At 39.7% G+C, this 144,179-nt stretch overlaps 2 protein-coding genes and 1 long non-coding RNA gene across 6 annotated transcripts; 1 reads left to right on the top strand and 2 right to left on the bottom strand.

Annotated features, from left to right (window-relative positions):
- The first annotated feature begins 50,191 nt into the window (after positions 1-50,191).
- Positions 50,192-97,912, top strand: CEP162 (centrosomal protein 162). Its single transcript, XM_031052627.2, has 28 exons — positions 50,192-50,291; positions 51,250-51,335; positions 52,163-52,266; positions 57,628-57,766; positions 66,028-66,180; positions 66,451-66,637; positions 67,610-67,659; positions 69,876-69,991; positions 70,934-70,964; positions 71,330-71,452; positions 72,160-72,351; positions 72,504-72,585; positions 73,416-73,680; positions 74,849-75,116; positions 76,814-76,956; positions 77,796-78,023; positions 78,643-78,780; positions 79,683-79,795; positions 80,590-80,695; positions 81,187-81,313; positions 82,207-82,370; positions 83,913-84,017; positions 84,932-85,156; positions 86,266-86,936; positions 87,760-87,901; positions 89,945-90,043; positions 93,650-93,784; positions 96,115-97,912. Exons 3-28 carry the CDS (start codon positions 52,207-52,209, stop codon positions 96,331-96,333), a joined length of 4,281 nt encoding a protein of 1,426 aa, XP_030908487.2. The 5' UTR covers positions 50,192-50,291; positions 51,250-51,335; positions 52,163-52,206; the 3' UTR covers positions 96,334-97,912.
- A 5,087-nt stretch (positions 97,913-102,999) lies between these two features.
- MRAP2 (melanocortin 2 receptor accessory protein 2) lies at positions 103,000-117,330 on the bottom strand. 4 transcript variants are annotated; one of them, XM_031052788.2, is made up of 4 exons: positions 116,254-117,330; positions 114,981-115,130; positions 109,164-109,263; positions 103,000-103,564 (listed from the first exon to the last, which is right to left on the bottom strand). In XM_031052788.2, exons 2-4 carry the CDS (start codon positions 115,105-115,107, stop codon positions 103,171-103,173), a joined length of 621 nt encoding a protein of 206 aa, XP_030908648.2. In that variant the 5' UTR covers positions 115,108-115,130; positions 116,254-117,330; the 3' UTR covers positions 103,000-103,170. The 4 variants fall into 4 exon arrangements, with proteins under 4 accessions (XP_030908648.2, XP_033916158.1, XP_030908650.1 ...); XM_034060267.1 differs by having other exon boundaries at positions 103,000-103,561; XM_031052790.2 differs by lacking the exon at positions 116,254-117,330 and adding an exon at positions 110,728-110,827 and having other exon boundaries at positions 114,981-115,111.
- Positions 117,331-118,669: 1,339 nt separating this feature from the next.
- LOC117435904 (uncharacterized) lies at positions 118,670-125,508 on the bottom strand. The gene is made up of 3 exons (XR_004549436.1): positions 125,215-125,508; positions 120,560-120,649; positions 118,670-119,817 (listed from the first exon to the last, which is right to left on the bottom strand). It is a non-coding gene; the product is annotated as an uncharacterized lncRNA (long non-coding RNA).
- Between the last annotated feature and the right edge of the window lie 18,671 nt (positions 125,509-144,179).

Here is a 144,179-nt window from a genome sequence, read left to right as displayed (position 1 = left end):
AAAAAATAAAATAAAATTAGAATTGGCAAAATTATTTTATATTTAAATATATATTTACAGTCTCCCTATAGATGAGACAATGTATGTTGTTTACCCTATAATCTCCTGAATTTAGCAATTAATTTAGAGTTCAATGCCAAAGCAATAGAAGATCATGCAAGTACCTTGCAGAAGGTACCAACTTATCAGCATTTCTTGCCAGATTTCTGCCCTCTCACACCCATCTGATTCCATTTGAGAACAGTTACTGTTCAGCTAAAGAGCCCCAGGAAAACCAAGGGAAGCTGTATAGCTAGGATTTGGTTTGGCACACATCTCTGCTCTCACAGAGCATTTATTAACATTTGACTTTCATTGTAATAATGGACCATGAATGGCTTTGGATTCAGATCTGAACTGTAGGTCAATGATGCACATCCCCTACGTTATTTAATAAAAAACATTGAAGGGTAAAAGACAGAAAATAAATCATTATCACTTTTCTACTTCATTTTGTACACTTTTCAAGTCAGGCTGTAGTTTTTACATCTGCTTTTATTAGCAGTTTTCATGCAGTTTTCCCTGCATTGAATGACCTTTTCTACGACCCAATGCACCTAAAACTAGAATAGATGAATAAACAACTTGTAATTCAAAACTATGTCACTAGGTGGTATTTAACCCGAGATGCAAGTGTGTTAGGATAGGCAAATGGTGATTAGTGCAATGTAATCATCTGCACAAGGGTTCCATTTCATTAAGGATGTGTTAGAGCACACATCTATGGCCATCTGTTTCTATTTTGCCAGCCCACTTGATTGACCATCACAAGTATTCCCATGTGTGCTGAAGCATTGTTGAGCAGAACATCTGGCAACAACCAACACTGCCTTTAAAAAAACCCATGATAACAACAGAAGCATTAAAGCAAATACATGTACAATAATTTCTTTGTTGAAACCTCTACCAGGGCAGCCTGTTGTCCAACAAAGTGAACACTGGATGCTGAAAATGCTCCTTTTTTGATTTTTTGCTTTTCTGGGAATGCCAACACTTCCGTAGGAAGACACTTAAGTAGAATGGTTTTGGTTTGTTTTTTTTTCCCTCAGTCCTGACTTTTGACACTGTTCAGAAAAAAACATTTACAAGGGAATGAAAAGCATAAAAGTAAGACTGAACTTTTGGCTAATTTTCTTGTATTAAGTAGGAAAGAACTTATTAATTTCATATGTTGTCAGAACATAGAACAACTGCATTCTGGAAATGGAACTGAAAAATCAAAACATCTGACTCTTTATCTTGGCAGTATAAAGAATAAGTGTTGAAGGAACATAATGATCTTTAGGGAGTGAGAAAAGTTGTTCTCACTGAAAATGGATGGAATCCTTCCAAATTTACTCTGATGTAACTCCAAGCAGAATCTGACCAAAGTTTAGTCAGCAAGTAAATCAATAAATCTATTTACAGCTGCTTTATACCGTATATATAAACTTAGTCAATAAGCCACTGTTTTCTCATTTACATTTTGAAGATGACTTCTAATTATGAGGGACCACATGCTGAAAAAAAGCCCACCACTTAAAAAAAAAACAAGATCTCCTCAGATCTTCTTTCTTGTTTCCCTTGTCCCTCTATTTTCTTTTCCTTCACATAGTTTAAGCCCTTTCAGACTAGCCAAGTATCTACAAAAGGACAGAAGATATATGAGAGATATATCTGTCCTTCAAAACTGATCGATCCTTAATATCCTTAGGCAAATACAGCTGATGTGCTTGCAGTTTGCCTGTTTATGCATGTCAGCATTCACTGCAGAAACCGAGCTAATGTACACTGATATCACTATTTACATCGTAGCATGTAACAAAATGCTAGAAAGCAAGATGTGTGTGTACTGACCTGACATATCCAAGCCCATGGCACAGGAGCAAAGTAAATAATGCCATAAAAGTCTGTTTCTGGTGAGGCCACCATAGTATCTTTTACCTACCTACTTAGAAGTATAAATCCTGAGGCTGTAGTGGTAAGGATATGCCCCCCATATGCTGACCAGTTTCGCTGGACTATGATGTTTTACCCAAAAGAAGGAAATGTTCTGCTCAGGCATATGCTAAATAAGAGGAAAATGCAACATTTCTATGAACTTTCTTCTGGAGAGTACAAGAATAGCTTGAGCCCTGCCTTTTCGTACCCTCAGCGTCCATGGGCAGTCCATTAAATTTGCTAATAGCAGCTGTAACTTAGGATGACACAAATTGAGAGGAGTTCCTGGGGAAGGAGAAGGGACAAGTACGAAGATGTTTATTCTTATTAACTCTCAGCTCTGTAAGACAGGGAACAGAGTTTCCTTTTAATCACTGTTTGGGACCATTACATTAATCATGCACATACACTGTTGCTGGTCCTCCCCTTCCCTAGCAAAAACCTTTCCATCCACACCAGATCAGTGGAGAGGTCAGACTTTGCACAGGTGCCAGGATAAGTTTCTCTCAGTTCTCAGATACACTGGTTGACATGGTCAGCTGATTTTTAAAGGATATGTCCAAGATATTTTGGGGTCCTGACAGATCTCCACTAGTATAGACTGGCTTGCATTCCCCACTGCCACTTTCTGGGGCAAGGACCTTGGCATGAGCCATACTCTCTTCTGCATTTTGTCTGCTTCTTGGAAGAGATGGTTTGGTTTGTTCCATAGTCAAGCCCCAGAGCAAGGTCCCAGTTACGCAGAGGCCTTGAAGCTTAAAACAGAGTAGGAATAAAACTGATGGAGCTGTGGCACCAGATTCAGACTACCCCAGCTGCTTGCAGCTGGCCCCTGTTACTACTTTACAGCCTCTGGCAGAGGGATCAGGCAGAGTTGTTTTTACTGGCAAAAATGAGATACGGTTGTAAGGAAATGTTACTGGTGTATGTGGCAGAATGAAGATGGAAGGTTGCATTAAAAACACAGTGGTCACAACATAACTGTTAATAACCTTACTGAATATGATCACATTTCTCCTACAATTGCCTCTGCTGCCTGAGCATCTCAATCACTCGTCTCTTCTCTCAGTGGTAGAGGCACAAGTTGCTTGGATCAACATTCCCCCTTTGATGAGAACTCCAGTGTACGTGTGTGCCCAGCTGATTACAGGTTGGATCCACAACACAAGCAGCCAGGAATATTTGCTCCCGAAATATTAATTTGTTACTGGGGTAAATAGTTTGCCAAGGTATTTATTCCCAGATCAAACTCACATTGGCTGGAAATGTTGGGCTGTCTGACCTGTTGCTCTGACAGCAGAGTCTCTTTAGCTCTCCTAGAAAGGCACAGAAGTAAACAGATGCCCTCCTTCTGCCCCTTTGGCTCCTCTGTGTGGCTGAGGTTCCCACATAATTTCTAGTATTGAATTCCCACATCTTTTTTAGTGCTGAGTTTTGGATCAAGGCCCCTAGTCTTCCTGCAGCTGTAACAACAGCAGCAATTTAGTGGTAAATTCTGTCAGAAGGATTATGAAATTCATTGATAAATGTTCCTGTGTAATGTGTCAGATTAGAAGCATAACTGAATGAGAAAAATAGTCTTACTCCAAAGAGAGTTTAAAAAATCCAACAATATGTTGCACAATTATTTGCTCTTTTTTGTTTTCCAAGGAACCAGTTTTGGTTATATTCACATTTTTTTTTGTCGCTGGTTTGTTGAACTGGATCTGGTGGCTGCTGATGGATCTGTTTTTATGATGTTGCTAAGGGACTCCAGAGCTGTGAGGTAGGACTTCTGGCAGTGTGATCTAATAAAAAGGGGGGAAAATGCATTCAAAGAGTGAATGTAGAAGGCCTACTAAGAGTTTGAGAGGTACAATATGGGTACTTTCTGTTCTTCCCCCTAAGTAAGTCCTTGAGATGGCAAACAGCCCTGGCTACATGACTGCATCCTTTCTCTTTTGTGATTAGGACTGTGGCTTTTTTTTTTACCATCAGCATTTAGTTGATTTATTAAAAAACAAAGCAACAAAATAACTCATTTGTAAAGACATAGAATCTGGCTGTGCTAGATACCAAAGTGGGACGAAGGGATAGAGTATTTCTCTTTAGGTAGGAAGAGCAGTAGCTTTCCCTTTATACTGCTGGTGTAGAAGGACCTACAGAAATTCTCAAGTTTCATGGCACATTTAAGAAATATCTTTTTTTTTTGCCTGTCCATTTTTAGGATCTTTGTTGTTGTTGTTGTTGTTTTAAGTGCTCAGATTCAGCTTAACTCTGATCTCACTGACTTCAAAAAGAACAGAAATAATCCACTGCTGAGTTCTCCTGCAAACTTCCCTCTTAATTGTCAGCAAGAAGGAAAAATGCAGCTTTGGAGAGCAATGGGTCACATAAAGAAGTTTAAATGAAGGATCTCTAGACTCCTAGCTTTTTTGTTCAGAAAGTACTCAGATGCAACGGTAAGTTAGAGGCCTTTATAGCACAGAGCCTGGTATCATGTACACATTATAGATGCCAACTAATTCTCAGCCAGGGTAAACTGGGAATAGCAAAGATTTCTTATTTGGGAAAGAGATCAAGGACTCAGGAGCAGGTCACATTTCACAGAATGGAAATATGCACTTCTGTGAGCACACTGCCTTTTTCTTTACTGCAGGCAGCTAAATAAAAAGCTGAAAAAGAACCAGCGGTGGCCGAACAATCAATGACTCTTGAAGCACAAATAGCTCACAAGTAATGCAGGAGTTGTTTCCTAAGCTGAGACTGCTCCGTCTGAGCAGCAATAGCAATGTTTTGATGGATAGCTGGGATGCTGAGTGATAGGAAGAAGGGTTCCACATCAGGCTACAGCAGCTGGTGGTCACCAAGTTTGCCAGGATACTGGTTGCTTCCTTCTCAGTGGAATGGTTGGACACCTGCAGATCATCTGTCATCTGGCAGTGTTCTTTTTCCCCTTAGTTTTTTGAGTTATGTGGTACATGCGTTGGACTTTTCAACTAGGTAAAGATCTTGATATACTTAGTGCAGCATCAGGGAAGGTTGGTGACTCCCACTTGTTATAAATCCAACCCCCTTGTGGGAGTAGTGACATAGTAACATCCAGTTGGTCTCCCACTCACTGTACTGAAGACAGTAGCTCCTTTCCTGCTCCCTATCCACTGACACAGATAGCTCCATTGGGGCAATGCTTATGACAATACAGGATTCCCACACAGGTACTAGATCCTTCATGACAGACTAGCAGACTTAACCCTGCAGGTACATATTCTCCAAGGATTAGAAGAGAGGTCTTCTACATTAGGATACCTCACCTGGTCTTCAACTGCAGGACAGATAGAGAAACTGGCAGAAATGCTTGGAAGAAGCTAAGTACAGGTCTTTCCCTATTCCATCAACAAGAGTGATGCAGATGAATAAATCTTGGAACAGGTATTTGGACCAACGTGGAATGGCAGAGTCAAGCACACTGACTCACTCCTTGATACATTGCCATATACTTTATATCTAAAATGATCCTGGGATGCTTTAACCAAACCATGTAATTGCTGTTGGTAAACTTACAAAGTCACACCATGGGAGTTTAGATAGAAAAGAATCAAAATCTCCCTCAGAAAGATATTCTTCTAGGGCTGTTAAGCTACCTTGTATTTGTGAATTGTCACTGAAATTGATGGAGCTCTTGGTGAGTGAAGAGGGGCACACTGCAAATTCTGCACTCTGATCCAGTAAGAGAAGAGTTTGATCTGGTACTCAGTGAGCTGACTATACCTGGAGGCATTACTGAGGATGTTCTCTGGCTCCTAACTGTTCTCTGTAGGTCTGGGGAGTCTTGCTGTTTGCTCGTGAACTGTTTCCACATAGGAGGAGGAACATCAGAAGGGGTCTGATATTCCATTGCAAGTCACTTATCCACAAGTCCTTTGAACTGAATTTCTATTACTGTGCCCTTCCTGCTTGACTTGTGAAGACCTTGAAAGAGAAATCAGAAGCACTTTGCCACTTTCACCAGAAGGCGTAATCCCAGCCCATCCCAGCAAGCTGCTGCTGGCTTTGACACTCACCCCTATGTACAATGGGCACTTTTTATGAATGCTGTGAAAGTTGATTTTTGATAACTGCAGCACTGCTTTGTGTACTGCAAATGCTTAAGTAAATGTATTCTACTCTGGTCTGTAACTTCAGGAAGCCTCATTATAGTTTGTATGCTTCACTGAAACCTTATCCTGTAGTACTTAACATCTGTGATCCAGGGTGTCAAAGTGTTAATCAGCTGGCATGATCAAGATTAAACAAATAGATTATTTTGATATTCTTCAGTAATATATTAAAAGTGAAACACGATCTGTTGGCCCTTGAGGTTCAAGTCTCAGCACATGCAATTTTATACAAGGAACTCCCTGTAAAAGTGATCTGGACAGCTGAAAAAAGTGAGTCCTTCCCAGATGGGGTCTTAGCAGTGGTCCACAATACATGACATCAATAAGTTAAACTAAGGAAACTAGTGAAGGCCAACATCTTGGTTTTAAGTTTCAGATGAGGTTTTTGCTTATGCCCACCTCAGGAAATGAATATTGCATTCATAAATTGTTTTTCTTATCCAGGAGATGAACCTTAACATTTTCATTCAGCCCCAGAGTATTAGATTTCTTTAACACTTTGCCACATTAGAATATGTTTTCCATCTGAATCTGATGATGCAATATCTGAAGAAAAAGTTGGCTGAGTGGCATTCCATAACAAGCAATAAAAGTTTATGATGCACAGAGTATGATAATTGGCACAATATGAATTGAATGCTTCCTTATGGATAATATTTGATAAGATATAGCATGTGTAGCTATCATAACATTTCAATCAACCCACGACTGCTACTTTAAACTGTATTTATTTTATTGTCTCCATAATGGATTTTACAGTGCCAAAAATTGGTCTGACTTCACTAGAAAGATGAAAAATCCCTGTGTTGTTTTCCCTGGTGCATTTATTTCCCACTGAAATCCTTTTCTCTTATTTTCTTCCCATCTTTTTCAACCCACGTCCTTCCTTGCCATGAGCTGTTGACATACGATTTGTTGAAAGTCGAAGCTAGCGGACACCAGTGTTTTATTTTTTAACCCCCATCATGGCATTATTTTTGTATAGGGGCTTTTACAAGGTTAATTAAACCATAATGGGAAAATCATTCACGGACAATGTCCTTTCCCAGTTTCCAGATTCTATAACCCTCACACCTGTTTTTCTTAGGTTTTTGTGCTACATCAGCCTATAAATCCTCCTGTATTTCCCAGTGTAGTTTCTTATGAAATAAAACTTTTTTCCCTCCATTTGCTCAACTGTTTTCAATGCTTGCAGTCAAGCCTGAAGTTGCCAATCAAGGAACAGCTTATCAGTCTGAGCTTTTCCTTTTCAAGCTTATACTCAGTGACTTTTGAGACCTGTCAACACCCAGTTGATTTTAGCCTTAACAATAAAGTCACACTCTATCTCCCACCTAGTAGCTTTAGATTAAATTCTGATGTCATATACGTCATATTTACATAGTTAAAACTCATAACAAAGCAACCCACAGGCAATAGGATGTAATAACCATGCAACAGAACCATTTCCTGTCCCCTTTTTTCTCTCACACTATGTTTCGTGTAGTTTATTGGATGTGAATGTTTTGAAAATGAAAATCGTCTGGGAGAAAACTGCTAGCCAGGCGTGAGGTTTAGAAGAATTCAACTAAAAGAATATATAGAGTTGTAAATGCTTGGCCACCTCTGGTATTGTAAAATAGAAACTCTTTCAATATTCCTTTCATTTCCACAAGAAGAATAGATGGGAGGCCACAATTATGTGCTCCAGCAGTCGATTTTTAATATCTTTAATTCTGCTCATATTAAAGGAAAACAATTAACTTGGAGTCAGAAAGCCTTAAACACCAAAAGTTTTACAGTTTTCATTTTAAAGCACAAAGGACCTACTTCAAATACAATGCAACGGGAACTTTAACCACGGGCTATGTTTAAACGACAAATCCACTATGGTACGTTAAACAATCAATTAAGGCAAGTTTAACAATTTTTTTCAGCCTCGCAAAATAGCCCCATTAAAAGTAAGAAAATAAAAACCGTTGTGTGCTTCCCCCCCCACCATGCACACACAGAGTACCCTTTAACCACAGTCATATCAAGAGATTGTGTTTTATCTAAACATAAAGAAAGGAGCAAGCCTTAACCAGTGAATTTTATGTAGGGAAGTGCAGTACCTTCTGCAAACTGTTTTTTCAAACTGAGGACAACTGAAATGCTCCCACTGGTTTGCGTTTTGCTGGGACTATGAATCAAAAGTAAAATATCACTTCGACAGTATTTATAGAGGGGGATTTTTTTAACTAGTTTAGTTTTGAGTTTTAATCTAATGACCAGATTAAGAGAACACAGAGTGAAGGAACACGGCACTAGTTCCTGCTGGAAGGCCAAAGAGGACCTTTCCAAAGAGGATCTTTCCAAAGAGGACCTTTCCAGTGGGAAAACCCTGAGACTTTTCTTTCTACCCTAGCTATGCCCTTCTCCATGGTGGAAATAAATAGTCCTTTAATGCTGAAGGGGGCACTCCAGTGCATTCCTCAATTGCTAAAAGCTTGCAGGTAGGCTGAGCTTAAATGCACATCTGTTTGCCTTGAGCAGGGCTTGCCTCATGGGTTGTATGTAGTGGACTTGCCCAGATGTATGACCACCATCCAGTTCTTACAAACCTTGCTGCTTCTGTTTTCCTCTCCGCTATGGCTGCTACTATTGTTCCAGCAGCTTTCTTTGCAACAAGGCCTTGGACAGTGGAGGTCAAATCAAACCAGCCTTGCAGACAGACAACTCTCCACAGACTTGGGAGAATAGTTTTATTTGTGAGGAGTTCTCTGTTTCTTGCCCAGTAAATAATGGTCTGTTTCAAAAAGAAACACGTGTCAAAGCATTGGCTTTCTAACTTGTCCTGGGAGTCCTTTATTCTTCAGTAATCAGCAGCCTAAATTCCTCAGGAGGGACAGCTTGTTATACAGACCTTGTGGAAAAAAGACCCTATGGGTGACCCTGGCTTAGACATCAAATGTGACCTACAGATTATGGGAGCTGTAGGAAAGGTGAGTGCTGGGGTTATAAACAGGAGCAACATTTGTAAGACGTCCTTTGGCTTGCTTGGAGGACTTCTGTTGAAGTACAGAATCTGGTCTTGGATGCAGCACTTCAAACTGATGTGAAAAGAGGGACTCAGAGAAAAAGAATGAGAAAAAGTAGAGCTCAAGAAACAAGGAGATAGAAGGTATTTTGAACTGCTTAGCTTAGGAAAGGAAAGGAAAGAAAAGAAAAGAAAAGAAAAGAAAAGAAAAGAAAAGAAAAGAAAAGAAAAGAAAAGAAAAGAAAAGAGAAAAGAAAAAAGAAATGGTAATAAGCTTTGAATGCTTTGGCAAAGGGAAAGACTTCTTCTTGCTCTTTTCACCTCCCTTTAGATGTGACAAGTTACATGCTTAAACTGGAGTAGGGAAGAATGAGGTCAAGCATTAGGAAAACCCACTAGCTATGAGGATCCTTAGACACTGGAAGGTGCTTCTGACACAGGTTGTGCCTTTTCTAGTACTGGCAGCCTCTGTAAGAAGAAACACATCTGTCAAGATATGGTTTCAGCACAGAGGATCCTGCCTTGAGTGATGGAGATAATGATCTCCCATGGTTCCTCGCCCCCCTGTTATCTCCAAGGCTATACTTGGGCTTTGTCTCTCTTCCTAACTCCATATCTACACCTGTCCCTCCACCTAAGCCATCCTGCTCAACCCCACAGCCCCTCCTAAGGTGAAGTTAACCATCAGCAGGCAGTAGCACTCACTGAAAATAGCTACCTCTATTCCCCCAGCTCCTTCTGGTGTTTCCTGATAGGAGCTTACAATTGCAGGGAACGGATGACCAACAGCAGTAGCAGAGAAGGAAAGTCACCCAATGTCAAGCTACTGGTCAGCAGCTCAGCAGTCACCTTGGGCCCCCTGTGCCCATAGGCTTATGAATCCAGTGGATCATGTTATGTCTGTCAGCCAATTGGTCTTCAGTACCAGGGTTTGGCTATCCCTACAGAAGGAAAAAATATATGGGTATAGTTAACATGTGTAAGTCTAATGTATAACACATGTAGCCATATATGTAGCCAGAAGGTGTTCATTGTGCTTGCTGGAGTGATGATTGCCTCAGCTTGCACCACATTTTTTTGTGCCACTGCTGCATTTTCCCCATCAATTGCTTGTTTGGCCACAGAGCACAGTGATTTTTAATTCCCACGCAGTGAAACAACCTGTCTCATGCCAGCATCAAACCCACTGTGGACTGCCCTGTACTGCAGGCACTTCAGGATGTCACACAGCCAGTCTGACATTCAGGGTTGCTGAGCAGGTGCTGAGCTTTAGCACCGTGTGCAGCACATGTTTAGCAATTTTGGAAATCAACTCAAGAGTCTTCTGGGGTTGGTCTGATAGCAGAAGGACCCTATTCTGTGCATGTGATACAAAGCCTAAGCTTCTCAAATGGACATGCCATGTACAGTGAATTGTACTGACTGCTTCATTTCATAGGAAGGAGGTTTGTGTGAAGCCCTCAGAGAAAATATGAAGCCTACATAATGGAAGGCTAGACTGAGTGAACATAGACTTCTTAGGCTTGCAGCAAGAATATTTTTAACGGAAGTGAGGCAGACTTTGTTTTTCTTTCCTAGAGATAATGAGAGCCCATAGAAATATGCGAGCTGCTGCTCATTAGAGAAACATGGGGCCGTGGAGCAGCATATGTCTCTGAACTCTTCATGGCCTGATGTGAGTGAAGGCAGGAGCTGATGCCCCTCACAGGCACCATTTTTATGATACTGTGTTTCCCATCTTCTGTCCTTACACCCAGTCCTGTTGTGTGTCAGTCACAACATGCTGAGTTCCAATCTTGGCACTGGGGTGGAGGTTGTTGACCACTTGGTGTAAGCTACCTACAAGATACCACCCAGTTGCTTTAATGAGTCTTTTCAGCTATCCTGAGGCAGCACACATACATATGATAGCAATGACCTTTCTTGCTTTTTGATCATTGTGTAATGCAATGAATCCCAACAACAGCTGCGCAACAGCCCATATTAGTACCTGTGTGTTTCAGTCCACAATGGCAATCAGTCCCTTCTCAGCTTAGCACACATGATATTGCTGAGGGTGAGGTCTCTGCTGCCCTCACAGCTAACAGTGACTGGAGTCTGCAAAAGCTTGTCTCCAGAAGCTGGGACACTGACCACATTTCTGTAGCCCTGACTCTCAGCTCTCAAAGTCTTTCTGTGGTGCCTTTTCTTCTTACTAGCAAAGCTTTGTCACAACTTTTCAGATAAAATATATGTTTATTCTTCAATTTCCTTACCTTTCTGTTTATTTAATCAAAACACTTAATCTTCTAATTTACCAAGATTTTGATTTGTCTACAATAGAGGCAAATTTCTTTTAATCTGTTGTTCATTTGTACAGTGGCTGATACATTTCTCTGAACTACTACTATTCTTTAAATAATAATAGTAGTGAACATGCTAAGAATAATAAACCACTAAGGCTTTATATCTAAAGAAAACATGAGCTGGGACCTCAGCTAGAGGTGACTTGCTTAGTAAATGTATCTATACATTTTCTTCTGCAAGTGTTGCATTCATCATACATTAGGCTTTCTGATTCATTGGTGAATGAAGCATAGTGTGTATATAATATGGAAAGAAGACACAGCACATGAGAAGTTTATGATGATTATAAAGCAGAAACCAGGGTGCAGTGTGATGTTCCCTTCAAGCAGTCTTCTAATAGGGAAGAAATACAGGGCTAATATGGCAGGTAAAAGAGAGGAGGAACTGAATTAGTTGGAGGAACAAAGCAGACTGGTATTATGCTTGCCCAGCTTGTCAGTATTAGATGTGCAAGTGATAAAAGAATTTGAAGAACAGAACGGCCTCAGACACTTCGAACTGTTACACAAGTCAACTGTATGTGTCACACTAATGAGTATTTATGAAAATTAATATGAAACAATGGAAAAGTTCGGTCATTAAAATATGACCTGCCAACTGCTTCTACCATTGTTTTAACTGCACCCCATGAAACAAAGAACATTTGGTGTCCAGGCCTCTGCTTCATTTTCAGCTTGTCCCAAGCTCGTGATTTGTTGTTGCAATTTTGTCAAAATGTGAGAAAACAGTGGCTGGTTCCACCACCAGCATCTTCCAGCAGGCTCTACAAGGACTTTGCTACACAGCAGCTGCCACCCTGAAATGAACCATCTCTTCTCAAAAGAGCGTTATGTTCTCTTTTGTGGAGCTAAGGGCATTCTCCTGTCTTTAGTTATGCAGGACAAACCCTGTTAACACTGGGAGGCTGGTCCACAGGCCTGGAGCAGAGACCCATATTATGAAATGGCAGAGCAGATGGTTACAAGCTGATAGTGATGCCAGTTGGAGTCATCAGCGTATCATGATGGATCTAGAATACACACACAAGGACATCTGAGATTAATATGTTTTTTCTTTACACTTTGGCTAGAAGATATCTGCAGTCACAGTGAGGTAATGACTGGCAGACACTGATTTTCCAGTGACCTGTAAGAATGCTTGCTCCTGATCTCAATTCAGCACTCCTGCTGGTATGTTTTCTTACCCTTTTATAACTTATAGTTTTGGACTGGCTCCCACATATCTAGGCTTAGTTCTCTCAGGCTACATGTAGCAAATGCTGTCCCCATTCTGCAAGAGCCTTTTTCCTAAATTACTTTCTAGTCTTCAACATGTTTTACTCTCTTTTTTGTTCACTTCCTTTTTCCCCTCCGCATATTAGCATTCCTTGCAGAACAGAGAGGTCTTGACTTTCCATTCTGCCTTCACTTCCACCTTGATCTTTCTGCACTCATTATGCTTTTCCATCAGTTGTCATTGGCTGGGGGATTCCTCTCACCTTTGCTGTGCCACGATCAGGGAGACAGGAGGCAATCTCTAAGCAGTGCTGATTCCTCCATAGCAGCTCTTTCACTGTGTCACATCCCAACACTTCCCCTTTCCAGAGCAAAGGAGGAGAAAAAAAGTAAGAAATTGTATTTGCGATGTGGGGATTTGCACTTGGATCCCTCTTTGGTCTTGACACCTTCCATTCTCCTTTAACTTTATCCATAGCTCCTCCTTTTGCCATTTCAGAAGTTAAATAAAACATGCAGTATATAATGCGTCTTTCCCTTGCTCCCTGCTTTCACCAGCTTCCTTGCTCTCAGTATTTGAAGTGAGAAAACTGATCATTTAGAAAAATAATGCCACATGCTTTTAAAGGGAAAAAATGCTTTCTTTTTTACATATTCTTCCTCCCAAAGACAGCTGCAAGGGCAGCTGCAAAGCAAGTGGGGTTGGGTGTTTTTGTTTGTTTCCCTGGCTCAAATGGTAGATTCATCTGGTAACTGGAAAACAATGTAAACTTTGCTTTAGATACGTTCAGTTGTCCCCTACTGCTATACCCAGAGATAAACTCAAACCAGTAACACAAGCACAACTTTGAACACAGGTGGAGTCTGAACATAAATCAGACTGTGCCCAACAGTCCCAACACCAGCTCTCCCCCACCTTGAGGTCCCACTGGCATCCCCAACACAGGCAATGCATGGGGTTTAAACAAAACCAGGAGGCTTGGAGCCAGCCCTGGATATTTCAAGTGACTGTTCATCTTGCCTTATCCAAGCGCACTGTCCTTCATAATTGCCATCATATGTTACTAGGTGCAATGTGACTGAAAGATAGCTTTATGTGCTATCTTTGCTTATATGCTTTATATGGTGCTCTTTGCTTATGCATCACAGCACATACAACAGGAGCATCTCACATCTGTACAAAAGTCGGGACCAAAGTGTCCATAAACAAGCAGAATCACTATCCTCAACTAATTTTCACCAGCACTTATATTTTAGTTGTATGGTTTGTGATTGGAAGTAGCTAATATCAACTCTTTACTTCTACTGGTATTGAATGCAGATAGTATTTTTCCTGCTGTGACTGTGTCTCTTCTTTTAACTGTAGTTTGGTTAAAGCAAAAGTAGCCTATATCACATTTTAAAATAATTTTATTTTTTTTCCTCAAATGTAGTAATAATATGAATTTAATAGAGCAGAAAAAATAATACATTATTTAATTCTTAAAAAATTTAACATTAAATTCAGCCTATGTACATAACTTGTCTCAGATTGCTTCACACTCCACTGCCAATAGTGCTTTGTTTTTTTTTATGTGTTTGTTCATTTTGTCTTTAACATTCCCTTATCCCAAAATTGCCAAGAGGAAATTTCACAATTCTGTGTACTCAAGGAAATTTGACAATGTTACTTCACCAAGGACATTTTTACTTGGAAGCTAAAATGAAACAATTCTGAATGGATGGCAGGACTAAGTTATAAAATGACAGTGTTCACAGCACCATTATAAATCAGGATTTTTCAGTCTCTAAGACACATGATCGCCATGGTTCCCTATTTCCTCAACGAATTAAAAATATCCATCTAACTGCAAATCTCTCAATTAATAGGGAGGATTGTCTCCAGGTTCAGTAAATACATATCCAGTTACAGAAGTGCAGTAATATCAAGAAGATTGTGTGCGTAAATAGAGATTAAAAGTATCCTACATTGTTTTGTAATTTTACACAAATTACAAAAGAAAACCATTGTCTGAAATCAAAGGACTGGACCTTAGTATCACTTGGAGAGGAATAGTTCATTCAGTTGGAGGACTGGGGACACGGGTTGCCATTGAAACATTCATAATGTCTACAACCACATGCATGACAAATTATTGCTAGCGTGCTTTATTAGACAGAGATTTTCATGGGTTAAACAATTCTGGGGAACCAGACACACATGTCTACCCAGATCTCCATCTGTCTCTCTTGTTCACCACTTTCTAGATTTCAGCAGAACTGTGTTTTCTTTCTGCATCAAACTACCAGAGGAGACCAAACACAGTCACGGAAGCCATTAGAAACCTCAAACCTTGGTCCAACCTGCTAAATATTTATTGAATTTGGAAAAAATGTGAGACAAATTTAAGCTGAACTTGGGTTGATTTATTGTGTTTGGCAAAACATGGTTGTTTCGTATGAAACCAGACAAAGCTAAGTGGTTTCATTTGAATGAAACTAAAGCTTAAATCAAAGCTGGAGAGACATTACTGGAACAAAAGTTGTTGGGGGTTTAGCCCTTTCTCCTTTTTCCTTTTTTTTTTTCTTCCTTTTTTTTTTTAGGAACAAAAGTTATTTTTGTTTGGATTTTTTTTTCATCTTGAGCCAAACTCCATAAAATATTTTATCCGGGCCTTTAGACGGCCCGCACATATACAAATGGAAAATCATGTTGATTTTCAGTACAAGTTTTTTCCTGATTGTTGTTTACCTATCTTCACTAGAATGTACAAAGTCCTCAGAGTTTTCTCCAGGTTTATTTCTTCACAACAAAGAGATTTTTCCAGAACAGAGAACTATTTTTGCCTAAAAATGTGCAGAGACTTTCAACCAAAAACAGAGAGAGAAACTCTCATGGTTTTATTGGGGAGGTTAAACCAAATTACTATTCCAAATGTTAAATTAGAGGGAATAGGCACCCGAAAGCAACAATAAAATAGCAACAGAAAGATGGAAAAAAAGAGGCTAATTTTGTTATTCTGGAATTCCTGTGCATTGCAAAAATTTATAGGACTTCCTTACATCATCATTGTTATTATTTGAAATCATCAAGTGGAGTGTTTTTTCCAGACAGAAGTTTTAGAGGATGTGAGTTGCATAAAGTTTTCTCATTGTTTCATTGATATTTTTACATAGACTTAATTTTTACCTAGTGGTAAAGCCAGTGCAGACACGAAGACAGCTTCTCACAAAAAACAGATATTAAACAACAAAATTTAAAGAACTTTGATGGGGAGCACTACATTTTTTCCTCATATGTTTACACAAATTTATTTCCTTTCAGGTTTAAATTATAAAATTCACCAAAGCAAAACCACAATTTTTGCTTTGAATTGCAGATGTTTGCCTTGACAGGAGAATGTATTTAATTTAATTTGCAATGCAGTTGATGCTGGAATAAATATAGCAGCAGTTGTGCTGCAATTTGTGTTAGGATAGAATTAAAATATATTTAATATTTTCTTCACTTGAGGTTAAAGAAGAACATTTTGGTATCACCATGGTTGTCTAAAGCAGAATATAATATAGTTATGAGTTCATTTACACAGATACTCTGGCAACTGAAAGTGGAATCGGGGCATTTGGGGTGTCATTCAAGGAAATCCAAAGATGATGTTTAAACCTGAGTAAAACACAAAAGGAGGGCACAGAGTAGTTTAGCACAGGACATGAAGGTGAGACAATAAGGTTTAAAAATAAATAGGGCATTTATGTAGATAAGACTATCCAGAAATGCAACAGATAATGCTTAGGAAAGGTGGTGAGAAACATAGAGTCATAGAACAGTTTGGGTTTGAAGGGACATTCAAAGGTCATCTGGTCCAGCTCCAATGCGCTTCATCCTAGAACTGTTTATCCCTCTTCCCAACCCATAACCAAAACATGTCCTTCGTGGGGTTGGTCCCTTGTAACCAAGTCTGTCTGTGCTCCGCTCTAAGGTGAATGAGGGCCACTGGAAAAGCACATGAGGGCAGGGGCAAGAGCAGCTGCTCAGTAAGAACAAATTAAAGACAATGTTATGGTAGTAGGAAAACATGAGGGCCAATGTAAAGAAAAAGTCCTGCAAAGTTTTCATACAGCAAATGCAACAACTTCATCAGCTCTGCGGGCAGCTGCTGGCTAACACCTAAGCCAGCTGGGGGTCTTCCCCTCACCTTCCCCATTGCCTCATGTGATGCCATGCTGTGCAGCCTGAGCAATGTTTCACAGCCTGGCCTTTGGCAGGGTCACCCCAAATTAAGTGTTTGCAGAATAATAAAGCAGAAAGGTAAAAAGAGGCAATTTTATACTCCAAGCACATCTAAAATAATGCCCACTCCCCCTGTGGCAGGAGAAAAAGGCTAGCTGTAATTAAGCTGCTGAAGTATAGCGCTTTTATTCATTAAAAACAATTCTTTGATTTAGCACACAACACAAAACACCCACAGACCACAGGAAATCTCTGGGCTAATTCTTCTGCCCTTTCACCTCTCACACATTCGAGCTTTCTGCTTTCTTCCTCCTGTCCATCTGCTTTAATCATTAGCAACAGGCTTGTGCAACAGCTCTAGCAAGTAAAGTCAGCTGTCATCAGAGCATATTTAAACTCTGACTGTTAGTTTCCACTAAATCAGTTCTATGCCCATAGGCCTTATTAAGCACAGAGAAGGGCAGTGGTGCAGGTCCCAAAAAGCGCTAGGGGAAACTAGCCTTTCCCAGATGAAGTTATGGTCCACATGGTCTTTGGACCAGGTTTATCCTTTCCTGAGTTTTCCAATAGCTTTGAAGTGGAAATGTGAAAACAGTCACTGTGTGACCAGCAGGCACATTGGGGATAGGTCTGAGGATGGTGGGTTTGAATTGTAAGCATTTGAATGCCAAAATATACGATCGTTAGGAGGAAAAAATAAGTGGAGCTCTTGACAGTGGTCTAACAGAGTAAGTGCAGAGAGAACTGCAGTACAAGACGTGGAAAAGGTTTGATTTTGCTCAGGAAATGGGCTCCTCCTTCATAACATGCTTGCCTCCTGTACTGAGGACTCAAGAGCTGGATGTAGTACTCCAGCTGGGGTCTCACAAAAGTGGAGAGAAAAATGGGGCAGAATCATTTCCCTCAACCTGCTGGTCACACTCCTTTCGATGCAGCCCAGCATATTATTGTTTTCCTGTGCTGTGAGCACACGCTGCTGGCTCATGTGTGGCTTTTCATCCATCAGCTTCCCCAGGTCCTTCTCTGCAGGGTTGCTCTCAATCCCTTCTTGAGATTCCCCAGCTTGTATTGATACCAGGGGCTGTTCTGATCCAAGTGCAAGAACTTGTACTTGGCCTTGTTGGACTTCATGATGTTGAAACAAGCCCACTTCCTGAGGTTGTCCAGGTCACCCTGGATGGCATCCCCACCCCTTGGCCATAACAACTCCACCACTCAGTTTATACAGCATTTGCCATTCAACAGAATACTTAAGTTAGATGTCCTCGGTTTGGAAAAGTGACATTACAGAGCAACCAACAGTATTCTAGGTGCCATGGCAAAGACAAATAAAAAAGAAATTACTATTTACTGTTTGGAGGTAGCCATACTGTCTTTGGACCTATCCTTTGCCCTGTGCAACCTGTGAATTTTTCAGATGCTTAAAATGCCTGTGTAGAAGCATTTTTAACACTGCATACAGTTAATTTATGGAAGCCAAAAAGAATCGGGTTTATGGCTGGTACATCTCAGGTTATTAGTCATAGAGGATATCAGCGTAGGTCATCACTAAGCCACTGTTTCTAGAGGCTTGGAAGATGGGTGAAGCCCTAAATGCCCTGCATTAATATTCTGATACTTTTGCCTGCTGCCAACCACTGTTAGAAACAAGATACTGGGTTTGAGTGACGTTTAACTTTTCATAATGCCAAGAATGGAGAGCTTAGCAACTTATGGGACATCTTGACAGGTATTGAATTAAAACATTAAAGTTACAGACTGAAACACTACAAAGCAAACAAATGAATAAGCAGCAAAAACTCATGTTCCCATTGTTGGATTGCCAAATTATCACCTGGTATCTTAAATACTGCTTTTAATCTCCAGCATACTTTACTTATTAGCTGGTGGAAGGGTGGCAAGTCTACAGAGGAAATTACCCTGAGCTTCAGAAAATAAGATAATGCTCCCCTTAGGGCAGCAACAGACTCAGGTTACTCTTAGTATACACTCTATAAATGGATATATTTAATGAAGTAAGTTTGAATGTTTCAACAAAGCTGAATCACCAGCATTAATATAAAGGTAATTAAAGTTATATCAGCACCTTTGTCCTGAAATTGCATCTTAGAGGGTCAGTTTCAAAAGTTTGGACAGAAATTTCATCAAGTGAAAAAAAAATCTGTGCTGAGGATAGTCCTAGAGAGTCAGCTCCAGATAGCCCAGCTACACCCAGAGCTCCTGACTTTTGGCTCCAGGCTCCTGCTCTCCACTTCTCCCCAGAGAAGCCTGGAGCTCTCTATGGTTAGAGCAAGGGAGTGCCTTGGACCAGCCTCCCAGCTGAGGCACCCTTCCACATGTCTGCTGAAATGAATCTGGCTGCTTTCCACCTTCTTACACCTCTCTAAATGGCCACATTTAAAATACACGCATACACAGAACACACGAGAACATTTCACATTTGGTTTTTGCAGTGTAATGGTTTTGCTTGCTTTGTTATGGTTTCTTGCACCAGATGTAGGAATGCTGAGACATATGGTAAAGAAAATCAGCTACAGCAAGAACAAACTACCAGTCGCTGTTGCAGGTTCCTCAGAGATAGGTGAATGAGATTAAAGACAACATCAGCCAACTGGCAGAATGATTTAGAGAACCAGTAGCATTTCTTCCTTGCTTATCAACTTCCTCAGCCCAAAATAGTGAATGCTGGGCCATGTGAATGCTCTGTTCTTCAAATGAAGCAATTCCAGAAAAAATCCTATGATGATAGTCAGTAATTAAAGATCCTGTTGTGAATGTTACAAGATGAAAGCAATTAAAAGAAATTTCAGTTTCCTCACAGCCCAGTTTGGATCTCTCCACCAAACGTTTAGGGAGGTTAAACTAACCTTTTATGAGCAGTTCAGCCTTAGAGATGTTACACAGGATGAACAACACTGAACAATATTTTTAAATCTCTCCATACCAAGGGAAAGCTCAGACGAGGATGGAAAGGCTAGTTAAGATCTGCTTACTCCTGGTTTACAACCTAGCACAGTGCCCTCCACTCTGCCCCAGCCTTACCAAGTGTCATCAGTTCCTTACCCCATCTACCTAGGAGTCTCAGTGGAGACAACATGGGCACACTTGAGCTAGCTTTAATCTCACCAGCCTGCAGGCCTCTGGCAACACACTGGTATAGGCACAGTAATGGCTGCATGGGGTGCAGAAAACACTCATAGCTCTGACATCTGCCCTGGCAGGCTGCTGCCACCCCTGAGGTGAAGATGTGTGGGGCAATGCCTCTTGCTGAGACAGCTGGCCAGAGCATTTCTGCAGCACACCCCCAGCCCTCCTCCTCCTCTTCCTCCATGCTTGGAGAAGCTTGGAGTCATCACAACCTGTGCAAGCAGCCATGGCGATGCAAAGAGCAAGGTGGCCAGTTGCCCGCAGGCTTAGCCAGCCACTCAGTTGGGTTTTGCAACTCCAGCCGCTGGCCTCCTCCCAGCGCCTCAGCCACCTTGTTTAAAACTAGGTTAAGTATACCTGTACCACACCATGTTTCCAGCCGCACTCGCTGTCCTAACCACAATCTTGGCTCCAGAGATAACCCACTGCCTGCATAGTCATGCACAGAAAACTGGGTTTCAAATGCGTTGACTCAACCCTTCAAGCAGGCATTAGGATCACTTACAGAAGCATACAGAACACTGTTTCAGCGCTCAATGGTCTGTTTGTGTGTTTACCAACTGGAGGGGGCTGTAGCATTGCAATTTTGCCAAGGCAAAAAGGTGTTCCAAGAAGAGCAGCAGCAGCTGTAAGCAGGCTCTGGGAATTAAAATAATGGCATCTTATAAAAGTTCACAAATTGAGCCAATAAGTGTGCAATAAGTCAGTTTTGAAATTACTGTCTTATATCAAGTTTCTCTAATAAAAGTCAAATTTGTGCTTAGAAAAGCTTAAAGCCCATATGTAGGGAAACTTTATAACTCTAATGGGAGCCATGATAGAGCAGTATGTTAGTAAATACATGTGTAAGCAGCACAGTACAAAGAGAAAAGTAGCAATATGTTAATTACCTCCCTCCTGTATTATTTTTGGTTGTCACTGTGGATGCAACTGCAGCAAAACACATGTATGTTCCTGACAGCTGCTCTGTTCCATGAGGAATAAAACAGCAGGAAGACTGGTAATGTGAAAGAAAGAAAACAGGCTTTTCTTCTATAAAAATTCATTACGTGTCCATCCAGAGATAGAAATAACCTTTTTATGTTCTCAGTGACTGATCCAGAGGCAACTTTTTTAAGGGAGATACATGGGTTGGAAAAGAAAGCTCTCTGATGCTGGAAAGCTAGTCTGTAGGGACAGGCTCCTTATTAACAGCCATAGGTTCTCACTTGGAAGTGTTGCAAATGGTTGTGCCAGCATTGACAGAGGCAGTTGTCTCTCACATCCCAAAGGCCTATATGGCCTCTGGCAGGCTCACCCAATGAGCATGAAGCCAGCCCAGAATCCAGTCCTCCATCAGACGAAAGGTGAGCAAGGCTGTAGCTGCTTTGCTGGTGTGAGACTTGGACACTGTGCAGAAGACAGGTACCGTCACTGGAGAGGTTCCAGCTGTGCTGTGCAGAGCACTGTTGAGTAATGGCAACTCAACCAGTATCTAAGTGCATTTGGCAAATAGGCAAGCTTTCCATTGCCCTATGCCAAAGTGGGCAAACTCTTTTTGATTGTATTTTTCCTTAGCCACAGAACAAAGCAGCACCACTCTGTCCTGTCCAAACAAGGTAACTACTGCTCTGTCAGTTGACGTATAATAATAAGCGTTCAGCTGAAATGAGCCAGGCAAGGTCTTCAAGGGCAGATACTGGTCCTCTTATTTGAGCTTCTAGAGACAGAAAAAAACACATTTAATTAAGCACCAAGCTAGAGGACACCACAGGCCCTCTTCCTAAGGGTACTGAAAAAGTGTACCCTTAAATAGGAAAGGTGGAAAGACAAAGGATTGAGCAGCTCCATAAGGCGTTTTCACATGCTGAGTTAATCCAGTGAATTATGGGACAAAATGAGGATATTACATATGCAGTCATCCCTGCAGCCTCAGAGCTTCACCAATCTACCGCACCACTGCGTCACCTTCTCACCTAGAAGACAGTACCCATAATGGGGCAAATAAGTAGAAATCTGTCAAAAGTCATTAAAAACTAGTTTGGCCAGTCCACAGAGGGGTGGATAACTAAACTGGAGATATTGCATTAAAAGGGTGACAGAGTACCTAACTCCAAAAGGACATTGGGTGATATGGTTTAGTGTGAGGTGTCCCTGCCCATGGCAGGGGGGTTGCCACTGGATGATCTTATGGTCCTTTCCAACCCTAACTATTCTATGATTCTGTGATTCTATGGTTCAGAGTTGCAAAGCTCAGCGAGTCCAGAGTTAATAACCTAAGTTCCACAGTAGGATGGGTCTGTAAGATATACTTCTCTCTTCACCGTTTCTTAGTTTACATGGCTCCAGTTCAGCCTATTGGATTTTGTGGTCTTTGTTCTTAGCACTTGACCAATACACTGCATAAGCAACAATCCCAATATCTACATTAGATAATGTCTAACAAGGGCATTACAATGCTTACTTCTTACAGAGCTGCAGTTGGGCTTAATGTAGTAGGCTAGGTCACCTGTTTAATAATTATTTTTTTATCATTCTGAGTTATTAGACAAGGTGACTTCAAAGATTTCCTTTTCCTTTGAGAGAAAAGTAATGTAGCTTCTATAACCTTTCCTTATCACCAGGTCTCCTTAAGACGTACTGTTCTTCAGATTACAACATGCTGTGCTTTTAGAAATAGACAAATTATATCCTCTTCCTGCGATATGGTGACTAAAACTGTATAAACAAGCATTTCAGATAGCAGTGTGTAAACAACATGCCAGGTCTTCCCAGCCAGCAAATACAACACAAACACAAAATTTCCTGGGCCACAGCAAGTGTGTAAGCAAAGTAACTCCCCAAATATGCAGGGCCTCTGGACTTGGAGGACAGAAAAATTGCTTCATGTATTTTATTCCACATAACTTTGGTCATCACAAGAGTATGTAAGTATGGAAGTCTCTTAGCATAGTGTCTGTTACCTATGTTTAGTTGTCTGTACAAGAGTTGTGTATATGGCAGTGCTTTGTTTTGCTTATGCTTTTCCTTCTGTGTTTTGCTTTTTGGGTACATAGAGAAGTCAGGTATGTTGGAGAGAACGGGTAATGGATGCACAGACTACTCTTCAGTCAGGTGCAGATGGTCCTCCTCCATCTGCATAACTCCCTCAGAATTGGTTATTCCATGGACAAGCATGGTCCCTGTCTCTGACAGTCTTCAAGGTGAAGACAGGCAGACATCCATAGTCTTCCCTCACAGACCTCTCAGCCAGTCCTCTAGAAAGCCTGAGCTCAGGTCCTGCCTTGTTTTGAAAGCAAGCATGAACAGATTGAACTTGATTCATAATTCAGGGGAAAACCAATTTTCCTGCATATCCTTAAAAGGGATTGGACCAGATTTTGGGTAGCCTAATCCTACATGAATCCCTGCGCTTAGGGTTTCCTATGGCTGAATCTAGGCCTTCAGGCATCCATGGCAAAAAAAGCATTAAAAAAGAGGTTTCAGAGGAAAGTGAGGCTAACTGAACATAGGCTTGTAGGTTTTCACTCCTAAAGGTGTTTTTTTCCCCCAGTGTTTTATTCTATAACATGACTAAGATGTGCACAAAGTGTCCAGGTTGAAAGCGAATTATACAACAACCCTGCTGCAAATAGCGTGAGCTAAACCACTTGATTTTCAATAGTGCTTTCAACTCCAGCACTCTGGAAGCAGCTGCTGGCCTTTGGTTTTGGCTGCAGCTCAGGGACAGAAAGCTGCAGCCTCCACTGAGTGAAGTGAGAGGAGCATTCAGAGACATTTTTGCCAGATGTGAGATGGGCTAAGGTAAATAGAGTCCCAAAATGCAGTACCTGAAATAGCAACTCTTGCTTGCACCTTCACAGCATTTTATCTCTGATATTGCAGATTTTTCACTCATCCTCTTGCCTTTTTTATGTTTTCTCGTCAAATCTTAGAATCATAGAACAGTTTTGGTTGGAAGGGACCTTAAAGCTCATTTGATTCCAACCGCCTGCATTGGGCAGGGACACCTTCCACTAAACCAGGTTGCTCAAAGCCTCATCCAACCTGTCCTTGAACACTGCCAGGGATGGGGCAGCCACAACTCCTCTGGGTAATCTGTTCTAGTGTTTCAGCATGTATAGTATGAAATGTCTAAAGAAGGTTCTGAAGCAAATAGTACAATTTGGTTTCATATAATAATTCATGCAAATCCATAAAGCTGTAGTAGGAGTTAAGTCACATTCTGTTACTACACTAACACTGTTGTTTAGTGTACTAACAGTGTTTTCAAATATATTTGTATTTTTCCATTAAAAGATTAGTTCATTCCTAGCTTTTGAAGCTCACCTGCCTTTGAGATGATAAGGATCCACAACGTGCAACAAAGAAGCTTTTTCTAGAAGTTTCACAACATGCTCTGCTCCTAAATTGGGAATTATTGCTGTCTCCATATTTCATAGTATTCTGGGGAATATGAAGTGAGCTCTTTTATGGACTAGGACAGAGGGGCATTGGAGCAGCATGCGCAGGAAGTCACAGTGTGACCACTGGGGATACAATGAGATGGAAAAAAAATCACATTTCTACTTACAGTGCTATCTGGGAAACAATTTCCCAATAATATGAGAAGATATATGGATACTCTGACCTAGTTTTTCGTAGAGACTCACTGCAGCTGAGTATTTCCTGTACTGCCCTGGATCCAATATCATGGAACCTAATAAATCAGTTAATATTTCAGGTAACTAAAATATTAAAAGATGCCTTAAAGATTTAAAATTTTTCCCCACATCATACTCCAGCTTAACAAACAAAGGTAATGTGAAACATGTAAAAATTCCTCTCCTTTATTAATTTTTCATTCTTTTCTTTTTTTTTTTTTACTTGAAAGATATCCAACTAAGAGAGGGGAAGCCATGACCTTAGAAAGAGCTTTTCTCTTTACCAGTGTGTTCAGAGACAATGTGTGTGGCACATTTAAGTGATACATAATCCCCAGTTCTTCTTCTCAGTCTCTAAGGAATAAAGTCAGAAACTCTTCTTGTGGCAAGAATTATTCACCAGAATGCAGATTTCATCTATTAAGTACATCTAATGCTGTTCAGTTATTAAACATCCTGTGTAGTTCTGATCTGTCCCCAGATATGGGATTTTCTTCTGTGATTTGACTCAAGAATCCAAGTTTTCATTTTTGTCACATAGGCTCCATGATGACCTCTTAGTTCTCCTGTGTGTGGGGATTCCATATAATCACCCCATATACTTGGACTAGACCCTACTCCTATCACTTTGTTGGACTCTGCTGACCATGATGCAACTGCAAAGGCATCATGCTGCTTAGCCCAGGAGAATCTGACCATTATAAACGGAAAAAAAACCAAAACCCTGGAAGCTTTCCTATTGTTTTCCTAAAAAAAAGGATTCCAGTTTCATAAAGCTAAGTCTTATGTATTAATCATAGAATCTGTTGATCTTTGTCAGCCATTACATTTATTGGAAGTTCAAGGAGCTGAAACAGTTAATTCCACATCATCTGTTAGAAAGAGCTGAGTAGAAGAAAAGCATTGGTGAAAGGCATTTTCCTGTACTCAGGATTTTAGTTAATTTAATACACAATAACTAGGATGACACATTATTATGGAAAAGGTCATAATTCATTCCAGTCCATTTGCAAGGCAGAAATTCTAGGATTTGCATAAGTCTTTTGTAAAATGGACAATTTCATCTACAGCATGCAAACACTCTGAATTGCAGCTGTCAGGAGACAAAATTCACCGACAGAGGAACGGAATTAAAGTAAAAAACATTTCAGTTAGTGTCTTCTATACTAGAGAAGCATGAAAAGAAACTGTACAAAAATAGTCGTGACACCAAAATAATATTTTGGCACTGATCCATAGGTATGAATTCAACCCCAAATCCGTAAAACTCAAAGCTTTGCATTTTTAATGAATCTCTGATGTAGGCTTCTAAGCTTTTCAAGTTATCCTCCCTCTTCCAGCCCTGCAGAGAAACACGTAAACTAAAATCCCTTACTGTAGCTATAGTTTACAGTTTAGTTACTGTTTAGTTGTTTTGGGGTCTTTTTTCTCTTTGCAAATATTCTATGAAAAGTCTGTTATTTAACTGCTTATTTCTTTAATGTGAGTAATTTAATTTTCAGGTTACACACTGGACACACAGTATTCACTGCAAGTATCAAGTAAAATCCATTTAAGATTTGAACTAAGACTTAAGATCATCACTGATAAAGTAGTAGAGACAAGACCTTACTTTCTGTTCCCATGCTGAAATTTAACTACATAATGCCATTATGTTTACACATATACCTAAAGCTAGAAGTTAAGTAATTAAGCTTACAGCTGGATCCAGGGACTTGTCACAGGAGGAATGACAGAATGCTCTTCAGCATTGGTTTTATTTTAGACTAAAGAATAAAAGGGGGGTTTGTTTCATTTAATTGGTTGATTCTTTTATTTTTTTAACTTTATTTTTTTTGCATAAATGTGGACCTGACAACATCAGGTTTATGAACACAGCAGGTTTATGAATGCATAGTTTATGAATACATTTTGCTTTTAATAAATTGCCTATGCAGTGGGAAGTGTTTCCCCTGCCTCCCCCCTCAAAAAAGCTGTGTTCACAGTGACATTTTACAACAGATATTTTTATGCTACCTAATTAAAATAGGAGATTTTATTTCAAAATATTTTTCCATTTTGTTTTTTTTTTTTTCTGGGGGGGGAAGGTTAAGTTTAAAAAGTCCTCAGACCAATAGGTGTCCCTAATGTTTTAGAATTTTAACTGTGCTATCTGCTAAAAACCTCTGAATGTTTCAGGTTTGGGTTAACTTGATGCCCTGCTCTCAATGAAGTGCAAACAAATCTGCCATGCTGGAAGACCTCAGCAGAAAGAGCAGTCACAAACTTCTGCCTGAAATTAGCCCAAATTTCAGTTCCCCTCAATGCCACAAGCACAGTGGGAGCTGCCTGCGGGCTGTGGTGGTACCTTCCTCGACCATATTCCATGTGCCTTCAGCCACCCAATATAAATCCACTGTCGCGTGTGAGTCAGAGCCCGAAGACTCCCTAGGGCAGAATTGCTATTTCATAGCAACTTTTCTTGGTATGCTCTGAATTTGGCCAAGTCAAGCAGCTGCTATTCTGCATTAGTCATTTGGCAGGCAAGTTGATCCTGCAATTTGTTGAGCACACGTATTAGTCCTTTAATGTAGTCCATTAAACAAACCTTGGTGCATATGAGTCCTCAAATTGAGTGGGAATACCACAGCAATTGAGAGATTTTGGTTTTCAGGGTTCCATCCTGGCCAGCAAGTGGGAATTTTGCCATGGAATCACACTGGTGTGTGTGGGGATACTCCAGGATCTGTCAACTCTGTGACAACATGGAGGAAAAAACACTTTTAGATGTCATGTGTGGTTTAACCCAGCACTGTTGTTCTGCTGCAGAAAAGTCCTCAGCATGCAAAATCTGCATTTCTACTTTGTAACACTACAATAAGTCTTTGCCAGCATCTGCTTGGATCCACTATGGAAGTGGAAGTAAAACTGAAACTACTCGAATTAAAGGTGTTGCATGTTTGCAAAAGCTTAAAATGCCTTTTTCTTCTAACTCCAGCTCCACACAAGACATCCTCCTGGCTAATCCTGTGAATCCAGGCAACAAAAAGCCACTTCACACAGTGTGGCTCATCTGGATAACAAAATATCCAGAGGAATTAAGTCTAAGGAAATGCTCTGATTTTCAGTTGTTTGAAGGCAGGACAAGTTAATAGTGTCACTGGTGAGGATAATCCAAGGAATTTCGGAGATAATCAGGAACTGAAATCTCCCTGATTTAATGGATATCCAATGTTACACTTCGGGTTTTTTTTCATAAGTCTGCGTTTATAAAGACTGTCAACAGCAATGGATGTAGCGGACTTGAACCCCTCACACCCACCAGACAATCCTGTTCTTACCCAACAGTCATATACACTTTGACTTGCAGCTACTTTTACATGTATGCTGCTACACATCAATGCTGACCCACCTCCATTTCACTGCATGTGGCTATTGCTGTTTCCAGAGCACTGATAGCTGGCTGAAGGCTCTACTGTGGAGCAGAAGAAAAGGTCACTACTGAAATAGCTTTCCAATGCAGGCCCTGTCTGCAGGAGCAGATGCATCTTCTCACACACACTCCGCATCCCTCTGCAGTCAGGGGGCTCCAGGAGGAGCAGACAGATCTACCTATATGGAGAAAGGAAAAAGGCACAGATACCTCCCTGATAGGAAAGATGGGTCAAGCAGAGGGAAATAAAAGTGCACTGGAATAAGCCTTGCTCACTAAAAGGGTGTGGAAGCCAGTTTTGGGGGATTTTCTTCCTCTGACCCATAAATGTCTCCTTGAAAAGAAGACAGGTAAACCATTTAGGGAAAGCATATTTTAAGGAAGTGGTCAAAAGAAAAGAATATGAAGGCAGAGCCAGCCACTCACTCCAGGCAAAGGGGGCTGTGTTTATGAAAGTTGTTTTAAAAGCAGAAAAAAAAAGTAACTATGTTGGCTGAGTAATTTTTTCCTGCTGAAGACTGCAAAAATATTAATTGAACAACTTGACAAAAAACTCTGGCTGTTATTTAGTCAGCTGTACTTAGAACCTAATTTATGTCCATTTGCATCCTCATTGTTAGGAAAGTATCCCTCAGGAGCTAACAGTGTGAGATAGTACAAAATGTTTTGTTGTCGTGTTTTTACTTTATTTCATTTGAATATTTTATTTCACTGTCTACACCCAAACGCCTGGTAATTGTATTAGGTTTTCTCAACATGACAAAAGGGGGACATGCTGGGTGAGAATTTTAGTGGCAAAAAAATTATTTAAGGGACAAAAAGTCTTGTTTCCTTCAACTCCCAAACTTTTGGACACCAGCAAATAACTGAGTAGAAAAATGTCATCAGAAAGAAGTACCTGTGAACCAGCCAGGACATTAACTGGCTGTAATGAAGTGACAAAGTACCTAGAGTCCAGCTGTCTACAGCAAATATTCAGGGCATCAAGGTGGGGGTGCTTCCAACTCATCAAACTTGTTGAGTATCCTTACAGCAGGCCCTGAGATCCCCATCACAAGGCACACCTACAACCTCCACTCCACACATGCATACAGGGCACACACATAGTTCTTAAAACACCCAGCACAAAAAATGCTACAAAGCTGGCAGGTGTTTGGGGACACTGGAGTATTTCCTCCTTTTATTCTTTTGCTTTTTCCATCTGTTTTGATCCTCCCTCTCCTCCTGGCAGCAGCCCTTCCTGCACTCTACCTTTAGCCATGCTGCCCCTCTGCCATAGCCGTCCTCCCATTCCCTGTACAGCCCTGTATGTTCTGTGGCAATCAGCAGTGCCAGCAGTTAGCCATGGCCTGCCTACCCAAAAGGAGAGGGAGCAACTTTGCTGCTGACAAAGGCACTGTGCCGGCCCCAGGAACCAAACACCCAAAGAGCAGGGGCTTTCCTGTAGCCCAAATGCAACTTATTGTAATCCCTTGCTGCCTCCTGTGCTTATGCAGTACAGACCTTCTTGGGTTACAAGACACTTTGAAGATCTCACCTTCTCCCATTACTTGTCTCTTACATAAAATGGCCACAGATGTGAGCCTGCTAGTGTGTCAGAGGACTGCAGTTAATAATTTATAAGCCAATACTTCCTATTGGGCATGTTTAACGTAGGGGTGTATGGCAGAGGAAGCAGGCTACCTTGCTGCAGGAGCACCCTCTGCTGACTCCCCTGTGGGTCAGCAGCTCTGAGGAGGGGTGACGGCTGCCATGGGGCCTGCAAGGATGCTACATCTCAGCGTCAGGGTCGTGCTGACTGTTAAACCCCTCACTCTGCAGCAAGTTACAAGGTTAAATGTGCCAGCAAAGCACAGATGAAGAGAACTCTAGTGGAAATATTCTGATGCATAATCCTCAGGAGCCCCATGCAATGCACCCCAGCTCATGAAGCATCACCTGCAGAAAGCCCACTGTCATTCCTGTGTGCATGCTCCAGCAATCACACAGAAAAGGCTCCTCTTGAGCCAAAGCCACAAGGAAATGGTCTAGACAGCTACACCTGAAAATAGGCCGTTGTGTGTGATGGCGTTTGCCCTGTACTCCTAATTCACCCCAGGTCCAAGCGCAGCACAGGAGACGATGTGGGCTGATACATTTGCCATGTCAAACATGCCTCTCTGCAGGTGGGACTGATGCTCTGGACCAGCAGTCACAGCCTGAAAAGAAAAGCCCTCCCTGGGAGTGTGCACTGGGTGGATCTTCTTCAACTCCCTTCTCGTCCGTGACAGCTCTGGAGCTGGAAATGCCAGTAACAATGGTGAGAACAGTCAAACAGTGTCTTCCTGCAGGGATGTGTGGACTAGCTCATCCTAAATAAACAATGTGGCATAGCTAGCAATGGCTGCTCAATGAACAACCATTGTGTAGCTCAAGAGCACTGTTGGCAAGTGCTTGTCCTTCCTACTCTTACCACATCTATCTTTATGAGTCTATTTATTATTGTACTTTTTAAAAATATTTTTAACGTTTCTGAACACTTTTCAAGCATTTTCTAATTGGTGAACTAATGTTTCTTCACATCATCGGGAATCCTGGAGAGATTTTTAAACGGATGATTGATTTCAGATTCCCGAAATGCAGTGAGTGGTATAAATGTGACAGAAAAGCTTTCACCGGCGCTGTGCCATTTCAGCTTGCTTTCAATTTTGCTTATGTTTCAGGTCACTTTTTTACCTGGAAAGTGATTACAAAACCAAAATGTTCATGGCTCTCTAGGCATACCTTTACCGACCTGAGGAAGAGTTTGCTGAAAGCTTGTCTGCTTTTTCAACTAGTGCAATAAAAGATATTGCCTTCCCTTATAAGCCTTGCCTTGCTGACTGATCAAAATGCTGCAAATGTTATTTCCAGCAGTGCTTCATTATTCAGATTAGAAGGTCAGGTTTAAAAACCTACTGTAGAGGCATGTCCTCATTTAGCTAAAAATCAAACAGACATCTTCCTCCCTGAGACTTTTGGCTGTTTGTCTCCAGGCTGTGGCACAGGACCCCATTTTTACACCAGCAGGAAACATGAATGTCCGTTGGAGGCTCTGCCACTGGACACCCTTCATGCCAGGATGGAGGCTGAGGCTAAAGTGTCCTCTTATCATGCAGCAAAGATCCCAGCTGGGCTATTTCTGTGCTATTTCTCCTTCCACGCTGGTGTTTGTGAGCCCCAGATTGCCCTTTCCTGCTGGGGATGCTGCTGGTTGATGCATAGAGGAAGGCATCACCAGGCAGCCTGGACAAGCACTGGGATACATGGAAGCTGCTGCATTGATACTCAAGCAGAGGACTGTCATAGATTCATTTACATGCATAGCACGGGTCGTCACTGGAGCTAAGGGCTACCTGTCTTCACAGGTAGTTGCACCTCCAGGAATGCCTGCAGGGACTGATGTTACCAAATTTCATTACACTCTGCTTTCTCAGATTATCATACAACATAGAGTTTGTATTGATGGGTTGCTGCTAACAGGGCAGGGATACAGGCAGAGGTGATTTTGTAGTAAAAAATGAATTCTTTTCCATTCACTCACCCAGAAGGACCCTAGAACACCTTCACGGAGGGCAGATCTGAACCATTGTAAGGACAGAGAGTAAACCAGGATCAACTGCTATCAGAAATACTGTGCATGTTACACTGTCATGGAGAGGCAATTTAATGAGCTCTATTTCTGTGTATTTAATATTTTTAAAGGAGGTGGAAAAAGTACAGATAGCCTCCTTCTGCCAAAACATACCTGGTAAAAGACCTTGGGCTGTATTTAATTGGAAAAATGTTCTGACTGAACCATCCTTTGGATTTTACTTTCAATTCTGGAAGAGTTAGTGTATCAAAAAAACAAATGACATCTCTCTTCCACAGTTACATAATTATCTCAGTTTCTTCTGAGTGTCCTTTTGTCTCTTTTCCTTTTCATACATGGAATCATAGAACACTTTGGGCTGGAAGGGACCTTCAAAGATCATCTAGTCCAACCCCCCTGCAATGAGCAGGAAGATCTTCAAATGAATCAGGTTTCCCAGAACCACATTCAGCCTGGCCTTCAATGCCTTCAGGGATGGGCATCCACCCTCTCTACGGGCAACCTGCTGTCTGGAAAACCTAGATTGTCTTTTCCTATCTTTTTCCTCAGTCTCAGTTAAGGCTATTGGTACTGGTTGCTGAGGAACTAGACTGTAGCAGCTAAATTCTTTACTGTATTAATATAAAGTGTGTTAATTTCCTGTAGAGCCTCGTTTTCCAAAGCTTTCTTTGATCTCCTTTACAGAGAAAAGGATTTGTACTGTGAGCACAAGGCCATCTTAAGTTACACCTCCTGGACTTCCAGAGTACAGGAACAGGTCACTGGTTCCAAGACCATTTGGCCACCTGAGCAATCTTTGACTTCTACCTGAGTCACTACTACCCTGCCCCTGTTCTCCTCAGTGCCTTATCTTTACTGGGTTTTCTTCATGTATTTTTCTCTTCTGTTCAATAGGGAGGAGGAGTTCCCTCCAGATAGTTATTCATGACTTGGCTTTTCAAAGTACCAGCTTTAAGCTTGCAGCTGTAATATCACAGGATGGACCACATTCCTATGAAAAAGCTGAACCTTTGGGGTTTTTGTCAGACCCTCACTTTTGTATGACAACAACACAGAAAAGATTGTCAGTAGCAATCATCTTGGGCATCTTGAATGTCACCCAGTCACAGATGTCTACACACATAGACTTCCAAACTGCTCTTTTACTTGGCTGCTTTTAACACAGCCTTTGGCCAAGACAATCCCCAAGTAAAACCAAGTGGGAGTTCTTTCCACTGGAAACCAGGTTCCATGTTTTTCCACCACATATAGGGTTCAGTTTTGCCTTCTAGGTGCCTCCTACCCAAGAGGGTATTTTTACCAGGTTTTGGATAAGCAACAGTTTGGTGTAACCTATGAGGTTGATATTCATCCCCACAGTTTACAGTCAGTCATCAGGTACAAATAAAGGGTAGTTTTAACTATGTGTTTTATTTTGCTAGTGCTTGTCACAAAGCAGCATCTAACAAACTCCCTGGCTACCTCAGCCACAGAGAGTAAAGCACAAGCTATCTGACAGAGCAACCCGCTTGCAACAGCAGAAAGAGTTCTGAAGGTCTTTTATTTAGGAAGAGGAGCAAAATGTTAAGGAGTGCCAAGATTTTTCTTTTGCATATAAATCCTCTCACTTTTTATATCAGGGGTCATGCACCGCTGAGGTATGTGGTAAGGAAATAGCATCTTGAACTTGCCTTATACCAAAAAATGAAACAGATCTTCAATATTCCGTGGAGAAGAGAGTGTGCATCATTTCTTGAGAATAAGCCCTTTGTGTCTCTATTATTTTTACAATGCGCTTTAATGACCTGAAAGCATGTGTGCGCCTTCTTAAATCATCACATTCAAAACTACATTTTGACTGTAAAATATATTAAGAATCTTATACAGGAAGTTATGCCATGTGTGGGGTTTTCTCTGTTTTCAAAGATAGGACGAGTTTTGCCCCTGCTACAAGGACAAGCTCCAAAACTAAACAAAAATAAGGTGGGAAGGGGAAGGCACTTTTAAAAAAAGAATAAATCCTAGCTCTAGACACCAGTGCTAGGAAAGTCACCCTCACCAGATGGTTAATACAGACAAGGGAAAATAGCCAACTTGATTTCAAATGTGAGAGTGATTTTTAAAATGAATTATAGAAACTACTTCAGATTCATTATTTTAAGCAGTGAAACTCATGTGTTTAGCTTATGGGTCTGGTTTGAATAAAAGTTTGTCTTTCTTGAATAGAAATCATATGTGATTCCAGGCAGTGGCCTGGACCATTTGCTAATACTAATTGTTGTTGGTTGAAAGTAGGGTAGAGGATTGTTAAAGTCTTCCCTGGCAGCAACTTGATCTGTGGAAATGTACTTTACAGGAACTGTGATGAGGTTTACAGCTGGCAGAAGCTTGTGATAGGGTGGCCACATGACTTTACATCTCCCCTTTAATAATGGAATAAAAGCCCACATGACACAAGTTTGGTAGGTAAAGGATGGCAGGGATCGTATAAACTGAAACAGGGATGTATATTTCTATAAACATTACACATTTTGAAAGATAATCAATGATGTGGCTACTTTGAAATAATATTATCACAATATGCTGAAGTAAAGCTGGCACGTTAGAAAACCACCAACAGAGACCAGATGGGCTGTTGAAGTTCTCACATGAAGCATCAGTGGTAAAAAAAAAAGTGTCAGATTATAATCACATCAGTTTGCCCTTGCCCAGTCTCAACAGAAACCTGGTCAATTGGTAAATACTTCATTTGCTGATAAGGAAGAGCTGTAACATCAGTTAAATAGATAAAATGTGGTTATTCTGCATAATTTATATGTTGGCACCAGTATCCTAGTAAATTCCAGAGTGAAACCTTATCTTCAATTTCTGAAATGCCAGGGTTTTGCTATTTTCAGCCTTCAACCATAACACAGCCTTGCTATTCACATCCAGTCTGGCTGCATCTTACTGCTGTGTGAAACACTTAAGGCATGATTCAGCTGCCCAAAAGTAGGTCTTGGAGCCCTTAAGAATGCCCCGATGTGCCTGAGACATACCCGATGGTCTGGCAGATGTGGTGCATAACCTACCGCTCCCCATGTCCCTGTGTCCCCCTCCAGAGTGGCAGCCAGCTGCCTCAGGGAGACACCCTGCCACATGGCAAACAGTGCCAGACACTGAAAATTGAAACACTGAATCAAGTCCCCTATGTCTGTGGTGTAAACCTGGTAAGCTACCTTGAGATCAGGCTCTATAAGGACTCAGAGATGTGGCCAGGGTACAGAGAGGAGATGTGGGTTTGATGCCTAGGTGGGTTGCCGTGGCTCCTTTCCCACAGGAAGCGTGCTGGAGTTGTAAAAAGAGTACAGCTCCAGTTGAAGGGGTGAATGGCATTTGGCTGGTGTTTATACTGATAACGTGTCACTCATGAGTTCATCAAGAATTTCAGCCTGCAGTTCCAGTCAGAGAATTACACTTATTTTCATTGCGCACCCAATCAGTACCAATGTGTTTTCTGAAGCTTTGTCATGCTCGGGTAGACAGAAAGTATTCTTTTCACTAATGTTTGTATTGTTTCACATCTGGTTCAGAATAATTCTCATGCTATTGTCAGTGGAATTGCTCTGCCATTTCCTTTCATGATGTGCTTGATGGCTGCTCTGGAAAACAGTTTATTTACAGGTTCAAGAAGATGCCATTGGGTATATTTCACATTTGGCAAACTACAAAAGTAACATTTACAGTTATAAACACCTGCATAGACTAGAATATATGTTTGTTGCACAACTTTCTTCACAGAGAGGTATACAGGGTAAATATAATGCAAATAGCTTTCCACAAGTCAAAATGAATGCAGAAAACATGAAAGACTCTTAGGGAAATAGAAAGAAGTGCAACTTTAAAAAACTTTTTCCCTTCCAGCCCTTCCCAATCCCAGTCATGGTTATTTCACATTCTCTCTCACTGACTCTTTTCTGGAAGTAGTAAATATCGTGTACTCATTTTATATTGTACTAAAAAATCCCAAACTTTCACAACCACTGATTCTTTTCATTTGTGATTTTACTTCTCTACCTGTTTGCAAAGAAGCAGTTGGCTGTGAATATTCTTGACACTAAAATGTGGGCATTGGTCATGCTGTTGTCTGGGCTAACTCTTGCTTTTCCTTGACGATTTGTTTTGTGATTCTTGCCAAGCTCTTGTCACGATGACAATATTATCTTACAAGCATAACTCTAAGAGGAGACTTCTTCACCGTTGTCAGGTGGAAATAAAGCTAGTAGGGTGAGATGTACAAGAAATTAAATATTTCTATTGCTCTGACGTGTTTTGAGCAGTATATTGCAGCATCAGGTATGTCTTTCATGGATAAGCACACACTGCTACCTATGTAAATACTATGGCTATGTAACAGCCACTTGTATATAAAGACTGCAGCTTCCCTGGCTGTGGGAATTCCAGAAGATTGTAACAAACTCACAGCTGCCCACGGCAAAAATTACCTGAGAGAAAGTTCATTTTTTACTCTCATAAACCTGGTATTACTGAATGAAACCTGCCTTGTCTGTATATCTCTCAAGAGGAATGGAGATTGCTGTTAAGGATAGATCTTCTCTGACTCAAAGACCAATGAAAGACCTCATTGATTTTCCTGTCCCTCATGTTCCTGAGGAAATACATTTTTTTCTCTCTGCCCCTTGTATGTCCTTCAGTCCTCTTCCAGTGGAGGATACAAGGGAAACAAGTACAAAAGCTGCAACAAGATTAATTTCACTGCCTGTGGGTAAGTGCAATCCTACCCTGTAGTCCTCTCCTGTCTCCTCTACCACACACTTCTAAGAGGTGCAAAGCAGCTCCAATGGTGTGGACAAACAGATCAAAGGACCAGCAATTCATAGCTGTTCACTACGGACAAGGCTGGAGCATGGATCCCAGGACAGCTTCTTGGAAAGGACTGACTTAACCTGGTTTCCAGAGCAGTCAAGATTAGGCAGAAGACCACTGAGGACACTGAAAAAGAAAAACAAGATAGACTGAAGCCACCTGAGACCCACACTTTCTAAGCCATAACTCTGAGAGTTTCTGCATGTGTCAACCTTTCACAGGCAGTTTGGTGCAAACGCTGAGCAAATGTTGGCTTTTGCCAAGAATATGCTTTAGAGAACAGTGTGGACAAAGGCTAAGGAAAGCCTTCACAAAAGGCAAATGAAACAGGAATCAATGGAGTCCTTTCACCAGGTGTAATTCGTGTGTATTTTAAATACTGTTAACACAGACAAAAACAAGTTCTCAGTTTCTGCAATAGTAAAAGCGGTTGCAATGATAGTAGGTTAAGATTCGATGTTTCATTTTCTTTTATGCATTATAACATCCAACCATCTTTTAGCTGTCTCTGTCACCAAGTCCTGACTCTCTGGCACTCATAACTAAAGCAATGAGACCAAGTCCTTAAACTTATCCACTGAACGTGTTGGCTCTGAGAGCTTTTTCCAGAATTATGTCAACCCTCCACTTATCACTTATCTTCCTACGTCCTGCAAGTGCCCCTTCTCACAACACTTTGTACACAGCCTGAGCCTTTCAGAGACCATCACGCAACATATTAAAACCATTCTAATCTGATGCTTCACACATAACCCCTCAATCACAGCTCGTACTGATTCCAACCATCAGGCTCATAATCTTTGTAGCACATTGGCCAAGAAAGAAAAAAAAGGGAAAATCCATTTTCATTCTATCTTATCCACAACATGTGCAAATATTACCTCATCCATCCTTGAGCTGGCTCCAGAGATTAACCCAAAGCTGACATGATAGATGTCTAATTTAAAAAATAGCCCATTTCCTGGCAGTTGATTTTATTGTCAGTTTTGTTTTAAACGTCAGCTTTGGGTGTGACATTGCTACCAGAATTTCACATTTTTAAATACCAATTCACTTTCAAAGGCTGAAGCCAAGGATGATGTCATGTGTGATGTAGCTTAGCACATATCTGCAGCGAGAGCTTGAAGATTAAAAAGAAAGTTTTCCTTACAAAAACAAGAGCAAGACACATAGGAAAAAGATTTTTGCAGGAAAGCAATGTGACGCTATTTAACCTTCTGATTAGGTAAAGCATTACATGAGTCTCTTTAATTGAGGGAATGTTGCCTTGGCAGTTTACTAGGCAGGAAGTGGCTGCTGATGCCTGTGGAAAGCAGGCTGCATGAGGTTTGAAGCAGCACTCTGAAGTGAATAGGAAGAGTTTTACTGAGCTCAGCAGAGGTAGTCTGCATTTGTACTCACGCAATTCCAAGTACAATTTGACCCATGAGTATGAAGGACACCAGCTAAATGAAAAAAATAGCATGAATCCTTTGTTTATGTTACAGAAAAGCTCGTATTGTATGCAACATTACTAAGAAATAAAATATCCTTTGCAGTGAAACAGTTTGTTCTTCCTAATCCAGTATTATTGTTTATGCATATGTTAAATCATAGTATACACATGGCTGTAAAAGCTGATTTATTAACTCAGCATCTGCTGAGACTAATGTCCCTCAAAAATGTCCCATATGTCAAAGGCGGGTACAGGCTCAGAGAAACACTCACCCCAGCTGGTCAAAAGGAGCAAAATTAAAACAGGTTTTGCTTTATAGACTACAGTATTTTGTTTGTTTTCATTAAACACTCTTACTGATTTTAAACATCTGTATTTGTTAACTTGTTTAGTTCTTTCAAACTTAAGAGTACAAACAGTGCCATATGTGCGCACTGCTGGCATTTCTGTTCCCCATGCTAACATTTGCCACCAGAGCCAGGCTTATCTCTGACAACTCAGTAAACATGTCTCATGATGACATTTGAACTATGTGAGGCAGTTTGCTGCCTAGAGAAGGCAGCAAAGACACAAGAAAACCTCCCTCTTAAAACTTATGACACCCCCCATGGAAATGTCAGCTCAGCTGAAGGAAAGCAACATACAGGGGAACTGCATGTGGCCAGCTCTCCCATCTCTGGTTGTTAGCTTTGTCATCATTTGCATTAGCTGGTTGGACTCTGTACAAGCAGGTGGAAGGGTAAACTCTGGAGACTTACACATCCTGCTGTTATATTATCATATAGGCTAGTTTAAAATGAAATGAGAAGCTTTCAGTGGTTGCATGAAGCAAGTCTGCTCGCCTCAAGTCACAGCTGGTCAAGAAGAAGATTAAGAAGTGGTTTGGCTTCAATGTGTTAGTGCTTTCACAGAGATGAAATAGAGCACATTTCAGGGCTCTTATTCTACCAGAGGATACTCTCACAAGTGGAACACTCAAGCCATTTAAGTGATGAATTAGATGGGATTTTTATAAAAGGAGTAATCATTATTAGTGACAGGAACCAGTTAATAGGGAAAGCAATGTCTTTAAGGCTGCTTTCCTAGAGGGCAGGTCACAGCCAAACAAGTAACCAGTCCTAGTACCACATTGCTTCCAATGGGCAGGAGATTCAACTATATGATGTGTAGTCACCTTCACCCTGTACACTCTGGGAACCCACTGAGCTGTGGATGTGTCACTTCCACTCCTAGAAGTATAGTGAAATGACAGTCATGCTTCTTCTGTCACCAAAATAGAAATCCTTTAAATTCTGTTATTTTTTTTGCAATTTGAGCAGCCATGCTCAGAAAAAAAACAGACTCATCTTAAGGCATTTCCCTTAGAGTGCCCTCATTTTGAATATTCAGGCCACTTTTCACAACCATTAACCTAATTTCAGGTGGATCCCTTTTCCAGAATATTTTTATTCAACTCTATTTTCTCCTATGATTGACTTGTCATATCTAATTCCAGTGTCTAATAAATGCCTCCTTGGGAGGTGTATAGTCTTGGAACCTGGTCTGGAATTATCCAACCTAATTTTTGGCACCCAAATTTCCTGAAAAGTGGTTAATACAAATAAGCATCTCTTAAGCAATGATTCTGAGCTTCTTTTTCTCAGGTAGTTTGCTCCTTCACACAGAGACCATAAATAATGACTTTAAACATTTGCCTCTACTTAGGATTACAGAAACATGTATCTCTTTTGTCCTCAAACCGTGTCCCCTTTACATTCAAGACCTATATTTCATACTTTGTCCTTCTGTAAGACTTTACACCCAGCCTGTGCTCCATGCTATAGAGACAGAAGTCTGTGCTCCTCTCTACTGGTTCATTCTCCAAGAACCAGGCAACCATTCACTCTGTAAGTCAGGGGTGTACCTGTATACAAAAGCATGTGCATGCACATATGCATGTTCACACACATGCTGTCACTTTTTTCACATGTGCAGCAGCTTTGCCTGCTTCACTCCCAACAGATGACATGGGAAATACTGATACTAATAAAGGCTGGGGGAGCACAGGCAGGGAGAGGTGGTGGTAGGTACACATATACATACATTTCTTAAAAGAAGGAGAGGAATGCTAGTAGAGTATATAGACTCAGTTAATCATTTAAGCTAGGAAAGACCTTTAAGATGATCAAGTCCAACTGTTAACCTAGTATGGACAAATCCACCACCAAACCATGTCCCTAAGCACCAAATCTACATGTCTTTTAAATATCTTCAGGGATGGTGACTCAACCACTTCACTGGGCAGCCTGTTCCAATGCTTGACAACCCTTCCAGTGATTTTTCCTAATATCCAATCTAAACTTTCCCTGGCACAATTTGAGGCCATTTCTTCTTGTCTAGTTGTTTGTTACTTGGGAAAGGAGACGGACATCCCTGGAGGTGTTGAAGGCCAGGTTGGACAGAGCCTTGGGTGACATGGTTTAGTGTGAGGTGTCCCTGCCCTTGGCAGTGGGGTTGGAACTTGATGATCTTAAGGTCCTTTCCAACCCTAACTATTCTATGATTCTATGATTCTATGACACATGTTTAAATGGGAAACAAAGGGAAAGAAGCAAAGGATGGCAGCACTTATTTGCCAAAGGCTACAGAAGACAGATTAATTTGGCTTGTGGATATAGAAGAACTGGGACAGCTTCTGCTGTTCATGATACATGTTGGGGTGAGGGAGAACCATGCTGAGAATAGAAGAAAACTTCTTCTGATCCTTTCTGGACACATCCCATGTGAGCCTGGCAGAAGCTGGATGAGACAACTAACAGAAGATTAAGTCAAGCAAGAGCTATGGTACAGTCTTGGTTCATTGAAAGCTTTCCAAAAGCAGGAATCCAGTGTTAGGAGAGGTGCATTATAGTCCTTTAGAGGACTAGTAAACAGTCCCTCAGAGACACTGAATGTCACCACTACTCCTAGAGACTTTCTGAAGCTTCTCTCAACATTGCACTAACAGAAGTGTTTGAAATTGTTTCTTCCGCCCTTGTACACTTCCTTACAGGAGGCACCAACAATATGAACAGCTCAGAAAATGCACAGGTTTCTAAACATGCAGTTCATATCTTTTTCTTGTTCCTCTTTCTCCTGAAACACCCCTTTCATTCCAGCCTTTAATGTGTCCTGTTTTGATGACTAACATTAGGCTTCAGGAAAGCTAACTCTCAGCACACTAGTAAGAATGTATATATTAATCAGATCAGACTCAAAGTCCTCTAAAAAAGAAAAAAAGCACCTGATAGGATTATCAAAAGTTTCTAGGCAATAAAATATCTCAAGAAATCTGTCTTTGCTCTCCCGGGTGTAGACTGCGGCTTGTATACATTTCTGAAATCAGGGGCATGTGTCTGGGAATGCTACCCCAAAGAAAATACGCAGGCGGGTCTAGTTCATATCACTTCACATTCCTTTCTGAATTTGCACCTCTTTCCATGTCCAGCTATAGGGTGTTTTTTATTGCTTATTACATTTTGAACTTGACACTGTGAAGATCAAATAAGCAGACAGTTATCAATTAACTTTCCAAAGCAAATACTTCAATATTCACGGCACATATGTGTTGCAGGCATAAATGCTGGGGGGTGAGGGGTGTGTTGGGGTGTGTGTGTGTGCACATGTAGAAAGAACCAGGAGAAAGGGCTACTCAGTTAACACACAAGTTTCCAAACATGTGGATTACACAATTTTCTTGTACATCTTTTCCCCACAACATCTCTTTCACTCCAAGTGCAGGCAGATACACGTACACATACACACACATGCTCACCTTTGATATAAAATGGGGCCTGGCTCTTGCTGTGAATGTAATTTTCTTCTGTTCAATGGCTCTCTCACACTCTGCTGTAAGCTGTCTGAGGGGGCCACCAAGTAAGGAGAATTTTGGCCCACCTTGTTTTAAACCTCATCACACATCAGGGCCAGAAGCAGCAATAACTTCTCATTATAAATTGTGCCTGTTATTGTAATTTATCAGGATCAAACAGTTGCTGGCAGCCCCTTCCATAAGATCCAGTTGCAGTGTCTATATCAGCATCAAGCAAAATCAAACATGGCTTGCGAACAGAGGTTTAGTGATAAATAAATCACTCAGGGAGCTTTAGAGAAACAAGTCTTCACACACACCAATGTTATGGTACTTGTCTTTATTTCTCTTCCAGCTTTCCTTTCTTTTCTTTCCTTTTTTTTTAATTTGATTCACAGTGTTCAGATAACATGTGTTTTGCCTTATTCAGCCATTTGGAGTACAGGTGCATGACTGTGTTTTTGATGGAGTGTTGCTATTCTGGAGTGCTCCATCCAAAACACAATCCCACACATGTAATCCAAACTGCCGAAGATGAGTCAACCATCTTCCCTTTACCATGATAATTAGACATTTCTTTTTTTATTCAAAGTTTCAGTCTTTATTATTAGTTGCAGATGCCATGCTTGAACAATACTGTTCAATCTTTAAAGGCTTTCACACCAGGCTATTTTATCCCTCACAGTGGAGGAAATTAACAAAAAGCCCAAGCTTATCCAAACTTAAATCAAATCAAATAAAACATTATTACACTGCAAGAACACAGTGACACCTAAATACCTCTAGTACACATATAAAAATCGTAGCTTAATGTTCTATTAAGTAAATATAGCAGCTCGCCAAGGAAGGTTTGCAGCAATTAAGGGATTCATGGAACAGCAGCTTCCAGTCTTACTAATCCATGCAGGCCACACATCTAAGTGTCTTTGCTTTGAAAACATTTCAGTTTCTTATCATATTAAGAAAATTACCATTTCCCAGAAGCCTGAAACAACAAAGAACCTCACCAGGTTTTAAATCCTTAAGCTAGGTATTATTTTCCAGACACATGCTTGCAAAAGGCTGTTTTCACAGGGCTTAATATCCACTGTCAGAACCCTGGGACTGCTGGTGTTTATTTCTGGTACCTTAGGAGCTAATAGGTGATTAGTGGGGCAGATATGGAAAGAAAGAAAAGACACAGGAAAGCAGGTGTCATAGACCTTTAAGGATAAGCTTTAAGGACTATTTTAGTCCTTCAACAAGCCTATCTCTTGGTGGCATTTTTGGCACGAGGTGGGTGGCAGACAGACACCGAATGTTCAGCTGCTGTAAATCTCTGAGCAATGACAGGTTGGATCCCTACCCTAAAGCACTGTTTACAGAAAAAAGAAATCTTCTGCCTGTCCACATTTGAGAATTTCAGAGTGGTGAGATTTTCCTTTCCACAGTACCTGGCTGGCTTTTGTTTTCTGTACACAGAAGATCACATTTAGATTATCTTTAGTTCCAGGTATGGAAAAATAAACCAGAAAGGACACTTGCTAACTCTACAAAGGCTGCATCACTTGGTGGAGCATGACACCTCCTTGTCAGGTGCCACCAGCACAGAGCAACAAAGGTGGTGGGCTACAAACGTGTTGTAGGTGAGAGATCAGCACCTAGCTGAAGTGGCCCCAGGCAGCCCTGGGGATGTGTCAATAGAGAAGGAGACCTCAGATTTCGCTGACTTCCCCCATCCCCAGCTCTGTACTAACAGCATCTGTACAAACAGCATGGGACTGGGCACTGCGTCTCCACGAGTGAGAGGATGACAAGTGAGACAGCTACATTAAACCAACAAACATGTGAACTTGCTTCGCACAGGGAACTCACTTGTAACAGTCACCCTGTTTCCCCCATCAATACTGGTTAACACCTCCCAGGATTTTTGCTATTACGTGTGAACCCGAGTTTGAGGGGGGTTTATTACTTCACTGGTCTTTTTTACATTCACCGGGGAAAAGGATTTCCTACATATTCACCTGGGCAGTCCATGGATCACCTGGTGGAGCAGAACGTGTATATGCAACAGTTCCTGGCAAGGATCTGACTTTGTCCCCTCAGCTTTTAAGACCTGATGCTCAATTCCCTGTGCACAAATGTAAGAGTGAACCCCACAGCACAATTTCAAAGAAAATAAAAAATGTGGAGCAGATTAGCTTAGGATGAAATTATAATGAGAAAAGAGTTTGAGGAAAAAGATAACTGGGATAAATTTCACACTCCAGTTCTCCCATCCAACTGTACACTGTAACTACCTTTTGCCTGCTGAAAATGCCATAGAAATACTACTAACAGACACTTGGATCATAGGAATACTGTTTATAACATACATGAAGGCAGGAAAACTGTGGAACACATTATTGGTTTTGAAGTTAAATCAAACTCCTGGCAAATAAATTAACAATCATTCCAAATTTTCTTTCTAAAAATGTAGGCTAATATATTGCAAGGCAAGTGATCCATCCACAAATTATGACCTTTCAGGCCAGAAGACAATCCTGTCCAGTAACTGCTTAGTGAAATTATTAGCTCAGCAGCAAAATTACAACAAGCCTTTTTCCAGAAGCCATCAAAACTCAAGTCAACCACTGCCCATCAAGTTTGAAGTCTGGTGCTTACAGCTCCACTGCTGTATGAGATGCAAAGAGCCATGCAAGCATGCTGAACACTCGCAGTCTGCCATGAGGGGCTGAACCACCAAAGCAAACTGGTATTGGATTAGTACTAGTTATTGTACATGTATGCACCTGCTGCTATGCTCTGTGTTAGTCTCAGGGAAGACAGACTTAGAGGTACCAAGAAATGCCAGCAGCCACATGCAGGTAAAGAACAGATTGGAGGGACTGTTCTCATACATCTAAGGAACACACACATAAGGAACAAGCACCATGCTCCTCAGCTACAGCCACCATTAGTGTGGGGCATACTTAGAGCTGGGCTTCAAGCAGGGAATGTTCCTGGCCTCTAATAGATGCAAATCTCAGTGTTGTGGATGCACAGCAACTTTACAAACATTTTCACTGACTTTCCCTGGAAAATTTTCCACCTCTTCACTTCAGCAGAGACTCCAACCCAGAATAAGCATCCCGTACTGAAAGGAGTGAAGCACGATCCCTGGCCAAGTGGGTGTTCCAGGTTCCCACCATTCCAATAACAGATCATTTTTAAATCAACCCCTAAAAAAAAAACACGCTGAAGACCTCCCAGTTGCACTAAATGCCACAGTTTGATCCTTTTTTGGCCAGTAGGATAAAATGTGATGTTATGACTAGCTGTATTTTAGGAAGAAATCTCCTGTGGCAATCCTCAAGCTACCTTATTTTCAGAGGAAAATGTTAAAAATTGCAAATCTATCACTTTAGATCTGCTGTTTCTGTAATGACTAATATAATCGCACTTGCCATACTGCACTTTTTTGGATACTTATCTGCAGAGAAACGATGTTCCTTTAAATTAGCTTTTAAAGATAAACACACATGCATGTGCTGTTTATTGTACTTTAAAATACCCCCTCAAAAAACCCCCAACCAGTTGAAAATGCTTCAAACTGCATTTGGAGAATGACCTGAGATGTGGGAAAGTTGTCTATTGCTTATGTTATTTTTTCACCCACTTTTGAGTGCTTTGAGGCTACATTTCCCCTGAGTTATGACAGATATTGCCACCCACCTTAGTTCTTCCTGCCTCTGCCCTAACAGAACCTCTTTGTTGTTTTATCTAATCAGATTCAGAGGCCCTGCTAGAGTTGGCTCTTTCAGACTGTTCAAAGTGCTTATATTTCTTATTTCCCAGGCTTCAGAAGAACTAAAAATAACCAAGTGAAAATCTGAAATGCAAAGCTAATATTCTTGCCAGTGTTAAGGAGATATGTTGTCTGGATTAATGAGAGATTTTACAGATCTGAAAAATCTGAATAAATCAGAACACTTAATTTTTCTTTGCTGAGTTTTCTGAGTTTAATTTTTCCTAATCTGCTAAGAATTTTTTATAACAATATTTACCTTAACTTTTTTCTGAAGCAAAGATATGCAGTGTGTCTTCATGCAAAGATTAACATTTATTACAAAACTTTTTACGTACAAAGGAGAATATTCATTCTCCTTATTAATTTAGATGAGGGTTTGCAGTTCAAATCACTCGGGGGCGAAAGCAACCCAAGCTCTTCCTCCAGTCCTCATTGCAGAGTAGGAGTCATAGGTGTGTTGCCTGATGCCAAGTACTGAAAATTTTCACTGGCAAATGACCTGCAGTTGGCATAGGGCAGGAACATTAGGTGAGTTTAAATGTGCTTTAGTTGGTCAAACCAGACACATTTGCATCTATCTTTGCACAATAATTTTCTCAGGATTTGTCAAAAGTAAAAGCTTGTAAAAAGAGGGATCTTGTTCCACTGCATCTTGGTCCACTCCAAGCATTGCTCAGTAAAGCTATGTTTATAGAGAATGGATAAATGGAAGGAAAAGCAGTGTAAAATGTTGGCAAATGCACATCTTTCAAGTTGAGAGAGGAGAAGCAGTTGTAATTATTGACTGCAAACATTCACGGTCATGAAGGAACTTCTAACTACTTCCATTTGCTGGCAATAGCAGTTTTCTCTATGATGGGGAAGGGTTTCCTCCTGCAGCCAGTACTTACAGCAATTTTGTGCTCCCCTTCTTTGAGAGGAATTGAGAAGCTGGAAGCACTGGGCACAATGTAAAGGCAATTACTCATTCACACAAATTAGCCAAAGGTTTTAAAGCCAATGGTTTTAAAAAGTCCAAGACACAGTGCATGTCTGCTAACTTCCATAAACTCTGAACTGGCCACCAACATGACAGCCCAGCTTCTAAACTTACAGCCATTCAAGGGATCCAAGCTTGAAGCAGAAATAAGATTAGGGACTGATCTAAGCCTCTGGAATAATTAGAAACACAACACAGAATTTAGTTCTCAGCCTACGGAGAAACTGCATGATGGAAAAATCTGGCAGGTGAGATGTTAAACTGAGTTCAGGCTAGCTACCGTAACTCAGTCAATCAGAAATCTGGCCCTTGGGACCTGAGGACTTCAGCTAATCAGCAGTGGAACAAAATAAGACCTGCAGTGAAACAAAAGTGACAAGATTTAAAATGTTCCTTTACAATGAAATTATAGTTAGGTGAACTATTTTATAACTAATCATAACTTAATAATGCCAGACTATCATTATCTCTTGCACAAAATTTTTGTGCATATTTTTGCACAAAATTTTTTGTACATAATTTTTTCATTTTCTGTACAACTTGTACTTTTACAACAGGCTTTTATCTTTTTTGATGCATATACTGGAAAGGGTTTTTATTGCATAATCATGTAAGGAAGCATATCACAGTGGGCATGCACAGAGAATGCAGTTTTAGCTTCTTAATTCATCACTGTTTGTTTGCTTTTCATTCAGTATGAAACTGTTAACCTCTAAAAAAACATAACCAAGAATATGGCTAAATATTTATTATCATAATCTCGTATTTCACATATTTTCAAGTTCAGTACTGAAATACTATCTAACTCAATACCTCAGCCAAAGTGGATGTGGCAGACATTTTGCTGCTTTTTTATTTGATGTCTTTTTCCCCACTGACATTTATGGATGATATGACTCTGTTAGACAACAAAACAAAAGTATGGATATTTTATCCCTTTAAATTTTACCATTAACTGTTTGAAATTATTCCACTAATATGCGAAGCCTTATATTTAGCAATAATAAGAAAAATGCGCTAAGCATACACATGCCATACATTTAAATGAGAAGCCAATGACTACAGTGGGAAAAAAATCCATTTTCACAGGAGTCAACAAAAGCTTCCCACCCATGTCAGCAGAGCCAGAATTTTACCTTAGAACCTGGAGCTCTGTCCAGCAGGACCTATTTCAGAATCTGTTACCACTCTTCTGCTTTAATCATGTTGTCGCCCAAAATTGCTACATTCCTGTCTGAAAACCAGGGCTAGACCTGCGCTCTGTTTTCTAAGCTCCACTGCTAAGAGCTGGTTGGCATTAGAAGGAAATGAAAATCTTTTAAGTGGCTATTGTGCATGTTATTTGAATGCACTGGATGACATTTCAACACCAGGCAATGCCTCCTCTCCATCACAGACATCAAGAGTGGTTTGGTGGTTTCTTTCCTTCCCATATGGGCACTGAGGTTTCCAACAGCACTGATCCCTCTGCACATTTTTTCTATACTTTGTACAAGCCTCTTTGAACCTATTTCTGCAGAGAGGCTTCAATGTGCAACAGTCTTTCAGCAGCTTGAAGGACTGAGCCCTTGATGTGATCATTTGATTATATATGAAGTAATTCTCATGATCAATGAGTGATGTCACAGCTATCACTTTGAAGTTAACGGCAAAATTTCCATTGGCTTAAATCTGAGCAGGATCAAGGCATGCAGCATCAGACTGACATCCCTTAATTAATTTCCATATTTCTCTTTAAATGCTCACGCCTCACTCCATGCTTTTTCAAGAGACCAGAGAAGAGAGCAAATGCTGGAAACTGATGTTTTCACCAGCAAAGGCTGTCACGCGTAACAAATAGTTCTAGAATATGAGTTTCTGTGGGCATCCTGTCCTTGATCAGCTCCCACATTTTCCACAGACAGCAATAGAAGTTGCACACAAAGATTAAATAAATGACCCATACCTTGCAAATGGAAATACAATACTCCATCTGCAGACAAAATGCCTGATTGAAGGAAGTGCTTCAGCACCTTTAGTCATTTCTACAGACTTCGGTGGAAAATAGAGAGCCTGTATTTCTCTGCTTCTTTGAATTAAACTGTAATTTATACTTGCATAAAAAAAATCTGGGATACATAAAGGCCATATTGGAAGCACGGTCTTTATTTCTCAAGCTAACAGGAAATGAGAGACAGTAATAAGATTTTAACTAGCCTCTCACTTGCACCGAGTATCCAACACCCGCTGAAGAAAACTTCCTTTCAAAATCTTTTCATTCCAAGTCTGCTCAACAGAGAACCAAAATATGTGTGTGTGTGCGTGCAAACAATGTTCATTTGTATTCTTAAGTGAGCTTGTTTTATTTTGCCATTTACTAAATGCTGGCTTAAAAATTCCTAAAGCAACGTGACTCTCACAACAAACACAACTGACAGACCCTAGCTGGAGAGCACATGCAAGCACAGACTGCAATTGTTCTGTGGTTATTTGAGAGACAGTGGTCAGGGAAACAGGGGTCATTAATTTCTCTGTGTATTTTAAACATTTCCAGAGATGTGCTAAAATGCATTAAAAGCACAGCAGCTGACATCTAAGGCTGAAACATTAGGAAAAACTTTAGAAGGGGATTTCTATGTAAGAGCGAGAAGGAATGGTTTGGGTTTTGACCTTTGCAGTAGGGAAAGCAACCCACTTTTAACTCTTCACATATTGCTTTTCCAAAAGACAGCTGACCAACTCCTGGAGAAGCACATCCCTCAGAAACCTGAGGTGGGGATTTTGGCTGCAGGTGGCCACAGTGTTTGCCCCACAGGCTTCAGGAAATAAACAAGGCTTGTCCTCTTTGTGGACCTGGCATTGCCAACAGACAAGGAAACACACTTATCAGAGAATCACAGGTTGGTTTGGCTTGGAAGGGACCTTAAAGATCACCTGGTTCCAACCCCTGACACAGGCAGGTCCTGTCCAGCCTGGCCTTGAACACTGCCAAGAATGGGGCAGCCACAGCTTCTCCGGGCAACTTGTGCCAGGGCCTCACAATAATGCCTTTTTTTCCCGGTATCTAATCTGAATCTACCCTCTGTCAGTTCAAAGCCATTTCCCCTTGCCCTGTCACTATACACCCTTGCAAACAGCTCCTCTCCAGCTTTCTTGCAGGTCCCTTCAGGTACTGGAAGGCTGCAATAAGGTGCCCGCCTATTCAGTTTTAATTCCGCCGCTCCACCCGCAGTCTAACACAGAAAAAACGCGAGCGGCAAGCTCAGAACCAACAGCGAGGACAAGCCCACGGCCGCCTCCAGCAGCCCGGGGCAGACAGTCCGGACCCCGTCGCGGCGGAGGCAGGTGAGGGGGCAGGCCAGGGCGGGCCGGGTGCTGCTGCGTTATCCTGGCGTGACCTCTCACGGTGGGAGCAGTGAGCGGCGGCGGCGCTGCCCGCACGCTCTCCCCAGTGCCGGTGTCCTCTGGCGCCGCCCAGCAGGTGGCGCCGGTGCCAAACATCACCGCTCGGTGACTTCCGCCTCAGGCAGGCAGGGCAGGGCCGTACCGAGGCGTCCTTTGCCACGGTAGTAATGGTCGCCGGGCACCGTGCCCTGCTGTCACGTGTAGCGCGGCGGGAGGGGCGAGGAGAGAAGGAAGGCGGCGGATTGGCCGGGATCACGTGTTATGTCCTCCCTCCCCCGTTGCGGTGTGGTTTGGCGGGCGGTATGGTGGCCGCGAAGGTTTCCTAGGCAACCGTGCCGTGCTGCCAGCGAAGGAGCCTGCCATGGCCGAGGTGGGCCCGGTGTGGTTCAGGTATGCTGCTGGGCCCCGGGGCAGAGCACCGCTCGTCTCTGAGCCGCTCTGTCCCCTGCCGCTCTGCGGTCCGCAGAGCCGAGCCGAGCCGAGCCGAGCCGAGCCTGGCGGTGCTCCGTTAGTGGCTTCTCTTCCCCCTTCCCTCTCGGCCGTACGTCTCCGAGCTCCTGCCCTGCAGGGGCTGTCGCACTCACTCGGCAGCACTCGCTGGGTCCAGAGGACGGGTCTGGGGTTGGGACAAGCCCGTCAGTGCCAGGGGGGCTGCCCGGCCTCCGTCGTACGCCTGCTCTGCGGGTGCTTTAAGGGTAGCCGGAGGAGGCAGAGGATCGGGTCATGGCTGGTCCTGACGCTGGGATGATTAAAAGATTATGTGAAATGTGTTAGGCTGTATAAGCTTTCCTTCATCTCTGCAATTTAGTCGTATCTTACAAAGCCTTCTGCTTTCCGCACTGTGTTATAGCATATACCTCAGTAGGTGACTTCTTTGTTTTACCTCCGAAGTCATTTGTGAGCCTCCAGTTTTCAAGGTATGGCTGTAGTGTGTGTTTGCTAAAGGTGATGTTTGTCGATAATCTTCTGTTGCGGAGATTGGCGGACGTATTTGTTGTCCCTTGGAAAAACAAAGTTTTATATTGTTAGATTTTGTAAAAGATGTCATTATAGGGTAGACAGAAGTACAGATAATGTGAGAAGAACGTTTTTCTCTTAAGGCTGAAATTAAGTATTCTGCATTTGCTGAAGTAGTTGTCACGGCTGATAAAGCATCTAGTGTTTAACATCTAGCGTTCTTTGTAAAAGTATAAAAGGATACTGGATTGTGTCATGAGAAGTAACAATCTCACCATGTTTTCAGAGATACTGCCAAGTAGATATAAGGGTATCTTAATAAGTATATGTTACAATGATAGCTTACTGAATTCATAGGCAGTCTGCTATAATTTTTTTTTACCTACCAAAGGTAAAGTGTCGGGTGGTCTATGGATGAATAAGGAGTGAAAGCAGGAAGCACTTGTCACAGCTCACCTGTCAAAATCAATTTACTAGGTGAGTAACAGTCCCGTATACTGAGAAGGCTCTATACTGAGAGAAGTTTTGTTTAATGGTAAAAGCATTTCTGCAAGTGTTTAACCCTTTTATGTTTACACAGCACTTCTCAGCCTGAAAGAGGCTAGGATAGTTTAGTGTTACACATAATGCAGTTTTGAAGGTAGCCGTATACGTTGAGCAGCTTGATATACAAAAACTTTGTAGAGTTTTGAGTGTGGAGTATATGTTATACCTGAGAAGTCTATAGAAATTTTGGGGAATCAGAGGGGGACAAGTGCCACTGGCCTTCTGTGTCAGGGTAAATCAAACCAAATATCATCCTATAACTTTTAAACACTTTCATGTATTTATTGTTTACTGAGTTCTAGGCACAGTGGGGACAATGAAATAATATTTAAGATGCCAGATGTTTCCAGTTTTGGAGAAAAAACATAAAAAGGAATTCAAAGGCCTTAAAATAGATGGGAAGTATTGCTGCAGAGGATTCTTGTTCATTACCGAAACACTTAACTGTTGATAGCTAAGAGAGCTGTCTTTTGAAATGTAAAGATGTTGAAGAAAATCATATTTTATCCATCCCCCAAATTTTAATTGCTGAAGCTGTTATTTTGGAAATGAGTACTTTGATTATAAGGAATTTTAGGTGATCCAGCTATGTTTGCATTGATTATTTTGTTCAGTAAATAATTTAAATTATGGGTGGGAGGAATGAAATCTGTCATCACTCTCGATTTATTTTTGCTTAAAGCTGTCTATGAAAACAGGAAAACACTGGGTTGCCTCTAATTTCAGATGCTTATAATTAATTTTATTTTAAATCTTAGGTTTTAAACTCTGTTGTTTGGAAGGTAGCATCCAGGTGCAGATTATGGCTTATCGACTTTCTAAAGAAGAATTAGATGAAGAGTTTGAAGAGTTTCTGAAAGAGGTATGTTTTAGAGGAAGGTCACATCTTTTTTCTTTAAAACAGAGGGGGAAGTTGAGTATGGAAGAATATGAAATGGAAGATGCAGCTGTGTTTTTTATCACATAATACACATAGCTGTCAGGTTGGGGTCTTTGCAAGGTCTTAATTGCTACACTTAATTCATACTATGCTGTGGTATTTAAATTGAAGAGTTTTGTGATTAAATAAATATTTTTATTTATTTATCATCACTGCTAGGTTATGTCTTCAGAAAGAGCCCTTGCTTCCTTATTTTTGTTTCAATTTGATTGTGTTATTTAACAGATGCTTCAAATTAATATAATTGAAAATGAGATTAAAAACTTTTCCTGTATGTAAGCACAAGCTGTATTTTAGGAATTTTCTTATTTTCTGTGCAATATCTAATTTCACTGAATTTTATTTAAAAATTCTTACTAATCCTAACAAAGTGAAGTATGTTGCAGTGATTAGAAGATTTTAATTTGATTCCTCTTATTCCTCATGGTGCTTGATGATTTTGAATACAGGCAAGTAAGTGGTTTATGACTTAAACTAACAATTATCAGATTTGTTCAAATGCACTAACTAGGTATGGGTTTTTTTTTCACTACATATAGACCTTTAATTTCAGAATTTTCTGTGGTCTATCAGACACAAAGTGTGGTAACCCTGAGGTATAAATACCACATGCTTAAGGCCTTTGTTAAATTCTATTACTGTATGTAAGTGTAGCTAATGATAGCAGAGAATATTCTTGGGGTCTCTGTTATATGTAATGCATGCTTAAAGTGTTTCTAATGTAGAGGATGTGCTACAGTTTAATTACTTGTGAAAAATGTAGGTGCTGGATTCTATGTAAAACTTGCACTTTCTACTGTGTTGTAAAGATCTGTAGTAACAACAGGTTTCTTTTTCAAGAAGATTTTAGCTTTCCCAGGTAGGTCTGTAACTCTTGTAAATGTAACATCACTGAACAATTCAAAAGTGAGAGAATAGGAAACCAAAATGCCATCTGAAAATTAAGATTCACAAATAACTTAGAGGTGAATTTTGTCTAATTTGATGATGTAATTGAGATGACATTCTTCATTGAAATTATAGTTAATAAAAATAGAAAATTAGGCTGTGCATTTCTGTCAAAAGTTTTTTACTATTGTTATAAAGGGAGCTGTTCTGGAGTAGAGAAAGGAGGCTTATTCTTTGATTTATTTTATGCATCTGTCAAACTCTGCATATGATTGCTTCTAGTATTTTGTTCTGCATTTGGAATGCTCTTCCTGCTCCTCAGCTGCTGCCAACATAGAGAATGCTTGAGTTAGAAAAAAATTAAAACAGCTGCACTAAATTATTCTAAGTGTATTTGGCATGTTCCAGAAAATATAACTTTTAATAACTTATGTCTTAATTGGGGTTTTTTATCATTTCAAACTAAAACTGTTTGTTTTAGTATAGTATACCAGTGCCAGATGATGCTACTGATATATAGTACCAATCCAGTCATTAAAAATATGCATTGTTTTATGTTTTGCAAGCTAGATACGGATCCAAATAACAATGAAATTATCTACTCTTTGTTACTTTATATGTCTGCATCTTCTGTTATGTCCCTCCCTTTGCTTTTTTTTTTTATAAAAGGTGTGCCACCCTTTAATGTTAAGATGAAAAAGTGGTGTGCTTTGCTGTTTGAAATTGCTGTGTAGGTGATGTTTGTGTTGAGAGTGTAATAGCTAGGGGGAATAGGAAAACTGTTTCTTAGTAGTTTGAGGAAGACTTACTAATGTTTAAGCAAATCTTTTTCCCTTTTTTTCTTTTTCCCTTTTAAATAACTCATGGTGAAACTGGCCTGGTTTTTTTTGTTGGGTTTTTTTTTTCGGGGGGAAGGGGTTGTATGTATGTTTGTGATTAAAATGTATAAAGTTATAAGAAAGACTGCATATACAGTTGGATGACGCAGGTCTAATATGGGGATTAAACTAAAGTCTTTTGGCATTTGTACTGAAGCTATCAATGAAGAGGATTTTCTAGATTTTTATAAATATATAGAAGGAAACAAAAATGAGATATGACAATTGCTTTATGTAGGATAGGTCTTCTAATGATTCCTTCTGCCTTGTCAAGCTTATTCCCTTATTCCTGTTGTCATCCATGATTCTTTCTTCCTCCACAATTGTCTGTATGCCTGTGGTCCTTCTGCTCCCCACCACCAGTATCTAGCTTTAGCATGCTTCCTCTGTTGTCACTTTAATTTCCCTTAAGTGTCATCTATCATTGGTGTAGCTCCTAGGATTCAGAGTGTTGGCCATGAAGTTCCCTTGGGACATGCAGCATGCAAAGCTCTTTCTAATACACAGTGCTTCAATTAATGGCCTTTTTGATGACACTTCAAGCAAAGTGAAGTTATGAAAAAGCCATTGTCTGCTTCTAGGTTGGCTTATTCTACTTGATGTTCACAGGCAGTTGAGGAGGAAGACTTTCAGAAGGAAAGGCTGTACCATCTTTATTAGGAAATCTGTAGAAGAGTACCTGGAAGAGTAAAACTACACATAAAGCCATGTTTGAAAAACATTTTTCATTTTTATTAGAAGATCAAATATATAAAAAAAAATGTGTACTAAAAATATCATTTGTAGTTATATTGAAAAAACTTCATGAAGTAATTAAGACAACTGATCATGAAAGCTTGAGTGGCTTAGATCCAATCCTGCATTACCTGTCTACTTTCTTAAGTTTCTTCATGTGTATAGGAGGTGATAAGCTGATTATGTGCCATGTAATTGTCACACTCTTTCACGGACACCCCCTTGTCGTGGGGAAAGAGCTTGTGTGCCCTTGTGAGGTTGGGAGCTATGCTGGTGGTGGCATATGCCTCCCGTGCCAGATAGGTCCCAACTGAAGGGTCAGACAAAGTGTGTCCATGGGCAGGATGGGCTCACTAGCCTTTGAGCAATCACCCTAGGAGAAAGACAACTCTTAACTTCAAACCCGGGCAGATGGAGCTTGCTTAGCCCTGTAAGTCCATCCATCTAAGAGAAGGACACTAACCAAACCTATGAGCTGAGGACCTTGCTGCCACCATCCAAGCTTGCTAGGCCCTGGCTGATAAACCTTAGGTGTAAAGGGTGAGGCCAGTTTTGCACATGCTATGCCTCACCTAAGCAATCCACTGTGCAGGCCTTAAGGTTTTATCCACACTTAGCCATGAATTGTCACAGTTGTTAAAACTGTCTCTCTTTATTTTATTTTTTTTTTTATTATTTTTTAGTTAAGATTAAGCAACTGACACCTTTTTTCTTCTTTTTCTGTGTCTGTTCCTGAAAGGCTGACAGACTGTTTTTATAGAGGAGGGGAAGGAAGAAATCGGTGCCACTTAATGGTGCTGAAAAGCCATTACTGGTCCAAATAAATCAATCAACTTTTTTATTTACTTTTTTTCAAAGGAAGAAGAAAGTCTGTAAGTTTCCCTGTTGAGACAGCTGATGTTGGGAAAAATGCACTAGTATTTTTGTGTCCGAATTTCTTTCCCAGCTGCTGCAACTTTATTGTCTGCAGTTGACAAGATGGCTGGACCTAGAAAGTTTCCAGAACTTGGGAACAGCCTGTGGGAGTTACAGTTTCTTTAGTTACAAAACTCTAAGGAGTATGGGGATCATTGAAGTCTTACTTGCAGAGGAGAGGATACTGTTAGTCATAAAAGAAACAGCAAGTGATAATAGAGCTTGCATCAAGCACCTGTCAGTACTTCTAGCTAGGAGGAGGCACTCCAGCCTTCAGGGACAGTGACACTTGTACTTGTGACAAGTGTGTTATTTATAGGATGTTTATTATGAATGTAAAGCTGTTTAGTTCTACATCAACTGAGCCAACGGAAAGAAATTGCAGCATATCCTGTTGTCTGGTGGTTTCATAATTTCTTAAAGTTGTATTTTATTAAAATGCAAGGCTCAGAGAACTTAAATTTTCTTACTGAGACACTGTGATGGGCATTTAGTTTTCTCAAGTGAAATGGTAAGCTCTAAAGATGTTACTGGTCAGAGATATCCACAATAATTTTATTTTCTTACAATTTTTTTTTCTTATATGGTAGTTCTCGATAATTGGCATTTGATTTATTAGGCCCATATAAATTGAAACATTAGGCATATAGTAAAGGTAGGTTTTAATGGTAGTGTTTTTGATGTAATGGGAATCAGGCAGTGGACTGCAGAGGTTTGCTTTGATAAAACATCTTCATGTTTTACATATTAAGTACCAACAATCCTGTTGGCTTTTGTATTCTGTTAGTACTATCAGATTTTCTTATTTGGGACTATTACAAAAGGTGTTGAACTTTTCACATGTGATGCATTTCATATGTGAATTCATTATTTCTTCTGTTTTATGGCTTTTTGCTAACTCTGTTCATTGTGTTCTTTAAGACACAGACAATTGGGTTCAACAATTGTGGCTAAAGTTTAGATAAAAAGTCTGCCCCTTCTCTTAACCTCATGCTTACTCAGTTTAAACACAAAAAAAAAAGGGCAGCATGTAAGGTTGCAGTGCACTAGCTTAATGAATATATTTCTTTGTTCAGTGCCTGGATAGCTAATTGTGGCTCTGGGCCTGCTGTGAGGAAAAGAGCAGAGATTAGTTAAGAAAAAAAAAAAAGCTGCATCACTTCAAAACAAGTGCTGTTGTCTTATGAAGAGTGTGGGGGTCATTTCCTTCCTGCTAACTCTTCAGTAACTTAAGTTCATAGAATGCTCATACTCGTAGACTTTTGCTTTGTTGATTGAAGCCATCAGTTAAAGTCAGCGTGGATGACTAACACATATGAAAGTTTGTTACATAGTTGGGTAGGAATGGCTCTGGCATTTCTGTCAATTTCCATGAACACAAAGTATAAAATTAATTTTGTAAATACTGTTTGCTGGGAGCTAGAATGTTGCTTGTGAAGGCTTAATTTTAGAATATTAATAACATTGTTCATGTACAAAGCAAGGCCAATGCAAAACTGTTTCTGCTCTACTTAATATCTTTAGGGACATAGTCAGGACTTTGATTCTTGTATGTTGAAATTAAATGAAAAAGCTGTTCATTTGATTAAAAATCAAAAGATTATGCTGTTCATTTGAACGTATACCCTAATAAGCAGTTAACTTTTAACATACCCAAATACTGGCAATGGGGTTATTATCATATGAAGTATTATGCCACATGAAAATAGTTTTCATACTCAACTTTGCCATGCATATACAAAAAAGGCAGACAGTGGTGAGTAAAGAGAAGCATCTGAACTCAAAGTCCAGAACTGAGTGGCTGAAAGACAGTCAAAAAATGTGAAAATGTGAAAGCTATCTTTAATCTGGTATGCATTTGATTCAGTCTCTTTCAGATGATTCACTTGGAAATTCAAAGAAAAAATCCAGCATTCTTGAGACACTGGGACAGCCCAGGAAAAAAGAAACAAAGAAAAAGGATTCTGTGCTGTGGTGGCTGTCTGAAGAAGATTCGAACAATGCTGGTAAATAATGTGGTTTTTCAATATTTTGGCCACAGGGGGTCAGGCTTGTTCTTTCTTATAGTCCATATAGGCCTGGCTTCAGATTAAGTTGGTGCCAGTCAAGTGCTATATAACGTTATACAGTGTCCTAAATCGAGTTTGTAGAGTATAAAACTCAAATTGTTAGTTTTTTTTTTAAACGGATTGTATTCAAGCTGTAAGCAAGTTTTCTGCTGGCCTTTTCTGTAACTTCCAAGTTACTAAAACTTGTGAAGTGTAAACACATTATAAATAGTAAGATAATTAAAAATATAACATGAATTCTGCAGAAAAATTTGTAGGTGTGTTTTGTAACCAGCCTGTTCTTTGTACTGCCTTTTATAGATTTCTGTTTTCAATAGGGGAGAGGAAAAAGATCAATTTGTGTAAACTTATATTATTTGCAACATTTATTATAAGCTGGAGAAGCAAAGAAAAAACTTTTCAACAGCAGCTGATTCAAAGATGTATGTCTGTCAGTATTCTCAACATTTCCATTGCCAAGAACTATGGCTTAAGGGAAAAAGGGCAGTGATGACATGATTGCTAGTGCAATGTTGACTTGGTCACATAGTTCTGGAAGAAAATACATTATTGTTTGCAAGCTTTGCACCTCTAGTTTTTGATTTCTTCATTGTTTTCTTTCTGGGTAATAAAGCTTATGAGTAGTTAGTTTCCACAGGGTGACAGTCTCTTGTTCATGTAGTAATGGGTGGCTTCTTCTTATTTTCCTGATGGGTATAACTTACAACTGGATCTTAACAGAAAGTTCCAGAAATCAGTTTTTCATATGACAGAGTTAAGATACTGCTGGTAGTCTCAGATATTAAACATAGCTGTGTGCTGTCAGTGTGGTCATATTAGGAGTGAAATCTTAGCAGTTGTGCCATTGTCTGGACTGCTTATCTGTCCCTGGCCTTTTAAAATGTTCCTGGACAACTCAGGTATGAGGGAGTTTCTGTCAGGTAGTTATGAGGTGTTACAATTTCCTTACAGCCTTTCCAAAAATGAAAGGACAGAGTGTTCATACTGGGCAAAGTGTGAGAATTAAGCAGTTAGCATGACCTCATTTTTCTACCATACTATCAAAGAAAAATTTTGGGTGACTTTAGAAGTTCATCATTCTTCCATGTTTTTTTCTGAGATGCCTGAGGCAACCCGTAAAGCACTTTGTTGCTTCTCATGCTAGTTAAACCAAAACACACTGGGATAGGTACTTAAAAGGCAGGGTGATTACGTTTTAGAGAACAGTGCTTATATGGGTTAAGTACAGTGCAAAGCAGAATCAGAAGAAATAATATGATCGTATCAAGTTATTCCCATCACACCAATTCAGCCACTTTCATTTTTTAAATTAAGGATATCCTATTAGCTGTGTAGTTTAACCAGAGGTAAAGAACTGAAACATGCTTGATATGCAGTTTACTGACATATAAAATAGAGGTCTGGTAAACTTTTTAGTGGGTCTCTTAAAAAATGCTTCTCCTTTAACAGGAAAGCATTCAGCTCATGGGACTACCCAGTTTTGCCAGTGTTGAATTTATTTACTTGCAAAAGAAGCTGTTCATATGCATATTCTTGATGAGGAACTGGATTTGTTGAAAGTAATCTGAATCAAAGGTCTAACATATCTTGGCAGTTGTACATAATGAAACTAAGAATACAAGAATATAGGGCAAGTATTCTAGATCTATGCACCGAATTCTTCCCTGAGCACCATTTTTGCCAGCCAGGTTATTAGTTTTATTTCATCTACACCTGTGATCACTCTGCATAGAATTCTGTCCTTGAGGACACATGCAGTAAGCCATATTCGACCTAGTAGTTTAATATTACCAAACAGCGAGGCCTTTAAGTTTTACTAGAGAATTTTCCAGGCTCTATCTTGATGAGAAGAAAATAGCTCTGTGGCATGAAGCAGGGCTCCTGGTTGTATCATCCTGTTAGGAAAGGACTATATTTGCCACACTGGACACTCAGTAATGGTAGCAGTTGTATTAACATAAACTGTGATAGATTAGTAAGTCTGTGACACAGAAGCAGTCTGTAATGATGAATGCCATTCTGCTAAATAATGTCTAGTTGTAGGACAATTAACTTAGAGTGAGAAGAGAGCCTTTTGCTGAGGCTGCTTTCAGTATGAACTGAGTGTTCCTCTGCAGCTGTGAAAGTAGTTAACTTTTACATAGCTATAACTGAGAATTATGAATCCCACATATAAAGGGGAATTTATACATATGTACACACTACAAACTATGCTACGATTTCAGGTGGGCAAACCTGAAGTGATTTAAAATGACATGTCAGGTGGCTAGAAGGAATTCAGCGTGGATAGACTTCTAGAACTGTTCTTTGTTTCCTCTGTGTGTCTTTTTGTCTTGTGTGCTTTGAAATACTTAATTAAATACTGTTTTGCCAGATCTGATGTTCTTCAGCAGGTGTATGTTGTGTCGTATGTTGCTCAGATGTATTAATAATGGATGAAGGCACAGCAGCATCGGAAATACAAGTTTCAGCATGGGATGACAGAGAAGATGATGCTTTAGAATTGTAGAATTTTGTAAGGTTATTGATTGTGCCCTAAATAGCAAAACCATTGTCCTGTGGGAAAAATAATATTACTGTGATGACAGCAAATATGTCAGTAAGCTGAATTTCATTTCTGTAATGCGTAATATTGGCACACTTTGACATTTTGTGGAGATCCTTATATATTCTTCTGGACTTGAACCTCCTATATTGGTTGCAGTTAGGACTTTATTGCTGTCATCTAATAGAATAATTATGTTAAAAATGTTGTGTCATCTGGAATCAAACATACATAATTGTATGAATCTTCTCTCCACCCACAGTGCAGCACTGCATTGCAAATACTTTCTCCATATGTATGAGTTGATGTGTTTGGGTGGCATTGTGTAGAGATGCTGTTATATTAAGAAAGTCTGGCTAATCATCTTGAGTAAGGCACCAAGCTGATAAGTTGTTTCCAGTTTGAGGTTTTCATTTTGAGTTACTTTGGTATCTGTACCGTGTTGTTTCTTCTTGAAAGACACAAAGAGGGATGACTAGAAGACTAAATATATACTCTACATTTATGTGTTGTCTAATTGTTTTTCTGCAAGGCATCTTTTTAAAAGAGTGACAGGAAATAGCTAGGGATTTGAACTAATAGCCTGTTTTCACTTTTTGTAGATTAATTGTAAACAGTGTAGACTATTTCTGTTCATTTGGCTGAGAAATGTGAAGTACATTTTAACATACCTCCGCTTGTTATTCCAGGCACGTTTGAACCCTTTGTTCTTCAGCTATAAACTGAGATGTGCAAATTATGATTCAAGATGCTGTCTTCCATATTTGACAGGTTAAAGACCTACCTATAACTAATGTCCTTTCTACTTGTTTTTGTCATTTAAATGATAAAAAAGAAATTGGATAATAAGAATTCCTGTCTTGTCTTGCTTGCCTGCCTGCCTGTTCTTGCTGTTTGTCTCATTTTTTTTAAGATTTTCAAACAAGATTTGTTAAACTGAGAAAAGAGAAGGAACTGATGGAAAGCTGTGCTGAAATAGTGGGAAACAATGAGAAAAAGAGTCCCCATTCAGATTCCCAGTCTGGTATTTGATTAAATACGTTTTACTATATTTATTCAGTATCAGCCTTATATAGTGCATCTAGTGCATTTCCTGTAGAAAATCCTTTGCAAATCATCCATTTGACCATAGTGTTGTTACTGAAAGCAAGCTGCCACTTACTTCATTTGTCATCTCCAGAAGAAGCTAACAAATGTGTGAACCTTTGCTCAGTTGTCATTACATCGTACATCACTTCCTACAGTGATGTAGTAGGACAGACAGTAATGAATGTAAGCTAGTGGAGGGGAAGGGATAACTTTGAAAATCTAAACAAAAATCAGTGTGTTTAGTAAAAAGAAGATCTCTTACAGTTTATGTATTTCATACTCCAGAAACATTCATATTCACTGTTCTACTTGTTTAATTTCAAAGATGGCAGTCAAATAAGTATTCTACTTATTTATGATTTTTTCCCTTCTGCTGACCAAAAGGCTGCTCTATGCATGCTGCCACTGGAATGGTAACAGTACAGTTGTTGTAATAATGACAAAGTTCTTTGACCTGCAGGATTATTTTAGTTACCATAACTCCAGATTCAACCTTTTATGTGTAGTCACTTTTTGTGTTACCTGAAGAGAAACTCAATACTTTAAATACTTTTGTGTAAATTACAATAGCAATTAATGTGTATACTAGTTCAAACGTGGTTTTGGTGTTAAATTGAAGCAGATTGAGAATATTTTAGAGAGCTATGACAAAGAAATACTTGGCACTTAGCCTTTAGTTCATGTTGGTGATCACCTACACAGCCTATAGAATATTCCCCTGTATTAGCTTTCTAGAGCATGCATGCTGTCCTGTTTTCATAAGCCTCGTTTGCATAGAATAGCTATAAAGCACCTCAGTCTGGGAGATAAACACTAGCACTGCATCTATTTCTTGAATTGGGCTTAATATTTGAAATATGAGCAATAGGAGGATTTTGGTGGTTATTTTAAATTACTGTTTTAAAAGGCATCAGGTGCTTGCATTGTTTACAACAGGAGGCAAGCTGTCAACACTTCTAGTTTCCCTGTAAGTCAGGGAGAATAAATCTAGAGAAAGATGCCTCACTAGTGTACTTGGACATCAGCTGAGAGAATAAAGGACCTATGCATTGTATCAGAATGGATTTCATGCTGTTTCTCTCTTTGCACTGCACCTATCAGTTGCTCACTGGCTTTCTTTAGTCATCTTGGATGTTTCTGAGTTGTGTTACCTTATGGTCATGTGTCCCAGTAGTCCTGCTTCTAGATAGAAGTGTTTGGCCTCATGTCCTAGACTACTCTTGCTCTCCCTTGTGTCAAGGTAAATTCAAAAGACCTGTAACTGAGAATTTTCTCTGACACAGGCAATTCAAAAGCCTCCCTCACCCTCACAATTTGAACAAGGAAAAGTCTGATACAGTGCTAGCTTAAGGAATATGAAGTATGTAGTGTGACTCTCATCTAAGTATCATGAGAGAGCACAGCTTTCAGGATTTCTAAAACTTAATTTTACTGATGTGAATGGAAGCTTGATAGTGTTTGCTGCTAAGCAAGTCCTCACAAGGGTTTGAGCAAACAACATGCAGTTCTTGTACCTGACAGTGATAAAGACAGTAGTAATGCATATTTATCTACCCATGTTTTTCCACTTTGAGCTAATTTAGATGCTTTCTTTCAAAACTTGTAGTATAAAGCTTCTTCTATTATTTAAGTAGTTTTATTAGTTTTCTTTTTCTTCAGGTAATATATTGAGCTCCTGGAACAGTGAGTTTGAATGCAAGGTATATGTGGAGCAGGAAGGAATTTCTTTTTTTTAAATTAAAAAGAAAAACAAGAAAGTTTTATTCTCAGAAGTTATCAGTAGTAACTCATATTATTAGTTATAGCTTGAAAATTATTAATAATTAGATCTACAAGAAACGGAACTGTTGTAATTTTTTTTTACAGAAGTGTCAATTTGAATTTTCACATCTTTTCTTTTTTATCCTCTCTATTTCCTATCCATTACATATAAAAACTTATAAATGTTTGTGTACACTTAAAAGTAGTTCCCCCTAAACCTTCTTCTAGTGCATCTCGCAGCAAGGCTTTGTCTAAATTCAAAATGCTGGAAAAATTTCATAAGGAAAAGAAAGATTCATACTTAAACAGAGAAGAAGGAAGCCTCACTTCTGACAGTCCAGACAATTTGGAGGGTAACAAATTTATTGTATTTTATGTGATACTGAAAAGGTAAAATGGCTCAATTCTGGCAGTCCTGGTCAGATTAAGTAGGAAGGAGGTTATTTTTTAAATAGGAGTTTGTTGGTGTCTGTAGGTTTTGAGTCCTTTTGTATTTATGTTTTTAAATTTTCCTCTGCAAGTGTGGTGGTTATAAATATTTTCTTACTTGAAACTCAGGTTCTTATTTTAATAAATTTAAAGTGGCAAGACATTTTTAAAACAATGCTGTGTATCATTAACCTCACAAAATACTGTGTGCAAAGGTACGGGTAGTGACATCTTTGGAGATGAAGACAGCTTTTGCTTCAGGAAGCTTTTATGAAAAGTAGAAAATACGTCTGAAATAAATCACTCTTGGAAGCCCCACAGAAACCAGTAGGACAAAATTAAAATTCTGAAAGAATATTAAATAGCTTACATAAATCCCATGAATCCTTCAAGGTTTGGGAAAGTCTGTTCAGGAAGTTCACTGAGTTTGAGATAAATAAAATAAAACGGCTTGGGAAAATGCTTTTCTCAAAAATATTGTTCTGTTAAATGTTCTAACTGTTTTACTGAAATATATGCCCATCTTCTTTCTGGTGAATCTTACTGGAGGGCAGTGTCAGTTTATCTTTGATTCTGCTAACATATTCTCGTTGAAAAATAGGGTGCTGGAGATCCAGTGAGATTATGGCTAATTTAGAACTCTACAAAAGTACTTGTGACCCCACTGCAAACAGACTCCAGTTTGCTGTCTTGATAACTAGAATACCATCTGGGTAAATTTGAATTACTGTCTTTAGTTACTGGAGAAATGGACTTCTCATACTTTTTCACTTCTGCTTGGCACTTGGAGCTTTCCATTTTATACTTTTAAGTGTAGCAGCAAAATGTATTTATTTAGGTATTAATTTAGTGTACATGTAGATATTGACCTTTAGTTAGTGTCTCAGGCATTTTTTTGTTGTATGCACGGCAAGCCAGTAAGAGCTCTGTATCAAGGACAGAGCTGAAGTCAGATACAGGAATGTAGAAGTAATTTCCAAGATGTAGAATCGTGTGCACTTAGCCTCCCAAAAAAAAGTGCAAGAGGACTTTGTAATTGAAATCAAGGAAAAAAAAATACTTCTTAGCAAGGGGGCTTGTATAATCAGAATGCACATGCTATGGCTGCCCTGTAGGGAAGAACGAGGTGTTCAGACTCTTTACTTTCCTCACTGTGCATACATCTTCAGTACTGAAGGGAGAGAATTCTCTGTTACCATGATAAAGGTAACTATGGCATTTCTTAAAAGTGGCTTGGTTGGACCTGTAGAGAGGACAAAAGTAACAGAAGAGCCTAGAGTAGAAACACTTGGTCAGCCTGTGGAAGTATGGTTTAGCATTCTTCAACTGAAGAGTTATTGATGTACCCATCTCCTGCAGTCTCCTGACAGCAGCAAATGAGCTGTTAGTATCTTCACCCTTTCTGTTATGTGGTGGCACAAGGACACAGCTACAGTCTAAAAATCTTTTGGCCAGACAGAACTAAAAGAAATTCTGAGTTTATTTTACCACCTGGAGATTCATGTTGGATAAGACAGACATGGTTTCTGTTCTCTTCTGAGAGCTGTTAAATCATTTCATATTCATTGGATAAAATACATAAACAGCTTTTCTTAGTTCCTTTTCTAAGAGAACCTTTCAAGAATCTTAGTATAAATGTGTGTGTTTTAGGGGCAGGCAGAAGGGACTTGGTGCTGCTTTTTAACTAGTAATGTGCAATATTTGGCTTTTAGTTTTCAAAAAGGAAGTAGATAAGGTAGCATTCTGTCTGAGAGCAGAATTCACACTTGAAGCTGCTAAGGTGGTTCTGAAACTTCACAACACTGAAATTACATTAAGGAGAGCAACTGCATGTTGTAGTTGCATAAATATATAGAATGGGTGTTTGTCAGTTTGTGGGTGACCTTTAAGTAACATTGGTTACTTTTTTTTCCTTAAAGCATTTAATTTGTAACAAATGAAATGTAGCTGCTAAGCTAGGATTTTCAAAAATCTGTGGTGCTTTCTCTGGGATAGTAGATCAAACAAAATGAGCAGGCTTTAAAGAAAGAAATGTTAATTTCTCTATAGGGTTTGCTGTGTGATTTCTTTCCATGAGTAAGGTTACAGTAAGTCAATATTTACAGTTGCTGTATTTGTCCCATGATGAACTTTAGGGTTGTGTGAAAATACAAAGGATAGGAAGATAATGTATATAATAGCCTAATTAACTCTAATTAAACAAGATTTACATATCTCATAGTAGAAATGGAAATTGGATGAATGTGATTTATGAGACTGTACAGTTGCAACATAAGATTAAAATTGGTGGTTCTGGAAGATGACTGAAAGACCGAAGTGTTGTATAAATAGCTTTTAGATGTTAATCAAGAATGCTGCAACTTTTTTTTTCTAGGAATGCTTGGAGCCAGTAGAAGCTTTGTAAAGATACAGAACACTTCACAGACTAAGGGAGAGAGTTATGAGAATACACACGTTGAAAAAACGCAGCTTGAGAAAAGTAATGGGGTTGCTCTCTCCTTAAGCAGAGTCAGCCTGGAGGCAAATGGTGAGAACTGAGAGTACAACTATTTCATGAAGTTGGATAGATTTAAATAAATTACTATTGCAAGCAATTCACCTTAATTCACTGCAAGTTGGCATTTGTCATTTCTGTCAGCTGCACCTCATGACCTGAAGGCTCCTAGTACTAGTTTTTGATAATTTGATACTGTTAATACTTTATGAGCCTGTCTGTAGTTGTCATTAACTATTATGACTCTTCTATGTGAACATACAGCACAGATGCCATTATTTTATTTTTTGCTTTGAAATTTAGATTCAGTTTTAGCTTCTGAGCCTAATCAAAGTATCATGGGAGCTGGATTGGATACCTTGGAAGAACAAGAAGAAAAAGAGATGTTCTTTGCCAAACTTGAACGAGAAGCTTCCTCTACTATTGATTATTCAAGATTAAATAAAGAGCTGGATTCCAATGATTCTGTCATACTAGCACCATTTTTACGGTAACTTAGAGGGAAGAAAAATTGTGGACTGTTTTAGTGGGCACACGTGATGGGTATGGCCACTGAGATTTTGTGGGACAACATCCTGTATGATTTCAGTCAGGTTTTTTGGTTGTTTGTTACAGTCTAGGGTTTTCAAGGTTTTTTTATTTGTTTTAAGACAAGGACAGACATGAGCTTAGTAAATAAAAGAAAGGAGTCGGGTGGGAGCATAACTTGGTGATGAGTGGACATAGCTGCATTCTTGTGCATGACTCAATAGAAAAAAGTCGATTTAACATTCTTAATTGTAAGGTATAACTAAATGAAGAGTTAACAACTGATAATAACAAGGAAATAGACTAGCCAAGATTGTGTCCTCTTGGACATGATGTTACAAATTAATCTAGAGGAAGGATACAAAATTTTCATAGACTAGGGCAATCCATTTATAATGAGTTATGGGAAAATAATTTCAGACATAAGTGAGAGAAATAGATCAAGGGGCAATTCAGGCTGCTGTTGCTAAAAAATACTGAGTGCACAGCTAACTTCCAATGTGAAAGGTGTTTAAGGGTTAGAAATCTGGAGAGTTTTAATTAAGGACAAAACTTTAGCTTTACAGGAATAGGGTGAAGAAAGGAAAGATTTATTTATATATATATATATTTATAATGCAAAGCGAGAAGGTCAGAACAGGAAGCAGATCTGATGATAAAAATTTCTTTGAGAAGCTAATGTAGATGTTGGAGGGAAGGCAGAAAGGGAATGGTTCTAAGAGTTAGATTAAGAATTTTAACTATGGACAGTTGTAAAAACTTATTTATTTTAATAATTGCAGATATTTATCCAACTTTCTTACCTCTGAATTGATATGATGGACAAATTTGAGTTTTTATTGCTAATTGTAAGAAGTATCAAAGGTTGGAATTTGAAAAAAAGCTGTATTTATTTGCTGTCCAAGAAGAGTAATATTTTCATTTTGTTTCTCAGAAATGAAAAAACTGAAAAAGAAGAGAAAGTTGCACATGAAGAGAAGTCTGGTACTGTCATCTTTCTCAATCGTTCATTTGAAAATTCTTGCCTTTGGGGCTTTGTTTTGTTTGGGTTTCTGTTTGTGTTTGGTGTGGGTTTTTGGGGGGGTTTTTTGGTTTTTGTTTTCAGTTGCTGCGTGTACACTAAGAGTTGTGAGAACCTGATTAAACAGAATGACAGAAATTAAAGCTGTGCATTAGTGCTCCAGTTCAAATGCAGAGTCTTCAGAAAATGTCACAGCAGGATGTCAGAGTATAATATAATCTTTCTGTTTGTAGAGGGATGTAATTTAAAGGTCTGGAAAGAGGAAATTGTACTACAGTGAGGAAATTGTACTACAGTCTTGTACTTTGTTCTATACCCTGTGTTTCATTTGGAGGTAGTCAGAAAACTTGATTCTTCCTAGGTTTCAGATGCACAAGAGAGTCCAGCATTCTCACAGAACTTTTTTGTTCTGAGGAATATGTAAACCAGTTGAATTCTGGTCCCATGTCACCCTGACTGTTGTGGGTCAACCTTCTATTTATCTGAAAACTAATGTAATTTTCATATTAATTATTTTCATTTATCTGTAGTTCTTGCATCAGCCTTTTAGGCTGCTTTTGCATTATGCCTGTGTGACTGTTATTCACACAGAGTTTTAGGGGATTGCTTTTGGTTTTGTGATTTTTTGGGGCTTTTTTAAAACTTTTTCTTTTTTTTGAGGTGGATTTTTAATCTGTTGTGACCTGAAAGACAAACAAAAAAGAAAAAACAAACCCAATTGTCAATCAAAAAAATGAAGAAAAACTACTCTGATGTTGAAATAAGTCTTAATGTTTGAGCTACTCTAGTGTCTTAACTGTCATCTGTATTTGTACCATCTTACCATGCCTGCATTTTAATCTCTGTAATCTGCAGAATACTCTTAGCTGTTTTTTTTCCCACAAATTTCTGTGCTTCAGCCCTTCCATCTTACTTGTCTTTTAGTTGTCATCTGTATTTCAGTCTTCATTGCTAGGATATGATAAAGAGTATATTCCTGTAATTTAATCAGTAGAGTATATCTTCAGATTTATATATTTAGCTGAACTTCTGAGAGGTCCCATTGTCAAGCTTGAATTTCCCAGACATAAAGAGGCTGTATTTGTAAGCTATAATCACGGGAAATCTTTTCTGCTTGAAAGCTTGATTACTCCGTAGACTGCAACAGATCAGGATAGTTATAGCAGTAACGCCACAACAGTTTTGTAACCTTTTTTTCTAACAAAATAGTTGAAATTACCCAATTATTATGGTCAGTTTATGAAATTGACACTTCTGATTTTTAAGAAAACAAATTTCTATGAAATACTTGTCATGACCAATCTCTGCATTGTGTGTGTGGTTTTGTTTATTCGTTGTCAAACTGCTATTTCATGAATGAAAAAAGTGGATAATATGTGTGCAGGAATGATACAAGTGCTGCGTATGTCTTCAGTCAGTAGGAGAAAGCTATTTTCAGCTGATCAGACTTCTCATAGTCCAAAACTGAAAAAAAATGCTGAAATACAGTGCCTTCCCAGAGAGTAGTTTTTATACATGAGATCAACTGTGTGTCAGTTGTATGGAGACAGAACACAGAAAGAACACATTGTAAACCAGTGTTTTGTAATGTTTCTAGTTTTAAGCATTACGGATGGTGCAGACACTGAACAGGAGCTGAGCAGGGGGAGATACAGCAACAGGGAATCAAAACTTGTGGAAGGATCTAGATAACTGAAGAAAAGCATTTGGCTTGCTTGTAAAATTCATTCTCTGACACACTTGTGGTTTTAAATAATGCTTACTCTTGAGGGTGCTGCTGGGCCACTAGAGTAGGTCAGGGGAATCAGAATTACAGATCCTGAGCCTAAAAACTGCTGGTGTTGTCAAGGTGGATGTACAGAGTACCTTGTCTACTAGGGAGAGAATTACATCATTTCACCCCTTAGTAAAAGTCATCGAATAAATGACTCAGTTGTGCCTCATAACACAAATTTCATTTGAATACACAGCCATTATGTGTCACTTTTACTGTAGTTTTACAGTACTATGTAAAACTGCTAGTAGTATCAAGTCCAGTCTTAAAACATTTCTGTTCACTTTATGGGAAGAGTAATAGTGGCAGTAGCCCTTCCTAGATTGGGGGAAGGGAAATAGCTTTCCCTTACTGCTTTACCTTCCTTGAATATTCATTCTATTTGATGTTTATTGTACTCTTCAGGCAGCTACAGTGAAGATTTTGAAGAAGAAACAGATTCTGATCCTGCCTTTAAAACTGAAGGAAGTCACATGAATCAAAATGTCATTTCAGGAGTTGATTTAAGTCCTCAAGAGCAGGTATAATTGTTTATATACTTGCCTGAATTGTAAAAGCTCTGCAATGGATGTAACTGCAAATATATTAAACCTTTATATAATGTGTACTGTCTGAAAGAAAATAATATAGTGGTCCTGAGACTATACCGTTCTAGTAAGGATATGCAATGGTTATGATAAATCACTGAGAGGGTTAAGTTCTTAACAGGGTTTCCTGCTTACTCCTCCTTTGAATTAAGAACTGTGGATGGGAGTGCACAAATTACGAGCCCAGGTTGTAGCCTCAGCCTCAGAATGGGTAGTGACTAATCTCTCTTTTGGAGCTGTTAAGGTGGTGTCTACACCAGCAAATACTTGATAAAGAGAAGCAGATTGGACACACAACCCAAAATCTACACTGTGTGAGCTTTGGGAGTATTACTGTTGACTAGCTTAGTCAGGTCTTTTGATGTGGAGCACATATAGCTGGAACACACCAGGTGCATTTCTGGAGCACGTGTTCTGATTTGTTTGGGTTGTTTTTTTTTTTGTGAAAAGAATCTGTAGAGCACTACATGTTCACCTATAATAGAGAGATGAGGGCTTTTAATTCTCAATTAAGTTTATTAGAATAGTATTTCTGATAAACGTTTGGAAAGAAGAACTGCTACGTTATTTTGTTTTCTCAAATTACAGTACAAGAGAACCAAGGCAGTGCAGAAATATTGCTCCATTTATGTGGAGTAACATTTAGTTCCTGGTAACTTTTGAGAGGGTTTATAGAGTACAGGATATGGGAGACCTTTTGGCATCCTTAGAGGAGTTTTAGACAAGTGCATATTCCTGGAGCATGAAGAACTACTTAGTTTTGAGTTCTAAGAACTGTTCTTAGATTTTTGGAAGGACTTTTAAAGTTTGTCCAGATTTTCTTTCCCCCTTCTGAAACTTAGAAAGTAATATTTGTTTTTTCTTTATTTTTGTTAGGAAGAAGTAGATGCTGGCATGCTGGCTAAAGGTAAAATATAAACTATGATCAGTAGGAGAATACTAAATGTAACTTTTTTAAACTTGCTTACCTGATTTTTACTATTTTGGTATTTTTCACCTTAATTTTGTGTTCTACCTGAAAGACTGTTGGACTGAGATAGTTAAAAATTAATCTGCATATTAGCAGTTCAAAGTGATCATCAATGTCATTTTTAATTTGACTATGTATCATCAGTACTCAGATGCTTACAATCAGAATTAATCATTTTACAGCTAATGACATTATTTGCATGTTTAGGATATCAAATAAGCTTTGGTATACTTCTAATTGCAGCAAAGACAGTATAAATAAGAGAATTATGGGTTTTTTAACATTTATCTTCTTGGGTTTAGTTGTATTACTTGATTCACAAGATTCAACTACAGAACTTCAGAAGGCTGTTGAAACATCAGATGTAGCTGTAGGTGAACATTATCTTCTTGAAGAAGTTGGTGGAGTTGAAATGAATGAAGGAGGTAAGGGTTGGTTTAAAACAACAAACCCCCACCCCCTTTTTTTTTTTTTAATCAAAATAGGAAAACCAAACATACAACAAAACACAATCCTCAGAATCTTACTTTGATAGAATAGGTGACTCTGTCTTTCCTTGTTCTTAGGCTGTCAGTGAACATGAAGCCCTTGGCTTTCAGTAACAAATCTTGAAAGGAGGAGGAATGTTTCAAGAAGAAATCATGTTTCTGCCAAGGATACCTTTGGTTATTGTAAATTTGCTTTTGACATTGCAGGTTGAATTGAAATATCACCTCCTCTGGTTATTCATCATAGCTAAAATTCTTTGACAGCATTGAAAACAATTGTAAAACACAGTCTCTTACCAAACTTTTTTACAATAGTGTATGCCACTTGTCACCAGAATTGTACTCTGAATGTGTCTGTTAAAATAGTTTATCACGTGTGCTGTTAGTTTTAGTACTGATAAAATATTGAGGCAGTTGAAGGGAGTGGAGAGGCATGTAAACTGAAGATGGGACTATTTAGTATGTGCTGATTAACTCAGCACTGTTTGTAGTAAAAATGAGGTTTTAAAAAGTTTTCTCACAACTGAAATTGCTATTCTCACCACGTAATACACCAAGTTAGTAACTGAAGCACAGGCTCCAGTGGGATGTCTCCCAAAACAGAAAATTCTATAGTGTCTCTTATGAGCCTATATTTTTCACAGGCACTTCCTATGGACAAACCACCAGTGACATGGAAGCGTTACACCAAGCGTACCGTCATATTGATCAGTCTTTGGGAGACAGTGATGAGCAAAAACTGCACGATCCTGCAGTGACAGTCTCGGAATACATAGTGCAAGGTGTTTCACAGAATAAGGACGTCTGTTCAAAAGGCATGTCAACCATAGAATCAGGTAAATACCTCAAATGCAGGCATGTATTGTACGAGTATGTAAAATGAGTGAACTAGTAATATTTTAAATACTCCTTTTATAAAATGTTTTTAAATGTCCTTTTTACAAATATTTTTCAAAGTTTTTTATTAATTTTTTTTTGTGTTAATTAGATTTACCTACTGTGGAAGAATTGATGAAACCCATTAAAGGACATTTGTGTAATGTCAGAAATTTTGATGAGGAGCTTGAAAGGTATTTACTTCAGAATGCATTTTAAGAACTGTAATAACTTCAGTCCATTAACAGTTTGTGAAAAGCAGCTTACTGAATAACTCATCTGTCTTTTTCCCCAATTAAATGTTGACATTCCATTATGTCTTACAGTGGCATTATGATATTTGCAGTGAAAGATAAATTGGTTTATACTGGGGATTCCCAAGCTGTCTGAGTGATAAGCAGCAATGTTTGCCAGATCATTTGGAGGAGTGTTCCTCAGTCTCACAGCTACCACAACTAGCATCTTTGCTCTTCCAGTCTTCTGCTCTTTCCCCTCCCCCATACATGGATTTCAGACAACATCCTATCCCAGCTCTGCAACCTCCATAATCTAAGATCAAATCCTCTTATTCTGCTTACTGTTGTGAATCTTAACTAACCTCTTCTCCATACCTTCTTCTGGTTTGCTCCAGCTGTTCTGTCTAGAGCAGAAAACACACGCCTTGAACTGTCAGAAATAGGTTGTGCTTAGCAGTGAGTTTTGGGAGTTTATCATGTAGCTGCACTCAGCAGATATTGCCATTCATTGTTTTATTAGCATTAATTGCATGCTTACAGGTGTTCATCTTATAGCTGAGTTTGGTACTTCCACGAAAACAGTCACTGCTGGGAATCCCACAGCATGCGAGTGAGTCTGTGTAACTAAATCTGCCAGGTTGTACTTAAAAGAAGCCTACTAGCTCTTTCAAATTCAAGCAGTCTTTACAGCTGATACCTAAGGAAAAAATGACCCACTTTTTCTGGAGTGATAGAGAAGCAAAGGGCAAATTTCTTGTTGTATATGACTTTATTCTCTTCTCTTGTAGTCCTGTGAAACTGGTAGGCAGCACAGCAAGTGACCTTGGCAGCTGTTCACCCATTAAAGAGAACCAGAACAATATGATATGCAAGAAAAATTTATTTGAAAAATTTAACAAGGAAGAGAGCAACTTTGTGCAGATGGATGTAAATGACAGTAACCTTCACAGAGTGACTGAGAAAGAAATTCAGTGCAGTGAAGTACAGCCTGATGTACTAAGAGAAGAAATAGTACAAGACTCGCTGCTTTCACAAGGCAGCAAAACTAAACAAGTAAGTAGTATCAAACAGGTTTTTATTATATGGAAATAAGTTTGAAATATAAAAATTTTTAGACTGCCTGTCGTTTGATTATGCTCTGATGTTTAGGGTTTGGGAGACTGTTGCTGTTTTTCTTGAAACTCATTGTACCATTGCTATTCTTAGAAGTAGCCAAACCCAGTGGACTCTGGGACCAGCAAGATTCTTCCTGTCCCAGCCCAATATATGCAAGGCTACTGTGGTTCCATGACCCCAGCTCTAGCTAGTAGCAAGTCTGAGCACATATTCCCATTGGGAGTGCATGCGTAACTATACACAGGCTCAGAACAGAGAGTATATTTACAGAGATGACAGGTAGAAACACCGCTCAGTAAGAATGTAGGAGAGACTGCAATGATCAGTACTCAGCTTGGTCACACAAACAGACTGACCAGCAGCCTGGTGGTGTCACCAGCTTCTTTAATCTTATTTTCCCTCTATTTCCCAGACCTGTTCCTACTTGATCCACCTTGATCTCTCCCATTACCTAGTTTTTGTCCTTTGCCTAAATATCCCATTAGTTTTGCACATACGCATGATCCACTCAAATGTTGGGGACCAACTTTTACACAATTCCAAATCTTTGTCCATACTCAAATTTTCTTCTCCTTGCATCCCTTAAATTAGCCCCACACTCTTTTAGGCAATCACCTCTTCTGTCTGCAAGGTGTTGCAGGGAGAGAGATTGTTTGGCTGATTCATCCTGATGATTATCCATCAGGGCCAACAGGCTAAGCTTTCTTACTTTCTCGTCTTGAGCTGTGTTCTCTGTTTTTAACGATCAAGTTATGCAGGGTTCCTCTGCCTGACACTGTTCCTCTCTTCATCATTGGGTTTCTATGTTCACTGTGATTAGCCTTTAGTCCCGAGCTACCTGCTTTGGTAAGATAAAGAACCTGTAATGTAATACAACTTCCAGAACAATTAAACAGAGCTTTACTTGTATTATGTATACTTCTAAAGTACTAAAATTCTGTAAAATTACATACTATTAACTTAGTTAAAAATAATGCCTCTTGTTACCCTGAGTCTTACAGCTGTTTAAATCTGGGTAAGAATTTATGTTCTTTTAAGAGTGAAAGCTGCCTTCAGATTACATTAGAGCCTAAAATTTGTTTTAAACAAGTGTGCTCTATCACAGGCTCTTCAGTCTTGTTCCTTGAAGAATGAAAGATCGGAATCGATGACAACTAAACCAGCATTATACAAGAATATCAGAAGTCCAGCACCTATTCATAAAAAGAAATCTTCATATGGTCCTCATGGGGTAGTTAGAAGTTCTGGATATGGGAAACCCAATTCACTCTCAAAACAGTGTTTTCCAGTTAATGAAAAGAAAACACCAAAAGAAACTTTCAAAAAGACCAATGTGAAAGCCAAAAGTCCTGCAGATAAATCAAGATCTAAAGGTAATTCTGTCATGAGAAGACTGAGTTTTAAGAGCCAGAGAGCTTTGCTGTTCATGCTTCATATAACAAAAAAAGAAAAATGTAGAAGAAATCTTAACCCAAATGCAATTAAGTACTGAATTCTTTCTGTAGCAGCGTGAAGTTGCTAGAAGAGAGACCTAAATACAACTTTGCAGTGTAGTCTTGTTTCATTTCTACTTGCATATGGCACCACTATGTTTGAGTTTTCACTATTGTTTACCTGTAGGACCAAAACAATAGAAAAGCTGCTGTTCAAAATAAATGTCGATGAGTTACATTTTTCATTACAGTAAGTGCAAAGACTTGCTGACACACAAACTTCTGTGTGTGATCCTCAATTTCTCTTCTCAGCTGCTGCTTCTTATCTTTGCTTTCATAGAGTACAAAGAAAGCACTAGAAAGAAAATTTTATTTTCTGTTCCTGTTACTTCTAACACAGGAAAGGAAAATGTCAATGTAGTCCTGTGAAAGCTGAGTTGCAGGTAGAGGACTGAACTGTTTTTTAGGGGGTTAGGCCTGAAGATTTTCATAAGATAATTCAGTTTAGCATCTTTGCAATGATGTTTGCTATCTCTGAGGCATGGGAAAATAACTCTACAGACACTAAGGTTTTAGCACGCTTCTAGTATGTATGCTTAAAAACCCTGCAAGTAGTGTTGGGAAAAGCAGTTTAGGATTATGTTGCCCCTGTTAGAGAGATGTGGCAGCTGTCAAACTAAGGAGCTGGAATACTAAGTGCTGTGACACTTCCTGGAGAAGAGGAGGGTGCTCAGCCAGATGAGGTGGTAAAGTGAATGATGAGTCTTGAGAAAATTAAGCCATAGCATCATCCAAACATGTGTTTCTCTCTCTAGCTATAACCATTTTCCATAGCAATTTCAGAAGTTAATTTCACCAGGATGCATTCTGTAGAACCTCTATAACTAGGAAGAGAATTGTATTGAATCAAAAAATCCCCTAATAATCATCAGTGCTAAGGGAGCACCTTTGTGAAGGAATAGTGTGAGAAATTGTAAAAAAGTATTAAATTTGGAAAATGATCATTGCCTGTTTGTTTTCAGATACAACATTCCTAAGCAGGAGTTCTTAGCATAAGTTGCTAAAGGCAGAAGAGAAAGGGCAGTTGCACTTACTATCTGTATTTCAGAAGACTAAAATGTGAATAGCTCTGTGTAGCTACACTTTAGGAGGAGCTTCCCCTATTTTTAATTTCCAGTCAAGTTACTATTTGGTGCCACAAATAATCATTACATGTCTTTGTATGCTGTCTGTGCTCAAGTCCATTTTGCAAATTGCTGTCTTACCTTGTCTTACCTTATAGCTTGAAATTTGTTGTGTTTCTGTAATTTGGATAACTGGCCACTTCTTGAGCAGAGAACTGAGGTTAACCTTGTTTCATGAAGGATTTATTAGGCAGCTACTTTTTTCCTTTGTTCCTTTGAGTTTTGTTTTATCTTGTCATCAGTTGCTTACTTAAAAAAAAAAAAAACTAAAAAGCCTGCAGCATTTTCCATAGTGTCTCATTGCTCTCAGGTTTTTATATTTAGTTAAAAAATTCAGATTGTAGAATATTTAAGCTATATGCCTAATGGGTGGATTGTATGAATAGATTTTCTTGAAATGACATTAAATTCTGAATTTAATTTTGTTCTATTTTGCTTTCTGCCTAAATGAAGAAGCCTTATTCACTACTAGGATAATAAGATCTGCAGCAAATGAACCAGCTGTGAAGGGAAATGTTAACAGAGCTATGTCAGGCAAATCAGTCGTCAATAATCTTGGACAGCAGGCCATGGATTATTGTATGCAATATCACCATGTAAGTAATAATCAGTGGTGCTCCTAATTATAGTATATACAACTTGATTCACAAGCCTATTTTGTCAAGACTTTTAATAATTATCACAGGATTGCCAAATGCTGAAATACTGAATAAAGACTTTCCTTTATTCAAAGACTAGCTTTTGCTTTTAAAATACACAAGTATTATACCACTCTTGCTGCTTGCATAATTTTATTGCTTGAGTGGTTCTATACACTTAGTTGGAATGCTTATTAATTTCTAAAATTTACTACTTTGTGATAGAAAAGAGGAAAATTTTAAATGAATTCTTTACTTAAAAATATTCTGTTATTAATGTTAAATAGCACTACTATTTGGGTTTTTTTTTCTCTTTGCATTGCATTGAGTATTTAATAGTTGCTTCTGACTTCTCCAAGGTGACTGACTTTGCAGTATCATGATGGATTATCCTTCTTTCTTATCCAATGTATAAAAAATTATTCATTTAATACCTAAATTATTACTCCTTTTTCAGAGAGATGCATAATAGGATAATTCTGGTAGCTGTCTAGTGGCTCTCATACGAGAAACATTTATTTCTTGTTGGGTTTTGTGGCTTGTTTTTCTCATACATATTTTAGAAATGAGAAAGTAGCTTATTAAAGTAAATGTAGCGTATTCTGCAGTTAAAATATTGGGGGAAGGGAATGGGGATTGGGTTGTTGGGGTTGTTTTTTGGGTTTGTTTTTTTTCATTTCCAAGTGCCTTATGTGGTTGCGGAGAGGCTAACAAGCCAGTTAAGTAAAATTGTAGAGCAGAATTTTTGATAAACAATCAGTTCAGTGTAATGGGTCCCTGAATTTTCTCTTCACTAGGATTTATCATTTTCTCCTATCAAGAGTTGTGACAGAGAACTGTATTTGCTAAAACGAGTACAGGTCGCAGAGGAGGAGTTGAACACAGCTCGTGATTTGATTCAACAGCTAACCATCACGGTTTCGCAAAAAGAGAAGGAAATAGAGACAAAGATAGTGGAGTTGAAAACACAGCATGAAAAAGAGCTTTCTCAGCTGGGTCAGGAAAACTATGTTCTTCAGACTAAGGTACTTTATCATCTTGTATCCCATTACCATATAACAGAAGAAACACTGCTATTGTTATTTTACATGAGTTGTTAATGATCAGAAAATCCAGATTTACACAAACATGGATAGTTTGTAAATGCATCCCCACTGTTACATTTATTGCTCATAAGACATGATCTGTTGGGTTGGGTTTTTTTCCTACTGAGATAAACCATGTTACCCTGAGTTCCTTTAGTTTGCTATTTGGAAAGTTCTGCAGCAGTTTTTTTGCCAAGATTTAACTCACTCTTAACAGATACTACGTGTTACAAAGAAGTACTAATGTTGAGATATTATTTTTTTAATTCATTTTTCAATGTTGTGTTTTGCTTATATGGCATGTTCCCAAGGTTATTCGACTACACCCTCCTGTCTAGATACGTAAGAACAGAAGAGGGAGGGTAAAACTTTGTTAACTTCTAAACCTTTTATACTTTGTTCCTGTTTCCTTATATAAATCTCCAATAATAAGGTTGACTCATTGGTCTGCTTTCATATCTTAGTGAAAAGATTGACCTAATTATATTGTAAAAGTGTCATGTAAAGACTTCCATATTGCTAACAGCTTTCTTATTAGTTCTGTGTCTCTTTCTGAAAGTTAAGAAGTATGGAAGAGATGATTCAAGAAAAGAGATGGACCTGTCGTACAGCAACAGTTCCTGTCACTGAAGAAAAACTGGCACAAATACAAAAGGAAATTGCAGATCAAGAGGTCATTATTCAAGGTTATCAACAGGTATAGCACACGGTGTATTGAGCTGTGTTCTAGCCAGTTTCAGAAACAGAATTATTTAATGGTTACTACTTCTCTGATGAAAACAGTTATCTTGCCATCTGAACAGTGGATTAAATTTAGGTGTGAAGGGCAAATTACGTATCGCACATCTGAAAAGTATTTTACACATGTCTAGTTGGGCTAAGTTTTTCCATAATTCCATGTAACTGTTCTGAATTGTAACAATATGCTGACTTGTCAGTTGAGAACTGGGAAAGTACCTTATGGCCAATAAAGAACCACAGACTTTTTGCCCCAAATGTAGAGAAAACTAGTATTTTTAAGCAGTATTAGAGGATTCTCTTTTTAAGATGTTTTTCACAGAATCTGAGCAGATTAATTCAAGGAAACCTTATTAGTGTGTCTGATTCTTATTACTTAGTCAAGTGTAGAAATAGATAATAATCCCTTTGAATACTTGCAGCTGTAAAATAAAATAAGCTAGTTTAAACAGCTTCCAGCTAGTGCTTGGCAGCATTTCTTGATATTGGCATGATGTCTTGCCAGTATAGCTGTAAGCATCCCAAATTGGTAATGGTTTGTGTCCACAGGATTGGAGCATGGGCAGATCTGTCAGCACCCGTGCATATATATGCTTTTAGAATATAGTTGGAATAGCTTTGCAGAGGAACTGGCCTAGTTCTCCAGAGTATGCACTTGTACAGGACAGCAGAGGTCACTGTGTATTGTTTTAGCATAAAGATAATGAAAATAAGTACCCATTTTAGAAACTCAGTAATAAAACATTTAGTGTTTGCCTCCACAGTTTCTGTAGATTAACTGTGGAAGTCATATCTTTTTTTTTTTTTACTGGATAAAACTAATTTATGAACATTCTTTAACTTTTTTCTGTCTCACCTTAGGAAAATGAGAAGTTATACAAACAAATGAAAGAGCTACAAATCCAAAACAAAAAAAATGAGGAGCAAATGTTTAAGGAGAATCAGTGTGTAATGTCTGAATTAATAGCTCTAAGGTAGGCTCATTTAAACATCCAACCTAAAATCTGAGTTTTCAGCTGTGTTTATTTTATTTATGAAGAATAAGTGTGGAGTCTATCAGGTGCATTTTTCCTGGTGTTTCTTGAGTTTGTGGTTTTGTTTTTCTTTTTGAGAACTCGTTTATGTTTATTATGGGCACTTCATTCATAAGTCTTCTTGCTGATGTTGCAGACTTGTAGGAAGACTGTGGAATCTTCCACTGAGGAATATTTCAATGCTAAAATTCAAATACTCTTATTCAAACCAGAATGTGTAATACATATACAACACTTGTTCTGCTATTACGGTTCTGTTTACATCTCAAAATATTTTGATACTGTTGTAGGATACACAGTAGATCAGGGACAATAAGGAATCCTGGTAGTGAAGGAACAATTAGATTCACAGCAGTGTAGGTCCTATAAGATTTGTATTCTGTGCTAGTAATGAGGGAAAAACCTAGCGTTGCATGTACTCCTCATTTACAAATCTTGCTTGGGATTGTCCTGTAGATGACCTCCACTGACATACAACAGGGTTTTATTTCCCTACCCTTGTATAGTCCTAACAAATAAGTTTATATAAGGTGAGAAGATTTCACCCTGTATGTGACATTTTTTGGTATGAAGATGAACTGCAGTTGCTTCTTCCTTCAATTTGAGCCAGCATAGATTGACTTTATGGTACCATTCTGGGAGAGCTGGGTTGGGGGTGGTAGGATTTTTTTAGTACCCACTGTTATTATGCCAAGCCACCACATTGCATAGCTGTTTTTGTTGTTATCATTTAGAGAAAAGTTAGAGAAGACTAATATCCAGGCACGAATCATGCAGGATTCTGAACCAGCCAGAAATCAGAGCTTCACAGAATTGATTTCAGAGCTTCGAGCGGCACAGGTACCAAGACTGGCTTTCATGTGTTCCTACTAAAAAAGCATAACCATCCATGGTGTAGACTATTAATGTAAATTAAGTAATGGAGTATGCTACTTTTCCACAACTTTAATTGTTTGCCATACTTGTCTATCACAGATGTCTCACCAAATGAACTTTCACAAGTAACCCCATGTAAGATGCAGATTCACAGAAAGAAGTACAGTGTTGCCACATTCACTGGCAATTCTGAAATGTCTTGTGAGAGCTTTGCAGAAATTAGTGATACCTCTATAACTTTCCCTCAGAAGCAAATCCAGTGATTGCACATGAAAAACACTACAGAGAGTGCATGAATGCCTACAAGGCCTGAGAACTAGAAAACCTCATTGCTGCTCTGCTCTCATGCAGTTGTTGTGATTTCATCATTTTACAGGGGAAAATTGTACTCATATTTTTTTGTATGACAATGGTTTCTTATTTTTTGTTGTCTTACTGTTTTCTCTAAAACTCAGAAGGAAGAAACAAAATTACAAGAAGAGATAAGACGTCTCAAACAAGATAAGCAAGCTCTTGAGGTAGACTTGGGACAAGCAAAGAAGGAGAGAGATTTAGCAAAAGCCCAGACTGCATCCATATCAGGTAAAGCACCTTCATTTTATTGAATAATCTTGCCTACTCTGCATCACTAAATAAACAGGTAACTAAAACTTGTTTCATATTAAAGTATTACTTAATCAAGTGCATCTAGACCATTTCCAAATATAAACTAAGCTTCTAATAAAAGCATTCAGTGAACGACATGCTACAGTACCTTTGGCACTCTGTCAGAAACCCTTTTCTTGTACCCAGACAAACTCTTTGTTGTTGTATATTGTTAGATTTCTTTCCCATCTTCCACAGGCAATTCCATTTACATGACAACTCTGTTCATAAGAAAAGATTTACTGTGCTGCATCTTCATTTCCTATTTAGATCTTTCTCACTTTTTTTACCTGTATCTCACACCTTACTACGTTTTTCAAAATTTCTATCAGAAGTCTTTCCAGTTTGACTTCAGCTCTCGTAATGAGAAAGGGTGAGAAATGTACTCTTTCACTTCCAGTATTAGACATTACAGATGCTAAGGGCTATAGTATTTAGCTCCATGTGTCTTCGCAAAATGCTTGATCCCTAAATGGGAGAAGTATAATTAACACATATCTAAGCTTATAGTTTATATCACATCCACGATGTTACTGAAAATCTGTTCACTGTAAGATGATAAAGAATAGATCCCATGGGACTCTGTTTTAAATAACTTACGTGGTAAACTCTGAACCACTGAGGCACTACTGTGTATGAGAGAAAAAAGATTTTTTTCAAATACTGTTGCATTTAAAATCCTAACTAGGTCTGGTTTTAAAACTTCACTACAGTAACAGGATTGTCACAAGAGTAAATACATGAAATGCTCTGAGAAGGATAGTGTTGACTAATTACTTCTTCAATACATAATTACTAATAAACAATACCAATGATATTTTTTCTCGTAGGTGAGAAGTCTTATGAATTTAAAGTTAAGGAAGAATCATACAAACAGGAAATTACTCATTTGAAAAGAAAACTTGAGTGGTATGCAGAAAATCAAGACCTTCTGGATAAAGATGCAGCCCGTCTTAAAGATGCAAGAAAAGAAATAGAGAAACTAAACCTAGAGGTGATAATATCTGGCTTTATTGAAGTTTGAACTTACTTAAAATTATTTCTTTTCTAATGATAAATATAATGTAATGTAATTCTGTCCTTCATTATAATACATTTTTTTTTCAAGAAAGTGAACTCTTTAACCCTTAAAACAAATATGGAGTCTTTATATGCAAAATTGATATTACTGCATATGCAGGGAGAGTTGCAAGTGCAGCATGCTTAAAATCTGGTTTTGCTTCTTTTGGACGTCTTGGTGATGCTTCTGGAAACAAGTATGTGTTTCCTTAAAACTTACGAATTTCTTTACTAAGAAAGTAATTGTTACATAAGCAATTTGGAACATCCCTCTTGTTCTTCTCATTTCTTCCTTTTTACTTCATGGTAGCATAGACAACATTTACTTTTTCTTTCAAGTGCCGGTTCTAGATTTTCTCACAAAAATTCTCCGGATGCTTTAGTAGGGAGGAAAAAGCCAAAACACTTGAAATATAAAGCAAACAAACGTAATGCATGAATCTTGAGTAATTCTGAGATTTGCATTGCTTGCTTGTCAGTAGATTTGACTTAGGATTCACAGAAATTAAGAATTTTACCAGTGATAAAATATAATTGATCTTGGAATCTTTTCATGGGGCTTTTATTAGAGAGATCACAGATGAAAGGATGTGCTTCTGAAGGAGCAGCCAGGGAACAAGATCCCTTAAACACCACCATACCAAACTTTGATCAATATATTATTGCTGTAAACCAAAATATTTTTATTTGCATTTGCTCCAAGATGGGCTGGTGTTTAAAAACAATGAAGAGCTTTGACTTCATAGAAACAATCAAATGAGTCAAACTACATAGAAACAATCAAATGAGTCATTACTTATGCTTACTTTGCCAATGTGTGAGAGAAATCAAAGAATATATATATATATATGTACACAATATACAAAACTCCAACTACACAAGGTGTAATATCCTGTACAGTGATTATAGTGACTGATAAAGGTAGGAAATAACATTTTAGATTACGGCTTTAAGTCTTCATGCCCAGACTTTATGGGAGTGCAGGAACATTAGCTATCCACTTCCCAGGACTATCCCTTGATCCTGGAAGTCAGCATTTATTTAGGCTTTTTTTTTGGCTGTTTCTGTATCTCATCACAAGCATAGCCTTGCAAATCACAAACTGTTTCTTTAACTCACCCTGAATTCATGTAATGCACTGTAGTACTTTATATTATAGCTTGTTAACCAAGCCTGCATACTGGAAGTATGGGAAAAAGAAGCAGATTTACTCATCTGAAGGCAAGAATATCTCAGAGCTGAAGGTCTCTTCTAGATTTCCATAGCTTATTTCAGCTCCTTTGATCTTCAGTGGGTTAAAAAAGCTGTAACTTAGTTTAACAACTTGAAGAATCGGTTAGAACAGAAATTACTATTGCCAGTTCTTAAGTTGCAGAATATTTCCATTATATTGTGTGTGTTTGAAATTCTTACTTTTTTACTACAGGACAATGTCTCTAAATATATATTTCAATTCATTTTCTCATAAATTGGATAGGTTGAGAAGCTCAGAGCTGAAGCTGGAGATCAGTGTGTGCAGCAGAAGAAACGTTTGCGAGACAGAGCAGCAGATGCTAAAAGAATTCAGGATCTTGAGCGACAAGTATGTAATAACAGAACTATATTTCATTTAAACCTTATTTCAGATAGATTATAGAATCATAGAATACCAGGTTGGAAGAGACCTCAAGGATCATCTGATCCAAACTTTCTTGGCATAAGCACGGTCTAGACAAGATGGGCCAGCACCATGTCTAGCTGAATCTTAAAAGTGTCCAACACTGGGAAATCCACCACTTCCCCATGGAGATTACTCCAGTGGTTGTTTGGATTCCTACAAGATTCATGAAAACTGGGGGAGTAGGCACTTTAAAATCCATGTTTCTACTGAGGAAAAGTCAGGTGGAAGTGGGCCTTTCTGAATTTTAGGAGATGGCATTTGGTAGGGATGTGGGACAAAGGGGAAAGAACCTCTGCAAGTAGTCTAATGCAAAGACTATCTTATCCATAGGTAAGAGGGGCTTGTTAATAGTCTTGCATGCAAGGCATTAGTTTTATTGTATTGCAGACTCCAAAATAAAAGGCATATAACCTGTTACTAGGAGAATAATTTCAATACTGTTAAAAAAAAATCTCTAACATTTGGAAAACTAGAACTTGAATATAAGTACAGAAAAGAAAGCAAATACTTTAACAGCATTAAGAGCCATATACAACTTAATTTCTAAAAAGGTAAATAAAATGTGCATTTGACATAAGACAGTCTGAAGACCAGAGCAGTATTTTGTTTAAAATGATGTATATGTCAGTCAGTAAGAGATGATAAATTTTTGCTTTTTTGTAAAGAATAGCATAAATGTAAACAACATAAAAAATTTCTCAACATATGCATCTCTAGTTTTCATTCTTCACCCAGCTTAAGTAGGTGACATTTATTATCGTTCTGACAGTTATTTCCTTTCACTTTTCATTAGAACTTTCTTCTTTTTGACTTCTGATTTAATACTCTTTTGATAGATCAGTGAAATGGAAGGAATTCTAAAAAGAAGGTACCCGAATTCTTTGCCTGCTTTGATTTATGCTGCTGCTGCTGCTGAGAAAACTAACGATCTTTCGGCTAAACCAAACACAGTTGATTTTCTGGAGAGAAGAATAAAAAAGTTAGAAACAGAACTTGAAGGTAAAGATGATGAAGCTAAAAGAAGTCTCCGAGCCATGGAACAACAATTTCAAAAAGTAAAGGTAAAAGTTTGAGGGTTGTTCTAGTAGTCTGCTGTGCAAGTAACAGTTACAAGGTTATTGTGGTCTGACACAGAGCAGTGGTAAAAACTGGAGGCAAAGACCACGTTCACGGGAAAAAGTATTCAAAGAATTTATAACTAGAATTTCAGTAGATTCAGTACCTAATCTAAAAAGAGCACTGAAATAGTTACAGTACTGTTGAAACTGAGAGGACAAGTTCTTGAGGCATAACAATTTTAATTCTTACAATTAGGATAAATGTGTTTCATCAAGTGGTCATGGTAGCTTCTTACCTAATTGCTTGCTGTACCAATGGCTCTGGTTTTAAAGGTCTGCTGACCATTCTGCAAGGAGTGTCTGGGAATACTAAACATTTTATCCAAAAATTACATGATAGCGGATCTTAAGACTTGTGTTAGGAAGCATGAAAACTGCACTTTTCAAGGTAAAAGTGAACTGCACAGGTACTTAATGAGCAGGAAAGGAAAGAGTTGTCCAGTTGTTCCTCCTGGAAATAACACATCAGGCTTTCCTTAGAGACTATCAAGGCTATTAAGAAGAGTTAGGTTTTCCTTAGCTCATTAGGAAGAAAGATTCTTTGTCTCTCTGAGTTCATACTTCTGTATTCAAACTTAAAAATAAATAAAAGTAAAGATCTGTCCTGTTAAAATCTAAGGTGTTTTTTAAAATGTTTAGTACAACTTTGAGCGTGTTGCAAACCAACACGTGGCAAATACTTAATGACAGATTTTGTTTTAATTAAAGACTTCTTGCTATCCTCAAAGAAGACGTTACTCTGTCTGTCCGACTTAGTAACATCTGAAGAGAACTCAGTTACACAAAAGTGAAATAATTTCTTGTCAATTGAATTTTCTTTCCCATAGTTACTGCATTCGTTGTGAGTAGAGGATTACTTTGGATTAAATGTTTTGAGTAGTCCTGTTTTACAGCAGACTTAAGTTTGCTTCACATAATTTTTTCACTCGCTAATTGCTGAACCGATGGAGCAGTGCTTCAGATGTGCAGTAATTTTAAAGAATAGGAAGAGCTAATAAAGTACACTTGAGGAAACTGATTTTTCTTCCTTTCTTCCCCCACCCCTCTCTTAGATACAATATGAGCAAAGACTTGTGGAGCTTGAACAACTGCTTGCCTACAAATTCATGGAGCAATCACCAAAACTGAACAGTGATAAAGCCAGTTCTACAGAACTTGAACGGGAGCTTCAGAATCTGAAGAAGGTCCATGAGATCACCATTAAAAACCTCCAGACGGAAATTGAAAACCTTAAAAGTCAAAATTCCCAATTAAAACTCAGAAGTAAAAAGGATAATAAAGACTTAGAGTCCACGGACTCTGAAATGAAACAAGGTAACACAAAAGACAGACTGTTAAAACTAAATGAAGAACTGGTCACCAAAAATAGAGAAATACAAGACCTTACAAAAACCGTAGAAAAACTTCAAAAAGAAAGGATGATGATGTTGTCTGATAATAATTTGAGAAATAAATCTGATAACAAGGAAAACTCTACAGAGATCTTGAAAAAAAATATCTCCGCAACAGATAAAAAGAATTCCAGCAACAGCAAAACCTTTCTAAGCATTTTGAAGGATGACAAAATGTACCAACCACATACCTTTTCTGATTCTAATCTCTCGGAAGTTCTACAAGAAAATGCACAGCTGAAAGAGGAGCTAGAAAGATTGTCTCTAGAAATGAACCAGCAGAGGGTGAAGTCTCAAGCAACAATAGCTTATTCTGAAAATAACATACGAAGGTAAATGCTCAACATATTCCTTTAAAAACCTTGTTAAAGTGTTGGCTGATACAGAATTGAAGTGACACATTATCGTGTCAGCCATGTATGAAGCTAGCTTATACTGTATAGCCAATGTTCTCTGTAAATTTCATTTTACTGTTTGGGTTTGTTTGGGGAATGGGGGGTTGGGTTTTGTTTGGCTTTTTTCTTAAAGCAGTGCATTCTTACAGTTGATTCTACAGGCAAACCTCTATTAATCCCTCTTACTAATAGTACAGTTTGTCATGGTTTGAAGTAAAAAGATTTCAGTGTAAGTTGTTGCATCTTAGATGCTTTGTATTTGTGTCGTATAGTATTGATATTTGATACATATGCTTTCCCTCAAACTGGTGTATGCTTTCTGTGGGATTTACCTGACCAACTGTAGAAACTTTACACTTTGCTGGTCTCCCTTATATCCCTTCGTAGTCAAAGTTGGTGTATTTAGATTGCAGCATGTTCTGTTCTGAAATAGAATAGCTGCCTTATGATTTAAAAAGCACCTTTTTTTCTCTCCTTTTCTTTTTTTTTTTTTTAATAAGAGGAGCAAAAAAATCATGATTGGCCAAATATTTGATCTGCCTTTAGTTAAATGAGGCACATACCAGCTTTGTGTGTCTGGCACATACCAGCATTGTGTGTTGTCCCTCCAGTGCTATCTTGTAAGGTTATGTTATGAAATTTCAAAAACATTCTGCCTTTAAAATTTTTGATATGTTATATGCTCAAGTGAGAAACTTTTTTTTTTAAGAACTGTCTGTAGCTGCTTTAATACGTAATATTTTTCTCTCACTCTGTTCAGGATACAGGAAGACACAGCAGAATACATTGCATCTCTGAAAGCTTCCCATCAGAGAGAAGTGGAGAAGATTCTTTGCCAGCATGCAAAGGAGCATTCTACTTCTAAAGTAGCTGAACTGAGCAGCAAAATTTCAACACAAGAGGTGAGACAGAGTAGCGGTATTTGTTATATATAGATTCCTGTTAAAGTTATTTCTTTATTTCTTACTATAAACTTTATCTTGCTTTGAAGTAGGATCTGTTATTTTTAAAATAGGCATGTTCCACTGTATTCACAGAATTACAGAGTGGTTGAGGTTAGAAGGGACTTCTGGAAGTCATCTTGTCTAACTCTCCTGCTCAGACAGAGTCATTTAGAGTTAGTTGCTCAGGCCGATGTCCAAATGGCTTTCTAAATCTTCAAGGAGGGAGATTCCACAGCATCTCTGAATTTAGAGACTGAAACAAGTGCTTGGTCACACTCAAGTAAAGGATTTATCTTATCGTTAGATTCTGCTGCATTTCAGTTAGTGCTCTTTGCTGCTTTTCCAGTCACTGGATACCACTGGAAAGAGCCTGGTTATGCTGGCTTTGCACCTGCTCTTCAGGTGTTTGTAAACATTGATGAGATCCCCTCCTGAGCCTTCTTTCTTCAAGGCAAAGCAGTCTTGGGTGTCTCAGTCTTTCCTCATATGAGAGATACTTAAGTCACTTCATCCTCTTAGTGGCTGCAACCAGTGCAGTGGTGGGCATATAGCCAACACAGAAGTGATAATATACAGTATAATATAGCAGTTAACATCATACAGTTTAATTCATTGGTTATTCTCAGCCAAAGTCAAATCCCCTTGAGGTACACAACAGGCATCTCCATCCTACCGCATTACCGACTAAGTGCACCATGCTCCTTTAGCAAAAGCAATTTCACAAATACGTTTGCTTTTGCCTGAGGTAGCAATAACCCAGACTGTTTTCCCTTGCATATTTTTTATGTGCACTACAGGAATTTTATCCTCTTTTACAGTATGTAATTGTTTTGACTGGTCCAGGCCAGCTTGATTGGCAGATTCACACATCACTTTCTCGTTTGGTGGCATTCTGAAATATTCTCCTTTGACCAGCCCATTATGATTTCCAAGATTCCTGAACAACTGGGATTTCCTATTAAAATTTATTGTGTGATCAATGTGACCCACTTATTCCATGTAGCATCAGTTGCATGATGTATAAAGGACACCTTCCCTTTGAACATCCAGCCCAGCACAGGCAACTGTGCCAGGAGCAGCTGTGCTTCAAGTGCATGATAATGACATGGGTTAGTTCTCTGATTCAGCTGCAGTCCCTGTTGCCAGGGTTGGAGTAGCCACACTGTCTATTTTACCATCAGATCCAGAGACCTTCTTTTCTCTTTGAGGGTACTGAATAGTATTGAGCCGGGCTCTGAGGCATAGGCACCAGCATGTTGCAGTAATTTGTGCCTCTCTGTTATTGCCAGGACAACAGCAAACCTTTTCTATGTGTTTTGCTAGTTTTTCCAGATTCTGCACTTGTTCAGGAGTGAAGTTCCAAAGCACTGGAGGTGCCCACTGGCCTAAGTACTTGCCCATACTATCCCACACACCCTGCCACAAGGCAGATCTCTGGGTGGTATTTTTAAATAGTTGTTCAAACTTAAACAAGACCTGAACCATGTGCAGCAACTTGCTAGTTCGTAGGGAGGGGACCAGGTTGGTCAAAAGGGTAAGACAAAAAGTGTAATTATTAACAGTTCCCAATAGATGGCTCCCAAATTACAGAGGTAATGGCAATCCTGAGTACACAGATCAGATCAGTTTCACAACTGGTGATTCTGTCATATCACAAACCAGTACTAAGAAGTACAAAATTACAATTTTAGCTCAGGCCCCAAGAATGATAAATACCACTGCAGGTAATACATACGATAAGTAAGGTGTGATATAACACAACTCTGAGAACAAGTGCAACAACTCTGAGAGCAAATAGAACAACATTGTGACCAATAACTGTTAAACCACACAGTAATGCACATGTTAATGCGCATGTGTTAGAGGTAGTATGGTTGATACATGCATCACTTGTACCTGCAGTACTACAACACTGGCTGTATTTTTGGTGTATTTTTCCTGCACGAGTTTTCACACATAGGTATTTATGTTAATGACAAACTATTTTTAATCTTTTTGTAGATATTAATAAAACATCTGCAAGAACAAATTGGTGAACAACAGAGACATCGGGAAGCCCTTTTAGTTTCACAGATGCGAGAGGAACTCCTACAAAAAGAGGTATATTTAAATTTGGATTGGGGGTACCCTATCTTAACAGAGTTTTCACTTTCATCTTTGTAAAGCCTCAAATAATGTATAGTAAAATAAGTCTTAGAAACAGTATCTTTGCCAGTTACTTCTACATCAGTTTTACCTGAGAATGTGATATATTTTTGTAATGTGGACAAGAGAACAACACAGAGCAGAAGGTAGAACTTTGATTTTTTTTTAATTTATTTTTTATTAGTTAGAAATAGCTGACATCTGTATGAAAACTGATCAGCAGGTTATTCCAAGTATTCATAGCCTTTGCTATGAGAGTTATGATGAGTAGTAAATAGACCACAGGACTTTTTCTATATTTGAAGGATATTTTATTATTGTTCTCAAATTATTTGTTCAGATGAAGCCTTCCTTTTTTCATACCCCATTGCCATACAACAGACTTAGTTATTTTCTTGGTTTTCTCATAGAATCATGGAATGTTTTAGGCTGGAAGGAACCTTTAAAGATCATCTGGTTCCAACCCCCCTGCCATGGGCAGGAACACCTTCCACTAGACCAGGTTGCTCAGAGTCCTGTTCACCCTGACCTTGAACTGCCAGGGATGGGGCAGCCACAGTTTCTCTGGGCAACATGTGCCGGTGCCTCACCATTCACACGGGAAAGAATTTCTTCCTAATATCAAATCTAAATTCACTCTCTTTCATTTTAAAGCTGTCATGGGTTCAGCAGTAGCTCATGCTCTGCCAGTGAGGAGGGAATACCTCCCCGACTAGCCCAGACCAGGCGCCCTATCTCTCCCTCCTCACTGGCAGAGCATGAGCTACTGCTGAACCCATGACAAAAGCCATTCTGCCTTGTCCTGTCACCACATGCCCTTGGTAAAAAGTCCATCTCCAGATTTCTTGTAGGCACTCTTTAGGTACTAAAAGGCACTAAGATCTCACCAGAGCCTGCTCTTCTCCAGGCTGAACAAACCCAGCTCTCTCAGCCTGTCATAGAAGAGGTGCTCCAGCCATCTTCATAGTCCTCTTCTGGACTTGACTGAGCAGGTCCACATCCATCTTGTGTTAAGCTGAATGCAGGTGGAGTCTCACAAAAGTGGAGTAGAGGGAGAGAGTTACCTCCCTTTAGGAGAATCATCTCCCTTGACCTGCTGGCCATGCTGCTTTTGATGCAGCCCAGGGTATGGCTGGATAGGAAAGGATATGGCTTTCTGTTTTGATATCTGTGAAACCTAGGGTCTCTTGAGAAGTTTAGCTGTAATACTTCTGAAATTCACTGAGGTATAAGAAACTTACATAGGTTTTCTTTATCTTCTATTAATAGCATATAATCTAAAAATTACACTTTTTGTGTGTTCATTTTTGGCTTAATATTGTATAAAACTGCTGTCTGTCTTTTAGCTGAAGCTGTTTGGACTATTGGCTATGGTTTTGTAGTTCTTCAGGAGGAGGGTATAGCCTGGCTTTTCATTGTGCCTATGCTTAATTCTCCGTCTCCTTGATGTATGAATATTGCTCATCTTAACTTCATTTTGCTAATACACTAATTGACCTGCAATAATTGTTAAAAAGAATTCTCCTGTTCTCTAAGGGATTGAGAACTCCAGACATTTAGTCTTGTTTACTGCCCTTATTTAGAGCAAATGAGAGAAATAACAGTATTTGTTTAGTACATACTCAATATAATTAATCTCACTAAAGTCATTCAGTATTTATATTACCCATGCAAAATTCAACCTCTGTTGTGAAGTACTCTAGAAAAGTGAGGGCTTGTAGGGAAAGAAAAAGGATCTATTCAACAAGTTCTGTATTTGCAGAATAGAGGCTGAGTCTTTGGGTTCATATTATGAGTCTAATGGTGGGTGTTGCGTTTATATACAGAGCTTGTTTCACTCTAATGATCTCAGTCTATATAATACTGCCTCCTCGGAAAACAGGTCAAGCGTACAATGAGCCAAATGTTGTTAATTTGTTTCTTCTGTGACTGCTTTACAGATAATTAGTGCCAGTGATGGTTAACAGAATGATCATCCTATCTGACCCCTATATTATAGGCTGAGTTCAAGGTGCTGGCATATAAGAAAATGGAATGGAGTGCTTTGTCAGAAAAATCATAGCCACACTATACAGAGAAATGTCAATGTAAAGCCTTCTTTTTGCCCTCTGGCATGATTGCTGCAATACTTATAAAAATACATTTTGAGCATTAAATAGTTAAGTATGTTGAGCTGACAAAATAAAGCAACTGAATCTGCAAACAGAATTAGTCATGATAGGGAAAAGCGCTACCATTTGCAGTAGAATTGAGCCCTCAGTCTAAAATGGTGGTACCTCAAAAAAGGCAAAAAGTCTAAGGTTCCGTGGAAGATTATTTTATTACTAATTTTAGAAATGCTCTTTATGGCTGTTTTCCATAAACTATATACTTCTCTTGCATAACAGCTTGCACGTGGCACAGCTTTGTATTTAACATAGTTCTGTTGCTGGCAAAATATATGGAGCTCATTTTTCCTTGGGGCTTTTTTCCCTACACAAGGTTTTTCCTGCATGAATTTTGTATTTAATTATGTACTTGAAATCACGAATCAGCCCTTTTCCTTCTGTGGAGCAACTTAGCAGCCAAGCACCAGATACTCAGTTTCACATACCTTATGAAACTAAGCTCGTCTGACAAATGTGGCTGAAATTGGCCCACAGCTTCAAAGCTGCTGAAGCTACTGAGAGAGGCAGAAATGAGGTAGCATAGGCCTTGGTATTTTAGAAGGCCATGTTAAAAAATGGAAATACTAGTAAGCCATCCTGAAGTCACTTCTCGGTATGAGTGACAACATCTTAAGAAGACACAATGCTTCCAGCTACTTGAGTTCAGCAGCAGAGAGCCAGGTGTAGCTGAGTGGTTGAAGAGGGTTAGCAGTTCGCAAATATATTGGGTAAGAGGAGCTAAGGGTTTTAATAAAGAATAAGGACTTCAAAGCTTCCACTTTAGTTTACTTATATGCATTAAGAAAATGAAAAAAAAATACCTAAATGGAGAAATACCAAGTTACTTAAAATAGGCAAAGAATTAGAATAAACCAGGCTTTATAGGAAAACTTACCTGAATTTCTGGAGGATTAGGAAATCAGTTGTAAGTCATTGGTAGAGCTGATTTGACCTGGCAGGTTTTAGACCAAAGGGGGCTTGTAATCATGTCTGTTAGCAGCATGCCTTTTCTTAATTTATTCCTTAGAAATACACTACTACATTTTATATTTGATCCTTATCCAGGCTGTGAGACAGGGCTCTATAAGAACAGCTAATCATATATTCTCTATTCTTTTTTAGTGTGTTTAGAAGCATAAAAACTGTGAATAATAACTTCATGACACATTATGAAAATGATTGGGATAATCAAAAAGGACTAGATTTTCATTTCCTCAGGCCACTTCTTACAACTGAAAGATCCTAATCTAAGTGCCCAAGGTCCTGTTTAAGCTTTTGAATAAAGTGTATTTTTGTCTTCCTTTCTGCAGCTTTTGAATGGAATGATTAAACAACACAAATACACTTTGAAAGGAATCTGTTTTATACACTGCTTAACACAATGATAATTTTCATCAATTCTCTCAAATTGTAGGTGACAAAATTGTTGGAAGAGCTGAGAGAGGCTAAGGAGAATCAGAGTCCTGAAATGAAACATTTCTTGTGCCTGGAAAAGAAAATCAAGCATATAGAGACCAGGCATGCAGAACGACAGCAAGAAATTCAGAAGGTACAGCAGAGTTATCTCTGCATTACTTCTTCAGAGCAATTTATCAGTTTAACCATAATTGCATAGTACTTGCACAGGCTTATTTAGCTCACACGGCAGGGAGCAAGTACGTATTGATACAGCCATGGTCTTGTCTTCAGTGCCTGCTGATGGAAGTGAGTGTAGATGCTGTTGCTGTGGTAATGAAGATTACTTGGGAATGACTCACCTATCAGGTGTGTGACTCCCTCACAAGCTGATCTAAGGAGGCTTTGCTTTTGCAGAGGGTTGGACCACAGAACCTCTCAAAGTCCCTTGTATCATTCACCTATTTCATACTTTAATTACACAATGAAAGCTAGCTATTGAAAAATTTGTAATGCAGTTTGTTAAGCTATGATATGTTCCTCAACGGAACTGTAATTTTTTTTTGTAGTCCTAGAAGTGCCATTCAGAGAAGCTGCATTAAAAGTATAGAAGCATCTTGCAGCAGATTACTGTTTCATGCCTCAGCCAACAACAACAAAAAGCTTTTATGCTCCACAAGTTAAAAATTTTGGATGTTGAAGCTTGGATCTTTGTGATACAGCTTCTTGTATCTGACATTTGTATCCCTGGAGTGGGTAAAACGTTTTTGCATTGATTTTTTTTTCATCTTATTTTATCATAGCTGCCATCCTGGTTTTTCATCTGTCATCTGGAAACAGTTTTCTGGTTGATATAGATTTTCTTTTTTTTTTCTCAACACTTCCATCACTTAAATGTGTGATTGTCTTTTGTATGTGTTTTAACTTTGGATTTGCTGAAATGTATGAACTTAAAAAAGGTCAGTTGGACAGGGAGATCATCAAAACTGTAGCAGTTCATAGTTTGGGGAGTTTGTTCTACAGTTTTGAAAACAGATCTGAAGGAATACACTTTTATGTACAGAATTGTTCATGTTATAAGGCTTTATTCTCATACATTCCTACATCCTGTACTTAATTTACTTTCCAGAAAGAGCTGTGCATAAAAACAAATCATTGCATTAAGAACAGACTGTGCCGCCACTGATGATTTTATTATTTCTGCTCACATTCTGTCCTCCCAAATGTAACTAATATAGGGGGGGGTTTATGCTATTTGCTTTTGTATTACTATTTCTGTAGAGTGTCTACTGCTGCCTCGTCCATGAGCTGTCACCATTAAATTAATTATCTGACCTATAGTATTTACTAAGATGTGTTGTAATATATTTCATAAAAATAGAAATAATAGTACACACAATTTCTGCTATGTAATGTCATCTTTCCTGGTGTTACCAGCCTTGTTATGTATTAAGCTTTGGGGTTTGTTTGTCCTAGTTTTGCATCTTTACTCATCTGCAATGGGGCACCCAACAGTCCCCCAGATGAAGGATAAGGAAATTAACAATGGAGAAAAAGTAACTGCTGAACAAGAAAATAACAAGTTATCCTGAACATCAAACTACAAAGACATTAATTGCAGCATTTAAGTTGATAGAACTTTCCTTAAAGAATCTGTTACAATTAATAGTCATGTGAAGATTCTGATACCTTGTGACACTTTTTAGTTTGGGTAATTTAATAGGATTATGCCATGGATTCATGTCAAAGTTAATTCAGACTTTTATCTGCAGCAGCTTCAGACTTTTGTGACTACAGGATATTTTCTGATAATTCATAAAACTTGTGGTTTTTAAAAGTACAGCAGTAGCCCAGAAGATGTCATTCAGGTGCTCTTGCAGAATGTTCTCATAATTAACACACTTAAATGGCCACTCAGAAGATTAATTTTGATTACAGGGGGGTTTGTGTTATACACCCAGCTTTGTCTTAGTCAAGCTTTTAATTGATGCTTTGGGGAGGGTAAGTTAAATTTTCCTGAGGCTCATTACCCACTAATGGATTCTACCCTTCTGTTATTAATGCAGCTATTTAAATTCAGGGTGATTTTTGTAATATACAGAACAAATTATTTCCACTTAATGTGAGCTTTGAGACTGAGCATCAAATGTAATGAAGTGGTATATTTTGGCAAAGAGGCTGCACTGGCTGAGTAGAATCACAGAATGGTCTGGGTTGGAAAGGATCTTAAAACTATCTAGTTCCATTGAAGCCTTGGGTGATACGGTTTAGTGTGAGGTGTCCCTGCCCATAGCAGGGGGGTTGGAACCAGATGATCTTAAGGTCCTTTCCAACCCTAACTATACTATGATTCTATGGGCATGGAACACCTCCTGCTAGACCAGACTGCTCAAGGCCCTGTCCAGCCTGGCCTTGAACACTGTCAGGAATGGGGCATAGTAGTTGACTAGGAAGTCACAGTGCTGACTTGCTTCTGTTTTGCAGGCAACCCAACTATCACAACATGCTGCTCAAGTGAGGCAAACCCAAGAGGTGGAGAAGTGGCGAAGGCTGGCACAGCGGAAGAACCAGGACCTGGAGAGATTTCGAGTGGAATTGGATTCAATATTAGATGTTTTACGTGAACTGCAGAAACAAGGGGTTGTTATTCCTGCGCCTGATTACGGTGGATTCAGCATGCGAGATAGCTGTTGGAAGACGTGATTAGGTAGGAGTTGATTAAAGAAGTAGAATTTTAATATTCCAAGTTATGTGTAAAAAATATTACTGACACTCATTAATGTAACACTTGTAAATTGAATTGCATTCTGACCTTATTTGGAATCTTACTTGCCCAAAGGTAGGTTTGCCTTGAGCAACACCCAGTTGAATTGTATGTCATATTTTGTTAGCAATAAAGTTATATGCCATTTTTTAAAAATATTAGGAATATTGAGGTTATTCCATAAATTTGATCACTATTGAAAAATTCCAGTTGATGCTTTTTCAGATACTTTAGAACATGACAGTATTTTTAACTTTTGCTAAATGATTCCTTTGTGAACAATATAATATGCTGGTTTTAGTGTATAGAGTTACCATTTTTCATTCATTAAGGCATGAAACTCTCTTTTCCCAAGACTTTGCTTCTCTCCCTCCAATTCATGAAGCATTCCTTCCCTTATCTGTCTTTAATACCGCTTTCAACTTTGTGAATGGTTGGCAGGTTGTAGCAGAGCAGGCACTTGCTGGTGATGCTCAGATTCAAACTATTCTTTGTCTCCTTTTCAGATATTTCCAGCTGTGCAGGTAAGAATGATGGCAGAGTGATCTAGCTGAGTTGTTATGGGACAGACATGAAAAAAAAGTCTATAAAATACAATGAGAGTAGTTATTGGTATCCCTTTTAGAAGAGAAAGCTGTATTGAGTATTATTTTTACAAGGGGCTGTTCTGGTTCTGAGATAGTAGTAACTTTGTAGATGATCTTGACAGAACAAAGAGGCCAGCCTGCTGCTAAAAAGGATAAAAGAAGGAGAAGCATTAAGTCGAGTTAAAGAAAATTCAAACTAGCTGGCTTTTGGTGGCTTGAAAGGCAGTTTTGCAAACACATCAGTAAATTATCAGTTTGAAATCTCAGCAGTGCAAGTCCTTAAGAATTCCACAGCACATATACTGAGGTTGTAGTTCAATCAACTACCATTATTTAGGACAATGACAAGATAAAAACTAGAATCTGCTCTTCAGAATGTACTAGAATGTATTGCACCCTCTACTACTGGAAATAGTTCAGGTCTGTGCCTATATATTTATGATTGCGCTTCTTCAGGGAACAGCAGTAAATATGTTTGGTTTATACAAGCATGTGACTGAGCATGCATAAAGGACAAAATAATGTAACACACTATACTGTGGAAACACTGACAGTAATAGTGCAAGGACTTTTCTTTCTTCTCAGGCATATACATACACAAACAGAAGTGAGAGTGAATACACACATAAATACAAAAAAAATGATAGTCAGTTGGCAATACCATAATCTGTCTTGGTTGTTTCATATACAGGTATTTTCAGTATTTTTAGTGAGGCTGTTTTGTCCCCCAGAGATGAATTGTTAGTCTGTATTCATAAGCTACGTAAATACAACACTGCTTTGTATATATAAGCTATGTGTAAATATGCTGTGTGTTCTTGATTTTGGGTTTTGCAAATGAAAAGCATAAAATTGAGTCATTTCAACTTACAGTTTTTTCCCTGTACAATTTGCCATTGGTGTAACACTGTATTAAAGTCTGTGACCTGAAGTGTGATATTTTTAATTACAGCTAGGGCACTGCCTGGGATGGGGAAGGCCCAGGGGGGGCATTTCTGGTTGCTGGAAATTCTCTCTCCAAACATTGCCTTGAAATGTTCTCACATGAGTTGCATTTCAAATTAAATTATCTCTCCTAGTCTGTTTTACTGAGCAGGGGCAGTATTGACCATTACTGTAAGCTGTACAATGGTTTATACTGCATTCTCACATGTATTTGTGTAGTTACACACTTCATGGTCTTTATTTTTCAGGCATTTTGCATGAAGGGGGTGCTCTACACAGTAACAGACTACCTCTGGTGTTGAGCAGCTGTAGTAATGGCTTCTTTTTTGGAGAACTGAGGTCCAAATTTTAACTTCTCTGCTAAAGTTATGACTTTGTGACTCTCCAGCATCTTGAAACAGAGCTGACAGAACAGGCCATTAGCTTTTACCATATTCCAGTGAGGAGTTTGGTGCAATCTCTCAGAGTAATGTAATTCTGTACTGCTTTGTGTTTGTTTTTCTTCTTCTTCTGTTATCCTATTTCATTTTGCATTTCCAGGGGCCATTATAATGGATAGATTAAAAGAATCTTAAAAATAATTTCTTTGAATCATTGCCTTATATTTAGCTGGAATTCATTTGTTTATAAGAAAGCAGCTGGCATACAGTAATTTGAATTGTCATGTTTGGAGCTTTAGGAAACAAGTGAGCAGCTGGCCGGGTGCCTCAGTGACCTAAATTGCAGAAAAGACATTTGCTTTGAGAGATAACAGGGTGTGCAGAACAGCACAGCACTTGCAGCAGAGACATAAGCAGTTCTATTTCAAGTTCTCTGAAATACATGCCAAAATTGTTCACTAACAAATCAAATAGGTTATAATGAATGAAGACTATTTCCTAGTACGTAATACATTTTGAAGTCTATCTGGTAGAGCTATTCTGGAAAAAGGGAGAACAGGATCTGTATACTAGGACAAGCTGTGCAAATCCAGTTTCTGTGGGGAAGGGGACTATGCATCAAGTGCTGCCCTGGTCCTCTGATAACTGTGAATTGTAACATTTAGCCTTTAATACAGCTATCTACTCATCCTTTTGTCCTAAAATGAGAAAGCACAGGCCTCCAACTCTTGCTTGTGTTGAAGAATATGAGGTAAGAGGCTGTGTGCTCTCCTTGCTGCCTGACAATACCCAAGGCTGCCAAGTAAGTTCATTCCAGCTCTGCAGTATTTCCAGTTGATTCATTTTGCTTTGTCATCCTTCACTGGAGGAGAGGGCAAAGTAGGAGGGTATGCACACTTGACTTCCTTCTTTGCTAGTGGCTTGTGAAGGGGCTTGGGCAATTCTTTTAATCACATAATGGCAAAAACAATCTCAATATGAAGGTGCATAAATACAGAATTGCATGACACACACCGTTTACTTCAACTTTTAGCTTCAGAGACTGTATATCATTAGATTGTAGCAGAGTGCATGGTTTTACCTTTCCCTTTCTCTATTGAGCAGGCAGCTTCTGATTTTACATTGTAGGTTGGGTGGGTTGTTTGTTTTAAAGGTAGAGAGCTAATACTTGTTTACACAGAAGAACATTTCACAAATATTTAACTTTGAAAACTGGAGTACATAACTTGACCTAGTAGGTTCTTAGAGAATACAATGCATTTTTATGCAAACATGTGTAATTATCTTAAGGGAACTCCCTGTGAAGTTAAATCTACCATAGGTGATGCATTTACAGAGGGTTTTCGGAAGAGGCTGTGAAATAGACAGCCCTAGCAGTAGGAAAACTTGCAATAATTCCATTTGCAAACACCATTAAATTCCTAGAACCCCTTCTGAAGGATTATTCTGATCAAAACACTTTCTATCCACTTCATGGTGAATCAACTCATGGTGATTTTCTGGGAAAAGGTAACTTTAAGGTGTTATACAAAGTTGGTTATTACACTCCCCTTACCCCTGAGGCAAAACATCGTGGCTATTAGTTCTAAAAGGAAAGAGTGAGCTTTAAAATAACTGCTTTTGAAAACTGCAGAAAATTTCTGCATTTGCCTTTGACTCTGCTCTAATGCAGAGGCAGAGCAAAAAATGTGAATCAGACTGTGTTGTTGCCACAGTGCTTCTGCAGCCATGGGGGAGCGGTGCAGTGGGGGGGCCCCACATTATTCTTCTGTAAAAAGCACTGTGAAGGATGTACTTTAGAGATAGAAGGGAAATAGATGGAAAAAGTGAAAGAATGGAAACAGGAACCAAACACTTAAATACCTGTAGAGGGTTAACACATGCTTTAGAAGGACACCAATACTGAATTAAGCTATATAGTTTACTGTATATAAAGACTTAGAGATAGACAGGGCTACTTGGATAGTCAATATTCCACTGTTTATAGAGGCTTAGACATGAACAAGACTACAAGGATTCTTAAGATAAGAAAGGCATGCAACAAGAGGACCAGATGTCTTCTCTCAAACCAAGGTAGCCCTTCAGCCTGATGATAAGGCCTGAGAGATAGGTAAACAGCAACAAAAGAAAACAATTGGAGGAGCCTCTCAGAGTCGCAAATTAGACGAAACAAGAACATGTAGTTAACTGGCAAGACTAAACATACATTCTGATGTCCTTAACTAACAGATTTCCATAAAAAGATAAAGTGAGCAGAGGTATTTCTCTCCAGAGGACCATCACAACCCCCAGCGACCAGTCCTCGAAGTCACAGCCCCTGTGCCGCAGCCTGATCTACCCAAATTACTATATGCATGAGTCACAAGAATTTGGTGGCCATTTCACAGAATTATGATGAATATGTATGTAATGAAGATATAAAGGTTATAAGCCATTATCTTTTCTTGGGGTGCATGGTAGGGAGAGTGATCCCCCGTGCACCCACTGTCACAACAAAGTAATGTTGGCTTTCTAACCTGTCATTCTGTTTAGAGAGGTTATTTCCTGAAATTCAGTGACAACACTAAGAACACAATTCAAATATGGTATAAGTGAAGTTGGCCTTATCCCTTGATTGTTTTTATAAATGCCTTTCATCTGGGTGTTAACTGTCACCAGCATCCATTCACATGAATATTTCTCCCAAAGTTGCAGTTATGCACCCAAACAAAAGCCACAAACATTTAAGGTACCAGATGAAAATCTCAGGTTAACAGACTGGGAACAGCAAGCAATTTCTTAATTTGGGAAGAGAAAAAGGAACTTATAGAGCTACAGCCTTAATACTTGTGGTTAAGTACTTACTGTAAAAGGAGGCCTTTTCTGCACCTCAAGATCTACATTGCAACCTGTACAGCTATGCTCATTCATAACAGGGTTCACTCCAGTCTCCTCTTGGGAGCTACTTTCAACAATAGTCTGCTTGTTTTAAACAGTCTGCTTTGCTTTAAGTATAATCCCATTCTTTAAACAGGAGGAAGTAGTGCAAGAATTACATTTGAAAATGAAATTTAAGTGTAAGTGGTTTATAATGGCACAGGAGTTAAAAAACAGAAGATGTTTCCCCAGTCTTTGCATTCTTTAAATGTACAAGCCATTCACTATTTATTCTCTTTGTCAGGTGAAGGAAGAATGAAATAATTTATGAAATGAATGCTTAATGAATTAAAGCATTTAAGTGGCTAAAGAACATACCAGCAGGCCATTCCTGCATTTTCACTCAGACATGTTCTATACAAAGCAAGTTAGTTTCAAGAAAACCCAGTTATGCACAATATCTTGGATCCACTAGTTTCCTTTTGGTTAATAACTGCCTGCAGAGCCCTCTTACTCCAAACCCAGCAAAGGATTTAAACCTGGTTCCTCAGCATCCTATGTGCTTGCTCTAAAGCCAGTTAGCCATTAGTTACAATTTTTTTTAAGAAAGCTAAATGTAAGTTCTGGCTAAGGTTCAGAACCTTATTACTTCTCTAAAAAAATAAAGGTTGAAATTACACCTGTTCAACAAACCTTTTCCTGGGAGAATAGCTGTGGTTGCAACACCATCCCAACTGAGTACAAAAAAAGATGCAGCAAGTGCAGCTCATCCATGCTTTTGGACGTGGTCCTCCCCACAGCTTCACACATGCTAGCCCTTTGCTGGCCCACTAGTCAAGAAAAGGACCATTGATGGAGCCAAAAAGCACAGGAAGGTTCAGCCTATAAGCAAAGTATAACACCAAGTTAACATATCACTGCCATTTATTTGCATGCAGTAACTCTATGAATATGTAGGAATAATTATTACCCAATTTCCTGTGATTTAGCTCCTGAATCCTGCACTTACCAAACTGGAAGTTCACATCAGCAATTTAATAAAAACCAAAAAAGTCAAATTACTGTCTGTATGTAGGATACTAATTCCAGGTTATCAGTGGGCAACTGTCAGAATGCCCTTCTGAAGTACTATAAATACAGTACCAGTTTGATTTTGCTCAGCAGTGGATGGTGATAGTGTTTTGTAAGCACTGTGAACAGTTTATTATGCCAGGTATTCTCTCTGAAAGCTTTGTTGGGTTTAACCTGCACTGAGAAGCAGTTAGGTATCAGAAATTGAAGTTAATTCCAAGCAGATACCAACTGTGCTGCTCAGTTTCAGGTGTCATTTGGGGAGTGAAAGAAGCTGCAGAACTTCCCCAGGGACCACCTACTTATCTCTTGCTCCAGCTTTGAGGTTTAGACTTTTCTTGGATAAGCAGTTTTCATACACCTCCCAGTGTCAGGCTACAGCCTTTACACTCTGCAAATCGTGATGGCACCCTTCAGAAACTGGACATAGGGGCAGGTAGTAACAGAACAAGGGGGAATGTCTTTAAACTAGAAGAAAGTAGATTTAGATTAGATATTAGGAAGAAGTTCTCTACTGTGAAAGTGATGAGACCCTGGCACAGGTTGCCCAGAGAAGCTGTGGGTGCCCCATCCCTGGCAGTGTTCAAAGCCGACTGGATGAGGTCCTATGCAATGTGGTCTAGTGGAAAGTAAACCTGCCCATTGGCACCAGATGATCTTGAAGGTCCCTTCCAACCCAAGCCATGCTGAGACCCTATGATTTAAAAACAAAGAACAAAACAACCAAAAAAACCCAAACCAAACCCAAAACCAAAAGGCATCTGAATAAAGCTTCAAGTGGTTTACTTCTTATCTAAACTGAGTTGGGTGAGCACAGCCAGTCTTACATACAGTAGAAAGCACAGATCTGAAATACCTTCTATCATAATACCAGAAGTCCATGAAAGGCTTCAAACTGGAGAGTAACAGGAATGTTTACCTTAAAGTAAAAGGCATTTTAGTCAAGGATCCGATGGGATGATTGCATGACTGATCTGCTGTCTGAAATGACTGGTGCCTCTGAGATGAGGAGATCATCCTCACCTAGTGAAGAGTTCTGCTCAACATTCACAAAGTTAGGAATGTTAAATTTTGTAAGACAATGTAGGTCTTCCTCAAACATACAGCTGCTCCTGGGAGCTTCCTGGAAGTGGGTATTACTCTCCAGACCTGGACCTTTCTGATTTTGTTTTGCTTTGTCCAAATGTTCCACTTCATTAATACAGAAATGGAAAAGTGACTGTGATTCTTCAGCTATTTGACGAGAAAAGACCCTCTCTGACTCCAGAGGCCTTCCAAAATCTGCCACAAAGCTGTTCATGCGAAATCGTTTTCCAGAAGGTTCTGCACTGCTAGGGAGCAAAGAGAGAAATACAGTAAGCACAAAAAGTAAAAATGTACAAGTTTTTTAACAGCAAATTTGCTTTCAGCAACCATTATGATCAGGAAGGAAACAAACCCTATGGTTTGTCTACCACAGACTGTAAAAGCCAGCACTATTTATTATTTTCTGCTTATTTTAAGTCTTGATTTGTTGTGATGATTTTCCACATGAATAAGTTAATGCCAGCACTCTTAAATGGCACTTCTAATAATCAATATACTGTTATAATGAGCTCAATAAATGAGCTTAGAAATACTCCCCAGTACTTCCTTTTGATATCAAGTAGTAACAGGTTGTTTAGAATGGCTTATCAAACACTTGTGAGAAAAAACATCTGAGACATAGGCAGCAGTGCTGTCACTAAAGGTATAATTTGAGTGCTTGGTTGTCTGGACATCAGACTATCCCTTTCACTGACTTCAGTTAGTGTCATTCAGATTTCCACATGAGGACAGCTGGAACTGAAGACTGCTGTAAAGTTTAGGCAGTCTTAACAATTCAGACACATAGCCCAGGAAGGACATCTTTTATCAGCAAGAGCACAGCCAGCAGGGCCAGGGCAGTGATCATTCCCCTGTACTCAGCACTTAGAGACTGCAGCTCAAACATCATGCTCAATTATGGGCCACTCATTACACAAAAGACAAAGAGGCGCTGGAGCAGGTCCAGAAAAGGGCAACAAAGCTGGTGAAGGGTCTGGAGCAGAAGTCTGATGAGGAATGACTGAGAGAACTGGGTTTAGTCTGGAGAAGGCTCAGAGGGACCTTACTACAACTACCTGAAAGGAGGTTGTAGTGAAGTGGGGGCCAGTTTCCCAAGTAACAAAGTAACAGGACAAGATGTAACAGCCTCAAGCTGCTCCAGGGGAGGTTTAGACTGAATATTAGGAACAATTTCTTCACAGAGAGGGTAATCAGGCATTGAGCACGCTGCCCAGGGAAGGGATGGAATCACCATCCCTGGAATTGTTAAAAAACTGTAGCTGAGGCTTTCATTGACATGGTTTAGTGGTGGTCTTGTCAGTCCTGGGGTAATGGTTGGATTTGGTGATCTAAAAGGTCTTTTCCAACCTAGCTGATTCTATGATTCGATTCTATGATCGTAACACCTCTTGGAGTTTTCTAGAAGTGCTATCTCAAATCAGCTCCAATCTGCATGGCCTTGTGCAGGAGGCCATAAAGAGCTGGGGGTGAGGAAAGCTCGTGCTGGATGTTAGTTTTAGAGCTAGTAATGCATTCTTTGTCAGGCTGAATTTGTATAATGTCATGACAAAATGCAAGCTATTTGCATCTGAATGGCAGTAGAGGTATTCCGAGGATGAGTAGTGAAAACTCTATAAACACATTCTCAGAATAAAAGCTAAGTAAGAATTGTTACGTAAGAACTAATAAATCATACTATTTTCATGTGAACTCCTAGCAAATGACACTGGAGCCAGAGCGCTGGACACCTAAGTGCACACAGCAATTACACAGATTTTCAGAGGAACACTGACATTTAATTCCCTCAAGCTTGCAGTAGGAGGTAAGTGCCTGCATGCTTTCAAAAGCCTCATGGCACCTTCAGAAATCTACTCTGAAAAGCTTTCATTCTTTCAGTCATAGTTAAACATGCTAATTTACTTCCATCACATAAAACCAGAATTCTGTCCCAACAAAATCAGTTACACTAGCCTTCAAATCAAAGCAGTCTTTAAGTTTGTCAAAACTGTAATGGCTCATTCTGCATTTCAAAGGGAAGCGTGTAGAAACATAGTATTTAAATTGATGCAAAACAGTCCAGCAACTAAGGACTGGTCTGCTGTATGCACACCAGGAGGCAAACAGACTGGAATAATACTGTAGTAGCTTTCAGAACTGATGGCTATCATTTATGTACTTATGATGCAACAGAAATCACCATTCCAAATTTAATTGGCATATATGGTCTTGCAAATCTGTCACTAAGAGTTTCTATGTAGTGCTATGGCACGGACAGCAGACGTGGCAAATAAGCACTGAAAGAGGATAACAGCCTAGGAAGAAGTGACTTTGGAAGAAAGCTTAAAATGCATCCATCAGAGAAGTAAAACCCGTTCATGGGTGTGGAAAGTACTTTACAAACCATGAGCTATGAAGGAGCAAAGGCTGACTGTGCAAGGGGCACACAGGACTGGCAGTGGCAACCTAATCTTAACGGAAGAATGGAAGATGCAAAGAAATTTTATAATGACCATAGTGTTAAGGACATACAATAGAGAATAATCCTGCGCTCATGGGTGGAAAACACATGATGTAATACACAGTGGTATTTTTGAGTTCTGAAATCCACGAACATTATGTATTTTGGGGAGGAATCGTAGTCTTGCTCATTACAGCATGCAAGTATACCTCAGCATGTATCTTTTCAGAACACTCAAAATAAGAATAGCAGCTTCAGAAATCCCAGCTTTACTGTGGAAGGGAGTACAGCCACCTGGACAACCAAATCCCTTTCACAACATTTGGGCCAATGGGATCTTCTAAGTCCCAGAAGCTGCCCACAAGGGAGCAGAAAAGTGAATACAGACACCTCAAGCACCATACATACACAAAACCACTCAAAACAAGCACTGCCTGTGAACTAACCCAAACTCCTTTTCTGGGAAAATTCCAGCCTATGATGCTGGGTTCTGGTCTGCTGGATTCAGTACTAGGCTCTGGATTCTGCTCACTGCACTTAAGTGCACTGTCAGGGTATGGACCATTTTGCCCAGTATACCCCTCTAACAGGTGCATACTGGTTTGGGACTAACACTTAAGCTCTATAGCTAAAACAGCCCTTCCCTAAACACTCCCTGAAGTGACCCAAGGTACTTGGCAAACCATGGAAAGGGGTAAGTAGCATATCCCCCAGAATAGCACTGTTTGGCACCTCAAAGGGAACTAACCGATCCTTAACCCTAACCAAAATCAACTGATTTTGTAAAGAAATATTACCAGTCATTTCACCTTTACTGCAACTAGTTGTAAAACCTGCCTCAAGAGCTGCATGAAGCTTTGAGGTGACATCAGCCAGTATTTGTATTTTATACAGAGAGAGTACATGAACACTTGCGTTCGTTGCACCCTGTGTTTGTGAGGATGTTTTTAAAGGCAGAAACAGAGTCCTGTCTTCTTCTGAGTGATGCATGGCAGCACTTTTCAGGCAGAAATTCAGACAGCTTGTCAACAATTATTTTGTTGCACAAACTAATGTTCTACACATACTAATGCGCAAGCAAACAAAACAGAAGTGCAACAGACATAATTTCCACAACTAATTAAAATTCTGTCTCTCCCCATCCATATCCTGACACTTTTCCTCTGCTATAAGGCTGTACGTGACACTGAACATCTTGTACAATTTTGGTAAGTACATGCTATTGTACCCCATTATACTGAGCCAAGAAAAGCATACTATTAGAGGAATCAGAGTATTCTACTTTGGATCCAGCCATGTGAACCCAGTCACACTTATGTCTCACATTAATGGTACTTAAAAGAACAGCCAAATTGACTTAACTGAAGTCAGAGACACATGCATCAATCAGACTGGCTTTCTCCCAAAGCCTAGGAATCCCATTAACATCTGTTTCTAAAGGAGGGATGCAAGTCAGCCCACTAATGAAACAATGAGTCATGAAGAATCCAGTCAGGTGTAAAGACAGAAGGTAAAAGCGAACTAAAAACCCCAGTCTGCACTGGTTCTACAGGTAGGTATTTATGTTGCAGTTTTTGTATACATGTCTCAAAAATAAGAGGAAACAACAGTATTCACTGCCCTTACCATATTCCTGGATGATCTACTTCCAGTATCATACACATTTGGTTATCAAATCTCAAAAAAATAGCACTCTGATTTGTTCAGGGTGCCAACTCAGCACACACAGTAAGTAGGCAAACATTGAAGTACACAGCTCCCAAAGCTGCAAAGTTCAAAACAAATACAGAAAGGAATAAGTGGGCTCTCTTCAGCAACAGAAGAAAAATTATGTTAAGAGTTAGATTGCAAGGGACTGGCAGAGGTTTCTAGCCTAATGCCCTGATGAAGGCAAGGCCAACTCCCAATTCAGGTCAGGTTATCTGGATGTCAAAGGGAACCAAAACTGGACATTTTGGTCCCCTTCTTGGCAAACTCTCTAGGCAACCTTTTCCAAGAAAATTGATTAAGGAAGCAAAACAGTGGGAGATACCAAGCAGGCATTTGCTACCTGGAAGTACATTTTTACAATGTACAAACTTTTGACAAATACACATGTTAAAATCTTTGCTGTATATTTTACTTTATCACTTTATTTCCCTTTCAAATTCACGTGGGATACAGACTCTCATGCTTGACTATGAAACAAGATCTCCAGCAAAAAGGGGCAGCACACCAACACTTTAGACTTTAAATATATTTGGGACCATGGTCTGGCAACTTTATGACAGTCCATAAGGGAGGCAAAAATACCAGAAAGTCAGTTCTGGGAAGCTCAATCCTGCTCCCTCTATCTACTCATAGAAGCAAAACCTCAGGAACACAGAAGAGGGTCATGATATACTTATATCGTCTCTAATACGGCCCTGTCTCCAAAGATGTGCTATTACATGAAGTTTCAGAGCCAGTCTACATATGACTAAATAGCAAAGGGCCTTCACTAGGCAGAGATAGACCGGCTGCTTTAGAAAGTGATAAGCACTAACAACTGCCTTTCACAATCAGCTTCTCATCACTGCTACCTGCCTGCAAGCAATCTCACTCTCCAGAGGGGCTTTTTACTTCTACTTTATGGTACACTAGTTGAGAGGAGATGTGGGCTTAAGCTCTCTTAGAGGAAGGGATGCTAACAGTCTACATGCTGTGCAAATGCAGATAAATGGTCACAGCAAGGCAGTCTGCACATACTCATCAGCCAGAAAGAACAAAAAGGGAAAAAATAAAGATCAGTTTGTGACTTTCAGGGGACCCTGGTGTTAACCACATGTGGAGCTGATCTGTACTTCAGCATCTACTGGACTTTCTCAGCAGAAACTGAGACACTCTGAGACTGGGGGAGCCACAGTGTTAAGGGAAGATTTTGTAAACACTACCAATACCTGCCTTTTGGACTTGAACACACAAGCATGTGTAAGCCTGCCATTCTTCAACTTCCTTGATTTAACATCTGCCTTGTATTTTACTTGTATACACTCTGTCAATATTCACATTTCTGTTTCACTCCATCATAACATAAGCCTACCTAAAATAACTCCATTTATCTCCAGAACAGTAATTTAAAACCATCTGTTTGGCAGCCTACCCACCAACTTCCTTTTAGCGTGAAAATGCAGACATGCAGCTATTCCCTTCTCTCGCTGTATGCCTACTGACTAGTTGCTAAATAGAGAACACATTAATAACGATTTTACAGAATTGGTCTCCAAGAAGGGCTAGGAACAAAGACAGACTGCACCCTTCCATAAGGACAGACTAGAGCATGATGGTGCTGAGCCAGTACAATATCAGCACTGTCACTGCTTTTGGGGTCTGCAAAAGAACAGACACACTAGTTAGCAGGCTGGATTTGTTCCAATTTTCAGACTCACTCTTGATGTGGTGCTCCCGTCTTCGTCAGCAGGGTCAGGACAAAAAACATGAAGATAACAAAAACTGCAAGACCAACCCAAAATCCAATCACAATGGAATCTGGTGAAAAAGAGAAAACAAGATGATCAGTATTTCACCTCCACTTGCAGGAAGCTTCCTCACATGCAGCATAACTGCAAATCCCAAAAGACTTTCTGAAATAAACAGAACCACACATAAGGACTATTTGCTACCTCAACAAATGTCAATAACCAACATATACAAGGCATTTTTGGATAATTTTTAATTTGGGACCCAACCTGCATACAAAAAACAGCAATACAGTGTCAGGAGAGCCAAATGGATTTGGATAGAAAATCAAACCACCAGTTAATTAAGAAGGCACCAAGCAATAGCTAAATACAGAAACAATTAGAAAGAGCATGGCTTTTTGCCTGTGTGAATAAAATGTCCCTATAGACAAATCGCCAGTCCTACTTACAATGAATCTATGTCCACTTACGATTTCAAAGTTGCTCCTGAAGGAAGCTCAAAGCTTCCACAAAATTAACCTAGAGGCACAAGTGAGACAAACATATTTGTCCCAACAAATAGCAATCAGCTGATGAGCATGGCCCAAAGTTACAGAGCACTAACCCAAATCATCTGGTCCAGGACCCACATTATACGAGTACTTTTTCACCCATTGTTTCAGTTATTTTCTGTTTATGCAAATATTCAAAACTTCCACTGTAGAAGTTAGCAAACCCCGACACACAAACATGCAAGAGGGAAGCCTTGGTCAGGACAGATGTCCAATCTACCCTTAACCTCTCATTACACAGCTACTACTGAACCTCAAAGATCCATGCTGGCTGTAAAGCTACATGACCTAGTGCAGCAGGCAGAGCACAGAGCTCTAGCCAGCCTGTTGGATCTCCTACGGGATTCACTAAAGATACCAGAAAACAAGCTGTTCTGCCTGGTGCTTGACCCCAACAGTTAATCACTCTCCCACTGTGAAATATCTTCTGTGCTGAAAGGCAGTTCTGTAGACTGGAAATCAGTTCAAACCATTTGCTATTTTTTTGCCAAGTCCAAGTGCCTGCTGCAACTTGAGATTTGTTCTCTGTGAAAATACTTTATCACAAATCACTCCTTAATCTCCTCATTTTACCAGAGAAAAGGGAATAAGTTTCAAGCCTCCCACTGCAACACTTATTCCATCTCTCCTCTGCCACATCTCCCCCTCTCAACACCCTTTGTAAAATGGTTAGAGGATGGTTCAAGTACAAGTCCCCATGACGGGGAGGGGGAGTTTGTAACACTACTTTCTACTCAAAACATACTGTTACGAATTAGTTTATGTGAGTCTATGCTTTATGAGCCCTACATTTTTCTCAGAATCATTCTATATGCATAGTCTGAATTCAGTTGCTCGAGATGCGTCTTGTGTTTGGCGTTACTAATACACACTATCTCATGATTATCTACCACACTACCAGCTTTTGTGGTACCTGAAAATTTCATCTAGAAAGAGTCACATTAAAAAGAAAATTACTACTTAGAGCTACTAGTACCTACCAATTAGTCAGACATGTTTCAGTGATTTGCAGCTGCACTGATAACCTGAATGTAAACTCTGATCAAGTAGGATGTCCAAAAAGTATGCACAGAGATCAAGCTGCAAAAAACAACAAAAAATAAACTAAAAAAAAAAAAAAAAAAAAAAAAAAAGAAAGAAAAAGAAAACACAACAATTAAAGGAAAAAAGAGGGAAAAAAGAAAATCCCAAAACAAAGCAAACTTCAAGAAAAACATAAAATCAAGACTCTGATAAACTTCTACTCCCCACAAAACTCACACCCACCAGCAGGTTGTGATGGATAACAAGAAGCTGTCTTGTGGTTTGTTTGATATTCCTCACCAGCAGGATTGCTAAATTTGCTGAGCCTAAAGCTACCCCTTCCTTGCTCTGCTGAGGCTCCTGAGGCACTTTCAGCCCTCTGCGGTATCAGTTACATGGTTTGGATTTGTCTAAAATTAAAGCAGGTGGCCCAAGTTCTCTTCCATATTTCATTTAAGTGCAAATTATCCAAACCTACCAACTTCTAAACATTTATTCAACATAAAACCGTACATAACACAACATTTATATTCAAAACATATGGTACGTAGGACGACATTTATAATACTGTCCCAAGTTATAACTTGATTGGGAAGGTATCCGATGAATTTCACTAGTTGCAGCCTTCCTTTCCTTTGCAAGACTCATAACATCCTGGCAGCAGTTCTGACTCCCCTGAGCATTCCTACCTGTTTTACCTCTTACTAATGTTTCTGAGGTTTCTTCTGTTCCAAAGGCACAAAAAGGGATTTAATTCTTATCTCTGCCAGGCACAGGTGTCTCCTGGCTATCTTTATCTGTTTACTTTCTAAAGCTGTCATTTAGAAAACCTAGCTCCTGCCTTCACTCCTCTTCAGGCAAAGGACACACTTTTTGCTGGTAAATCACCTTTTTTTCTTCTTTGCAGTCATATATTTGAAAAGTCCCAGTGGCACCTGAGCACCTCATTGTCCCCACCTCCACTTTCTTTAATAAATGGATTTTTGTGTATTAGATTGTTTGACAACATTTGTCTTCACAGGCCCTGCATAAATCTTTCTCTGCTTTCAGAAAACCAGGCACCTGAATTCCTTTGTACGTACGTTAAATTATTAGGAACCTGTCCTTGCCTACAATTAAGTCAACATTAAGCCAAAAGTGGCCTCCAACTTTCTCTTTTGTAATTTGTCTTATGTTATGGTCCAAAACAGTAACCTCTCTTCTGTGTGAAATACCTTGTGTGTCATAGCTAAATAACAGTTTAAAATGAAACACACCTCTCTCTTTAAGGGGGCTGCACACCTCTGACTTTAAGGGACAGTGATGAGTTATAGCTGACCAAGTGTCACAGCCAGGCTGCATCAGTTAAACTAGAGTCCACTCCCCTTTAAGCTCTCTAACATAAGTTACAGTTCTTTACTAGATTAAACTCAGCCCTCTGAGCATGCATGAAGTAACACCAAGATGAACAGAGCCAACTCCAACCTATCAGTTAAAAAAAAAGGTAATAAATTACTTGGAAAAGAAAGAGAAAAAGGAAAAGGGCCTTCCTAGGTTCCTAGATCACTGATTCAATATCAACTTCTTTCATAAGTACTTCAAGCTCCACCTGAAAAGAGGTTATTTCATCTGTCCCATTCTCTAATTAAGAGTTGTCAAGAATGAGTGAAGACAGCAAAGCTGAGCTGCCACACTTAATGCAGGGCAATCATTTCAGTGGCAATCTCAGACCTGCTTTGCTGCTGTACCTCCTGCAATCCGGCAGGAACTATCACTTGTATTTTTTAGTTCCATCGCAATCCTTGACACACATAGCTAAAAAGGAAGGAACTTACAGAGCACGGCAGCTAATCTTTGTAATCAGTAACCTTTGTAATCAGGTTTGGCCTCTGATTAAGTGGAAGGACGGAATATAAATCAGAAGCATGATAAAAGCTAACTTACATTTTTTGAGTACCTAATTTTTATAAAAACACAGACAGTAATCAGCAGATTTTATTTTTTTTGGGGGGGAGGAAGGTGGGTAAAGCACAACTCAGGCTAAAACTTAAAATTCTGCTTTAGTTTTTTTTTTTTTTTAAGAAGTGTTAATAACTTCAACAAGTTTTTCTGTGCCTTACAAAACCTCTCCAAAACCTCCTGACTGTGCAAAGCCAAGGGAGATCTGCTTTTCTCGGTGGCAGCTTGCCACTGCAGGCACTTCCCTTTCCCAGTCTGAAACCTTCGCATGACAAATGAGGCAGAAATCATGCATCCCACCCTGGACCAGTGCTTCTGCACTGAATCAGACAAGCTCAATAAGCCTACAGGTTTAATTAAGAGTGAGTCTCCTCTCTCCTGAGGATCTATACTGCCTGCCCAGAATGCAGCCTGTGCAGTTAGAGAGTAATTATAATCTTCTGTCATGTTTGTCAGAAACACTCCTGGCCCCAACAGTCTTGTCCTTCCTCATCACTGAGCAGAATTCAATCTGCTCCATGAGGGAAACTTGCCATGTAAACTCCACTGCTGATTCCCCTGGTTGTTTTGAATGCTTTTCCTGTAGTTTCATCAAATATTCATCAGAATATGCAGACTGGGAGACTTCACGTGGGGGAGCTTGAATTTCCCCATCACTATGAATAGCAGCCTCAGTCTTAACCAATGGCTCAAGGGAACTGAACAAGAGGCAGAATGGGAGCTACCCATGATTTCATCACTCACACCAAATGTCTCCTTCCCAAGTCTTGGGGTCTGAGTAATATACTGACTGGCAAGTCTGCCTGACTGCAACAGAGGACTGCTTTTCCAGCAGTGCTTCTCTTTGCATTTCTCTAGATCAAGCAGAGTTCTGAGACAGCCCACTTCATTTTAAGGTGGTTCAGTTTTGAGGTAGTTATTCTCTGTTTCAAGATAATTATTTTCAGTTTTAAATTTATTACCCTCAGTCACAAGTTTCTCTCCTGCCTCCTTCTCAAAGGCTAATGATGACATTAACACTGCATTTTTCTGATTTCAATTCTTTGCTCACCACTGTTGTTCATCCCAACATTGTAGGAGGCCCTTGTATCTGTTCAGGGCTATCCATAATAACACAAGTTTCCATTATTTTACCTGTATGCCTATGGAGCTTCAGTGACTCCAGTCACACTGGTTGTTACTGATGGGTGTAAAATCCTCTCACTTTGCTTTTAAAAAGACAAATATAGTTTGTTTGTTCGGCAGCTGTGTGCGGTTTATCAGTGCATGGTGCTTTCAAACTCCCACTCCCACAGGGAGTATAATGGAGCCTGGATGCAGGACCTTCACTGTGCTTCACCTGCCATTCAGTTTCTCTTAGCATATGCCAAGGTTGCAGGGTTGCCTGGGGAACTATTTTAGGGGAGATTCTGTGCATGCCAACCACATTCCATGCTGGAAGTACCAGCTGCATTTTACCCTAAGATTTCCTTAGAGTTATAACTTTGGGGGACTTGGGAGAGGTGATCTCTAATTTCCCCCATTTTCCCACACAGGTACAGTACATCTGAATTAGTCTCTTGGGTTTTTTCTCCCTTTTTGTTCCCCCCCTCCCCCCAATCATCACCTCCTAAAAGAAAAAAAATAATAAAAAAATTATAAAAGCCAAATCCATTGTCTAGGTTTTTGATAAATGCTGGTGCAGCTGCAGTTGCTTGTCCCAGCTCAGTTTCCTCTCAGTTCCTACCCAGATTTTTCCATCTCTCTGGTCCCATCCTCCACTTGTTATTCTACCTTAAAACAGCTCCAGTATTACCAGAATGCTGAATTTAGAATACTCCTCCTATGAAGAAAATCCCAATGATAAAAATTTCCTCAGAAGGAGAAACTTCTTTTTTTTTTAATTTTAAAAGCCTTAAAAACCAAAAGCAGTAAGGGTGCCCACCACATTTTAGCATTAACAGGAACAAGAGCAAAGCAACACAGATCATACCAAGTAGTCACCAGAAGCAGCAATGGCTGTATTTGCTGTTATAGACTGTTCTAAACAATCTGATAATTTCAGTATCGACAAATTTGTACCACAGCAAAGAAATCCATACTTCCCTCATGCACAAGAAAAGCTTCCTACAAAAAGGCACAGAATAACAAAGACTCTAATGGATTAATACCTCCAATTGCTGAGAATTCAAAAAAATAAGAGATACTATCATAGACTCAATTACAAATTAAGAGTAGGAACATTAAAAAGGGGAAGCTCAGCTGCAGTAAGGCATGCCCCTACTGAACTTACATTTATGAGCCTTCAGGCCTTCAAACGACACTGGTCCATACTCATAGTACTCATAGTCCCAGGTGTAATCAGAGTTTGACACGGCCTGCTGGGAGGTTCTGTTAGAAGTCAACCTCAGGGCAGACATCTTGCACCTCAGTAAGTATATACCTGTGGGTACAAATTCATTAATGCAGACTACATACTTTAGCACATCTTGTGATTTTACAGAGAGTCTTTTCTTATTTTGGGGATCTCTTATTCATCACTGCTCAAAAAAGCAGCCATTTATGCTTACAATGGCGCACTCTCACCTCTAAAATCCAGTATCACTGCCTCATCAGACAAGGCTATCACATCCCCTTCCATTACACCCCCAGTCTTGGCTGGCCAATCAACCACCAGTCAACACAGAGCTGCTCTTCACTGGAAAGAGGAAAACCTATGTTCACCTCCAAAAAGATGCCTGTAAATGTACAGTGTTAAAACCAGGCTCCTCAGATTTAATATAGCTTTTATAGCTCAAAAGTAGTAAATAGCAAAGACCACAAGCTGCCGTGAAAAATCTGAGTGATGAACTAGCCAGACTACCAGGCTCAAAGGGTTGTATTATCCATGCAAAATCCAGCTGGCAACTGGTTATCAGTGGTACTCCTCAGAGACTGAAGGACTGATACTGCAATGAAATGAAGTATACTTGTAGCAAGCTCACAGATTATGTGTGGGCTGGTCAAGAGGCTACTCAGAGGAATCAGAAGCTGGAAAAAGGGAATAACCCATGCTCTAGTATAGTCTGGGTCCTGACTCCTGAGGAGCAGCTCTGCATGGAGGGACCTGTAATGGACAAAAAGCTGAATATGAGTCAGCAATATGCCTTGTGACAAACCAGGCCAAGTGTGCACAAGGTTGAATTAACAAAGACTGCAGCCAGCAGGTCAAAATAAGTGTTTATTCTTCTCTACTCATCACTGGTAAGACTGTATCTTGGGTACTGTACCCAGTTTCAGTACTCCCAGTAGTAGAAAAGCACGGACACACTAGGGCAAGTCCAGTGGAAAGCCACCAAGATGTTCATGGAGATGCAGCACAGGATAAACAGGAGCCTAAAGGAACTAGGCTTGCTCAGACTGGAGAAGGTGGCTCTGGGGAGACCTTAAGGCTGACTACAGTCACAGTCAAAAGCTGCAGAGGTGATGGAGCCAAACTCTTCTCACAGGTGCAGAGCAAGAGGACATGAGGCAATGGATACAAATTGGGAAACGGGAAATTTAAATTAGTACAAGGAAAGATTTACCTGGTCTAGTTGAGCATGCTTTGAGCAGCACGTTGGACCTTATGACCGCCAGAGGTCCCTTCCAACCTAAATTATCAGCTTCAATATGCCACTACGGAAGGAAAACAAAACAGCAGTGATTTTCCCCACAGATTAACAGAAACAGCGATGCAACACTGAGCATCATTAAACTGCCTTGATAGATACTTGTGCCATTAACACAACCCTGCCGCAGGGATCTGCGTTTTGCAAAGTAATTTTTTCACTAATATAGACAATTTTATGCACACCAGAAGAAAGCACATCTCTGCACAAAGCATCTGTGGCAGCAGCTGGAGCCAGGACATCCAACTTGAAACATATTACAAAATACTTCTTATAAAGGCAAATGTAGCTTTGGGTAATTTTGTATTTAATTAAAACCCAGCAGGATGAAGACTTCATGTAGTTCATAGAAATACTGCAATCGGTTGTTCTGTGAACAATGAAACTTTGCAGAGCAAGTCGAACCCAGATAAAATTTCTTTACAAGAAGGGCCCTAAATTTCCATGTCTCTGAAAATGACTGAAACTTCAGTCCTTCCTAAGGATAATTAGATTAACTGAGGCTGTGCAACTAAAGCGCTAAGAGGGCCACACATAAATAACAAGAATCAGGCACAAATGAGGAACACAAATTCACCCAGGGAATATGAACAACATTCTGGATTTGTAAAAAAGTTCTTTCTACAACTCAGAAAGCTTCCAGTGAGAATAAATAGCCTGAAGCACAGAGGAGGAACTAAAAATGTGGCTGTAACAATCAACCCAGCTCAAGGCTGTTTCCCATTCTCTACTTCCAACCCTTTAAGAACACAACAGAAAGAGGTACGTCTAACTTTAAGTGCCTGTGTTAACGGTAAAGCTCTTCTTTTGCTTTCCCAGAGACTATACTTTCTTATTTCCTGGAATCAAAGACAATATCTAATTAGGCTTCAGTTTTTCTTAGTTTTAATCGACTAAAGTAACTACTGCCTCCAGGAGAAGCAAATGGCACAGTTTAAAACCTAAGATTCCTGTTCTAGCTGAATCCCATTTCAGCTCTGACAACTGTCTCTTACAAGATTTTGTTTCATTCTGTGACTGGGCTCTGAGACTACACTGTGCTGCACAGGGTTCCCACCACCTTTGTCCCCTACTCCTCAATGTTTCATTGACAACCTGTCTCTTGACAGACTGTCGTATTCCTGTGTAAGGGCTGTTTTTCTCTTTTATAGCCTTCCAGAGAAGTCTTTTATTCAAATATTTCTTATATGACATAACCAAAGTTCACTGTCACCTCCTCACTTTCATTATTATGAAAAGAGATGAACAGGAATCTGCAAGCAGAAAACTTCAGAACAGAGTGTAGAAACAGCCTGAAAAGTGTTTCTTCTTCCACCTCAAGTGCAGGCAGATGGAATTAATTGGGCCATTGCAAATCTCTCTCCCAATCCAGTCAGACGTGTCCATTTATGATTTATGGGGAGAATAACCACTTCTAGGACACAAAGAATTTGTCCTCACTTGAGTCTTAGGACGAGAAGTTCCAGTGTTTCACCATGGACAGTACGAGCATTTCTAGACTTTCTTTTACTGTAGACAGCCACTATCAGAGGGAGAGGTGTTAACTACAATCTGGGTTACCAGCTCCCAGGCTAACCTGTGCCTCAGGCTTTCTTGGACATATAAAGCCTCTAAATCATCCAGTACAGCTAAGCATAAGCACTGTCCCAAAGTAGATTACAGCTGACTTGTAAGATCTGTCAGTCCAAATGCCTCCAAAACCTCAGTCTGAAATATGTTAAACTTTTTATTCTACTTTATAAGCTTAGCATGGTGGAACAAGGACCAGCACAGCAAAAGTAATGAACATTAAGACCTTGCATCCCCCGAGGAGGTGCAAAGCAGGATGAGCTGACATGGTAGCAGCCTGTCTGGTGCATTTGCCAGACTGCACCAGGTTATGGAGGGACTGCAGGTGTCAGATAAGGGCTTCAGGGAAGCAAGTCCCCTACAAGATGAACTCAAGCACTCTTTCTGCCAGGAATGGGCAGTAGTGATTCATCCCACAGCTCTGAGGCATAACAATTGACCTTGCTGAGGGTTTTTGTGAGGGGCCATGGGAGGCAAGGCAAACAGGAAAGCCCCTCTGATGACTTTGACGTATACAGACTCAGAGATTTTCTCCTCACTGGCTCATTTATTTCAGAAGCAAGTAAGTCAGCAACAAAAAGCTTTACTTTGATCGCTCAAGAAACACCAGAGCAGGGCTGCATTCAGTACTGTCAACCAGGAGATTCAGGCAGGCCAGTCTCCTGGAATAAAGGGCAAGTGCTCATGACTGCCTCCTGGAACACTGGGCGGCTCTCTGCAGATAAAGGATGTCAATGGGTCCCAGGACACTCCGCATGGAGACCCAGTTGCAGCTCCTGGAGTTGAATTACACCTTCGTGAGAGCTCGTCTGTAACCTGTGTGGAAGTCTGCAAGACCACAGCTTGCCAGCCAGTGGTACTAGTGCAAGCTAGTTTGACAGTTGGGCTATATGTGCACGAAATCCTCATCTTTGAACCACAGTAGTCAAATGCTGCGGCAGTCAGACTTTTTGCTTCAATCTGGACATCACCGACACACTGCACAGAGCTCATAGCCACTTATCTTTCAAAATAAGTCAACGAAAAAGCATAACTAACACACACCTTATCCAAAGCACAACTTCCTGGTTTAACCCACCACTGGGGCCACAAAGGTCAATCTGGCTTTGTGTACATTTGAAACTGGTGTTGTATGTAAGAGGAACAACTACCTCCAAACTAGACCTGCACACACAAGAATAAATCCAAGCAGACTGGTCAATGTACTGTTAATTTCTGAAGACTGGCAAATTTTCATTCAAAACTACACTTACACTCCACATACTTTCATTCTGCTTACTGACAGTGAGTCTAAGCACTCTTCACTGAATAAATAAACCAACTGTTGGCCCCTTGCAAATTGTGAAGAACCCAAAAGGCAGGAAAAAAGGAGTAGCATTCCAAACTGTGAGAAGTTCTAGCCCGATAAGGCTTAGCACTACACCTTGATGCATGAGCTCCATCAGCCAGGCAGTACAATTAACTCAGAAGTTATTAGCTATGAGGAGTTAACAACTCAACTATTTCCCCCATATACCCTACGTCCCCATAAAACCAACATTCTTCATAAATGGGAAGGGAAGCAGCTAACACCACATTCCATTTTACTCCACTCCAGGAACTAAGAGTTGAAGTCAAAGGAAAAGAAGCGAATGGAAAAAAAAAAAACAAGCACAAACGTATTTACCCTTCACTGCATCAGCTGCAAGCTAATACAGAAGCCATCTTTCTACAACCCTATGGCTATTACTTTTCTATAACCCATGGCTATTACTTTGTACAGTCTGTGCTGCTCCCAAGCACCAGTGAGAGAAGTCTGCAGGAAATACTTAACCAAATGATCCTTGCTGCTTGCTAATTCTCAAGATCTTAGATGGGCAGGATTTGAGATCAAACTTGAAGTCTTTTCAGGGAAATATCCAATCTTCCCACCTGCAATAAAAGCGAGGAAAGCAAGTTATATAAAAAAGTGAAATTTAGCAAGAAAAATAGAAATGTAAATGTACAACTAAAAAAATAAAATCAAATATCAATCACACATAAGAATTTCAAGTACATGAGTTCTTGGAGAGAAAAGAAAATACCACTATTAATAGTGGTTATGATTGCGATTGATGCTCACATCATCTGCATGAGCTGTTGCACTAAAATAGCAAGAATGATATTGGATTCATCACAAGAGGACTTTATAACAATGGTAAGGAAAAATGCTGGTTTAGTCATCGTTCATCCTGGGAACTAAGGATGAGAAAGGGCAACATTACAGACATCCGTGCTTCGTGCTACTGTATTACACATTCATTATTACAAAAATGTCTTCTTTTCCATGTACTAACACTTAGTATCTTGCACTGTGCATGCTGCAGTGTAAAAGGAGGTTCCACACCATTCTATATAATTTGCATGCTAATAGCACAGCTACCATTTGTAGTTGAAAGCAATGACATTATGACTTTAAAGTAAAATTTAACAAATAAAAAAACAAAACAACTTGCCAAGTATTTCCCTAAAGATGATAATGATATATGCAAACACTAATGCCTACTTTGCAGTTCAACTCTGTATGGGCCACCTGGAAGTTAGGGAGAAACTACTATGAAATCATACCATACTATGAGTTCACAGACAGCTACCTGGGTCTGAAAACACATAAAGCAAATACTACATTACTCACTTGTAAACCATGCCTGAGAAGACAGCTGAATTATACCTAATGTAGCATCACAGAAGTTATGTATCCTTTTGCTCTTAAGAGGTTTCAGTCCTGCAGTGACAGTGAATGGACATGGAACAGTTAGTATAGATCTACTGGGACTTGCTCCCAAAGCACACTGAAGCAAATAGCTTAGCTTAACTCTAACACCAGAAGCCTTAAGAGTTACAGCCAGAATATACAGTCTTAAGAGACAGTATTATCTACAAATAATAAATGGAATTACAGCTAGCATATCTTTATTTCCTGAAGCTAGGGTAGAATTACACAATCCATCATCCAGCTTTAGTGTATGAAGTTAAGCTCAGAAAACATTTCATTTTGACACTCAGGATGGCAAAAACTTATCTACTACAAGAATTCTCTTTTCCATCCAAATAATACATCTCTGCACAAAGAAAAAAAAAACCAAAACAAACAAAATAAAAACTCCCACAACTTGACAGTTATTATAGCCACAGTAGAAAACAAGACTAAACCTTTCTTTCAAACAGAGAAAAATCTGTTTTTCTAAAGAGAAAATAACATGGTTACGTTTCTGAGCATTTTTTAAACAGGGAAGATGATCCTTGCAACATCTTGTCATGGACCAGCTGAACCTCCAGTGAGCCTAGCTCCAGACACAGCTCATAAACATGGCTGCTGCTGCAGCAAGGCTGTGGTCAGAAGAGAGCTCTGGGTATTACAGAGCCCAATTTCTTCTCCCCACTAAAATTCAACCACCTTTAGATGTGCACATGCACCACCTTCAAGACTCAAGTTCCCTCAAGACCAGCCAGACTAGAAGTCCTATCAGTAAGCACTAAAGTCCTGAGACCTCTTCAGTCCTATAATGCTTACATCACTGGTATACATAACTATAGTCAACACTATCCAAAGAAAAGCTTGCCTTTCCCTCAGCTGTTTACAATGTTGACAATTCTAACCTTTCACACTGCAACTTTTTAACCTTGCAATAAAATCACAGATATGATACACAGATTGACTCCACAACTTGTTACAGTTGCGAAGTAGGTAGGCATTTATTCAGGGCTGAGGCACACAGGGGACTGCTCCTCCAAAGGCATGCGCACCTCAGTGTTGTTTTCCCTCTACATTTATCCTCTAAAGTTATACATATGCATTATGTTGCTCAACACGGCCATACATATTTATGATCTATCCCCGCTTCGTATTATGAGCCAAAACGTCCTTTGCGCGTGCGCAGTGCCTCCTGGTGGTCGTCGGGCCAGGGTTTCAAGATGAAGTAAATGAGTCTTCCTCAGCTTAAACTTTTCACCTGCTGTTGTCACGCATGCTCTCTAGGAGTCTGGTCAATATCCAAACAGCAAAGCTGGTTTTTACTGGAACTAAGTAACTGGTTTTTCCCTTATCAGTAGCTTATGTTCTGGTACTGCATGGTAAGCACAATAGGCATTTGATGAATGAGTATAAGCAAGCTCTGCTTTTTGTTAAGCAAGCGAAATTCCTTTACTCCCCCCCCCCGTACAACCCCCCTGTACATTAACTAAACCTCTATATCAGATAGAGATCTCAGGCTGTCTTGTTATAGAAAACCCTGAACTGAAAAAGCTATGGTATATGCACTACTGAGGAAAGAACAAACCATAAAGCAAGTCTGGAAATGGCCTGCCCTGTGGCACATTTTCTGAATTTTCCTGGGTTGGCAAAGTAGGTTTTAGGGTTTCTGGTTGGTTGGTTTGGGGAGTTTTTTAGTTTTGTTGTTTTCTGAGGGTTTTTTTTTCTACTAATTGTCTTTTGGATTCCTTGCTAACCCTGAAGTCTGTCAGTAGATGCCTTAGTCTGAGTAGAGAGAAAGGGAGAAAGGAAAGCCCCTGAGCTTAACCACAGAGCAGCTCTTCATGGGTTTGCACAGCCCAGAAAACAGACAGTTGCATTCAGATCTTCCTCAATAGCTCTGTTTTGGCTTTGGCTCAGTGAAAAAAAACACCAAAGGGCTGAGGCAGACAAGCAGAGTACATTTCCCCTCTCCCATTACAAAATAAGACTGTAATCTTCACAAAAACGTCAATCTGGTCTGAAGTACAGGCCACAGCACACCTCTCACCGCACCTCTTCATTTCTCAGTGGTTCTCCCCACAGAAACAGCTTTGTTCCTAATCTACACTAAAGCCAGTGGAAGATAGGCTGGCAGAGATGAAGTTTAAAATAAAGGTATGACAGAGCATTTGTTCATAGCTGCTCCCATACTTGGGTATCTCACAGCCATGGCTTCACTCTGCTATAATCTCTCAGACACTAAGTAATGCTCAAGCTTTCCAATTTGAAAAGTCAGTTATGGATTACATTTCCTCAAAAACTAACAAAACAAAATACAACAAAATTACAGTTTTTCTTGAAAACTTCCACACTTGAATGACAAATGTTTGCTGAACATCTGTAGTCAGCCCACAATGCCATGCAGAAATTTTGCCTTAATCAGTTCAGTGGGAATTTCAAACAGTTGCTGAAATGGAACTGTTTATTATAAATCAAACTGGTTTGGGATTTTTTCAAACCACAGCTGTTTTCTTCCTGTCTTTGTGTCTAATTCTTCCCTCCAGTGCTGCTGAAGAAGCACACAATTTCTTGTAGTGTCTCAAATACATATTTCTTGTCAGGTAAATCAGACAGCAGTACACGACTCACAAGCACACATCTGAATTCTGCCCTACACCAGGCTATAAACAAGTAACTAGAGACCAAGGAAACATCATTAGAACAGTACAGCCAAGGCCCATTGCAGTAATAGGCCTTATGTATGCAGAATAAAGACTTCATTTATTTGTCCTAAAATTTGTACTACAGTTGTGCCAGTAACAGTTTGTATTATTGGTTCAAAGACTGGAAATGTGATTTAATCTGTTGAACAAGCTGCAAGAGAATCATCTGTGCTTCACCTTAAAATGTCTTGCACCACAGAGTCTACATGGCTGACCAGCAAAAAAATAGGCAGTAAATTATTTTGTCCAGCTCCTAGTATTTTGGCTTATTTTTTTCCTTCAAGAGCAACAACAAAGTATTACCTTGCAAGAGCTTGATTTATTTTATACATTTTTGCTTCCTACTGATACACCCAGAATGTCTCATTATTTTTGGCAAGAATGGAGCCAGACTGTCCTCAGTCAATGTAGAATTACCATTTCCCTGGCATCTTTCCAAGTATTTACTCCTGTGGTAAAAAAACTCTCTCAACTCTGATCAGGAGCCTGAATAGGAAACAACAAATAGACCAGAAAAAAAAACAAGCAGTATTTGAAACTATTACCTGATTATTTCCAAACTGAAACCAAAACATCTACTTACTCCACAGCAGTTATGTAAATCTGCATCCCTGTATATATAGCCTCTGCAAAGCTCAAATGAGAGTAACAGAAGCAGAGGGAGTACCTCCGAAACAGAGCAGTAGGCTGGGAAACACACCTGGAAATAGAAGTGCCTCAGTGTTCACGCAGACAAACCTCAACCAGCCTTGCAAAAGCAGTTTAAGACAGCATTGCCACTGTTGTACCATCCCTCTACCAGCTATGTCTGATGCAGAAATGACTAACTAGTGTTGTATGTATGCTTTCAGTCACTGTCCAGCGTCAGGTGCTAGACAGGGCTGATAACATCAGGGTGAGCAAGGCAAATGTCAGGGAACAGAGACTTTTTGAAGGGAAGTTTTGCTGGTTTGTCATTAAGGTGATCATCTCCAACAAAAACAGGGACAGACAGCTCAGGAGAGGGACCTGAACTGCCTTACCATACCAGTCACCATCAACAGAGCCTGCTCACCAGAGACTGCTAAGACAAGGACTGCTAAGAGAGAAGGAAGGGGACACTGGGGGAGGAAGAGTATGAGAATCAGTAGAAGTCTAGGGAAGCACATGTGGGGGAAAGGAGAGATGGCAAAACTGAAAATAAGAGGAGTAATTTAAGACTGCAAGGAAGAGCCTTCATCCCTTCAGTTCCAAAGCATAAAGGGAGACATCATCTGGGAAACAAACAAATCCCCAACAAACAAACCAAATCCCAGTAAACAAACCAAAACCATCACAACATACACACCACAAACTTGCCCTGGGTTTTGTTTTCAAACATTTTAGTTCACATCTGTAAGCTCACTCAAATGCTCAGCAGTCAGAGCAGGACACAACACAATCCAAGAGGAGAGGGGGGACAGACGTCTGAAGATAATTTCCAAGCAAGCTACGTGCTTTCCATCCCTTCTGCTTGAGAATACACACTTACATAGCGTGAGAAGATAGTACTCCGTTACAAATTAGAAACATGACACTAGCAGACGGCATTTCCCACAACACCCAAACGCACAGTGTCACCACAAGCCTTTTTCTTTTTAATCATTATAAATTAAATAAAGATTAGAGGGGTACTTCAAACCTTAAGGCTTGCGAAAGTCTACAGGTGTCTGTCTCAAAGCCGCCTGTTAGCCAGGCTGAACTGCAGGCACTCGGGGCAGCGGCACCCCACACCGCGCTCGGGGCTCTCCACTCCTCCCAGCTGGGATCGCACACCCGCCCGCGGGCCCTACCGCGGGGCAGCGCGGAGTGGGAAAGGCAGCGCAGTGCCTCCCTCCTTCCGTCCCCTCGCTCAGCCTCCCCTCCGCAGCTTACCCGCACCGGGCACGTCCAGGTGCCATCCTCCAAAGCACCGCTTCCTCCCGGGCGAAAGGCGCGGCCACCCAGGACCGCTCTCGCCCGCCGGGACGAGTCAGCGCTGAGGGGGAGCCGGGCGGACGGAGCTGGCGGCGGTGATGTCCGCCCTCTCCCTCCTACCTGACCGGGCGGCGGCAATGACTGAGCTGAACCGGACCCCGCCACAGCCAGTGAATCAGCAGCAGCCCCAGAGCCCCCGGCTCGGCTCGGTGCGGGCAACGTGATGCTCCCGGGCCAATGGGCAGCGCGGGTGCGAGCGGCCCCGCTGGTGGCCGCAGGTGCGGACGGGGCTCGGAGTCGTGGACGACTCCGTGAGCGTCCAGAGGAGGGGATGGGAGCAGGGAAGTGCGGTGCTTCTGACGGCGCGGAGCGCCAGTTGGAGTCACCGCCGTGTGTCACTTGCCTCGCCGGAGGACCACGCGTCTAGAGGGGATCACTTACTGTGGAGAGGGAGGAGAGCCGAGCAGCGGGTCATGCCCCGCTGGAAGCGGATGGACAGAACGGTTGTACATGGGCAAGGTCCCCCATGGGAAGCCACTGGAAGTGGGGGGCAGTGAGGGTGGTGAGAGGTGCTGTCTCAACCGCCCGGAGGTGAAGGCCAACTTCTTAAACCCATGTGAATTGTACAACCTCTCGCCCCATTTACATCCCTACGAACTGCAGCTTCTTAAAGAGACCTTTACACACAGGTGAAATCCATACCTCACTCTCCTGATTGTGGTTATTGAAGCATGGGAAATTACAGAATTGTTGAGGGTTGGCAGGATAGCTGGAGCTTATTTCAGCCAGCTGAAGCATGGTCAGCTGAGCATGTTGCTCAGGACATGAGTTAGGCCTTCAGTTATCTCCACAACATCTCTGGGCAGCCTACCCAGGTGTTTGATCACTGTCATTGCAAAAAGCCCCCCATTTTTTTTCTCACAGTTAAATAGAAGTTCCTGTTACTTCAATCTACGTTCGTTGCTTCTTGTCCTGCCACTGGACACCACATAGAAGAATCTCACTCCACTTTTTTTACTCTTATCCTCTTATACTCTAGAATCCTATAATGGTTTTGATTGGAAGGGACCTTAGCGATCATCTAGTTCCAACCTCCCTGTCATGGGCAGGGACACCTTCCACTAGATCAGGATGCTCCAAGCCCCATCCAGCCTGGCCTGGAATACTGCCAGGGATGGGGCAGCCACAGCTTCTCTGGGCAACCTGTGCCAGGGCCTCACTGCCCTCATAGTGAAGGATTTCTTTTTAATATCTAGTCTAAGTTCATATCCATTTGCCTTCTGCTCTCGAATGCAGGTCATGTGCAAGTGAGGGCACCTCACTTGTTGGTTTTAAGCCTATTTCTTTCCAGGCAGGACTGTGGTCTTGGACAGTGCTGTCTCTTTCCAGCAACAGTCATAAAAGCTATCAGTGCTATCATGTGCCTGTCAAAATCTACAAGTGATGTTTATACATTGTCAGGATTATGAATGGAAAAGTGAATAAGCACAACAGCAAGTTGGGAACTTCCCATCTGCTAATTTCATTGCTATTGAAGAGGCAGAATGACTCAGGCTTTTGTTCTTTTTTCTTTAAAAAAAAATAGCTAATTCCCTCTAAAGGAAATAAGCCTCATGTTGTCCATGCCCAACCTCTACCACATCTCCTGTGCTTTGTCCTTTAAGGAAAGATTTTAGAGCTTTTGTATCAAACCACAGTTAGGTTAATGAAAGAGCATTACAGCATATTCTCATGATTCTTTATTTTGTTTCTAACACTTACTGCTAGTGAAAATGCAGAATTAATGACTATTCAGTGATAGCAACATAACTGAGATTGCAGCTGAATAAATGTTTTCTTTCCTGATGAGATGTGGAGCTGCAGGTGCACAGACTCCAAGTGTAGGTAAGGGTGCTGCTCAACCTTTTTTCCATTCCTCCTGTTATTTCATTTTCCATCTCTTCATGCACATCATTAGTGTCTCTTCCTCCTAACAGAGACAGCAGTGGGAATTTTTAAAAGGCTAAAGAATTTAGCTGAGGGAAGAGGAGAGGCAGCATGGACATTCACATTGTGGCTGACCAGGATGAGGATGGAGCTTCAGCAGCAGCTGCTGCCACCTTACAGCTCAGCAGCTGCAGCAGCCATCAGCCCAGGGTTTAGTGACAGACACCCAGAGACCATATTTACAATTAAGGCCCAAATCCTGCAGAAATTCATTCTACCAGTCCTTCTCACCTGCCAGACCTTTAGATTAACGTATAGTTAGTAGCTGCCTGGGGGTTAGCATCCACCTGGAAAGCAATAGCAGAGAAAAAAACATCTTCACTGTAGCTTAGCTAGAATCAACAACAAAAAATGCTCAAAAAGGAACATCATTTGCAGTTCTTCCGTATCTGATGGTTTAAATGGAAGGCAACAGAGGGACATTTCTGCACCTCTTATGAAAAGTAGGGCTGTGCTACAAGAGTAAAGTTGTTTGGTTACATTTGTATGTTAATAAAAATGGTATAAATAAACAAACTGCCACATATTTACAATTTTTATGCACTATGCTATGGAAAAAAAAAAACCTCTGAGGGTTGCAGATCTTCAAACAGGCTGCCCTGGTTGGCTTCCCAGTGCTGCTGATTTATAACCAAATGTACTTACAAATTCAAGTTCTGAAGTGGATAAAATATTTATTTTGATTTTCCTACAAACTCTGCCAAGTTCCTCTGTCATGTTTTGAAAGAAATAGTATTATAGGAAAAGCATATTTTATGTACCTTGCAACATGAAATGAAATTAAACCCTGAAACTAAAACAGCCATGAATGAAAGTTTCAACAGAAGCCACCAATGCAGGTTAAATACAGATCTACAGATAACAGAAATAAAAGGTGGGTGAGTAATGAACTGGCTACTTCATGTCTTGTTAGCCATATTACGTTCACAAGTGATAATTTTTAAGATGTAATTTATGCTAAGTTGAAGTTCCAGGAGAACGATGGGGAAAGTCCATGTTGTGCAAGTGGAGTAGCTTCTGAGATACCCTCCTTCCTCTATTGGAGCATCTTTGAGTGCTCTTAAGCTCAGCTACTGAAAATTCTGTTTCATTTCCAGTTGGAGTTTGAAGCTCTTAGTAGCATTGCCACGTTAAAAAGCAGGTTGTTCCCTGGTATATTCTTACAGTAATTGTGTAATTATAATTAGCCATCTTTGAATAAGGTTCATAGTCCCATTCCAATTAATGAAGGTAGATCAGGCATCATTCCAGCATCACCTCTCTACTGATCCTGAGTATTCCCCTTCTAAGTGAAGTGTAGAGCTGATACAACTCCTTAACAGCAGTTATGTCATATACTGACAGGTCTGACTTCGAAAACCTCATCAGAATCACAAATTTCTACCATAGGTTCTTTTTTTATGTATGACCTTTGGTCTCTGTTCCTCTCTCTAGAGAGTGAATGTTCTGAAGTCACTTAATATTAAAAACAAACAAATAAAAATATCCAAGTAAGCTTATGCCAATGGAGAGTTGCTACTGGTAGCTGTTTAAAATATGAACCAGCACTGATTCCATCTGATACATGCTTATTGGCATTTTAATGTGATGGATTTTCTTATCTGAACACAGTGCAGATACTACATGTAACTTGCACAGTTATTCTTATAAGCTAAACTTACAATCTAATTTAAAAACAGATTTATAATTGTCAGATATACCATAATTCCCTCAAAAACACTAAGTGATACTTAGGCTTTGAATAAACCCATGCTTCTTTCTACTGTCAGTGGATAAACCAAACAGCTCGCTCTGACAGCAAGCAGATATCAGTAATTAGATTTTTGGTCAGTTGTCCCACCCCTCAACACTTTCAGTTACCTCAGTCTATTTTAACTTCTAAAAAGAAAGAATAAATAGCTCACAATATTTGTAGACTGTGCTTTCATTTATTAGATTAATTCCAGGCTTTATGCTCTTTTGCCCACCTGTGGCAAGGTATCTAAGGGCTGTGCCTATGCAGATCCTCTTATCTAATCCTCTTGTTAATGCATTAGCACAGCATCCCTTTTTCTTGGTATTTTGATCACTGAATAAAATCTTTTTAGCTATCCTCTTTCACCCTAATTTATGGAGTATCTTTTCTTGTTCCTGGAATGGCTCCTGTTTCCTGTGAGGAGTAGGGGTGACAAAACCTTAGAAGGTTTCCTGTTCATTTTTTTATGAAAAACAAGGAGATAAGGACAGGCAGACTTAATTCCAATAAATTCTAGCTATTCTTTTCTAAATATTGGGTTGGTTATGAGCATCTTTAGTCCAACAAAACAACTCATGCATCACAGGCATCACATTCTGGTTTATTTTACAGAGTACAATTCTACCATACTTTAGCAAAAATAATCTTCAGTGCCTGCCAAGCCCAGCATTAATAAGTAAAGCCACAGAAATGTGCTCTGTGTCACTGAAATTTGATAAGCTACAGCATGTTGTTCAAAGCCTTATCAAAAAGCCGTATTCACCTCTCATATTTGATGAGCCATGGCAACTGGTGGAAATCACGAGTATGCCTAACTGCCCTTATCAATTGCTTTTCTAGGCTATGTATACTTTATTTTACAGACTGGAAAGCAAGTAAAGCCTAATTTGCTTTTACTGCATGGATTTGGCTGTGCTGCACAGAGGAGCAGCTCTGCAGTGGAAGCTGAGGCAGTTGTGTGAAAAGGAAGGGGGACCCTAAGTTCAGTTCTGCCTTCAGACGTGAGGTTCACAGGTGCTCATAGACCCTTGCACTGCAATTCAAGTGTCCCTGAAGTTGTCTGTAATGAACTGGCTGCTCTGAGGCTGGCAGAAAGGAAATCTTTCCACTGGAAGCATCCCAGACTTCCTAGCAAGGCACCTATCCCTGCAGCTCTTCTGTTCTCTTTACACTTGTCCTTCCCAAGGCAGGACTGACCTGCCTAGCATATTAATATGCCTTGCGGGTATTGACACAGAAGTTCAGATTGCCACAGGTTTTACTTCATTCACTACCCTGCGCAGTCCATGTTCTCCCTCTTGTAGCTCAGGTCATAGCTCAGATGGGCCTGAGACTGTCATAGCATATCAGGTCATAGCTCGGAATGCTCCCGAAGGTGGTGCATTCTCTCCTGCAGGTGATAAATGGGCATGTGCTCAGACAGGTGGAGACTGCAAAGGCAGGACATGAAAATAATTCCTTATTCCCTTAGACATGAGAGAGATGACATTCAGATATTCATTCTCTGATCCTACACAAAGGCTGTCATCTTATGCTCAACCATTAGAGAAAGTTTGTGAAGCTTCAATTAAGCCTAGAATTTGTAGTATTTTCCCTCCTGCTGGCTCCTCCTTACTAGAGGGGAGATCACATAACCCACAGCAGGTATCGTCCTCTGCTCACTGCTGTAGAGAGGATCTTGATCGACCAGGGCTGCACCTCTTGAGACACAGTGTCACTGAACCACCACGCAATTCACCTTAAAACATTACTGCAATACTTTCCGTGAGGCAAGAGGCTATTTCTTGATAAGATGTTTTAGCAGGGCCCATTGTGATAGGATGAGGGGTGATGGTTTTAGACTAAAAGAGGGGAGATTCAGGCTGGATGTGAGGAAGAAATTTCTTACAACGACGGTGGTAAAATACTGGCACAGGTTGCCCAGAGAGGTGGTGGATGTACCATCCCTGAAGACATTCAGTTCCAGGTTGGATGTGGTTCCAGGCAACCTGAGCTAGTGGAAGATGTCCCTGCTCATTGCAGGGGTGTTGGACTAGATGACCTTTGAATGTCCCTTTCAATCTAAACTATTCTATGATTCTATAAACCGGCATAATAAGACAGGCAAAATAATACACACACTGCCCTTCTTCTGTTCTGAAGGAGAACCTGCATCCTCAGAGCTAACTACAATTTGAATGAGATTTTTAACTTGATTCAAGTTAATCTATGAAATGGTTTGAAAGAAAAGACAACTGATACTTGTAATGCAGAGATGGATACTAGAAAGACATGAGGCTGTAAGGTCGGCAGCTCCAAAGAAAAAGAGCAGCAGTTTACCTCTTGCAGAGTAGATCTGCAAGGGGGAGGTGGAGGCAGTATATAGCACCCAACCAGCTGAGTTTTCAGTCTCTGCAGATATGAACTACACTTGGTTCTCCTGGTTAAGGTAAATACCTTGAGGGTCATGAGAGAGGTGAAAGCAGCACTTACCTGAAAACACTGACATCATGACAATAAGGAGATGATTATTGCACAGTGGCAGTTTGGTTCCTTCAATATTCATAGACCAACACATCCACTCAACAAAAACAGAAATATCCATAATAATCAGCACAGTTACTGGACAGTCACCCTAAAAACAAGATTCTAGAAGGATGCTCCTCCAGGGTAATGTGTGACATTTTGGGTGAGCCCCTTAAATAGAATGTACTATATATTATAAAAACAAATCGTGTTTATGATACATGCACAGTTGTCACCACCAAATACTGTGGGTGTATGGAAGAAATATGCAATCAAGAATGAATCACCATCTATAGTAAAAGAAAAGATGCTTGGTGGGAAGGAATTACCTCCTTCTCTCAAAGTGATCAATAGAGGCTGCTACAATTTTAAGTTGCCATTTCTGCAAGGCATGTAAAATTCCAAACACAAGTTTAGAACTTGTATCTTATTTAATCTCCAACAAAAATTTTGCTCTTCATCGGGTTTGCTGCTTTAAACAAATCATTTCTAATCCTCAGTTGGTACAAACCCGCACCTCACTGAAGTCTGCATGTAACATGCTGGCTTTTAGCCACCTTCAGCTTTGAAAAGTTTCCTTTGATAAAACTAGATATACCTCCACTATGATCACATTTTTAGTCTCTAATCTTTCTAAGCCATTTTTCTTCAAAGAAATAATCTTTCTACTTGGACTAGGATAGCACTTAAAAATAGCTATTAGTATTTCAGTAAGTGCGATTTGAATAGCAAAGTATTTTTCATCTGAAGGCCTCAGACTTTTGGCCAGCTTCAAATCTAACTTTCGAGTTCAACAGAATATGTTTAGGCTGCCTACTGTGTCAGAGAAGATGCCACATACTGTTTTATGTTCTGCGTGGTGAGAACTGAAGTGTTCCAGTGGTCAAACAATCTCAGCAGATGAAGAGCATGGAGAACAAGGATGATCAATAGAGAAATCCTGGTGGCCAGCACAAGGGCAGGAGGTCAGAACTTTTTACAAGCAAGTGAGGGGTGTTAATTCCTGCTCCTTTGAATGAGGCTGCCCCCATCATAGAGGGCTTGCTAGCAAATTGAAAAGGCTGAATTTGCTAACCTGCAGGCCTTTCTTCACTGAGGGTCTGGCACTGGGACCATCTAGCAGTTCAAAGATTGCTTCACAGTATGGAAAAGCTTTGCTCTGCAGCACTGTGCTCTGAAGCACAGCCTTGCTTCAGTGAAAGCTTCTGATGTCGGGGGCTATACAAGTAAGGAATTTGTAAGTCTGTACTCAATAGGAGGTTTTGTATCCATCCAAGATCTTGCTTTGCTAAGTTAAAAATCCACCTCTCTTCAGCTCACTTCACTCAGTCCAGTGTCTCTGCCGTACCTAATACAAGCAACACTGTGTTTCCCTGTCACAGGATCCTGGGATCCTCATTGGCAACTTGTTCTCAAATGGAACTTGATGGAACAGAAGAGCAGAGGACAGAGGCAGGTGCTACCAGGTTTGAGCACAATTCAGCCCTCTGTGTACTCTGCACACATACATAACTATTCCAAGAAAGAATAAACAAAAATTGCCACAAGAACACACTGTACTCAAGCATATGGTTTAGAAAGCAAAGCTAAAAGTTGAATACCAGGCACATCTAAACCTTCAAATATGAAAAAGCCCTCCAGTGACAGTAGGCCTGTTATGATAGTACTTGTGCTAGGGTGGCCTTTGAGAGGGAGTAAAATTCAGACAGCTCAATAACATGAATAATAGGCAGCTTCATGGAATCATACTATGCACCTCAACAAAACTAGCAGAACCAATCTGCATTCATCAAAGGAAAATGAGATTTTAGCATCTAAAAAGAACATAACAGTCATAAATTTGCATGAGATTGGCATGGATATAACTATGAAACAATTCACAGTATTGGTTTTATGATTAGTGGGGGTGGAAGTGATAAGCATGAAGTCTCCTCATGAGAGATGTAATTAATGCTGAGGTGCTTCTCTCCAGCAAGAGCTGATTATTAACTTCTTGCCACTTTTGCATATCTTCAACAGGAGTAGTTTTTGGATTTCATGGAGCAAAAGAAAACAAAATGGATAATATGCTTACACCTTTCTCGTAACTCCAAGTTCCTGGTAAGCAAGTTATCACCTTTTAATAAGCCCGTTATGATAATGAAAAGTGACTGAAGTGCTCTTGTCACAGAAAGTCAGGAGAATAAAACTCCTATACTGATGTAGCATTAAGAAGCAGGCATTATTTATTACAGCACCAGACGCATGGGGGACAGCTCTGCCTAACGTGCATGCCGATTCTTGCCGGTTTCTTGCTTATAAGAAATCTCACACATATTGTAATTTCCCCCCTGAACTAATTAACATGGCTTAGTACCCACTAGAGCATGCACAGTTTATTTTGGGTGAGGGTCCCAAGGTGGCTGTATCTTTGTGACCTTCGGCTGAACCTCTCTCATTTCCTTTTATGGTCTTAGGTTGGCTTCTCTTCTGGCTTTGTGAGGAATGGTTCCCAGTTCAATGAGCTGGATAGGCAAAAAATGTTCTTTACCCTTTGTCTTGGTCCTTCTTGACACGTATATGGTTTTGTTTGGTTGAAGATCAACTTGGTGGTTTGCTTCAGCTAACAATGAGTAAAACAAATGCTCTCCTATCACGCTGAACTTGTAGAAAACAATAGCCAGAAGAAAATCTTGACATACAAGAAAAGAGAGGTAAGGAAAACCAAATGTAGTTCAAGAACTTCAGTTCTTAATTTTCTGTGGGTTTTGTGTTTGGGGTTTGTTTTCTTTTTAACATAGGCCTTGGCAGTGCCTCCAGATATTGAAGTTTCATTGTAGGAAGCTCAGTACAAGTCTGTGGGGGAGACCCTGTCCTGAAGCATATAGAGTTTAAATGGGAGAAAGGGGATATTATAGCAAGATGCCCAAAGAGAGAATTGTGAAGCCCAAAGTAGAAAAATACAGTTATACTTTGTGTCCAGGAATGACACCCCAGATGTCAATCCCCAGGGGGAGGTACAAAAATGCACTAGCAAGTCTGTTCCCAACTCTTACCTTGTGGTATGATTAAACCTTCCATCATTGGCAGTGAGAAAGTAAACCCCAGTGAACTGCTGATGAATGTATCCTGTCAGTGCTACATTGATTGGTTTCAGCTGGTAACTTTCCAGGAGAAAAAAATCAAGTCAAATATAGGAATACAATACATTTAAACTTCATTTTCTTCTGTCTTTACAGAAGCAACAAGGGCACAAAAGCAAGGTGTGTAGGTAGAACATAAGGCTGGAGATACCGGCACAACCGCATGGTTAAGAACACCTCTCAGATCTTTTCTTTAACTCGTCTAAACGACAACACACAAAGCTGTTTGCTGCAAGCCAAGCCCAATGCTTCCGGAAGGCTATGTCAAACCTGAGACCACCGACCTTTATGCTCCAAGTCTGAAGCATAGCCTCATTCTCACTTCGGAGTCTCCGGATCATGCAAGCTTTGTCTAGGCTCTCAAATGCTCCCTCAAAATTTCACTGCCAACATGTTGTGGGTTATAGCCCTGGTCACCCAGGCAGCAGAGTGCCACACAGCTGATCCCATTCTCCCTCCCAGTGGGATAGGAGACAGTGGAAAGAGCAAATATGAGAAAAAAAACATGGGTTGTGATAAAGACAATTTAACAGGGAAAGCAAAAGTTGCAAACCCAGGTGAGGCAAAATAAGGAATTCATTCACTGCTTCCCATCAGCAGGTCGATGATCAGCCATTTCTGAGGAAGCAGAGATTTATTACATGAAATGGTTATTTGCAAAGACAAACATTGTAACTCTCAATGCTGTCCCCTTCCTTCTTCTCCCAGTGTTATATGCTGAGCATCATGTCATACAGTATGGAATATCCCTTGGGTCAGTTGGGGTTCGCTGCCCCAGCTCTTTCCTTTCCCCATTTCCCCTCACAACTTTTTGTGCACCCCCAGCCCATTGGCTGGCAGGGCAGTGTGAGAAGCAGAAAAGGCTTTAACACTGTGTGAGCACTGCCAAGCAACAGATAAAACATCCCTATGTTATCAACACTGTTTCCAGCACAAATCCAAAGTATAGAATTATATAAGCTTCTATGAAGACAATTAACTCTATCCCAGCCAATACCAGTATGCATGGGAAGAAGATTAGGCAGGTGAAATGCATGCTTGCATGTTTTTTTGAGTGGAAAAAGACCATATTCTGCCTGCTCACTAAGACAACCAGAAATTATTTGGCCATGACAGTATTATTAGTGACCATGAGCTAAATACAGCTTAACAGAGGAGTTCATGTGCAATCTGTAGATAAAGTCTCTATCATTTATAAGATACAGATGAAGCTCCACGTGTTAGATTGCAAGAGCAGAGACTTTTTGCATTTCTGAAGACGTCTCCAGGCATCATCTGTATTCAGCAAGGGTTCAGCCAGTTACAGAATCCATCAAAATGCTCATGCACTAAGAGATGATTTGAACTTGTACTCCTTACTTGAGTCTTTTGACAGACATATATATCTTTGGCAACAGTCTTTTCAAACCTTGTGTTTGATATCAGAAAAGAAACAAACATGGTGGCTGGACAATCCACAACAGTACTAGATAGTACTGAAAATTACAGGGGTGGTGGCACAGTCTGTTTTGTGGCTAAGAGGCTGACCCAGAGGTGTCCAACACTGATGGATGACACTGGGAAGAATTTATGTTATGAAAACTATTCATAAGCAAAATGCTGGACAATAGCCAAAAAGGATGGAGGATAGATTGCTAAGAAAGTACAATGTATACTTTGCTTTGTTATATGGCATGCAAAATCTCTTTGGTTAGTTCAGGTCATTTGCCTGGTTGTGTCCTCTCCCCACTCCCAATCTATTTGCTATATACAGTAAGAAACCCTGATGCTGTGCAAACATTATTCAGCAATGTCTAAAACAATAGTGCATTATAAACACTGTTTTGGTCACAAATCAAAGCCAAAGCTTTGTATGAGCCGCTATGAAGAAATTTAAGTCCATTCTAGCCAGATTCAGTACACCATGCAAGATGAATGTTATTTTGAGGGGTCTGTGTTAGAAACATGCTGTTTAACATTAGTCTTCCAGCAGAGCTCCCATGCCAGGTCTGTTCAGCTCACCACTGTCTCTCACCTGTGTTTCCCCATTGTGTTCTAACAAGAACAGAAGAAGACAACAAAATTCTAAATTAAATGTAAATGTAAAACTATTTTTTTGAAGCATAAATTTATCTAAGTTTCTGAAACATTGGTATGATCTCAGCGAGCACTAATATTTCTGTATTCTGGAAGGGGTTGATGTAAATCCTATGTTTAGGCAACTAGCTGAGCAACTGATCTAGGCTTACCTTACAGGGAAAGGGGAGGGAAAGATGGGACTCATTGCCTAGTGGAAACATGTCTATCTGCAATTAGGTGAAACATATTCTGTAGGCATCCTTTCCCATCCTTCTCCCCTTGACTACAAGCAGCGGTGAGCTGAACACTCTAGGCTTGGCTTCTGGATAGCTAAGGAAAACAAATCACACCTCTCATCTTTGTTACCCTCAACTACATATAAAATAGAATGCTTTTCCCTTCATTGATGTTTTTGTTTGAAGGCAGACTGACAGTACCTATTACTGGAAAAAAATCCAGACACATGGATGGGAGAAATTGCATTTCCTACAACATGCTTAATGGTGAGGATTGTCCCATTTTTGGGGGCACTTGTAATCAGAAGCTGAATGAAAACCTCAGGTTCACACACTGTGATAGCAAGCAGATTACATTGCTGTGCACCTGATGAAGTGTTTAAATTCAAATCTCGCCTTTCCAGAAGGGGAGACTAATACTAAATTTAGTTTTGGAGAAGCCTTTTTGTTTTTCTTTTACCTGCCGTCATACACTTAAAAAGGAGCAGGGTATGTTGTGCAGCTTACAATTTTCCCATCCCAAAGGAAGGGGAATTTTTCTTCAGTTGTAATGTGAAGAATAAAAAGCTGGAGTTCTGTTAAATTATTGCTGTATTTAGTAGAGCAAAAGCATCTTTTTTGCCTATCCATCAATGCCAAATTTAACTCACAGATATTCAAACCATACAGTTTGGGCTTTTCAGCTTCATACACATTTTCAGCTTCATACACAATGATTTTCTATCCAATTTAAAATCACACAGCAACGGTCCACTCATATGCTTGCTGAATATGATCATTTATCATCAAGCTAATGTACAGTGTCTAGGAACTACACAATGTATAGCAATGGAAGATCTGCAAGTGGTAGCTGTCAGAAATAACTACAGAATACAAATGGCAGTAAATCAGTCTTGAAGATGTTAAAGCCAGCTGGCTGTGTGTGTCCTGGAACATTTTCACTACTTCAGCATTTTCTTGCCCACATCTCATTTCTTTGTGCAGACTGGTCTGTTCTGTACTTACCTGTTCACTTGGGAGAAGATTGTTAAAAATACAACTGGGTAGGGAACACTGGAAATCAGAAACAATCACAGTGAGCTCCAGAAAAACCCTGATGATTGAAGATGGTTTGGGATAAGAACCTTATCCCAAACTAAGGTTCACCTACTCACTAAAGGGCCACAGAACAGTTAGCTCCAGGTCAGCGAGACTCAGTAAAACCACTTTTAATATTCCATGCTACAGGGCAATGGTCACATTGGAAAAAACATCTTATCTGGAAAGGGGACACTAAAAAAAAAAGCTAAAAGGAAACTTCTTGACAGTGTCACTCTTCAGCAGCAACCGATCGCACTGTGGTTTACAACAGCATCATGCTGCATAGCAGATAAAATAACAATTTAAATGTAAAAATCAAGGTGTTATTTCCTGAACAGAATTATGGCAATACCAGACAAGTAATTTTATTTACCAATGTTTCAGAGAGTGACTTGCACAGATAGTGAGGATACATGCATAGTGTCAGTGACAACACTTCAGTGGCAGGTTGTAGGAGCAAAGATCAGCATAAACACAGTCTTGAGACATTTGTTCTGTTTGTTAAGTACCTTGCCAAGAGTGTAAGAGAGACATAGAGTAACTGGAATAAAAATAGAATGGTTTTCCAGGAGCTGTAGCCCCAAGGCAGAATAGAGATCTAGTGCCTTGCAGAGACACAGAGGCCAATAACCAATTGTAGGCAGATGCTCACCTGAGACTTCCAGGCTGTTTGAACAGATCTTGGCAGCAGCAATAAAATAAAATATATGAGAATAGATTTGAAGGGAAGATGGAACATGTTACATAAAGAAATCTTCCATCTCTCAGCCCAAACACGCCTTCCAGTGACTATGGCCCGAGACTGCTTCCTGCCACTGCTGCAGAAGAACACAGTTTAATACAGTCTCAGAGACTCTGCTTTAGAATGTGATGTACACAGAGCCTGTTTTCTGCAAAATAATGTAGGCACATTCAGATTCCTGCATTTACTGGCAAGAAAAGCTGAAATGAAGGCCTTACACCCACGTCTTCCTGGGGTTCACACAGAGGAGTACGTGCATGCTTTGCAATGCTCCTTGGGATGAAATACACCACTTGCCACCAAAGCGCTGAATTCATCTTAAGAAGTCTACACTTCCTAAATAATGGGAGTGCTTGCTATAGTTAGTTCCTTTTCTTCCATGAGATAAAGGACTTAAATTATACAATTCTGACAGTGTCTGTGGTAATTATACCTCTGCAATGCAGAAGAGATTATTTTCACAGACAAGGTAGCTCTTATTAAAAAACAGTTTTGGGATTTGTGATTACAAGAGAAGCAAGAGAAATCTGAAACATATCAATTTGATTAAATTCTATCATGCCAAATGTATTTTTGCCCAATGTGAAGAGGGGAAAGAGAAGACATACATTTACTGCTTATGATCATCAAGGGTCCCCTGCAGGCCAAGGTGGCAGCGGGAGAACATCCACTCAGGGCCTGACCTCTGGCTCATTGGAACCAAAGTGAAAAAGAAGGTAATGTTTAACACCTTGGCATCCCCCCTGGATTTCTGCAGGAACACTACAGAATTTCATGCTGGTTTCATTTTCTTTTTTCAAACACTTCTTAGAGCATCACATTCCCATCTCTGAACACCGTTGTGAGCACAGTAAAATAACACCCACTGGTCAAAACATTAATATTTAGCTCAGCTCTTTTCTCTGTTTTTTTAGCTTGGCATTTTTTCAAGCAATGCTCTGAGGCAGTCTGTAATAGGAGATTGTGTCAAGTTCATGTCATCCTCATCACCTTATTTCTCTATTATGCTGCTTCTCTCCAATGAAGTTTGAGGTAAGGGAGGAAGAGAACAGTGTTTGCTGCCCTTCACCTCCACCAACACATGAAATCATCCCAAGCTAGTAATAAAACATTGGGCACTATTTTCAAGTCCATGTTTTTGTGACAGATAATGAAGAGCTTAGCAAATAAGCTCTTATTGCTGTTTCATTCTAGTTTTAACTACCACCCAGGCTGGATAGTACGTTCAGTCCCAGCACAGACATCTTTAAAGTCAACTGTGTTCCTCCAAAGAACATTCACCAAAATTAGTGTGCTTAGCAGTAAATGAGCTAGGTGATGATCCCCTGGATACACACACCCTTCTCAAAAAGACACTAAATGAGGGAACATTGTGTCTACTAAGGAGTCACAACCATGATGCTTCACCTGAACATAGCTCTCCACATCTAAGCCAGCACAGCCCCCGGACAGAAGCCACACTTGGTCTATTTTAAGGTCATAGGTTAGTCACTGCTGCCCAACAGCTCAGCAGCCAGGACTGCTTTGAGAAGCAGGACATGGCAGTCCTGTCCCTTCCCAAGTAGAAGGGACTGGAGGTCTCCCATATTGAAGGATGCAGTGCTGTTCACTAGTGGCTAATAGGTTTCTTACCCCAAAGAATGAATGTTTTTCAAACTAAGCAGTTTCACAAGTACTAGTATAGACACTACCAGACATTACTGTCATGGTTTGAGCATGTTTTGAGGGTGTTTTTTGTTCAGGGTTTTTTCCAGCCAGGTGGAGGAGGGGAGTCCGGGAGGAAGGAGAGACAGGACACCTGACCCAGGCTAGGCAATGAGGTATTCCATACCATAGCACGTGATGCCCAGGATGCATCTTTGGATTCTTTGGATTCTCCTTCCTAACTCTCCAGGAGTAGGGGGACTTGGTTTAAACTACGACAATTACCTAGAAGTAGGGGTTTTTTTCCAGTGCCTAGGTCTTTGCATTCTAGTTGCTGCTGCCACCACTGCTAAAACTATTTTCATCATTTTGCAACACACAGACCTGAGTTGGAAAGAAAAATTCACTCACTAAACTTTCTGATCAAGAGCATCTTTTAGTTCCAAAGAGATGGATGACTAGTGGGCAAAGAAGGAGGCTAAGCTCAGTTTGCTCTTCCAAGAGCCTGAAACTAAAGCATCTGTTGAGGTACACAACACATAGGCTGCATCCGTCTTTGTCAGGACCATCCCTTTTGGAAAACAGTGCTAAAGAAGAAGTGTGGGCCAGCCTTTTATCTTCCGTCACACAGAGCAGTAAGTACAACGGCTGCTCTACAAGTCTTGAGTAATGGTTATTTCAAACAGAAACAGCACAGGCAGCTTTGTTGAGCTACAGCAGTAACTGCTCTTTGGGCTAACAGAAGGAGCCTTTAACAAGCTAGGGGAAAGGTCTTCTCTATAACAGGGCTGTCTTTGAGGACCCTCTTCCCAAGAGATTACACATCCTTTTTCCACTAAAATCTTTGCCAGGGCCATGGTACCTGTGTAAGTTTACTGACAGGACACAGGTCCACCCTGCATATCTAGTAGATGTAGAAGCAGGCTAAGCCTGTGTAGAACCCCAGCCTAAACAACAAGAGGACTTTCTGCAGCTGCAGAATCAGCCACCTCTAATGTATAATGGGAAAGGAGAAACCCCTGTGCCTGAGGGATGGATTTATCTTGCACAAGGAGCATGTTCATCTGTCAAGCAGGATGCATTAAGAGATACTCCCAGAAATCCCTTCTTCTCTGGGTCTTGGTCTGTCAGCTCCATTTTCAGCTCCATGTTCAAGTTACTCAACCTTATTAATACACAATTCACAAGCATTGTTGCCATACTTAGAAGTACTTAACTCTTAATAGCTTTACCTAGAGGAGATTTCACTGCATTTAAAAATGTATTTAATCATTTTTTATTGAGCAAAAAATCACTGCCTTTGGATTTCACTGTGCACAGCTTAAAAGGAGCTAAATTCTCAACTTGCCTCATACTCTCTTGAGCATATAAAATTTATTTGCAAACACTACCACAATACCGGTCTACTTTAAAGAGGAAATGAGAGCAAACACACTATCCCTAAGGAAGCCAGTGAGGCTGCTAAACTGCTGTATGCTGTTGGCAATACATCTGTGTGTGGAATACAGACAAAATTGGATCCTGTGCCTCCTTCTGTAGGATTTTGCCCACCTGAGACATTCTCTGGTCTTGTCAGTGTCCCATTTTATTAAACATGATATTCTTCTGCTGGCTTTACTCTCAGTGAGGGGAATCTGAACTAAGTGTTGTTCCGAACCACCCATGGCATGGTCCAGCTATTTTCTTTCTTATGCTAATGTCGTGGTTTAAACCAAGTTCCCCAGCTCCCGGAGAGTTAGGAAGGAAAATCCAAAGAATGTAGCCCTCACGGATTGAGATAAGAACGGTTTAATAGCTAAGGTATAACACAATACTAATGATACAGCCAATAACAAGCAAAAAGAATACAACACCCCACCAGCCACCGACCCATAACTCACTCCACCCTGCCTGGCCGAGCACCGCATGCTCCCTCCTCCATTTTCCTCTAGAGCTCCCTCCTCCAGCTCCCTCTCCCAGTATCCATCCTGGGCATCACGTGCTATGGTATGGAATACCTCACTGGCTAGCCTGGGTCAGGTGTCCTGTCTCTCCCTCCTCCCTGGCAGAGCATGAGCTACTGCTGAACCCATGACAGCTACACAGCAGTTTCATTACTATGGTAACTATCCAGTTGTTACAGGATTATGGTAGCAAATCACTTTTGGTAATTACTTCTCAATTTCCTCAAATCTAAGGGAAATCTTGGTTATACTGCTATATCCACCTGTGTTCTGGGAGCATAGATGTTCACTAGTTTCTGAACTCTATATAGCCATGCCAGCAAAAGGAAAAAAGAACCTTGCAACTGGCAAGAAATCCACATCCCATGCTGTCAAGGGGATCTCTGCCATATGCAGAGGCAAGCCTATGTGTGTTTTCCAGGTTCATGGCAAAAGCTTGGTTTCAGGTTTCAGGAGTACAGAAACCGATACTGAGAATCAAAGCAAAGACAGCTGAACAAAACCCCTCTGGTGCGTACAGCATGCCTGTCAGATCAGTACACCTCACTGTCTTGCTCTGATACACTGTTTGGCTTTTCAATAGGTTAAACTGTTATAGCACAATCTAAGATATCCATCAGTCTCAGTTTATGGCTTCTGGTGTAACAACTACAGTTCAATAACACCATGAAACCAACCACTATGACTCAGCACAGACAAAACCAGGAGCATTAAATCTGCTGCCCAGTTTTGCCAGAGGACACATTGAGATACCAAAGTAGAGTTCACTGTAAGTTCCCTCAATGGCAGCTGATGGGCCGATGAAGATGAAACAGTTGTCTTTGTAGTACCGGTAGTGACTAAAGGTTAATAATTAATGAAAATGTATTTCAAGCAGTTCTGTTATTTTTAATCATCCTTAGCTTACAGCATAAAAAAATCATTATTTTTCCTGTTACCTTGATAACTAGACAAAGTTAGAATTTCTAATAAAAAAATAAGAAATCAGGCACAGGATTCATGGGCTTTTTTCAACTTCTGACAAAGGATGAAAAGGGAAAGGAGCCATACTCAATTTTTCTTTGCTAGTCATAGTAATTTATGACTTTACTAGTCATAGTAATAACTAGGAAGACACTACCCAAAAGTTGGGTCTTTACTTACAAGCTTTGTTGCCAGGTCTTTATTAGTTACGACTGTTTAAGAAATTATTTCCAAAGCAATACTTGTCTGAGCTGGGAAAAGCTCTTTAGTACTCATAGATACCCAGACACATCTTACTACAAAACTACTCTTATTTTACCAAGAGAATGCCAGGGAACAGTACACAGATTTAAGTGTTCACCAAGATTATTACATCTTCATTGGAGGCCTTATCAAGAGAGAGATTAGTAAATCTCTCCCTTACATAGGCAAGACACCATGTTCTTACATCCTTGACATGTGCTAAAGGGTTGTGGGTTTTATTTCTTTAACCTTAACAAGATGAGGTTTGCTGGGAGACTATTTCTTCTCTTGGACAAACCAGAATAGGGAAAAAATGAGGAGGGCACATCAGCTTTATGTCTGAAGCAGAAAAAGGAGACTTCAAGCTGAAATTTGAGATAGTTGATCTGAGTTTAGCTGATTCTGTTCAGCAGTTACTCATCTTAAGGGGAAAGGAAATAGAGCAGTGTGGAGCAGAGCAGAGTGCTGCTGAAGGGAATGGTGAGCACAGCATTAGTCACAGGGGACAGAGACACACACAAGTCATTAGTGTCATGGAGCATATAAGCTACATTCATGTATATGAGGTGGTTAGAGCCATTAAATTAGAGGGAGTGGGTGCACAGAGACATTTTGAGACAACAGAGAGGTAAGCAAAGATAGAAGTTAGTCGCAAGGGACAAAGTG

The sequence above is a fragment of the Melopsittacus undulatus genome, chromosome 3 (assembly GCF_012275295.1).
Source record: "Melopsittacus undulatus isolate bMelUnd1 chromosome 3, bMelUnd1.mat.Z, whole genome shotgun sequence".
Lineage (NCBI taxonomy): Eukaryota > Metazoa > Chordata > Aves > Psittaciformes > Psittaculidae > Melopsittacus > Melopsittacus undulatus.
The sequence above is the reverse complement of the archived record's forward strand: the minus strand, read 5'-3'. Positions and strand labels throughout refer to the sequence as shown.

Excerpts from the sequence above, each read along its gene's own strand:
- CEP162 (XM_031052627.2), top strand. The coding sequence starts at position 52,207 with ATGGCTTATCGACTTTCTAAAGAAGAATTAGATGAAGAGTTTGAAGAG. Across the intron at positions 73,681-74,848 it reads AAGGCAGCAAAACTAAACAA|GCTCTTCAGTCTTGTTCCTT; the intron begins GTAAGTAGTATC and ends GCTCTATCACAG. Across the intron at positions 81,314-82,206 it reads CCAGACTGCATCCATATCAG|GTGAGAAGTCTTATGAATTT; the intron begins GTAAAGCACCTT and ends TTTTTCTCGTAG.
- MRAP2 (XM_031052788.2), bottom strand. The coding sequence starts at position 115,107 with ATGTCTGCCCTGAGGTTGACTTCTAACAGAACCTCCCAGCAGGCCGTG. Across the intron at positions 109,264-114,980 it reads AGGCCTGAAGGCTCATAAAT|ATTCCATTGTGATTGGATTT; the intron begins GTAAGTTCAGTA and ends CTTTTTCACCAG. Across the intron at positions 103,565-109,163 it reads ACGGGAGCACCACATCAAGA|CAGTGCAGAACCTTCTGGAA; the intron begins GTGAGTCTGAAA and ends TTTGCTCCCTAG.